At 32.6% G+C, this 144179-nt stretch overlaps 4 protein-coding genes, 1 long non-coding RNA gene and 1 pseudogene across 6 annotated transcripts; 5 read left to right on the top strand and 1 right to left on the bottom strand.

Moving 5' to 3' along the window:
• Positions 1–47039: 47039 nt before the first annotated feature.
• On the top strand, positions 47040–50017 carry LOC115879953 (annotated as a pseudogene).
• A 6480-nt stretch (positions 50018–56497) lies between these two features.
• LOC115879921 (protein arginine N-methyltransferase 5) lies at positions 56498–68379 on the bottom strand. The gene is made up of 11 exons (XM_030896977.1): positions 68269–68379; positions 67965–68210; positions 67549–67757; positions 67317–67487; positions 66477–66712; positions 66299–66365; positions 64979–65143; positions 64446–64602; positions 64127–64326; positions 58377–58601; positions 56498–56751 (listed from the first exon to the last, which is right to left on the bottom strand). Exons 2-11 carry the CDS (start codon positions 68203–68205, stop codon positions 56563–56565), a joined length of 1860 nt encoding a protein of 619 aa, XP_030752837.1. The 5' UTR covers positions 68206–68210; positions 68269–68379; the 3' UTR covers positions 56498–56562.
• A 404-nt stretch (positions 68380–68783) lies between these two features.
• LOC115879939 (mitochondrial carrier homolog 2-like) lies at positions 68784–74712 on the top strand. The gene is made up of 6 exons (XM_030897006.1): positions 68784–69103; positions 69399–69483; positions 69599–69770; positions 69833–69964; positions 70413–70599; positions 74370–74712. Exons 1-6 carry the CDS (start codon positions 68987–68989, stop codon positions 74622–74624), a joined length of 948 nt encoding a protein of 315 aa, XP_030752866.1. The 5' UTR covers positions 68784–68986; the 3' UTR covers positions 74625–74712.
• A 3703-nt stretch (positions 74713–78415) lies between these two features.
• Positions 78416–112684, top strand: LOC115879912 (USP6 N-terminal-like protein). 2 transcript variants are annotated; one of them, XM_030896962.1, is made up of 12 exons: positions 78416–78503; positions 78900–79052; positions 79115–79225; positions 79279–79411; positions 79469–79680; positions 79733–79929; positions 86059–86204; positions 86304–86453; positions 87098–87307; positions 91973–92078; positions 104252–104476; positions 112094–112684. In XM_030896962.1, the coding sequence occupies exons 2-12, from the start codon at positions 79027–79029 to the stop codon at positions 112369–112371; spliced, it is 1794 nt and encodes a 597-aa protein (XP_030752822.1). In that variant the 5' UTR covers positions 78416–78503; positions 78900–79026; the 3' UTR covers positions 112372–112684. The 2 variants fall into 2 exon arrangements, with proteins under 2 accessions (XP_030752822.1, XP_030752821.1); XM_030896961.1 differs by having other exon boundaries at positions 112085–112684.
• A 2127-nt stretch (positions 112685–114811) lies between these two features.
• LOC115879911 lies at positions 114812–119052 on the top strand. The gene is made up of 2 exons (XR_004049778.1): positions 114812–116227; positions 118743–119052. It is a non-coding gene; the product is annotated as an uncharacterized LOC115879911 (long non-coding RNA).
• Positions 119053–124687: 5635 nt separating this feature from the next.
• On the top strand, positions 124688–131623 carry LOC115879918. Its single transcript, XM_030896974.1, has 4 exons — positions 124688–125150; positions 126302–126458; positions 128735–129089; positions 131381–131623. The coding sequence occupies exons 1-4, from the start codon at positions 124974–124976 to the stop codon at positions 131472–131474; spliced, it is 783 nt and encodes a 260-aa protein (XP_030752834.1). The 5' UTR covers positions 124688–124973; the 3' UTR covers positions 131475–131623.
• Positions 131624–144179: the final 12556 nt, after the last annotated feature.

Genomic DNA, 144179 nt, shown 5'->3' with positions numbered 1-144179 from the left:
TTTCGTCAAATGTAAAGTAGCCCCATACTCACACTTTGCTACTTCACTTCGTTCCTTCGTCGCGTCCCTTCGTCCACAAAAATCCTATATTTACTATGGGAAATTGTCGATTTTATGCGACTGTGTGTTCCTTCTTTCCTTCGTCAAAACGCTCCTTCCCCGTACTGTCGGTTTTTGGACGAAGTAGCAAAGGAATTAAGCTCCATACTCACACTTCGCTACTTCACTTCCTTCCTTCGTCGCGTCCCTTCGTCCAAAAATCATATATTTATTATGGGAAATTGTCGATTTTATGCGACTGTGTGTTCCATCGTTCCTTCGTCAAAACGCTCCTTCTCCGTACTGTCGGTTTTTGAACGAAGTAGCAAAGGAATTATCACGAACACAAAAAAATCTCAAAATATACCTATAAAATATATTGAACAAATCGATCTTGGATTTTTGAAATATATACATCGAAATATATATATATCGATCTTTCGTTCGTAGTTGATTTCTTGATTTGGGAGTACGTCTGTACAGGGTGTACTATTTTCGTGTGTTTTGCAGGGTTTCTCGTTTATGAGTCGAGATATAAAAATGCGGTTTTCACATACACTGTGACTTTCAACCCCCTAGGAGGGGTAGATGTCACCTTTACAATCTTAAATGGGAATAGGGATCAAGTAGCACATCGTTTTAAAGGGAGTTTAATTTTCTTTCCAGTGGTTCCTACTATGTTCCTTTTTGTCCAGGGGTTTCCGAATTATGGCGTTTCAAAGTTGCAGAAACAATTAGACATGCCTGCATTGAGATTTTGGTGTTCAGGCTAGTGTTTACACAAAAATTATTGCAATGGGTCTCTTTGTAGTATAAATAATTAGAAGATTAGGTGGCAGCATGGATGTAGCCATTACATTATTCTAGGGGAGTCGAAATACTAATAAACAGTAAACATCATAAACATTATCTAATTATTGTTTACAGGAAAATGGACAACCTTTTGAACAACTTATAAGATAGGGCGTAAGTGGTGTAACCTAATATTCTAATCATTTGTACTAGAAGGAGATCCATTACAATGATTTTTATGTAAACACTAGCCTGAAAACCAAAATCTCAATGCAGGCATGTTTAATTGTTTCTTCAACTTTGAAACGCGATTATTCGGAAACCTCTGGAAAAAGCAACAAAGTAGGATACCACTGAAAAGAGAATTAAACGCCCTTTAAAACGATGTGCCACTTGACCCCCATTCCCATTTAAGATTGTAATGGTGACATCTACCCTTCCTAAGGTTGAAGAAAAAAGGCTAAAAATATTTATTTAAAGTGCCCCCTTTACAAATAAAATTGACGTGTCTTTCCGATTTTTCATATTTTTAACTGCGAGAAAGATATTAAGTGTGTGAAGTTTTAAAATTGACACAGTGTATAGATATGTCCCAGCTCTCTTACTTCCTAAAATACAGGGCGAATCTGAAATTATTGCATTTTTCGATCCCCTTTGTATCATAACTTATTGAAAAGGTGAAAACGGTGTCCCGTACTGTTTTTCACGTAGAATGCAGTGACGTAACTAGTTCTTCGTTGGAATCTGTGTTTTTTAAATATGATTAAAACTTATATGTCTTTTTAAATGCGATATTTTGTATATTATTTTATTTTCCTTGTTAACGGGCTTTCTAAAATACTTATTTTCATAAACGGGGTAAAAATGCATTATTTAATTTTATTACATAGTCGGCCGGTTTAAATTAGATAATCAAAACAATCAACTAATTTATTCGCGTAAAATGTTGGTTATTGGGGTGTTATTTAAAAGCAGCACAAGTTCAGTTTCCGTGTAGTTTATCAAAATATCACGATGCAAAGCAAAATTATCTGGTAAAATTAAGTTAAATAAAATAAGAGCCGTTTAGAAGTTTAGCAGTACATAAATAAATAAGTATAGAGTATATTATAAGTTTAGAAAGCTCATTAACAAGGCAAATAAAATAAAAAATAATATATAGAATGTGCTGTTTAAAAAAAGAACATAAGTTTGAGTCATTTTTCGAAATAGACAGCTCCCAACGAAGAATTAGTTTCGTCACTGCATTCTACCTGAAAAACGAGAAACGGGCGGTGGGTAAGTACTCAATGGGTAGAACAAAACAAAATCAGGGTATCCGGTATATACCTGTACATTTAGATGAACAGTCTAATTTTATAAAAGGTATTTCCAACGACCGCATAGTAAATACCCGGTATAATACCAGAAATATACCAGTAATATCAGGAATATATCTACAATATTCCTAATATATATTGGTATATTCCTATTCCCGGTATTATACCGGGTATTTACTATGCGGTCGTCGGAAACTCCTTTTATAAAATTAGGATGTTCATCTAAATGTACAGATATATACAGATATACAGGTTGTTCACCACATACGACACGGAGTATTGAAGCTAAACGATTAGATTTTTGCAAATTGTAAGTTTTGGGTTCGTTGAAGGACTAATAGAGCTACAATTTAAAAATATTTTTACAAGACACAGAGTGTCCCAAATAAATAAAAAATACCAAAGTTTTATTTTTTTAAATGGAACACCCTGTATATTATTACATTTTTAATTTCTACGATTAAAATAAAGGTAAATTTGATTAAGGTTTACCGCACTTTAATCTTACTGTTTTTGAAATATTTTCAATTTTGTAAAATTGCAGTATACATTTTAAGACTTCATTTCTCCGAGGGTATCAAAGTTTTTAATACTAAATATTTACTGAAGTTTATTTATTGATCAGTGATTGTGTTGCAATAATAAAAATTCTACTACCTTATACAGAGTGTCTAAAAATTTATTTTAAATAATTACTAGCTTTAAACGGCAATAACTTGTTTAATTTAAAGAGAACACCCTGTATATTTTATGAGAATCAGATGCACAATATAATTGTCTATCAAACTGTATTATACCATTTTTTACCTATCTCTTCAAGTTTCCGTAGAAAATGCATTTTCTAATTTAAAACTCATTTATCAATATACCCATGGAATACTGACATTTGAGATTATTTTTAAAGATGTACCAAATTTTTAAAGAGTACAGATACTAATATTATCGATATAGTTTGTCTATTTCATTAAGAAATAGAAAAACTGTTTAAATATTTGTTAAAGAGGACCAATTAATATGATTCCAGTATTCAAACTATATTAATTGATTGTTTGCTTTGGTTAATAATAATTGCTCCAAATACTAAAAAACTGAATTTTGTATGTGTTTTAGACAGTGTGGTAAAAAATAACACCTTAAAAATGATATTTCATTTTTTGACAAAAGCTTATTTAGAACAACAGAGACATTCATTTTCATAACTTATTATTATATTGATTTCTGATTCAAATCCACATTTATTTAGAATAATTTATTAACGAACATAATTAAGTATGTAATTAATTAGTATTTGGGCGGAAATAATGGTGGTATATTTAATTATAATAGTATACTCTTTTATAAAGACTTAAATAGTTCTCTTCTTGCATACAAATGGGCTAGTAATATTATCATTTTGCTAAAAACGATAATATTACTAGCCTGTACATTTTGTACATTTGTCGCTTTAAAAACAATCTAAAATGTCAATATTCCATGGGTTTATTGATAAATTAATGAGGTCTAAATTATAAGAAAATGCATTTTCTACGAAAACTTGAAGGGATAGGTAAAAAATGGTATAATACAATTTGATAGACAATTAAATTGTGCATCTGATTCCCCTAAAATATACAGGGTGTTCCATTTAAATTAAACAAGATATAGCCGTTTAAAGCTAGAAATTATTTAAAATAAATTTTTAGACACTCTGTATGAGGTAGTATTATTTTTATTATTGCAACACATTAACTGATTAATAAATAGATTTCAGTAAATATTTAGTATTAAAAACTTTGACACCCCTGGAGAAATGAAGCCTTAAAATTTTTACTGCAATTTCACAAAATTAAAAAAATTTCAAAAACGGTAAGGTTTAAGTATAATAAACCCTAATCAAATTTACCTTTATTTTAATCGTAGAAACTAAACATGTAATAATATACAGGGTGTTCCATTTAAAAAAATGCAACTTTGATATTTTTTATTTATTTGGGACACTCTGTATCTTGTAAAAATATTTTTAAATTGTAGCTCTAATAGTCCTTCAACGAACCCAAAACTTACAATTTGTAAAAATCTAATCATTTAGCTACAATACTCCGTGTCGTATGTGGTGAACAACCCTGTATATAATAATATATAAAATAGAAAACAAATTTCTGGCAGTATAGGTATATAATAAAATTATATAAGGATTCTTGCCACTTAACTGCTGATATAGAAATTTAATTCTACGCTGTGTTTGTCATAATGTGGATCAACCTGCTCTCACTACCGGTTTCGGAGCCCTACTCCATCATCAGGTGAGCTTGGGCAGATCCACATAATGAAACCACAGCGCAGAGATAGTTAATTCTGACTTGTCGGAAAGTATCGATTAGATATTAAGTCCCAAACGGGAGATAGCGGCCTGCGTGCAATGGTAGTACTTTTGTACCACCGAGGCGCAACTATCGATAGTAAAAGGATGGTAAAAGGCTTTTTTTCAGGCAAGCCAAATCTTAAAATAGAAAACAAATTTCTTGCAGTATAGGTATAGAATAAAATTATATAAGGATTCTTGCCACTTAACTGCTGATATAGAATCATATTATATGCAGTAACGTCAATATTTGGATGAAAATTGGTGTCTGTAAGTTTTTGATAGGAGAAATTTGATTTTGATGTTAATATGACTCCTGCTAGTAGAGGGCGCCACCTTCATATTTTTTAACTGGTTTGAAGAGTAATAACTTTTCGTCCTTACATGTATAAAAGTTTTTTTTACGTATTACGTTATTTACAACGTTTTTTTACGTAAAAGAGGTCTCTTGTAAAAATCGCTACGAGTAATGGTTTTCGAGATATTTGGAATCCGAATTATCAATACCTTTTATCATTAACATAAATTAAACTTGTTAACTAAATAGTTATTAGACTGAGATCATAAATTTGAAATGTTTTTGCCAAAATTTCAACAGAAACTGTTTTATATTTTTTTGGCAGAAAAATTTATGATCAATTTAAAAACATAAAAATTTCCCAAATTTATTATTTCAGTGAAGTAACTATATGTAGTTTATTTTTCGTCAATAAATGACAAGTTTTAACTATTTTCATTCTAAATATCTTGAGAACGGTTGCTCGTAGCAATTTTTAGAAAGAGATATTTTTTGAAATTATTTGGAAAAAGTCGAAATAAAATGAAATTTCTACACCCTGTATCTCCGGAACTAAGCATTTTAGGACATACATTTATATATTTTTTTTACTTATTTTTATCTGCAGAATATGCTGCCGAAGTTTCCGGAATACAGTTCGGACTACCCTGTATACCACACGATCGAAAAAAAAAGGCGTCGGCGATGGCTATGAAATGAAGATCGCTGTCATTTTGTATGGAAAATTATATGAGGAATGTCATGGATCATAATTTCCAAGCCAACAGGACACCGTTTTTTTTTCGATCATATGGTATTACATATATCTCTATTAGAAATATGATGTTTCAGCAAATCAAAAAGCAAAAGTTTCTATACTATCCAGCTATTGCATAAATTAATCAAATAAGAACTTTAACCGTAACACAGTAAGCTGTAAGAAGTAACACAGAAGTAAGCTACATATATGTAATATTAAAAAACATTTTTTTGCTCTCGGTACCCTCGTTATTAAAAACCGGTATGTCCCCTTTCTGGTCCCCTACCTACGGGACTTTCTCTAAACCAATTTAATCGACCATTTTACTGGAAGGGTTAGGACATTGCTCGTCAGCCGGCCGGCTGGACCGCGAACTAGTACGAATTGGGTCCAGTTTGTTTTAATTTAGTGAAATCTTCGAAAGCTGTCGTTGGCACTTCAAACGGACAACAGAGTGGTAGCGAAGAGTGTTTTAAAGTGGTTATCGATCGAATTGAATTTAGTGATTCAGTGCATAATAAAGTGAAAAGTTTTTAAACCCAAGTTGCAGTTTTTTTTAAGTATGAATATATTATTTAGATGATTTTATTTAAAAACAAGTACCGTATGATCGAATAAAAACGGCGTCAGCGATGGCTATGAAATGAAGATCGCTGTCATTTTATATGTAAAATTATATGGGAAATGTCATCGATCGTCATTTCATAGCCACCGCTGACGCCGTTTTTATTCGATCATACGGTATTATTAAACATTTGTTGAATGAATGAAGTTTGCCATTCTGATTTTTCTTCATTTGGTTGGGAATAAGTTTAAGAACTTTTAGTATTTATCAGCTGTTATGATAGATTGATGTAATTGATGAATAATTTTTTAACTTCCTCAAATTATTTTGCCATTTGCACTGAAGAAAATCTACAAAATAAAATAGTTGTTTTTTTTGTAAATACTACTGCTTTAATCCAACGGAGACCAACTTATCAGATTGTCAGCAGTGATTTACTAATAAACAAATTTGCCTAACGGACAAAAAAATGCTTAACGTTTCGGGAAGTATACTCTTTCCCTCATCGAAAACAAAAAACACAAAGATCAAAGTAAAAAATTATTTAAACTACCTAAATACAACTATTCGAGAACATTTTAGTTTTCTTCAACAGATACAATACAAATCGTTGGCGTTCTGTTAAAATGACATTATATCAAGTTAAACTTCAAAATTAACTATTAAATTACCTGATAACAATTTACATAATGAGGTAAAACCAAAGCCTCAAACTTTCTGTATATTATTTTTTATTTATTTTTAATTTTTACTATGTTATATTTATTTATGTTATATTCATTAAAATTAATGAAGCGACAGCCATAGATTATTAACCTCTATAGATGCAATAACATTTATTTATATTAGACTGTATTAATAAAGCCTCTCTTATTTTTCGTTTAGACTCTACACGTTAGATGCACTTTTTTGCACTCTATCGTTGCTTTCATAATCATTTTTGCGTTGTTAAATCTACTCTGTGCCCTTGTGTCCCATGAATGCTGACAAATCTTAGATTTTCGAAAATCACCCTTTCTTAAAAAATAATCTTTATGTTCTTTAATTTGAACATTTAAGTGTATAGATGTTTTACCAATATAAAATTTATCACATTTCCATGGTATTTTGCACATTACTAAAATATTAATTACTAATACTTATTAAAATATACCGTATCGTCGAAAAAACGGCGTCAAAGAAGGCTGGGGAACGACAATCGATGATAATTTTGGCGCGGTTAATCTATTGACGTCATTTAGTAAAAATTGACACAAATCATCAAAAATTAACACTAATTATAGACAGGTTAAAAAAGAATAGAACGTTTCCAGACACACAAATCTATTTCCAAAAAATATGTTTTCTCGAATTTTAAACTACACCATTAAAAATTATTTTTTATTTAAACAAAAATAAATTACAATCTTTTTAGTAGAAGTAAGCTCCATTAAAAATAAACAAGAATACGGATTAAGTAAATGACGCGTCTAAAGCTTGACTTCGCCAAAATTATCATCGATTGTCATTCTCCAGCCGTCATTCAATAGCCGTCTTTGACGCCGTTTTTTTTTGACCTTATGATATAACAAATTTGGCAATATAAATCTTACATAAATATTTTTATTTAACGGGACACTAATAAATCTATTACAACAGAAATCTAAATTAATTTATTTGGGTAATATACAGGGTCCGGCAATAGTGCGTCGGATATCCTCTAATAACTCATATAATAAAAAACTTAGGAATTTCTTTTAAGTGCAAACCTATAGTATGTAATAGGATGTATCTAAAAAAATATTTTAACTTGGCTCAAAAAAGCGTGGGTAGGGATGATTTTTTAAATGGAACACCCTGTACAGGTGGGTCAAATTCGACGCTTTTAAATGGAAACACCCTTTTCTATAGGAGATAGACGAAAACTAATATCGGTGTCTGGAACATGATGGTGAAAACCGCACATCAATAGCTGTTACCGTTTCGGTGTTACGGAGTGTTTTCCAAAAATGTGCATTTTTAACAAATCGCTGTAACTTTTTTCTTATGGAAATTTTTGTATTTCTATGAAAACATTTCCAGAGCATCTTTTTACGTAGAATTTAATGGGGTAAGTATATTTTTTTTAAAAATAGTAATTTAAGAGATCAACAGAAAAAATGATATTTTATTTGGTACACCCTTTATATTTTTAATTAACTGAAAGGAATTTAAAATTACCTTTCGAAAAATATAGCACACTTCATATTTTATTATAATCCCCTTCGAAATACAGAATTTTTAAAAGTTCGCCACTTTTAACTAGTAGGCTTTGGACCCCTTATTGATGATATGCCTTTAATGGAACTCGAAAACATATTTTTCCAGCAAGACGACGCACCGCCTCTGAACGCTGAAGTTATCAGCAAATTTTTGCAGCCAATTTCAAGAATAATTGAATAGCTAACCAGCTAACCAAGATCCCAGCCATAGGCCGTTTGGGCCGCCTGATTTAGTGCCCACGGATCTAATCCTATGGATATATTTGCGGAAGAATATAGGTTCCGTATTCTTCCGTATAATCTAGACAAGAATTAGAAATACTTAGCAGTTATGAGAGGGTATCTTTCACCCTCACTGAGTTAATGAATTCCGCGAGAAATGTTCAAAAATTGCTCCGTCTGTCCATAACAGAAGACGGTCGATATGTCGAACACCTGTAGCAAAATCTCATGTCTTGGTTTGCTATTTATTTTTTATTGTTATTAGATATAGTTTAAATGTGTTGATGTTGGTTAAATATATTTTAAATTGTTATAAAATTCTGCATCTCTCATAGCAAATATTATTTTCGTTTTAATTGATGCTCACAGCTAGAATTTTTTTGCATTACAGCCGGTGCCGTTCAAAGCCTACTTATTTAAAGCGGGCGAATTTTTATATACTCTATATCTCAAAGAGCAATCGAGCAAAATATCAAGTGTCTATATTTTTGGAAAGGTAATTTTAAATTCTTTTCAATAAATTAAAAATATACAGGGTGTCCCATATAAAAAATCAAATTTTCTGTTGATAATTCTTAAATTATTAATTTTAAAAAATTTATACTTAAACCATTAAATTCTACGTAAAAAGGTGCTTTGGAAATGTGTTTATAGAAATACATAATTTTCCATAGCAAAAAAGTTACAGCGATTTGTTAAAAATGCATATTTTTTAAAAACACCCCGTAACTCCAAAACGGTAACAGATATCGATATGCGGTTTTCACCATCATATTTTTGACAAAAATTGAGCTCCAGACACCGATATTAGTTTTTGTCTATCTTCTATAGAAAAGGGTGTTTCCATTTAAAAGCGTCGAATTTGACCCACCCTGTACATTATTGCATTTTTGGCTTTCTTTCTGTTCACTTTACATAATCCTAAGTTATTATCAAATATGTTTTATTAAACATGTTGGCACCATCAGCAGATAATTAAAACTAAAGTTTTGATAACACACTAACATGGTCAGCTGTAAAATTTTAAAACCAATATTATCAGAATTTACAACTATAATTAGTGGGTAAAGCTGGATAGATAATTAAATAAAATTATTTAATAAAAAATATTGATATACTTAAAATATTAAATTTAAGTAGAGTGTGAATAATTATGTGATAGAATTAGATTAAAAATAATTGAAAATCAGATATCTTCAGCAGCGCAAGAATACTTTTTTTATTAAAACAATCAAAAGAAAAATTTTTAAAACCATTTAGAAAATATTTTAAAACTTTCTTTTAGGACGTCAATAAATTGATAAATTCAAAAAATCAATCAATATCAATAACAAAATAAACCACTAATTTGCTACAATTAAAACACTTTACTTTTGCACTGGACGCGCGTTTTAATCATCAGGTGATGATTAAAACTTTAGTTTTAATTTTTAGCACGCTTTTTAATTGCTTCCATTTTTGAAAATGTTTGTATTCATTTTCATAAGTTATTCGGGATTTAAATGGAAGTAGTTTGGATATGGCGTCTGTCGCCTCAGCCTGAATGTCTGTTGGTAATTTACTTATTTCGTTTTGATTGTGGTTTTGAGCCATTTCTGGCTCCAATTCAATCAGCAATCGACACGAAAGAGAATTAAAAATATTGACTCAAAACTGACAACTAAAGAAACAGCTTTATTTATTTTCCAAATTACATAGAAACCAACGCCAACCCAGCACAATATTTTTTCTACTCGTAATAAATTCCTTCAAATAATAATTTCTGAATATTTTTTAAAACGTAACTCGCTATGGAAAAAAAATTGTTTTATACACGACGATAAAATTGCATTATCATCTCCCGTAAATTAATCTTTTTGATCGACGATAAAATACCATTTTATCGTCTTGTATAAAAAATAACTATTGATTATATTTATCCAGCTTTATTCGCTAATTATAGTTGTAAATTCTGATAATATTGGTTTTAAAATGTTAATAACCTTTTCTAAACTAGAAATAATTTTGATATAAATCTTTTTTTTTATAAAAAAAACGTGTTAAAATATAAATTGGTATTAAAAGTTTCAAGTAAGAGAGCTTCAAGTAAGAATTTACAGCGTTTTCAGTCCGCGCGTACCGTCCGCCAGTTCCATTAGTTTAAATGAACGATTTCGCATGGGTCGCGTATGCTCCGTCCGGATTAGCTGTCTTGAAAAAACATCCGCGCGGACGCTCCGCGCGTACGGTCCGCTCCATCTGAAAGCGTTGTTTTTTCTAAATCATAATTTGGCCTTTGGCTATTAAACTAAAATTATTTGCGCCGCATTATATTTTTATTCGTAATTATTTAATAATGTAATTTATTTTTAATTGGAGCCTAATGAATATATTGCATATTATATACTCTTTATTATATTCAATAATAAAGCGAAACTGATATATTAAAAAGAAATATTAATACAACATATTTTAACAATGCATTAAAAACATAATATTCAGAAAATTTATTGAAAATTCCATTTACATACAAATTTAAAATTTAATATGTAAAATAACAACAAAAAAGTTAATACAACATAATGGTAGATATATTAAATTAAATATTCAGACCGTAATGGATATTTTTTGCTAAAAACTGACTTGTTATTTTATTATTATTGTATCGTTGGCTTTCAATACTAATTATAAAACTACGAAATATAAAATTATTAAGAATTAATTAACAAAAGCGAAATAAGTTCATCATTCTAAAAATAAATTATCATTATTATTTTGATAAAGTCAAACTTCTATTAAATTACTTATACTTAATCAATCATAAGTATGAAAAATTTTATGATAACTAATTTTTATTTCATTGTGATGATACCCCCCCCCCTCTCATATCAAAATAAAACAAAAGTAATTAATACATCTCCGATAGCCATACAATTCCCTAATCACAAACATTTCACGTCGGATTTCCTCGTTATATAATAAATATTTATGCAAAATTGGGTTTGGTTTTAAGCTGTAAGGATTCTGTAAGTATTAAAGGACATTGACACTCCATGTAAAGTTGTGCTCTGATTTGTTACCGTAGGAGTACTACATTTTAAAGCAGAATCTGAAAGTGTATTGAGTTTTTGCAACTGCTCCACAGCAACTTTTTACCAATCGAACATTTCCGAATTCTGAAAAATTTGGCTTCTGGCTTCTAGCCTAGAAGCTTCTAGAAATTACCGGCATCTACAGTACAGTATGTCTGTCCGTTATGTAGCTACGGGGTATCCGCGAGAGGGGAAACGATATTCTCTCGATGTTTTTCGTAAAAAATTAGACGACGCGTCCCATCAATAAAAATTCGACAAATTTGCAAGTGGCCAATAAAATGAGTGGGCGGAGCGATTTGCGGTGACGTACTCGTCAAGTCGACGTATAAAATATATTGCTGTTTATTTAAATGTTTTTTGTCCGCATTCCTTTCATAGACACAGATCCAGCAGACGTACTGTACGTCTGTCCGTTCTGTAGCTACGGGGTAACCGTGAGAGGGGAAACGATATTCTCTCGATGTTTTTCGTAAAAAAATAGACGACGCGTCCCATCAATAAAAATTCAACAAATTTGCAAATAGCCAATAAAATGAGTGGGCGGAGCGATTTGCGGTGACGCACTCGTCAAATCGACGTATAAAATATATTGCTGTTTATTTAAATGTTTTTGTCCGCATTCCTTTCATAGACACAGATCCAGCAGATGTACTGTACTTGACGATTTACCGGTTATAGTTTACCGTGTTTTTAGGACATTTAACCGATAAATCGATTAAACCGGTAATTTAGCTGTTGTATTTAACTTACAATCCGTAAAAACTAACAAAATACATTCTTCTAATCCTAGAATTAATAGATTAAATAGAATTGTATTTACTCCAATATATTTTTTGCATGCAGGATTAAAATTATGAGAGAATCCTAAGTAATATTTTAGGGTTTCCTTTTACCAGATTACATGGATTATTTGGTAAAATAAGCCATTAATTAGATTATTTTGCCGGGGCTGTTAATTTTGCTCATTTCTTCCACAAAATTTCAGCAACAAAGCACGTACAGCTTTCCAGTTTTCTTGGATAATTAAAATCTTACTCTAGATGAAAGGAAAACTATAAAAATTTTATGATTTATTAAAAATATAATTATAACATTATTCAATAAATTTTAGCTGCAGCATTAAAGTAATTAAGGAAACAATTTTTTTTGTAGTAAAAAAAATATAACACATTGAAAAATTAAAGGTTCTTTTCTTCTATGGTACTTATACATAGCCTCGGAAGCTTGATTTTCCTAAACAGAATCTTGGAAAGATACCTAGAGTAAGTCGTCAATCAATCCTGATTTATGTCTAGCCAAAAGTCTAGTCTAACATACTAAATTTCGGTTTTTTATCTGAAAAAAATAAGTTATAGAGGTGAGCGACTTTTGAAAAACACTCTGTATATAACTAAACATGGAAAAAATATAGTGGTTGATCATCAAATAAAAAATAAAATATTTTAAATAATGGATATGTTACTGTAAATGTCCGAAATGCGGTAAAACCTAGGATTTACCGAAAGCAAGTGGTAGTAAAAACCAACCAACCCCACCAAATAACCACCTAACCAATGCATTAACACCCCCCAAATAACCAGGCTAACCAATGCATTAACACCCTCCAAATAACCAGGCTAACCAATGCATTAACACCCTTCAAATATCCAGGCTAACCTAATTAGTTAATGCTTTTGGTAAATTCTAGGTTTAGCGCGCTTATCCTAGATTTTACAGCATTTCGGACATTTACAGTAGCAGATATACAGTATGTCTGCTGGATCTGTGTCTATGAAAGGAATGCGGACAAAAAACATTTAAATAAACAGCAATATATTTTATACGTCGAATTGACGAGTACGTCAGCGCAAATCGCTCCGCCCACTCATTTTATTGGCTACTTGCAAATTTGTCGAATTTTTATTGATGAGAAACACCAACTCTCGCTACGTCCCCCCAATTCACGGCCTGAACGGAGTGGTCTATTCCGACGAGGCGAAGGCAGAGGCCTTTGCCGACTCGTTTGAACGCCAATTCCGTCCAAACCGAAATCCCGACGACGACATCGATTTCAATGAAGTTGTAGAAGAATTCTTCGAAAACTTCGTAGCTCCCATTCGCCCTCTCGAGGCCCCTATACCCCCCGGTGTCCCCTAAAGAAATTTCGTCCATCATCTCCTCACTGCGCAGCAGAAAAGCCCCAGGTCACGACCAAGTAAACAACATCGCACTAAAACACCTCCCCGAGGTTCTTATAACCCAATTTACCACCATCATTAATCTGATAATGTCCCTCAGATATTTTCCAAACGTTTGGGAACTAGCCATAATTATTCTAATCCCAAAGCCAAATAAGAACCTCACTTTCCCAGAAAAGGCCTTTGACAGGGTTTGGTACGAAGGCCTTGTGTTCAAAGTTCACCACGTTTTCCACTTTCCCAAACAGATCACTCTCATCATTAAATCCTTTCTTGTCGATAGGAGATTCCAGGTCCACATCGGAGACTCTCTTTCCACTCCTCGTGCTATAGAGGCGGGGGTGCCGCAGGGCTCTGTCCTGTCGCCCACACTCTATAATACCTTCACATCCGATATCCCCAAATCCCTGGAGACTCGTCTTGCGTTATTCGCAGACGACACCTGTCTCTACTCCGCTGCCTCGAGCAATGGAATTCAGAGCAGGCTCCAACCCCACATCGCCCAGCTGCTTGATTGGTTTTCCCACTGGAAAATCAAAATCAATGCAGCAAAAACCCAAACCTTGTTCGTCTCCGGACGAATGAGGCTCCCTCTACCTCCTCCGCTAGTCATAGATGACGAAGAGATCCCTTGGGGGAAAACCGCCAAGTATATCGGAGTCACACTAGACCGACGGCATATCGACAATAAAATTTCTGCACCCTCTCTCTCTCAAATAAAGTCCTACTGTTCAGAACAGTCATTCGCCCTCAGTTCCTCTATGCAGCCCCAGTATGGTGTAGAGCTTCCGATAGCCAAATCCACAGACTCCAAGTTTGTGAAAACAAAATCCTCCGCTATATCACCAGAGCTCCCTGGTATATACCCAACTCTGACATCCGTACCGACCTACGCATCGACCCCATCCCCAAATACCTTCCAGATCGTGCTTTGAAGTTCTACGAGAAAATCGGTACTATCCCCAATAGTACCCTAAAAATCTTCGATTACAATCCCGAGGACTATAGAAACTTCAAATACTCCCATCTTAAAACCATCCTTCTAGACAATTAATTTTGTCCCCCCCCCCTTCTCATAATATAGTCCTCCCATCACCCCACAACACCCCCCCTTTTTTCTTTCCCACATATTAGCAGGAATAATAGCTGATCATTCTTCGGCGGCTGATTCCTCGGAGGTGGACTTTTTTTAGTGGGTATCAACACCAAGTCCCACACTGTCTAGGGGTTATTTCTATGACCGTCTTTCTCGAGATGATTATGGAAATGATCACTATTCGTCTATAAAAGATTTTTCAACCACACCCTCACCAAAAAAAAAAATCTAATTTTTTACGAAAAACATCGAGAGAATATCGTTTCCCCTCTCACGGATAGCCCGTAGCTACAGAACGGACAGACGTACTGTACATGATCCGGCAATAGTGCGTCGGCCATCTGTACCTCCTTTAGGAATTTTATTTAAGTGCAAACATAAAGTTTTAACTTCTACAGGGTGACTCAAAAAAGTGTGAGTGGATCGAGATGATTTTAAACGGAATACCCTGTATATTATTGCATTTTTGGCTTCCTGTTTAATCACTTTATCTTAATATTATATAATATCTTATATTTATTATATTTATCTTAGTATTATATAATTTACTTAATCCTAAGATATTATTAAATATGTTTAGACAGTTTCAAAGATATTAATAAATAAATAAAAAAATATTTTTTTTCAGCCTTTTTTAAAAAAAATATTAAGAATATTAGAAATGTCCTGAAATCAAAACTATATTAGGTATTTACTGTAGTGGGTCTATACTTACTTTGACACAAATATCCTAATCTTAAACCATACAGGGTGTCCGAAATTCGATACCAAACTTTTAAAAATATAAAATAGTTTTTCTTCGTTTTTTAAATGGAACGCCCTGTATATTATTTCTTTGTTAGATAGAGAATTAAAAAATAAACATTTTTTGTATTTAAAGTGTTTCAAAATATTCGCGGTTTCATTACATATGGCTCTTTCAACGGTAAAATTCGCGAGAAAAATTATTGGGTGGCTTTCATAAAAATTTACTTTGGAAAATGCCATATGAAATATAAAACCGCGAATAGGAGCAAAAACGCTAAAAATTTTGAAATACTTTAAATACAAAAAGTGTTTATCTTTTAATTCTCCATCTAGTAAATAAATAATATATAGGGTGTTCCATTTAATAAAAAACAAAGAAAAACTATTTTATATTTTAGAAAGTTTGGCATAGAATTTTAAACACCCTGTATGGTTTAAGATTACGATATTTGTATCAAAATAAGTACAGACCCACTACAGTAAATATCTAATACAGTTTTGATTTCTTGTATTTTTAATATTTTTTTTTAAAAAGGCTGAATAAAATATTTTTTTTTAATTATTCATTAATATCTTTGAAACCATAAAAGCATATTTAATAATATCTTAGGATCATATAACGTGATCAAAAAGAAAGCCAAAAATGCAATAATATACAAGGGGTTCCATTTAAAAAAAATCATCCCGATCCACTCACACTTTTTTGAGCCACCCTGTAGAAGTTAAAATATTTTCCTGAAATACATCCTAATACATACTTTAGGTTTGCACTTAAACAAAATTCCTAACTTTTTTATTATAGGCGCTACAGATGCCCGACGCACTATTGCCGGACCCTGTACTTCTGTAAAGGTTAAAAGTTTAGTTCAGAAAGCTATAAAATTATGTTTTTTTTTAATTCCACTGGGTTTTAATTTCACAGAAACAAAGGCTTAATCTAATACTAGAAGAAAACTAATATGCATAAAACTAAATAAAAAAACAGTATATCAATATCAATCTAAATGAAAATAGTGACGTCTAAAACATGAAATCTAACAAGTAAATTATTTTCTACTACAGAAAAGTGGCACTAATGTTTTTTTTTATATTATGCTTAGCTCAAAATGTTAATCTGCATGAAATAGTTAAAGAGTTTTATAATATATGGATGTCATAAATCCTTGGATTTTCCCCTTATTTGCTGTATCCATATCGATTTGGATTAACCTGAGAATTTATATCGTATTTGGATTAAAAGACTCGGCTTAGTAATTTGTTCCTTATTTACGATATAGGTAGGTATATTTAAAAAAGCTTTATTTTGAAAATATGTTATTTATGACTACTTTCGTTTTAATTAATTTATAGTATATGCTTTGACTCCATTTTAGGTATACTAGAGAGATAAGATTTTGACAGTAATATTATTTATACAGTAAACAGATTTTTTAAAAGTTGTTGTGAACCACCTATGCCACCAATGTTGTGAGTCAGTACTGTCACCAATGTTTTGGTACACCGTTGTCGTGTGGTCACGTTACTCAATCTTATTATTATAAAAAACGAACGGCTAAACAACCCCCGGCGGTAGTGTTAGTGTATATAAAAAATACCGTCATCCGGCGGCATTATATTTTTATATCTCTACCGGTGGAAAATGCCGGTGGAAAATTGAATTATTTTGCCGTTGACGGCGGTATGCCTAATATCGTAGGTAAATGCCATGTAAATGCCGTCCAACGGCGGCATACTGTATTTTAATCATCAAGTACCGTCAAAAGCATAGCCGAAAGCCATCTATATTGTCTAACGACAAGCCGTGAAGTTAAAAAGGCAACGTCGCATATTTCAATTTAAGTGGTCCGGCATAACTTAACCTAACTTTTCTTTTTATGATGGCGATCGACAAAATATGAAAAAATAAGTTAACGAAACAAAGCGGAAAGTGATGGCTTTGAGATGAAGAAAAAAAATTTACACCCAACTGTACCAAGTCCTTACTATATCTAGGTTTCCACAGATAGCGTTGATAAAAATAGTTTTTAAATAGATTGTTATAGGAGAAATGAGTAAAAAAGAGACCACACAAGAATTACAAAAAAAACATCTTTTATTTTTATTAAATACCTATTCCAATAATAAATTATTATTACTGGATACAAAAAAATCCTGATACAAACAATTTATAGCTTTTTGAACATTTACGTATGCTTTGTCTACAGAGTACTCACATTCTTTCGGTACCTGCATTGAAAACCTGTATCTAGCAAGTAGATTGTTCAGTTGTGACCATCGGCTCAGTTGCTTGTCCTCAGGTAGAATCCATCTCAGCTCACATACTGTTAGTTCACAGTTTCCGATAAACACTTGTACAGTAAATGTACTGTCAATAATGATTACTGGACATAACATTAACACTATCTTCGCACTGTCTAAGTCATAAATTCAACAGAAAAAAAAAACTTTCCCATCCTTAACTTTAAAATTCAACAGTTCCAAACACACTTTTGACTCAAAAGTTTCAAGAAATTCAGCAAAACTATTTATTTTGTCACTTTTCAAGAAAGTTTCCTGTTGATATTTTCCTCTTCCTTCTTGTTTCAGGGTCAGCTCGAGAAGTTGTTAGAGGTTTTGACAAGTACCTATTTGGGTTGATTAGGAAAAATGTGCGGCACTGCACCTTCACATAATCATGGCCTTTTGAGTGGGAATTCGCCCAAAAGCCCTTCTTCCTTTTTATAGGTTTCAACTCTTATTATCTCGAATTTTTCGAAATACAAACTACAGAACTATTGGAGAATTCAAAATTGTCCATATGGATTGACCAGATCCATTCCTGTCGAATATGTTGCTCTTTTGGAAAAGAAAATGTGGTTATCATTCCTTCATGTTTCAAAGCACTGGCATAATTTGAGGTACAGTCAGGAACACAGCAATGTCTAGGCATCTAAAATTAATCATATTTTTATCAAATATGAATAACGAACGCTTTTTATGAAGCAAGATTCCAGAATACAAAATGTTTAAATTATTCAACCAACTCACCTCGAGTTTTTACTTGTTTACACCTCCTAATTTGGGAAAAATCGATAAGAACCTAACCACAGAATTCGTAACCAGCGGACTAAACAACATGTTACCAGATTGCGTACTTCACGGCTTGTCCTTAGTCGTGTGCCGACTCGTCCCGTCACGTCGTCTATCGACGAGCAGTCCGAGGTTGCCATATTTCAACCATAAAGCTCTTGCCGCGAGTAATAAACAAATTAACAACCTGTATAAAATCCTTAAGTGACTGACTCACTGATTAATCACGATCCTGCTCAAACCACTCAACCTAAGAAGCTCAATTTTGGCATACAGGTTGATTCTAGGGTATAGAGGTTTGAAAAGAAGGGATTTTTCAAAATTTCAGGTTCAAGGGGATGAAACCACCTCTCAAATATTACAATATTTTTTATTTAAAAAATGGTCACACATATATTTTATTTTGTTTTTTTTACGTATTTTAAGATTTTTAAAAATGTATACAGGGTTTTTCGAAAAATCTGGTCATTGATTAATCACAATCCTGCTTAAAGCGCTTGACGTAAAAAGCTGATTTTTGGAAAACGGATTGACTTTAGGGTGTAGAGGTTCGATAAGAAGAGATTTTTCGAAACTCGAATTCTAAGGGGGTGAAACCACCCTTCAAATATTAGAATATTTTTTATTTAAAAACCGCTGAGTTTTTCGGAATAACTCTTAAACACGTATATTTTATTTTGTTGTTTTACATATTTCAAGATTTTTAAAAAAATTATACAGTGTGTTTCATAAAATATGACCATTGAGTAATCACGATTCTGCTTAAACTGCTTGACGTTTAAAGCTGATTTTTGGCAAACGGATTGACTGTAGGCTGTAGAGGTTCGATAAGGAGGGGTTTCTCGAATCTCAAATTCCAATAGGGTGAAAACGCCCCTCAATTATTACAGTATTTTGTTATTTAAAAAACGGTTAGTCTTTCGGGAAAACACTTGGACACGCAAAATTTATTTTGTTCTTTTACATATTTTGAAATTTTTTAAAAAATCATACAGGGTGTTCCAAAAAGTTGGTTAATTGATTAACCACGATTCTGCTTAAACTGCTTGACGTAAAAAGCTTATTTTTGGCAAACGGATTTTTCGAAAATCAAATTCCAACGAGATGAAACTACCAAATATTACCAAGTTATATAATAATATCGCCATATTGTTTTTTCTCTTGCTGACATAAATGTGAGAACATTTTATCCAGTTTATATGTTAATGGAAATTCTTGCTTTGATTTATCATCACCATTACAAATGATTAATTCGACGCGAACGAAGTAACGGGTACACGCTAGTAAGTATATAAAACGATAAAACCCTCTAACGGCGGTCTTCTTTTCGTCAATGAGGAAGATGCATATATTTTATTTTTCGCCAGAAACTGTTCAATTTATTAGAATAAATATGTGTAAATGCAAAAAAAAATTTTTTCTTGAAAGCAGTACCACAATTTTATAAAACGGGCCATTAAAATACTATGGATAACGCAAACGACGCCTCGCGAATTGAAACGATATTCTATTGGTCTGACGTCACACGCCGTTCTCGTCGACGCGCGATGGCCAGCAGCAGCCAGACGTTCCATTTATGTACGTATTTATTTAGGTGGCGTACTAAGACATTTTTTTGCTTTTAGCGTTGATTGGAGGAGCTTTTTATGCTTTTTTGTGCAGTTATTATTTGTATGTGTTGTGTGTTCTGAGAATTTTTTAAGTATTGGCAGATTCCGGGTTTGTAAAAGCACAATCAGATAACTTGCCAAAAGTCGATGCTTTTATGTTGGCTGCTTTTATACATACAAATTCCCAATTTATTGGTGCTGAATTACGAGGAAAAAAACAGAGAGGTATGTAACATTTATTCTTTAATAAATTGTACTGAAGCTGTGGTTGGTTCCTTGTGAAACATCGTTGAAATATTAGTATTTTAATAAAGCACGCTTTTAGATGTTTCAAAAAACTTTTAATAAGAGTAACTTTAACTCTACATATATGTTTCGGCTTGTTAGGCCTTTTTCAAGAGTTTTTTAAGAACTAATCGTCTAACTACACTGTACCTATATATATATTTGCTATGGGGGTGGGTTCAGAGAGTTTACAATAGGGGTAATAAAAAATGTGTTTAGAAATCCTTGTTGGTCGTTAACATTATTTTCGTTTTTAACAGATTTTAGTATTTCTAACTGTTCAATGTAATTTAAGCGTCTACCTTTTGTTTCTCTGTGTAGTAACTTAATTGAGTTTTCATTAATTTTGTGATTATTTACTATACAATGTGTTGCAAGACCAGAACTATGCTGGAGATTATTAATAGACTTTACATGTTCTTTAATCCTTATATCTAAATTTCTACCTGTTTGACCTATGTACACGGCATCACAATCATTGCAATCCACAAATTGCAATCCAAAAATAAATCGGGTGTATATAGGGTGGATTGCAATGATTGTGATGCCGTGTACATAGGTCAAACAGGTAGAAATTTAGATATAAGGATTAAAGAACATGTAAAGTCTATTAATAATCTCCAGCATAGTTCTGGTCTTGCAACACATTGTATAGTAAATAATCACAAAATTAATGAAAACTCAATTAAGTTACTACACAGAGAAACAAAAGGTAGACGCTTAAATTACATTGAACAGTTAGAAATACTAAAATCTGTTAAAAACGAAAATAATGTTAACGACCAACAAGGATTTCTAAACACATTTTTTATTACCCCTATTGTAAACTCTCTGAACCCACCCCCATAGCAAATATATATATAGGTACAGTGTAGTTAGACGATTAGTTCTTAAAAAACTCTTGAAAAAGGCCTAACAAGCCGAAACATATATGTAGAGTTAAAGTTACTCTTATTAAAAGTTTTTTGAAACATCTAAAAGCGTGCTTTATTAAAATACTAATATTTATTCTTTGTAGTACTGAGGCATATTTAAGTATAAGTAGGTACCTACTGTTACGAACTTTTATATAGTTATAAATATTAATGTTATAAACTTATTTTTCAGATCAGGTAGGGAGACGTACAGAGATAATGCTGTAGGTTATGTAGAAGTGAAAAGAGACAAAAATATTTGTTTAGTACGTGAAAAAATAACTCCAGAGCATAGCGTGAAAAAGAAAGTTTTTTTTTTATATATTGACACCCCCTTACCCTTATTATTTTTAAAGATTGTTTTTTTACGAAATTATAGGAAATAAATTGTTTATCAGTAATGAAAATATTATACAAGGTGTCCCATAAGCAAACGCCAAAATTAAGAAAGAAAATTAAGTTACTTTTATCTCACTTATACACCCTATATATTTTTGGATTCTTCGGAAATTTCTAGATATTCTAGATATATTTCATGTATAATATCCTATACCTATCTTCAAATGTTTACGAAATATTGACAGTTGTAAAGCGAAAAATACCTACAATTTTCTGGACCACCTTTTTTGAGACACCCTGTATAACTAGAATTAATTTTAAAAAAGAAATGAAAAACCATGCAACTTTTTTATTTAATGTTTTCTTCTAAAACTTGCAGTTAAGGCTGTATGTGGGTGTCAAAATATAATGAATAACCCTGTGCATTCAAATTTCATATACCTATGTAAGACAACATATTTACATAAATATATGAACTTACATCAAAATGATCTTCAAAATAATAAATCGTAAATATAGAGGATAATTTAACGTTTTTCTTTTCATCTCTTCTCAAGGCCTTGGACCATTTTTTTCTGTTTTCGCTCATCCATTACTATTTATAAATATCACTAATTACTAATTATGTATTAATTAACACAAATAATTAAAATTTTGACTCGGATTCAACAGCGTTTAAAAGCAAACTGTGTAAAATAAACACGCATCTGGCTCCACTCAACCAGAAGAACGGCGGGTGACGTCACAGCGGCAAGGCGCGGTAGAAAGCGTTTGCCCGGCCATTTAAATTAACAATATTTAATTATTTTATATTAGAGGCATTTCTTAACCGATATCAACGATTTTTTTTGTTCAATTTGTAATTATATGAACTATTTTTTAAAACCATTATTTAAAAACATGCATTTTCCTCATTGTCTATGCGGCCGGCGCCGGCGGTGATTTAAGCTAGTTTGGATGAAAAATGCCAATTTTTATTACTTTTACCAGAAATATAAGCTTTATCCATATTCTGCGTTAAATCAAACTGCCGAAAACGGCGAAACAGCGTGCGGCCTCCTTATTACGCGGCCTTCGAAGGGTCGAAGCGTTCGTTCGGCCCCCTCCCCCATCGCGACGCATTTATGGCGTGCGGGGGACTTTTTTGGGGCCCATAAATAAGCCCGAACAAGGTACCGGGCGAAATGAAATATAAAATGGGCGCCTATTAATTTAATTTATAGGCGACGCCGAATTAGGTCCGCATAATCACGTTTTTATCGACGATTCATTTTTCAAGCGAAAAAAAAGCGCCCTGTGGAGATCGACCAGTTACGCTTTATTAATTCAATCTCTTTCAGTTGTTTCAAAAGATAATTTTGAATGCTTCAACGTAAATCTCTCTATTAACAATAGTAAAAAGTTAAATGCGGTTGAGTAAATAGTACATATACAGAGTGAGGGTGCATCCACAATCCACACTATCCTAGAACCTAGAAAAGGCGTATCGGCGTAACGGCGTAACGACCTTGAATAGACTTCCAGTAATTCTATTGGCTGAAAAATTCGTCGGTCAGAAATTTTATCTGTCAAATTCATCTGTCAAAAATTTCACCCAATAGAATTACTGGAAATATATTCAAGGTCGTTACGCCGTTACGCCGATACGCCGCCACCGTTTCTAAGATAGTATGGATGCACCATAGTGTGGAGTCTTAAATAAGTGCAGATATTTTCAGTGCTGGCAGATCTCAATAAAAGAAACATATATTTTCTCTTTTTCTCATTTTTTCCGTTTCCAAGTCCAAAATAACTCGGTTATTTTGGACTTATTTGAAAGGAATTTAAAAAAAAAATGTTTAAAAAAGATATATTTTTTAACTGAAAATTTAAAAATTTTACCTAAATGTTATTTATTACCCACCGCCACCCAAAGGGTATTTATTGCAAAGGAATAATGTTTTAAAATAAATAGAAAAGGGCTTACCTCTGATATTTAAATAGCATATTATGCTATTATTTATTATATTCTTAACATGCAAGTTCTGCCTTATCTGTCCACAATACAGAAAACCAATAAGGCTCAGATGGACCACAAAAACATTGTCCGTCCTTCTTGCCAGGTGTCATGTATACGTACCCGCTGCCACTAAAGGGATCTGTGGATGACATCTATTACCTGGTTTTTTTATATTACACCTTATCCACTCTATTCTTTTATGGCCTTTCGTGATCATTCTCAGGGGGGATACAGAAATTTATTTTAGGGAGGGGGCCCAAATAAAAAATAATGCAAAATATGCCTTTCAGGGCGCCAATTTTAACCCAAAAACCTAAAATTTAACCCAATTTACAGATTTTTGGGGGGCCCGGGCTCCATGGCCCCCCTCTGTATCCGCCACTGATCATTCTCAGCATATTTCGTACCATTGTGTGATAATAGAGTTTCTCCATGCTAACTTAATTCTTCTGTTGATTTGTGGTAGTAGAGATCCCGAGCTGTGTATTAGTTGTCCCAATTTTATATATTCTTCTCCTGTTTCCAGTGTTGTGTTCTTTATTAGAATGTTTTTTCTGTCTACTAGTTCGTTGTGCATTACTTTGGTTAAATTAATTTTGAGACCTAATTTTTTGCTATACCTGGTGCGTCTCAAAAGTGGTGCACCCATATAGTTTTTGTTATTTTTACAGATAAAAAAACGAGATTTGGTATGTTAGTACATATATATGACAAAAATTAGACGTATTCAATTGTTATTGGTCACTTCCTGTCTCACCGGAAATGACTACAACTTTTGATTTTTAAATGGCATCATCGGTATTTTTTTTTACTTTATTCGATAGAAAATGACATTCTGAATAGAATGACATATAATATGTCAACATTTGGCATTCTCACTAATACAAAATCGTATTTTTAATTTCAATCTAGAGTGCCTTAGCTATGTTAAAAACACTAATTTTTAATCGAAGACCTTGGAAAAGTAGATTTGATCGTTTAACGTAGTGAGTTATTTTAACAGAGTGTTATTTTCTATCGAATAAAGTAAAAAAAACCGAGGGTGTCATTTAAAAATCAAAAGTTGTAGTCATTTCCGGTGAAACAGGAAGAGACCGAAAATAATTGAATACGTCAATCAATCCTAATTTATGTCATATACTAACATACGAAATCTCGTTTGTTTAACTGAAAAAATAAAAAAGTTATAGGGGTGAGCCACTTTTGAGACGCACCCGGTATACAGCCAGCAATACATAACCTTCTTGTTATAACCTTCTTGTCTGTGACTTTATATAGCAGAAGAAAAGAACCGATCGAAATTTTATATAATAAAAGTTATTATACCTCCTCCCTTTTTCCATCACTAATTTACTTTTACTTTTAATGAAAGGGTCGGTTGCGTCTGAGCCGACCTTTAATATTGATTATTAAATTTTTCGTTTTAATGAGGTTTCGAAAAGTTAACGAAACAAAGTTTCTCCGCCATTGCGATAGTCCTTCGGGCTTTCGTTACTTTTTCGTCTATTCGTAGCACAGCGTAGTTGAACTTTAGATTTTAAAATGGAAGTTTCTTGAACGTTGTTATATTATTAATATAAGTAAGTGTATTAACGTACCGCTGTATTGGAAACTGCAGATCGCACAACGCTCAATGGAATGAAATGTGCTGGGAATAACCAAGAAAGGCCGTAAAAGAATAGAGTGGATACGACAAAAGACCGAGGTAATAGATGTCACCCACAGAATCAAATCTCTCAAGTGGCAGTGGGCAGGACACCTGGCAAGAAGGATGGACTATAAATGGTCCACAAAAATTACAGCATGGTACCCACGAGTTAAGAGACCTAGAAGAAGACCAAACCTGAGATATGATATTAGGAAATTAACAGGGATAACTTGGGCCTGCATAGCCAACAGTAGACAACAATGGGCCAAACTGCGAGGGGATAATTGGAAATTGTTGAAGAAGCTGAAAATGATGACGATGATCGCTAAATAGTATATTTTGTTAAATGTTTATTTTTTTGACTCCTATTTTTAAGGATATCGTATTTTATTGTCGATTGATATTAAATCGTCAAAAAAATCTAAACAATAGATATATCTTATTAAACGGCTTTGTTATACATTGGGATACAGCTTTGTTAAGAAAAGGAATTGAGGTAATGTACAGTGGCGGATACAGAGATACTAAAATCTATAAATTGGGTTAAATATTAGGCTTTCGAGTCAAAAATTGTGCCCTAAATAGCATATTCTACATTACTTTTTATTTGGGCCCCCCCCCTAAAATATATTCCTGTATCCGCCCCTGGTAATGTATATAACGAATAGGTATGCTTTAAGAATGATAATATTCCAAATTAATGAGCAGTTTAAGAGAATATCGCCATTTAAAAAAGCTAATGCATTATTTAATGTTAATCAATTTTTATATTTATTTGACAGAGAAATTGTTTCACGTTTACTGCATTTTGATACAAAAATTTTAAATACTTTTAAAACGGTATGCTTTAAGTAAAGTCTGCGCCTTACCAGAGATAATATAATCTTCTCTTGAATTAAAAAAACAGACCAAAATTGTCATTCTCGCACTGCTATATCGTTGAGGAGACTATAAAAGAACATGTAATAAAAGACGAAAAGTTGAAAAACCTGTGAAAAAAGTGAGTGGAAACATTTGCTGCTATATTTAGTTGAAAACTTCAATGAATTTATTTTTAAATTGGTAGCAAATTGTCTTCTCGTTCTTCTCTTAATTGTCTTCTGCTTTTCGCATTATTACAAAATAACTTTTTTATTTTATAGATTTCTCTGTCATGTCGCTACCATCTACCATCTTTTTTGAAACACTTTGAGAACGGATACATTAAAAAAAAAACATTGTAATAAATCCCACAATTGTAGAAAACCCTGCTGCATTTTGCATCTAAAATGGTACTAGGCATCATGTTGTAGCTTTTATTTCTATCAATTTTTAGATCTCCAGAATAGTTAAAATGCTTGATTTTATACGAAAATAGCGAAGTGTGGTGGAAATTCTCACAATTTGTGACAGAGAATATTCAGGTTGTGCTTATTGAAATTTAATTTAACATCATTATTACTATTTTATTATTGTAGCACTACTAACTATATTTTTTGACACAATTTACTGTTACTAAGCACTATTGTAAACTGAGTTGGGAAAGAATAATAACTTAGCTAATAAAACAATTGTAGGTTATATGTGTACAAAAATCTAAGTATTTACAATGTTGTAGTTTTTTATTTTTATATGTTTTTTCAATGCAATTTTCGTCGGTTTTGATTTATCCCGGAACACCCAAACAGCCGATTGATGTTTATTTTTGGGTATATATATATATATATATATATATATATATATATATATATATATATATATATATATATATATATATATATATATATATATATATATATATATATATATATATATATATATATATATATATATATATATTCATATCATTCATCTTATATATACAGGCTGCTACAAATTCGGGATAAGAGCATTGTTATCTCGGAAACCGTAATAGATACGAACATGGTTAAATTGGGGCAAAGTTGCCTCATTGGGATGTTCACCAAGATGCCACCAAAAAAGTTTTAAAAATTTCAAGGATTCCTGAGTATTTTGGAAAAAACAGACTTTTTTCAAAATTAATTTTATTTTTTCCTGTCGTTACTTTTTAGAAAATCAAAATACAAATAATTGCACATTCTCATAGCCACTTTATTAGAGCTATCTGACAGTATTTTTAGATTATCAAATTAGCTGATAATTTGTGAGATACAGAGGCCAACATAATTTTTTTTTAATATGGACCTGCATTTTTTATTTGGGGTTTTGAAAGAACTCGGTCTCCTGACTCCTGAGTACAATGATGTGCAACATTAATAAGGTCCTATATCGAAATTTTGGCGTTTTTCTTGTTACATATAATATGGCAATAAGTTCATTGGTCCATAAAAATCATATGGTTTAAAATTTTGCTTAAAATGCCAAATGTAACCAATGATTTTGAAACCAAACATTTTTAACCCAAAAGGAAGCATATAATTTTTATAGAATTCGAAATTTGGGCCAAAACACATTTTTCGTGTTAAGCCGGGTCTCCAACAAAGCACCATATGTCGACGACATTGTCATCAACTTTTGTTACTATTTTCATAAATATTGTCGAGAAATGTAGTTCGTACCTACCAAAGAAATATTGTTGCTCGACTTCATTTTTCGACTAAAGAGCGAAAGTTTATTTAGTGTTTATCAACATGTGGAACGCCGAGGATGTAATTATAATCTCAGCCGCATTCCTTATTATTTCGCGAAATGAGCGTCGTCAAGCCAGACGGCAACGTCGTTTTTGGATACGTCCTAGCCTCCGGAAGAGAAATTTATATAGTGATAGTGACTTGCTCACTGATCTTTGTACAGATTACTTAAATCCGCTCCACAATGAAGTAAGAAGTAGTTTCAAGAATTTTCTAAGAATGAGTTCAGCTGACTGTGAGTCATTGCTCCAAATGATTTGTAAAATGGACACAAATTATCGAGATGCAATTCCTGTTCAGGAGCGTCTTGCTATTACGCTTAAATTTTTGACTTCTGGGGATTCATATACTAGCCTTGGTTATCTTTTCAAATGTGGAAAGCAGACGATTTCAAAAATAATACCTGAAGTATGTGATGCACTAATAGCTGAACTTAAGGAAAATGTAAAGGTAAGTATTCATAACACAAAAATAAAACCCAAGTAAAAAAATAAACCTCCACTTCTAAACTAGTTTCAATATCATTCCAGGCATCATACTTTCTATTTCTGTTCTTATACCAAGTATGCTTAGTGTCCCAAAGTTCGGGGTGGGCTTAATATTTTTTCAATCAGATTTCTTGTTTTATCATTGCTCCACTCCATACCAAATTTATTTTTAGCAACAGAATCAGAAACAAACTTCTGACCTTGTGATCTACACGAGTACAAATGGCAAAATATACCCGATAAAGTTACTGATAGGAGTTGATTCGGTGGAGACGTCTTTCAACATGTTTATAAACATTGTCGTCGACACGATTTTTCTTTGATGTACCGCTCCTCAAGCGAAACATGAAACAAAGTCGGCGACTTAAATCTGCGACATAAAATGTTGACGACTTTACTGAATTTTCAGCAACATTGTCGAAAACACTAGTCGGCAACACAGTCGCCGACAAATGGTGCTTTGGTGGAGATCCGGCTTTACAATAACATCGCAATAAGATTTCGACATAGGACTTTTTGCCATAAAACCACCAAACTGACTTCGAAAATTGTAAAAAAAATATTGTCTTCATTTTCCGATTGACTCGTTTACTTCAAAAAATCAGTTTAGGTACAGCGATAAGTAGTAGTTTAGGTAATAGAACGGTTTAAAATTTTGGTGTTAACCAAAGATGACAGTTAATTTTGACATTTGATATATGTTGACAGGCGCCTACTGTGTTTCTATAGGCAAAATATTAAAGACAACCCTCGTAATATTATTTAGCTCCTATTGATTTTGATGGGACCAACATATATTTTATATCTATACAGGGTGGCCCATTGAAAACGTTCCGCAAGGCATAACGGCCAGGGTAATTTTTTTTTTTTCAGAAAATTCAAAAACACGTCAATTTTGTTTGTGAGGGGGACAACTTTTGCCCCAAAAATGATTGCAAAATCTTCAACCCTCTAAACGGGGGTGTCATCCCCCCATTTTTTTCAAATGGGAACGGGGGTCAAGTGGTACCGCAATGAAAAGGGCTTTCTATTATCTATACTTTCCCGCTTCGTTTTTGAAAATCGGTCGAGTCATTGAGAAAATATGAAGGATTGAAATTTGAAAAGTTTATTTAAACATTTATCAGAGTAAATGATAAGGATAAATTCCTTCGACCAATTTGCTGTTTTTTCTTATTATTTCTAGATCTTTACGCATTTTTTCACTTGCCACAAGGTTGAACGATCAGGTGCGGTAGTTGCTAGATAGCTGTTCTGTGACTTGTGCGTTGAAATTCTTCTCAATATTGTTAAACTTTTTAACAATTATGGTGTACTCACTTGCAGAAAAAGTCGAAATAATCGAATTTTAAAAATAATCAATGTATCGGGTTGCGCAGATATTCAATGAACGCCATCCTGACAAACACCTTTGTGGCAAAACTGTTCGCGAGTTAGTAGCAGAATTTCGCGAAACTGGTTCCGTTATAAATAAAAAGAGGCAGTGAAAACCCTGTAGTAAATGAAGCTATGGAGGTATTCGTATTGGGCCAAGTTGCCATGGATAGTACGCTGAGTACAAGAAATTTAGCCAAAGGATATTAAAAAAACACAACTTCCATCCGTACAAAATTCAGTTGGTACAAGAACCCAACGAAGACGATTTTGCAGTCGCTTGCAATTTTGTGAAACTATGAGTGAACCAGTAGCGAATAATAATAATTTCCTATTTAATGTGTGTTTTTCGGATGAGTGTACTTTCTTTTTGAACGGTGTAGTTAATCAGCACAACTGTCGGTACTGGGCTGAGGACAACCCCAGGGTTTTTCACGAGGTGCACACACAAAACCCTCAGAAATTGAACGTGTGGGCTGGTATTTTTGGAAATTCTATTGTAGGTCATTTTAACGATATTGAGAAGAACTTCAACGCACAAGTCACAGAACAGCTATCTAGCAACAACCGCACCTGATCATTCAACCTTGTGGCAAGTGAAAAAATGCGTAAACATCTAGAAATAATATGAAAAAACAGCAAATTGGTCGAAGGAATTTATCCTTATCATTTACTCTGATAAATGTTTAAATAAACTTTTCAAATTTCAATCCTTCATATTTTCTCAATGACTTGACTGATTTTCAAAAACGAAGCGGGGAAATATAGAGAATAGAAAGCTCTTTTCATTGCGGCGCCATTTGACCCCCCTTCCCATTTGAAAAAAGTTGGGGAATGACAACCCCGCTTAGAGGGTTGAAGATTTTACAATCATTTTTGAGGCAAAAGTTGCTCACAAACAAAATTGACGTGTTTTTAGATTTTTTGAAAAAAATAATACCCTGGTCGTTATGCCTCGCGGAACGTTTTCGATGGGTCACCCTGTATTTCTCGCAAACAAGCACAACGTCAAGGAACTGAACTTCGTTTGGGCCAAAAACGAGCTGGATCCCCATTAAAAGTCCCGGAGATTTTGCAAATTACCGGGAGGGGAATAAAATTATCGACGAGCAAACAAAATCGAAGGATCGTAATTAAAAATTAGAGCCGTGCCACATGGCGTGCGATATTATCGGAAAATACGAGAGTTTAGCCGGCCCGGTCTAATTTACTCCGCTTTATTTTACGTCATATGACGTCCGCAGTTTGTTTTATAACCTCACGTAACGGATATCGTTTAGAGCTAATGCCACGGTTGGTCGTCCTGCACTATATATTAACTAATGAGCTCGGTAATAGAGGCTTATAAATTTTATATTCTCCTTTACGACTTGCCAAGATTGCAAATTTAATGTGTTCTATTATTTCCTTTGAACGACATCAAAAACCTTTTTATTATTACATTACTAATGTAATCTGTTCTCTATGATCGCAGAATAACATCAAGTTACCTTTAAAATTCTGATTTTATACAGAGTCCGGCAATAGTGCGTCAGGCATCTATAGCTCCTAGAATAAAAACTTTGTAAATGTTGTTCAAGTGCAAATCTAAAGTATGTACTAAGATGTATTTCAGGAAAATATTTTAACCTCAAAGTTAAAGGCTCAAAAAAGTGTGAGTTGATCGAGATGATTTTTTTTAATGGAACACCCGGTATATTATTGCATTTTTGGCTTCCTTTCAGATCACTCTACATAATTCTAAAATATTTTTAAATATGTTTTGATAGTTTCAGAGATAATAATAAATATTTAAAAAAAATATTTTGCTCAGGCTTTTAAAAAAAATATTAAAAATACAAGAACTATCCTGAAATCAAAACTATATTAAATATTTATTTAGATGATTTCTACTTACTTTGCTATAAATATTCTAATCTTAAATCATACAGGGTGTTCAAAATTCTACGCCAAACTTTCTAAAATATAAAATAATTTTTCCTGGTTTTTTTTAAATGAAACACCCTGTATATTACTTTTTTAGCAGATGGAGACTTAAAAAATGAACATTTTTTGTATTTACAGTATATCAAAATTTTTAATGGTTTCGCAGATACAGGCAGTATTATTTCATATGGCGCTGTCGACGGTAAAATACGAGAGAAAAATCACTGGGTGACTTTGATTAAAGTTTACTGTGGAAATTGCCATTTGAAATATAAAACCACAAATATCTTCGAAACCGTTAAAAATTCTGATATAGCTCTAAATACAAAAAATGTACATTATACATATATTCAACATTATCAATACATAATAAATTACTACTTTACCAACAGGTTTGAGAACCTGTATGGACATATGGCATACAATTGTGGGGTTGTGCTAGTAAAAGCAATCAAGAAATTATTCAGCGATTCCAGAACAAGGTACTAAGGAGCATTGTCAATGCCCCCTGGTATTTCCGAAAGAGTGGCCTTCACAGGGACTTGGAAGTGGACACAGTTACCCAAACTATTACCTCATTCGCCAAGAAGAACGAAGAACGACTTCACCACCACTCACCAAGAGGCACGTTAACGTTGAGGCCATCGAGCTACTCGACAACACAACCCAAAAAAAACGGATCAAACCCTTGGAACTAGTTAATATGCGTTAGTGAAAAGACAAATAGTGCTTGTGTACGCGATAATATTAGTGTAATTTAAGTAAATAGTAAAAAATAAGGAACCCTAGTGAGTAAGTATTTAGTATAAGTTTTTAAGTAATTTAAGTTGGAAAAAACTGCTTATTGATCTATACCAGATCAGATTGTAATTATAGTAAATTCTAGTGATGGGATATCTCGAGCGAAAATTCGCTCGAGTACTCGATTATTGGAATAAACGACATCGCTCGATTATGAACGAGCAATGCAAGTGACGAGTTACGAGCGACGAACGCAAGCGATCCTAGAATGAAATAACTCGAAATCCGATTTTAATGGGACATACTCGATAAAATGCCGAGCGAATTTTTTACATACATTGCAGATAGCAAATTTATACGACGTTATCCGTTGCGTATCTGAGTGACAAAATTTTACGACCTACATCGACAATGCTTTGAAATAAACTAAATCAAACGATCAAGCGAATCGCTCGTCGCTTGCTACTGGCCATTCATCACCGGAAGAATATAGCTTTGTTCGGGTTCTTGTTATTACCGATTCTGAACCGTCCTAGAACTGTGATGCGTATGCGCAGAAGGAAATATGAAGACATTATTTTATTTGCGCATGCGCTGCAGAGCTCTAGGACGGTTCAGAATCGGTAATAACAAGATCCCGAAAAAGGCTTATGTGCTCTGCGCACGCAACTTACTGCTTGGCGTTACGAGTACAACAAGCGACGGGCGAAAAAACCATATTTCGCTCGAGCATGCAATAGCTCAATTATTGATATCGCTTGAAACTCGAGTACTCGATTATTGAATTTAATCGGATTTTCCCATCTCTAGTAAATTCCCTCCAGGGCAATTTCCTACTAAAAAAATATATATATATCTTTCAGACTATACTATGAATATCTATATCTTAACACATATTCTAGGGGTAAAAAATAGACCTGTCGCGATTATCCGGTCTCTAGGCATATTGCTCCGTGAAAGAAAGCGACGACAAAAAAATATGTTTCGACGTTATACTCGTTCGCTTTAGGTAACTGTACTAAATTCTCCACGCCACCCCTTTTTATGCGAGATGTCAAGACTGTTCTCGCTCTCATTCAAACCAAAATAATACAATTTCTCTCCCTTACGGGCCGTCGAATTTTTTCCTCCGCTCTCTCTCCTTTTCTCAGTTTTAATTACATGCAAATCAAGTTACCTTTCAAACTGGACACTTTTATACGTTTCCCTGCGATTGTTTCTCTGATATCGTAAGGGGAACCGTATGCAAATCAGATTTTTTCTGTCGTAACTGATTTTTGTTTTTTTTTATAAGTAGTTACGTACGCAGTGACAATTGTTTCTATTCGGATGAAACAGTTTGAGAACGGTGGGTCCGATTTGCGCCACCCTTCGTGGCTTGAAACAATGACGGCGAAGAAAAAAATACCGCCGGGTATCGAGATGGGCCCGCAAGGGATTAAATTTCAGTTTGGATTTGAATTAGGTATGGAGGAACGACTGAGAACGAGTTACACTGTTTCCGGTAGGTTAGATTTAATAACGATCGGACAGATGTAAAAATATAAAAAATGTATGTAGAGTCATATCGTGCAGAGTTAACGAACAAAAAATATATTTATACAGGGTGAGTTTCCTACGATGTTCTCTATGGGTATCTCGGAAACTACTGGAGATAGAGAGTCGGTTAAATGGGAAAAGAATTGCAGTTTTGTGGGGTCATAAACATGCGCCTTTCAGATTTTTGAAAAAGTTCATGGCTTACTAGATATTTCGAAAAAAACAAATTTTGGCTATTTTAAAAATCGTCTCTAATTCCGTTATAATCTATTTTAGAGAAAAAGTTTTCAGATCAAAGTTGTAGATAATCATATCCTTAATGAAATTGTGTCCTCCGTTTTTTTCTAAAGCCTGTCATTTTTGACATATGACACAAACATATGTTTTTTTAAATGGAAACCATAGTTGGCCATTTTTTAAGCTTTTCAGCGATATAAGCTATAATATTTTTATTTTTGAAAAATTACTGAGTTATAGCCAATTCTTAACTTTCTTGGCTAATTTCACTTAGTTGGTATGGTATTTTATTCTGTTATGATTTATAACTTATAAAAAGACAGAATATTTTATTAAACGGTTCTTTACAATTTACCTTACACAAAATAAAACTTAAAAAAACTAATATCACTACATACACTTTAAGTTAAGTTATTTTAGCAAATGTTCAAAAACCGCCATCGTTTTGAGTGTATAAAATGCATCTTTTTAAAACTGAATTACAAGCTTTTCCCACAGAACGGCCGGTCGACTTTAATAAACTTCTCCTCTCCTAATTCATGCTTGCATGATGCCTCTCTTAATTGGTAAGTTCTTTTGTAAACTTTGTTGTTAACCATACAGCATAAAAAAAATCTAAAATGGATTGGTCAGGTGATCGAGGAGGCCTATGCAATTAGTCCACCTCTTCCTATCCCTGAGTTTGCATAAGATATAAATAATTTTTAACATTTCTTTCATTATGAGGGGGAGTGTCATAATGAAAGCAATGTTGGAACCACTCTATTGATGCGCGAGTATCTAAATTTATCTTTTCTAAAAAACGTAAGTAACGTTCACCTCGAAAATGTATGACCAAGAAAAGTTGAACCAATAATCCTACACGCTTTTTTTCATTTGAAAAATTCATATTTACAATTTTTGTTTATTTTAATTTATAAAGTTTGGATGTGACAGCTTCACATTACTGAGAGCAACGACGATTGAACTTATTCCCATGGCTAAGTGAAATTGATTAAAAATGATAAGAATTGGCTATAACTCGCTATAAGTAATTTTTCGAAAGAAGCATATTATAGCTTATATCACTGAAAAGCTTAAAAAATGGCGCTTTTTATGAAGTCATGGCCAACTATGGTTTCCATTTAAAAAAACATATGTTTGTGTCATATGTCAAAAATGACAGGCTTTAGAAAAAAACGGAGGACACAATCTTATTAAGGATGTGATTATCTATAACTTTTATTTGAAAACTTTTTGTCTAAATTAGATTATAATGGAATTAGGGACAATTTTTGAAATAGCCAAAATTTGTTTTTTTCGAAATATCTAGTAAGCCATGAACTTTTTCAGAAATCTGAACTGAATTCGCACGTTTATGACGACACAAAACTGCAATTCTTTCCCCATTAAACCGACACTATATCTCTAGTAGTTTCCGAGATACCCATAGAGAACATCGTAGGAAACTCACCCTGTATAATTATAAGGTTCGTAGATTAAAAAGTTACAAGGGTAGTTTAGTTTTTTAAGTCAAGTTGTATCAATTATAGTCAACGTAAAAACTAACGATATTAAAACATTAAAAATCATTCAATTCCATTCAGAATTAAAATTCGAAATTGAAGAATGGTTAATTTACGCACTTTGCTGAAAAATAAATTAAAGTGAAAATTCCACACCTGTAACTTTAACCAATGAAACAGCGAATTATACTGGAAATTTTTTGACGTTTATAGTGACAGAATATCTTTTTCAGAGTCTGGTTTTTATTTGTTTACATGATAATTTTGATACATTTCAATTACAAAGCTGAGATGAAAGTTTGTAAACTGCTTCCATATGCTTGACTTCGATTTCCTAGTATTCGCGGGTGTCAACTGCTTAATATCCTGGTGAATATTTTCTTTGCTTTCATGACCGAAGCGAAACATTTTTTTAAGCCGTGCCGCTTGACAGCTTCAAAACTGAAATAGTTTTTAGGTTTGGGTGTCATTTAGTTGTCATAGTAACTAAATAATCAATTCGACCAAAAATCGAAAAATACTTTTTAATTATTTGATTTTCAAACACAATTTGGTGTGGAATTTTCTTACCGAATACCACACGAAGTCAAATTAAATCCGGACATTTTTTGAATAAATAATTTGACCTCTAGTGGTATTACTAGTGAAAATAAAAGGATTTCGGACTTCCATTGTCTTTATTTATTTTGATTAACACAACGTTTCGATCAGAACGATCACTGACCATTAAGTAATAATATGTAAGTGTAAACTAAACTAATTCCTAACACTACTGAGCTTTTTATACTGAGGTCAGGCATTCACCCGTGAAAAAGTTGGGTGCTGTCAACCGTGAGGTTGTCCACATAGAATGCCTGCATTGGAGCGTTTTATCAGTGGTTGCCATATCGTAGGTATTTCGGTACTAGGGTTGCTAAAAGTGTTGTTATTGTTTGCAATAAAAACAGCCTCTTTGAATTTACGCTTTTTCCAATGAGGTTTCCTATGGACAACCCGAGCTTCTGACTTGAGCACTTTATATTATGCTGTTTTGGCCAAACATCGTCCGCAATACCTGACTTCATTGTTTCACCTTTTGTACATGTTTCTTGTGCTCGCCGAGTTGCACATTTAGAGGACGTTTAGTCTCTCCAATATACGACTCACCGCATTCACAAGGAACCTGGCATCGGGAGCACGGATTTGCATGTGTTTCTAGACGGCATAATTAATCCTGAACGATACAGAGATGAGATTCTTGAACCAAATGTAATTCGGTTTGCTGTTCAGCATGGTCCAGAATTCATCTTACAACAAGATAATGCCAGGCCTCATACTGCAAGAGTACTGAGAATGAGTACTGCAAAAGTTACTCTATACCTGGAAGAGTCCAATATCACATTATGGATTGGCCCTCATCTCAGTCCTATTGAGCACCTTTGAGACCTACTAAAGAGAAGACTACAGTCGTCCACAAACACCAGATCTTCAAACTTTGGGAGAAAATCTTCGAGAGGAGTCAGTGGAACGCATTTCCTCAAGAGATTATTCAGAAGCTCATTCAGTCTATGACAAATCGGTATGTAGAAGTGCATAGAAACCGCGAAAGATACACACATTATTAGGAAAAAAATATATTTCCGTTGACAATTAAGATAAAAATTGTTTAGCATTGTTTTCGATACATATTATTGTAGTCATTCATAACGTAATAAAAATATAAATTTCAGCAGTTTGACAGTTGTTTTCATCATGAACACCATGGTGCAAAAACTACTTCAAACTTAATTCCTAAAGAATATATTGCTAAGTTTATATGTTTAAATAAATATATTTTCTTTGTTTAAACGAAATTTATCAAAGTGGTCCCTAAGTCCTTTTGTCTAGTTTAGTATAAAGGGGATTAACCATTTTAGAACAAGAAAACATTTTTATGAAAAATGCATTTTTCGCAAAATGTCAATAATAAAAAAGGTGTTCCTCTTGTAAAGACAATCCGGAGCCATACTGTATGTCGTTTTTTTTTAATATCAGTAAACCTGATTTAATAAAGTGATGCATTAATTTATTGGAGAAAGCATGTCTAACTGTTTAACTTCCCCTCGTACAATCAAACAGTTATTTAAAATTCTTTTGGCGCAATTTGTATGTGACGTCCCTCGTTCAATGCAGTCAAAATCGGGAATTATTACTTATTAGTCATTTTTACGTTCCCTAGAAAAAAAGGGACTGGTTGTCGTCCCCTTCGCCATCCTAAACGAGAGACTTTGTTGCCTCCTTGTCGCACAAATTTAATCTTCCGCAACGCCATGCTTCAATTACTGCCGTCGTCGAATTTAAATCTTTTGTCTTGGCGTCTTGTTCTCGATAATTCAATTTCAAATCGCGAACGGAAAAGAACTCTGCTCCTGCCTCCTTTCCTCCCTCTCCTTCACTGTTCTTTTTTTCCTTCATCGTCCCCCCGCCATGATAAAAATGGTAAACGAAATATTCGGATTTTCAGCGAGATTGAAACCAGTGACGTAGATTATTTAATATACGTTTTTTGATCGAATATTTTCAACCGAAAAATGAAATGGTAAAATTACAGTTTTACCTACTCATGAGGTAATAATAAGCTAATAATAGCTATCAAAATATGCTTACAGCCAGAGCTACCAGTTTTATAAAAAGACTTAAGTTTTGAGTCTTAAGTCATTTCTAAAATCAAAATGATTTAAATCTTAAGCCAAATTCAACATAAAGTTCAAATGATTTAAGTCCTTACTACTTTACTTAAGTCTTTGACTTAAATCATTTTATTTTAAGTCAAATCATTTTTGTCAAGATTTAAATCAATATAACGTTATGTAAGTAGTTTATGTGACTTATTAAGTCCATATTTTTGACTTAAATTATGATGATCTGCAAGTTAAGTCAGTAAAATGACTTAATCAATATAATTACACCCAAGTCAAGATAACATTCAATATAAGTACCTTTTTTTAAATGTTAATATTAATTATCTTATATCATCAATTAGCGATTTTACTAAGTACACTAAATATCATATTATTAATTCATTATTCATTATAGGTACAGATGCGATTTGTCCTAGCCCTCTTAGTTCCTGAAATACAGGGCGAAATTGAAATTGTTCCATTTTTGAACTCCCGTCATATCTCGGATATCTTATAACTTATCGAAAAGGTGAAAACAAAGATATGGAATATGGTGCAACTAGAATCAAGATACGAAGAGGGTGAAAAAATGCAACATTTTAAAATTCGCCTTGTATTTCATGAACTAAGTAGGTGTGTACACTGTGTACTACTATACTAGGTGTGTGCAAAGAAATGTAAAGTAAAGATTTCAGTTAACGTCTCCTTTTTGCTGCTAGGGCTAATCTGGACGGGGCCTACTTTGTTTACGCGGAATCCGAACCGCGGTCCTCGGCCATATCATGGTCAGTGGCCTACCGACTTAAGAAGTGTCTAAATTAACTCTTACTCACGAGATATCCGATCTCATCCGGCCTCGAACCGACGTGAATGAGCAGTGTGTATCAATAGATTTTACACTTTTCCCTTGGACAACAGCACGATACAGAGTTTCGAACCGGTTACCCGTCCATCCACCAGTATCGCCTTACGTCGTTTAATTTCGGTGTTCTAATGGGAACCGGTGTTTCAACGTAGCTAGGCCGTTGCCAAAAAAAATGATATATGATTGATGATGTGGCAATTGTTTAGTTTCTCTTTAAGCACCTATTCAACAATTTTGTTATAAATTGTTAGTATCAATATTAATCATCTTTATATCTGTAATAATTATAATGACTTGGCAATTGCACAGCACCATAATTTATAAAAGAATAATCTACCATTTCGATTACTAGTAAATCTAAACAGTTCCCTTAAAAAATAAAGGTTTTTAATTAGAATAGAATATCATATCGTGCAATTGCCGAGACTTGGCATTTTTTTACATTCGACGTTTTTGATGGTATCTCATTTCTTTTTGTAGGTTATCCCCTTTTTTCCTCTTTTTAGATATTGTAAAAAAAGTATAAAGCAAAAAAGAAAAGTATTAAAAAGAAAACTTAGTGATGCAAAACCACAAACTGAATAATAGTAAAATAAAACGCAATAAGGGACAGTTAAGTTGAACATTCCGGTCTATAAAAATATAATGCATATATTTCGATCATTTAAAGTAGTCCCTAAATAGAGATTTTCCAATTAATGCAATCAAGACTAACCCTTCATTTGAAACGCGCATTCTTTATACGCTGATTTTTGCTGACATTCGGACGATTACAATCGGAAACAAACAAAGAGAAAAAAACGCATATCTCCGCAGCTCTTTAAAGAGCTTTCCATATTATTTAGCGTTCGCACGGGGACGAAAAATCCCTTTTGCCTCGTTGCCCCGGTCGCTGGCTCGTTGGCTCGCTTCACCCATACCCTTCTGCCTCAACTAACTAACCAGAACCGGATTCAGCCTTGATTCAGCCCATACCGACACATAGACACATGTAAATTGAGTTATTTTATGTGTGTTGTCCTTTACTCCTACGTGGAGCATAGGGCTTCAATAAACACTCTCCAGCGGGTTCGGTTGTTGGCAATTGATTTAACATCTCATGATAGATTTAGTTCTTCGATCTCCTTTTTAATTGTCCTTAGCCATGTGTGTCTTGGGCGACCGGTTCTTCTACTGCCTTGTGGATTCCACTCAATAACTCTGCCAGCGATGTTGTTGCCGATTCGCCTTAAAGTGTGACCAATTCACCTCTATTTCCTAAGTTTGATCTCGTTATACACCTGCCTCTGGTTGGTCAAGCCCCACATATCCTCGTTTCTGATAGTATTTGGCCAGAATACTCCCACAATTTTTCGCATACAACGGTTTATGAAAACCTGGAGCTTGTTAATTAATAGCGATGAAATTTTCCAGGTCCCTGTACCATAGAGCAATACTGACTTGACATTCGAATTGAAAATCTTAAGTTTATCTTATTTCCAAATATTGTTGAGCATTCCAAATGTTATTCTGGCCTTGTTTATTCTATTTATGATATCTTGCTCTGTGCCTCCGTTGGTTGAGATTATACTGCCTAAGTAAGTAAAATTATTTACCTCCTCTATAGGTGTTGTTCCAATGATAAAGGGAGCGACGTTGTTGGTACAAGCTCTCATCGATTTAGTTTTTTTTTAATATTGATCTTAAGACCTGCAATTCGAGCTGCCTTTACCAAGTCAAGTAGTTTTAATGCTATATCCGCGTGACCATGAGAAAGGGGACAGATGTCATCTGCATAACTGAGAATATGCTAAAGGGAGTCCACCATATTCCACGATGATTCCTGGAAATTAGAAGATCATCTAAGCGGATATTAAAAAGAAACAGCGACGGGACGCAACCCTGCCTCACCCCATTCCGAATGTTCATAGATTCACTCCGTTAACCCTTATTCAAAACTGCACATTGAGCTTCACAATAGAACGCCTTTATGATTTTTACAATTTTGTTAAGAATACCAGCTCTGCTGAAGGCTAGCCAAAGAGATTGGAGCTTTAGGCTATCAAACGCACGCTCAAAATCAACAAATACCAGGTATAAAGGTGAACGCCATTCCAATGATTGTTCCATGACTATACGGAGTGTATTTATGTGATCCAAACACGATCGCTGAGGCCTAAATCCTGCTTGTTCTGGACGAAAATGAGGTTCTATATGTTTGGAGAACCTTTCAAGGATAATTCTATAGCAAGGATTTTATTTATGTTATTATTTTATGTACCTAAATATATTTAAAACGTTCTTTTTATGTTACAAAAAAAATTGATTCTATATCTTGGCCACACCATCATAACTAGCGATGAGCGCGACTGATCTTGTAGATTTAGAGGTGGATTGTATAAGAGGGGGGAAGTTAATCACCGCGACCTTGTAGATCTATTGTGTGTTCCCCCTTCTTGAGTTATAGGTTTGACAAAAAATATCTAATACGGATTTACAGAGATTAGTTCTCCATGGTTGAATGGTTGTTAGCTCGATACACTCAGTGGTGAGGTGTTCTGATATGGTTTTTTCATTTTCCCCACCTAAACTGCAATTGCCGTTGTTTCTTAGTCTAAATCTACTGAAATATTCATTAAGGAGTGTCAAAAACCCCGTGACAATCCGAAGATCGTTATTACTTAAGTCAAAAGAAATTTTTGATTTTTCTCGTTCGTAAATCCCGAGAAATTTCTTCGAGGATTTTAGACTGTTGGAGGATTCCCATTCCAGGTTGTAACATCGAACAAAAATATTTTAGTACGGTTCCGGAAACTTTAATTAATACTATCAATTAGGGTTCAGATCTTTTTGGTTTGGTTTAGCCATTACGGGAACTGGGCCTCGGTAACAATAATTATTTTTTTTTACGTTAGAAAGACCTTTGATACTTTCTAGCGGTCGAAATCAAACTCTTTTGAAAAAGTAATGATGCTATTTCTTATTGTTCTTGCTTCTTTTCTCTTATGAAGTTCCTGTAATATTTATTATGTTATGTTTTAATAGATATTTGCATTTTTAATTCAATATTTTAGGGCTTTTGTCTCAAATTCAGTTAAGTTGGTTTATGTTGTTTGAAGTGAAATTTAAGTTACATATACTTTTTCTTTACTTGTGGTCATGTTTGAGTTCATGTTAATTTTTTCATGACTGATTACTTAATAATTTGATATTATTTTCATTAAAAATCTCGATTTTTTACCCATTTTACTTTGAAAAACCATCCCTTGCTTTCTGATTAATGAACTGCACCATCATTGAATAAAAATTAGTCAGTACCGAAAAAAACGGAAAATCCCGGTTCCTAAGCGGCGTGGTCCCGAAATTCCCGGTTCCGAAAAACAGCTCCGGTTCCGGAAACCCTAGTAGTTTGCATATAAAATTTGCATGAGTGGAAATCCCGCCTCCGACCGAACCTGAAGCACTGGAAATTACAGGGCCCAGGCATTTTCCGCTCTATTAGTTGATCCGACCCTGTGCCTCACCCTCGATGCCCACACTCCGCGCGCGTCGTCATAGTTACCGGCGGCTTTTTTAAGACGCCGCCAGCCGCCGCCCTTTTTTCCCCCGCCGGCCGCCATCTTTCTTTTTCCGGATTTTTCCGGACCCAGCTCCGGATTGGACTGTCTCCAAGGAGACTAACACGCGCGCCCGTGAGAACGGTTATAATTGAGACGAGCAGATCGTTTGTTCGTATCACTATTTTCAATCACCGCTGATAATGATCTCGAAGCCGATAAGGATATTATGACGAGATTAAATCGGTTTGGATAATTTGACTTTAAATTCCTGGAATCTCCTGGAAAAATGAAACGTACAAATTACAACACCTCGTTCTAAAAAAATTGAAATGTCTTCTTCTCCAAGTGACATGTTCCTAGTGAACGTTGACGACTGCCATTTTAACAATATCCCTGTATCGCTCTCAATCTTGCACTACATGGAGTAATTCATCCGCGCTCAAGCCTGTCCATTGCCGCAAGTTCCTCAACCACGAAAGCCTCTTGCGCCCAACCAAGATTTTGTCGCTTGATAAGATACAGAAGTAATCTGTCGTACTCCATGTTTCGAAGAACTTCTTCATTTCTGGTTCTGGTGGTCCAAGATATTTTAAGCACTCTTCTGTATGTCCACATTTCAAATGCTTCGATTTTATTTATCGGTTCTTTATTAAGTGTCCACGTCTCACATCCATACAAAAGAATCGACCACACAGAACACTTTGTAAAATTCTCCCGTATTTTAATGTTTAGTGAATTATTTGAGAGCATCAGCGACTTAAACTTCTGAAATGCATTTCTTGCTTGTTCTACGCGACATCTGATCTCATATGAAAGATCAATATGTATGGTTAATCCAACAGCCTACAGGTATTTAAACTTCGCCACTCTCTCCAACGTTTCTTCATTGAACCACTCTCTCCAACAATAATAAGGTCTCACCGACATCTACTTTACTCACAACCATATATTTAGTTTTATTTATATTAATAGATAACCCCCAATTCTTACAAGCTTCGTTGACTCTGTGTACTAATTCTTGTAGAATTGAAATGTAATCTGCTACATAATACAAGCTCTACTCTACGAAACTTATTTAGTTATGCGTACACCATAAAGTTTTCCAAAAATTATGTGAAAAATAACGCAATAGTATCTAAAGATATGTTTACCCCAGTATCCTTCCGGCAGACATTTATGCTAGATAAGAACTACCGGAAACAAGAAATGACCCATCTTATCCGATTGTCAAGCAATATTAAAAGCGGTTCAACAAGTATTAAAACCGATCAACTCACTAACCATCAATTCGAAGTTGAAAGAAAATAAAGTACTCCTACTCTAGGTGTACCACTAAGGAAGCTCGGATAGAAAACAATGAAAAACCAAACGATCTAGCTAGAATAAAGCGAATTAGACCACTAACTAGACCAGTACGGTCCTGCTTCCCAAGTGGAAACCAACTTAAAAAGAAAGTCAAGAACCTGGAAGATTCCATCTGTAACCTGGAATGGGAATCCTCCATTGGCAAGACACTCGAAGAAATTTCTCAGAACTTACGACCGAGAAAAATCAAAGATTTTCCTTGATTTCAATAAGGACAATCTTCGGAATAGGTTTTGTCAGTGTCAATTGCAACGAGTTGTTCAAGAAGGCTGTTTACTATTAGCATATGTATTACGAAATAATCTGATGTATCATGGTTAGGTTAGGTTAGGCAGTGGATATTACGTAGAAATAAATGGGGCTCTATTGGAGGAATAGTTTTTGGAAGCCAGTTCTGTCACTATTTCCTCAAAACGTTTAAAAGCATACTGTTCACTTAATAAACGCATCAGTAGATTGAAGCTAAAAAACAACGGCGAATGCAGATTCTGTGGAGAAAATGGGGAAACACCCGAACACCTCATCACTGAGTGCGCCGAGACGACAACCATTCGTGCAATAAACTTTAGTACGACTGATATCGGGGATGAAGAACTAGCCTCTGTAAAACCGTCTTAGATACTGACTTTTGTCAAAGCCCTGAGACTGTATAATGAGTTTTAACTCAAGAAAGGGGGACACAAAATTTGTTTTAAAAAATTGTTATACTTGCCAAGTACGCAAATATTGGTGTATTTGACATGTAAAGTACACGACTACAGAAATTTTTAATATTAACGAATATGGTTCCTGAAAAATATGTGGTCATTATAGTCACAAATTGGCCATTAGTTTTCTGTTTTATTTGTCAGCTATATGTCATTCAATCTCTCTTTTATTGCAAAGATTATTAAACTATGTGACGTGTTTAACAGATCATTTACAAAGTATTTTTCAACATTAAACGCCATTGAAAAGGTTGTAGAAAATTAGAAGAAGAATATTCAAATTTATAAAAAGTCAGTATTTGACTTTTCTTTTTTATCGAACGGTTCCGTATTTTAGCGATATTTTTCAGGAACCGATCCTTACCGTAGTTACCCTGGTTTTACGACGGCGACGTCGGCACACACAATATCTCGATAAATATCACAATATCTCTATTTGTCAAATAGTCAACTCGGCTTTACCTGCACTAACAATTAACAATACCTCTCTCTGTTGGCTCGTGTTACCTGTTGATGTGAAGAAATCAACCAGAACTAAATGGGATTTTAGGTACCTACCGTGAAAAGGGACGATATCGAAAATAACCAATTGTTATTGAAATTCGGCAAAAAAACAGGTGCTATTGGAAATGCTCTTGGCACGTGATGATTGATCTTAAATTGAAGGGTTTACCTGAGTGAATATCCCAAGGCTCGAAGGGTATATTTTATGGTAGAAGATTTATAATAGGAATATGGATTTGTTAGGTAATATTTAATTATTTTTCGATTCTTTAGTTTTCAATTTCTGCATGTATAGTTCATTCAAAGTTTCCAATCATACCTAGATGACAAATAATCGAATTTTACAAGGAAATTCCCCGACGAAATATTCCTCAATGGGTATACCAGATATATAGGTACCCTAATTTCTTTATAGTCAATGAACAAAAGTCAATGGAAATAGTATGTAAATAAATAATAAAAAAATCACTAACAATTGACAATGATATAAATATATATATAATAAAATTATATAAGAGTTTCTTGCCTTGAACTGCTAATATAGAAATTAATTCCACGCTGTGTTCGTCATAATGTGGATCAACCTGCTCTCACTACCGGTTTCGGGGCCCTACCCCATCATCAGGTGAGCTTGGGTATTTCCACAAAACGACGAGCACAGCGCAGAGTATATAAATACGACTTGTCGTAAAGTAGCGGTAAGATATTAAGTCCCGCATCGCGAGATAGCGGCCTGCGTGCAATGATAGTACTTTCGTACCACCGAGGCACAATTATCGATAGTAAATAAAGGCTTTTTTCGGCTAGCCCAAAATATATAAAAATAAATTTCTTGCAGTTTTTAGGTATATAATAAAATTATATAAGAGTTTCTTGCCTTGAACTGCTAATATAGAAATTAATTCCACGCTGCTAATATAGAAATTAATACCCAAGCTCACCTGATGATGGCGTAGGGCCCCGAAACCGGTAGTGAGAGCAGGTTGATCCACATTATGACGAACACAGCGTGGAATTAATTTGTATATTAGCAGTTCAAGGCCAAGAAACTCTTATATAATTTTATTATATACCTAAAAACTGCAAGAAATTTATTTTCCATAATATATATATATATATATATATATATATATATATATATATATATATATATATATATATATATATATATATATATATATATATATATAATATGATATATCAATAGATTAAGTATTTTACGAGGGGTGTCTCACTACTGGAATTACATGTACATTTTCTTGGCAGTCGCTGGCAGTCATTGGCAGTCTTATGGCAGACGCCTATAATAATTACATGGCAGTCATAGGCAGTCTTCTTCGCAGGCATTGGCAGTCGCTTGGCGGTAAAGTGATATTTTGGCAGTACATGTACATTTTCTGCCCAAGTGAGACACCCCTCGGTATTTGATATGCTAGAACGTAGTGATGAGCGAGACTGATCTTGGTCTTGGTCTTGCATAGTGAAGTAAAGGCGGGAAATATTATCGCGGTAATATTATCGGTATTTTTTTAATATTACGTAATATTACCGTAAGATCGGTAACATTGGAAATATTGTTTTTTTTTCGCTCTACCCTTTTTCATTTTTTTTAGTGAAAACAAGATGAGGCTGCTTTATTTCTTGTCAAAATGATTTTTGGATACTAAACACTCATTAAAAAGCTTAGCAGTTGATAATAGCCCCGATATTTTTGATGTTCTTTAAACACCAAACCAACCCAACCTGCTTCGAAACGAATGTTGGCGTTCAAGCAACTTATGACTTGTTTAAGCCAATCTCTAAGTGGATAACAATTTTTGAAGCATTTCCGTTGCTAGGTCAGAAAACAAGAAAATGTACGAATTCAACGGAGTTCAGCTATGGAACTGCAAGGCGTCATCCAAAGTATTTTTCACAACTAGATCTCATTATAGAAGCACTGTCTAGCACAATACAAAATTAGAGGTAATATTTTTGCTAAAGAATTCATTCAGCAAAAAATCTCCCTATGTCTGTACCTATCTGGTGGATAGGACTTTGCTCCAGCTCTAAAATATGTATGTTGGCCATAGACAATTTAAATTTACCAACGTAAACAGCCGCAACCCATAGAACCTTTAGTTGTATTTAGAACCTAATTACTTTAAATCACTTATGAATTTGTCGATTTGGAAGAAACAAACTTACCTTGCAAAAGACCAGAAACTTACTTATATTACCCATAATTCTAATTTCCTAAACGGAGAAGAACATTCGAGAATGGTAGAGGCTACTGAGAAAGAAATGGAAGAAGAATATACCGATTTTGAAGTAATAGACTTGACTCAATTAACGCAAGAGAAAGAAGAACCGTATAACAAGATTGAGGATGATTTTAGTGATGGAAAAAAACGATTAATTTCAATAATCGAGTACTCGAGTTTCAAGCGATTTCAATAATCGAGCGATCGCTCGAGCGAAATTCGCTCGTATTTATAAATACGGTTTTTCGCCCGTCGCTTGTTGTACTCGTAACGCCAGGCAGTAAGTTGCGTGCGCAGGGCACTTATTCTTTCGGTGACGAATAGTAAGTAGCAAGCGACGAGCGACGAGTAATTCGCTTGCTTTAGTTTATCTCAAAGCATTGTTGATTTAGGTCGTAAAATTTTGTCTCTCAGATACGCAACGGAAAACGTCGTATAAATTTGCTACCTGCAATGTAGGCTTTCTATCAAGTATGTCACATTAAAACCGGATTTCAATTTATTTTATTCTAGGATCGCTTGCGTTCGTCGCTCGTCGCTCGTAACTCGTCACTTGCATCGCCCGTTCATAATCGAGCGATGTCGGTCATTTCAATCATCGAGTACTCGAGCGAATTTTCGCTCGAGTTATCCCATCACTAGATGATTTACCATTGTCCACTCTATTACGTATACTATAACATAGGCCACTCTGACTCTGACTCTACCTTAAAAAACGTTCGCGTCTTTCTGTAATGTTTTTACAGTTTTGAAATAAAAAAGAAATAATATTATTTAAGAAGCTGTTTTTTATAAATTACCAATGTAGGTACCGTAATATTACCGATTTATAAATTACAAGTAATTTTACATCACTAGTCTTGCATTTTTGCAAGACCAACCCAAGACAGAGGGATCACTGACTGTTATCAAGTTTACACTTAATAAATGTCAGTGATCCTTCCGACCGAAACTTTGTGCTAATAAAAATAAATAAAGACAATGGAAATCCGAAATTCTTTTAGTTTCATTACTCATTTATTTTATTGTGACCTACCCTTATCCTATAAACTTTGAAATTGTACAGAATTATCAAAAATATTTTTTTATGTCCTGGAAAAAGATTAATATCTATTGCATTTTTGTTTCTCTTTGAATTTGAAAAAAATCAATGGATGGATCAGTGTCAATATTAAAAAACAACATGGAAATAAAAAAATGGTACTTAAATTTAACCCTTGTTTAAGGATTTAACTTACTGAGCTACAATAGTGAATAGGTTATCTTATATTATTATAAAACCATTCAAAACACAAATCTTCTTAAATATTGAGAGTCCCTGATAATTTACACATCAAAATTAATATTTAACCCGTTTAATACGAAATTTCTATCTGTATAAACCCAGAGGGGTTTGCTACGCTGAAGCAGTGGCCTGAAGCAGTGGCGGATACAGAGGGGGGCCTATGGGGCCCGGGCCCCCCCTTGAAATCTGTAAATTGACTTAAATATTAGCCTTTTGGATTAAAAATTAAAAATTCTACATTACCTACTTTTTTATTTGGGCCCCCCCTAAAATAAATTTCTGTATCCGCCCCTGGCCTGAAGGACGTTAGACGACGAGGTAATACAGTGAAGCCATAATTAAAAAAGTTTCGGAGAAGGCAAATAGGAAACCTTCAAAGGATAGGGAAATTGAAAAATGGGGACCGCAAGCTTGTAATACTGAGGAGTGAGAAGTTCCATCTGGAGACGAATCTGTTAATGGTAATAACTGAAATTTTTATGCGGCGAATGCAGTGAAATCGAAAATTCCAATTATAGTTCTTGTAGCAAAAAGCTCTTTTTTAAGTTTGGTGCATAAATGGAAATATCTCGATGGAGTCGATGGATTAACGAATTTATTATTATTATTATTATTATTTACACAATAGAAAACAGTACAAAAAATACCGATCAGTCTATAATACTGTTTTATGTTGCGCGGAATCTCTCGAGTTTACTGGCCGTAATGCACATGTACAGAACTCAATGTTTACACTTCTTGATCAATTTTGTTTATAAATGAGTTAAGAGTTAGTACTGAAACACTTTCTTCTGACAGCGAGTTCTACGGGTACACTATGCGATTGGTTAAAGGTTTTTTTTCGGTGTAAAGCAGACACAGCCATAGCGAGGCCTTTATCCAAGGACCTAATTCTAGAACCACAAAGGCACTGCTAAAGGACGGTCCACACTTGCTATATTACACTGCTATATAGCAAAGTTATATAACATGTTACATATTTTTTAGTTATATTTAGCAAATTTCGGTGCTATATAACTTGCTAGATATTATCCATTTGTAGTCGGTAAAGATCAAAAGATGTTGTGCAACATTGCTATTGTAACATGAAACAACACGTCCACACTTGCTAAATTTCTAGTTTAGCCGTCATATTTTCAGGGACGTGCGCGACAGAATCTTAGTATGGTGAGCTGATATTGGGTTTGTTTATTTACTAGTCAATAATACCGTATGATCGAAAAAAAACTGCGTCCCGTCGGCCTCCCGTCCAGTTGGCTTGGACATGACGATCGATGACATTCCCCATATAATTTTCCATATAAAATGACAGCGATTTTCATTTCATAGTATGTATTTGGAAACAGAAAAAGTTGAGAAAAAAATACGTTATCTAATAGTACTGAAATCTTAAGACCGAACATCCCTAGGTTCCGATAGTTCATATTATCTAAGATAAGTTGTACGCCATCTTTCGGTAGCGTAGATTACCGTCAGCAAGAAAAACAAAGAATAACGTAACCCAGTAAAGAAAATAGATAAGGGAAGTAAAGGTCGAGCTAAAGGTATTTAATGCGACACACTTTCTAAATTTTAAAAAATCTTAAATCATCATTAGGTACCTACATGGTATATCATCATAGGTATGTATGTCGTAAATAAAAAAAGAATCGAGATAAAACTAGGTTTCGGAGCATTCTCCTTTCATGTGTGTGTAATGACAGCCACGTGAAAATATGGGGTGGATTTGAGCCAATTCATTATTTGGGGGCGTTTGTGGCTGGTTTGGTGCACCTAGCCCGTCCGTCGGTATTTTTAGGCAATAAATTTTCGACCGAGCGACCAACGCCGACGGCGCGGCGGTAAATGCAGCCCGAGTGTGTAATGGAGCACGCGATGCGGATAATTCGCGAATTTCGGCTGGATAAAAATGATGAAAGAAATTGAAGGGACGCTGTCGCGTATAGCACTCTACCGCCACACCAGTCGCGTATAGCACTCTATAAAAAATGTTATTTGATCTAGAATATGTTTGTAAATTTATTCTTACCCTAGTTTCAGTTAAAATAAAAATCAAACGAGGTACCGCAAAAAGTTAAATACAAAAGTTACAAGATTTTTAGTTATCTATTAGCGAGTAATAAATTTAAGTATATAGGGTCGGTCATAAATTCGTGGCACATAAAAGTTTCATTTTTTTAAATAGAACCCCCTATATATTATTACATATTTCAATTCTTCCTTCAATTCTAAGCAAAAATCGAAATACAAACAATGTACCTCAAACCAACAATTTCCGAGTTATTGACTTTTGAAATTATCACTTAAACAATTTGATTTAATTAATTTCGATATGTTTAGTTTCATTTATCGATGCCATTCTGCCGATACTGGGATACTGTTGTAATGGGTTTTTAAATCCCTATTACCTACTAGTAAATTTAAGTATACAGGGTCGGTCATAAAGTTGTGGCACATCAAACTTTATTTTTTTAAATGAAACCCTAAAAAACCTTAAAATAACCGACATCGCTCGATTATGAACGAGCGATGCAAGTGACGAGTACCAAGCAACGAACGCAAGCGATCCTAGAATGAAATAAATTGAAATCCGATTTTATTGTGACATACTCGATAAAAAGCCGAGCGAATTTTCTACATACATTGCAGGTAGCAAATTTATATGACGCCGTATATCTATATATTTATCCGTTGCGTATCTGAGGGACAAAATTTTACGACCTACATATTGTCGATGTCGCTTTGAAATAAACAAGCGATCAAGCGAATCGCTCGCCGCTTGCTACTTGCCATTCATCACGAACGAATACCGTAAGAATATGTGCCCTACTCACGCAACTTACTGCTTGGCGCTTGGCGTTAACGAGTACTTACTTACAACAATTAAGCGACGGGTAAAAAACCGTATTTTTAAATACGAGTGTTATTTCGCTCTAGTGATCACTCGGTTAATGCAATCGCTTGAAACTCGAGTACTCGATTATTGAAATTAATCGGTTTTTCCCATCACTAGTTATTACGCTGTTTAAACGCGAGTATATTTTTGCGCATAGGAAATTTTACTCGTTTGCTCATCGTCATAAAAAACAATTTTCGTACCACGAATTAGGGACAAGATTTTTATCTGTATACATATAGTATACCTAATCTGTGCTAATACCTTTTGTTTGGGTAGAAAATGTTTAAATACAATACAACATAATATTACTTTTAAGTAATTAAACACTACGAACAAGAAATGGCTGATTTTCTCAATCATACACTGTAAAGTAAATACTTTTACGTTAATCCAAACAGTACGGCGCATTAGGGACTTCCTTAACCATCTCCTCAACCCATCATACTTTCAAAACAACTTCAAAAGCAAATATATCGGTGTCTCGCTCTTAAAAATCCACCCTTAAACTAAACACACCCCCGAAAAAAGCCCCGAGCGGGGCCAAAAAATACCAACTATCCAGGGTGCACGCATTAAAAAATCAACCAATGCAGGTCCGCGGCTTGTCAATATGGCGCGGGGGTAAGTGGGCGGAGCGGCGGGAAGGCGGGGCGTGGTAGGGCGACCGAGCGAATCATATCGACCCTTTTGCCGACCCTTGTAGAAAGCCCTTTAGTGCTGAGTTTGGCGTTTCAGTAAAGCGTATACATACGAACGGATATGAAGCGAAGAAAGTGTCTAGACTTCGTCAAATTCAAGATATCGAGATTGTTTAACTACAAAGAATACCACGAAGTTTTTAAGGGATTTTAATGCGGGGGGAATAAAAAATAGTCCGTTATATTTTCTTTTAGTATACACTTAATAAGCAAGCCTTTATAAAGGACATTCAGTTTATAATATGCAATTGCCATACCATTTTTATAAATTAAAAAAAAACCTTGTAGATTGTATGGGAGGCAGAAATTTAATCACCGCGACCTTATAGATGTCCCTCTTTCTTGAGTTACATATCAGGGCTTTGACAAAAGCCAGTATTTGAGACGGTTTTACAGAGGTTACTACTCTCCTACTAAGTTATCTCCGATTCCGATATCAGTGGTACTAAGTTTATGCACGATATTTATGTAGATTGTTGTGTTAAAAACACTGATTTATAATCAAGGAGCCTTGGAAAAATAAATTTAATCGTCTAATGTTTTTCGTGTCTTGTCCTGGCCGGTTAAAAGATGCCCAAATCGCATTTTTAATCATATCTCAATTTTTTTCAAATTAAACAAGGGTGGGTCATTAGCATATTTGGAAAAATATTTTTTACCAATGATTTTTGGTACTGCACACTTGGTATTTCGAGTCAAATTGTCGTTATAACCTAACCACCGCTTGTTACAATTGCAAATAAACGAAATTTTAAAGAAAGAAATGGCTGATTGAATATAATATATATTGAAAAATAAAAGTTTTCGTCAGATATTCTAATAATTTTTCTTTAAAGTTTTATGTGCCTTAAATTACTAGAAATACTATTTATTTAAATATTTTCAATGTGGAAAATGCCATTAGTAAAAATCTATTAAAAAAGACTTCCGAGTCTTCCTGCAAGACCAAGACCAAGGGAGTCTTGGTCTTGCATTTGCTCATCACTACAGATGGGACAGTGTATTCAAAGAAGTTCACAACAAGTGGGAGAAAAAATTACTATTGAATTATGCAACCAAGTTCAATATTAAAAAAAATATATTTGAAATATCGGATGTGTGCGCAATATGCGAAACACGCTCGATAAGCAAAATAAAAGTTGAGTCTGTAGGTACAAAGAGCCAGGGGAGATTTCGACAAACGACATTAAAAAAATAAATTTTCCGGTAAACTAAAATGACAGATAAAAACTGTCACGTATTATCTCGCTCTTAGATCTCGCTGAACGAACTTTACTTAATAGAATAACGACAAATGTCAAAAAAAAAGAACTTTACTTACCTCTCAGCAATAGTGATAGCAAGATATTATTACTTAAAAATCCACCAAAAAAAATATTGGGTATACTTTCAATTGCTAAACTAAATCAAGAATTTTTTTAAATATTTTTACTATCAACTTGCACTCCTACTTTCTTAATTAAAAATAATATAATAAACTTATTTAAAACAGAGCTTTATCAGTTTCTTATTTTTAACATGTTTTTTATTATAAAAAATATGACTGTATTTTATGATTTTGCAACAAATTATATATTTTGTTTTTTTTTATTATATTTTACAACAATAAAAATAATGTTAAGCTGTTATACTAAGGCCTGGCAAAGGTTAGTCTTGGGTCGAGATTTCCGTATGTAAGAAGAGTACAATGCGTTTATAATGTACTGAACAAAGAGAGGACAGTAAACACGTTGTGAAACGTATGAAATAAACCGAGAACCTGCAGTGGGATTCTGTAAGCTTCGTAGCAAGAAATTTCTTGCCTAGCCTATGTTACTTGTATGCGATTGCTGAGTCACTAGACAGGAAATTTGTTTACAGAATCGCAGGGCTGTGCACATCGCTAAGAGATGTGGAAGGGGATATAGCAGATTTGTCGCAGTTGACCGGTCGACCCAATCAATACCTCTGTCAGTACTTAAAGTTCTAGGGAGAGGTGTACGTCATGCGTTCAGCTTCACGATTTAATTACGTCTCGTGATACTTAATTTGTTTATTTATTAACGAGTCGTTTTAATTTTCCCTATAGCTTGAATTTTTTTAAGTGCAAGCTAGCAACACTTGCATTTTTGGTAAAAATAAGTGGAATTGACTGGGTGTTCGATAGTGGTCGCGCTATTAGAACTCTGAATTCAAAAATCGATATCTCGAAATCTATTAGAAATAATAGATTGTAGTTTTTTCAAGAACTTTATTAATATTTCTGCTGTATTTTCTTTGTAGACAGTATCTGAAAATCTTTATCAATAAAAAAATTACACGATTGCTGGAAATTGCTATGCTTTAAAAGTAAATGGATGGATTGCTTACAATTTTTAAATGGAAAAAAACAACCTTATCGAATTTTCCTTATGTAAACATATTGTAAAATATCCTATCTTGAAAATAAAAAAAAGTTTCAATATCTAAAGTGGTTCTTGAGTTATGGCTTGTTATGTGTTAAAAAGTTGAGTTTTTAAATTATCGCGATTACTTTCTCGTTATAAAAAAATGACACCCTAACGATATCCTTATAATTCCATTTCAGATGCTCAGAAACATGTCTAATGATTTTATCTAGTTATCTCTTGAAAAAATAGTCTTTTAAAAATAAGCGATTTGCGATCGTGATTTTACTTTACTTGATAGGGAAAGGCGTATCGGCAACGCCGCAACAGCACATCGTCGCGCGTCGCGTCAGTCGATCGTATTTCTCTCATTCCGACCTAATAAGATCCCTATGCGATTTACTTCCACACATGTAAATGCCGACCCAAAAGTAACAGTTGCCAGCACGGTATATAAATAACAGTAATATAGTAAGTAAACAACTGTTATTTAAAAATATCAGTTTTTCCTAGCACTACATGGACATGGACAATGTAGTGGTAGAAGTAAGTCACAGATGGTGGTATATATTAGTTTCTTTCATAAAGTTACAAAACCACATATTTTTTCGTCTTTCGGCTAAATTTTCACGGATTTCGCCACGTATCTGGAAGTTACTTCTTTCTGCCTTATATTGAGGACATTCACAATTGACATGGTTACTGTCAACACAATACCACATTATATGCACATCGGAGGAATTTCATTTTTAACCAGAATTGCATGTGTCACTGAAGTATGCGCTCACTGAAGTATGCACGAAGATGATGCACTCTGGATTCATACGCTCGTCCTAGTGTAAAACGTAAGGATGCTGTTGACAGATTCTTACTTTAAATCAAACGATATTTTATTGCGCGAAGCTTTGAAGATTTACTTGTCCACTCATCCTGTCATTCCCTTTCTGTTCCTTAATGTAGTAGTTACTAGAACTAAGAAAGCCGATTTATTACCGATATCGACCGCACACTGTACAACATATCATTTTACAATCTTTTACTGGAATTCGCAGTACCTATCATTTAAGTATTAATTCAAGTTCTGATAACTGAAGATCATAAGCGTGATCATAAGTAAGAAACACGCTAAGTGCCAAAATAACAAAACAGGGTTATGACAGTATCTACAATTTAACCTCCGTGCATAGGTACATAGCAGATGCTCTTATTTCATTTCTCTACTGTAACGACAATTTTAGGTTTAGCGCTTAGCCCAATTGATATATTATCCGCAATGGCGGTTAGTATATATTTAAGATAAAAACACAATGTTCCTCTTTTTTGGAACTTAGCCTGTTTCTTACTCTGGTCTTAAATTATATTCCTTTTACAATCGGCTAGAGTATTGGCAAAATTATGAATTATTACTTTCATCAACAATAAATAATATAACAGTTTAGAAACATATTTTTATTAAAAATACAAATTATTTTATAGTTAAAGTACCTTAACAAAATAACTTAATGTTTCTTAAGAAAATACGACCTTCCATTCGGATTCATTATAGGCAATTTATATGGAGATTCCAGACACCATTCATACCAAACTTTTTCTACATTTTCATCTCTCCAGAAACTAACCGTAATAATTTCTCCGGCGTGAATTTGAACTGGAGCAGCTAATGGAAATACTATTGGAAACCATGAGACCTAACAATTCAATAAAATAATATAATCTAACTAAGATAAGATTCTTGGTGCATTTCAACCGATGTTTTAAAATTCCGACAGCAGCGCTCGGTACGGCAGAAATCACAACTGTCCGCCTAGTTTATTTCACACCATCCCAGTTACCGTTCATTTTGATCACATTGAAACGATATTGAAATCGTAACTATGTCATAATGTTTAAGTATTTTGGATTTTACTAGCGCAGTTATTGAAATTATACTTCTCAGATACGAAGTTTGTGTAATGTAGCGCTGTTTCGAGTAATAAAAATTATGTGAAAAAGAACCCGAACTGGGCGTCGTGTTGTGTTGTGACCATTTCAAATGATAATAAAATTGGAAAAAAAATGTTAACACGAACAGGAGTGCGTAATTGCATATTTTTTGTGCAATAACGTTCAATACAACTCTTCCGGAACAACATTTTATAGATTCCCAGCTTTCTCACACTGATCTCGCCAAAAGCAAAAATGGATTCAGGCAATTCATAAAACAAGTAAGTAAACAAAGTGCTCATTGCATAATAAAAAAAATAAATAGGCACAACATACTATAAGGATAAAATATAGTTTGGTTAATATTAATTGGATATACCTTTTTTTATTACAGTTGGGGGTTGGAACCTTTGGTGTTTAGAACACACCCATAAAAAAATTAAGTACTAGTTGATTAAAAAGAAGAATACTATTAATATTGATTAAATTATATTTTTTCCTCAAAGTATATGTCGATTTAATTTTTTGGCTATGTAAGGGCACTTTGTTTACTCACTATGATCGAACTACCTAAATACTTTTGACCAAATTAGTGTGATAAAGCTGAGAAGTTGTAAAATCTTGTTCCGGGAGAGTTGTATTGAGTCTTATTGCACCCAACAACCATGCAATTATGTTATTGTTTTCGTTTTGACATTTTGTGAGCAATTTTATTGTCATTTGAAATTGTCACAACATAGCGCCTCGCCCAGTTTGGGTTCTTTTTCACTTAATTTTAAAATATATTAAAATGCCACGATTTTAATATTATTTCAATGCGATCAATATGAACGGTAACCAGGACTGCGTGAAATACAGAGCCGGAAAGTTATGATTTCCGCCGTACCGAGCGCTGCTGTCAAAATTTTAAAAATCAACTGAAATGCACAAATAGCAAAATAAATTTCAAACTGTCATGGTTTGTAATAAATCTAAATTTAAAATAAAGTATATATTTCTTAGAGATGCGGTGATATCTGTCTTACATCTTAAATGGAATTGGGCAGGACATGTGGCTAGGATGACAGATGGACGGTGGACAAAGAGACTTGTGGAATGGAGACCGAGACACGAGGTCTATAGAAGCAGAGGACGACCTCCTAGTCGATGGACAGATGACATTAAGAGGGTGGCTGGAAACTGGATTCAAGTGGCACAAAATAGAAGGAAATGGCTAGAGTTAAGGGAGGCTTTTGTTCAGCAGTGGACGGTATAAGCTAAATGATGATGATGATGATGATGATGATGATGATATATTTCTTATTTTATTTTTGAATATACCACACATAAAATAGCAGAAAATAAATCATTCAAATAAACATTATTAATTTAATATACAAAAAAGTCTTACCATATCAGGAGTATGCGTTTTAGGATTTGTAGATAATGTAACATCATCAAATAAATTTGTTTCAAAAAATCCTACAAATGCGGTCAATACACAAGACTTCGCAACTGGTGGAAATTTCAGTGATTTATATCTTGTGTTGTCTGGACCATCTTCTGAATAATTCGGATGATCAAAAGTAAATAACGGTTGTGCTGGTGCTAATTGTTGATAATTTGCTAAGTGGACCTAAAATATAATAAATATGTTTTACAGATTAGGCCTAATAAAAATCGAGAAATGTTCAAAGGTAATAAAATGATTTGGCTATAAAAGTTGATTTTTTAGTCCCCCAAAATTGTGTTTAGGTTAAAATTGTACCCTCCAATATAAAATAATATTCTCATATTTAGTAACTGTTCCATAATTAATTATTTAGTCTGTAGGAATTTGCAGTCACTAGAACACTTTTTATATCCCCACATTTTTTGCCCAAAAATTTGCAAAATTCATAAAAACCCAACTTATAATGTATGTATATCAGAGTGTGGGATAACGAAGCGGCAGATGAAATGGCTCAACAAGACTCATCAATATTCATTCATAGTCCCTTCAGCAACCTTCTGTTTGCCTTGCAACAGCAGTAACGAGAATAGATACAAAACGGTGGATGGCCAACAAATCTCTAGAATGATGAAAAAATGGGCAGAGACAATCGGAAAAAGTCCATAGTAGAACATTTGCCAAAATGCCCGGCACATCTCATAAGAAAAGACAGAAAGACAGTCAAATCTGTAGTGGATCTACTAACACGGAATTGTAACCTACGAAAGCGTAGAACTGCCATCGCAACACTGAAAAATATTTTTAGCAAAATTTACACTTTTTCTGTAAATTTCTGCGTTAGTAGAAACAGTGGTGCGTTATTTTACGAGTAGTTCCCATCGAACTCCGTTCGACGCCAGTTTATTCCTTAGACTAAAAGTTTATTCACAAAAGTCATCATTAGTAAATACAGAATTAGGGAACCAATGCGACAATTAATTGAAGAATTGAAGACATGCGGTCTATATGACAAGACTAAGCAATATCCCAGTATATTCAAAGGTATATTTTGTTCTGAAATCACACTCTCTTCAAAAATACTTGAAGAATTATTCCTCATCGTCTATACTGAACCTGGGACTAAAAAAAAATTCCGGTGATGTCTTATTTTAAAGATTATGTATTGGATTTGGAATGTATGTGATATAACAGTATGCATTTTTTTTATATGTTTTCTAATATGCTTTTAGGCAACCCGGAAAGTATTGTCACCCCTTCCGATTTATTAGTGTTTGAAACAGGATCTGATTGTCCTCCACCTCTGGGATTTTCCTTAATGCCACAGATCATGTTTTTGCATGAAGATTAATCACAATTTTCTATGGCAAATGCTCCCTGCAATTAAAACTGCCAGTCATTCATAAGAGTTATGAAGATTTTAAAACAGATATGGATTTTGCTATAGGTAATGCTAAAACATTTGGATTCGCCTAATGTTTTAGCGCTACCCATTTTTTGGTTTATTTTTATTCATATATTATTCTTATGATAATAATTGATTTTATTGACGTTTTTATATTAAGAGTACTCTGTTTTGTTATACAGTTACACTTTGGCTATCTATATTAGATTCTAACATTTATGTAGATTTATAATGTTAAATAAAATATTTTTATGCATACTTATACAGCTATTATTTTAGAGTACTTAAAGAATTTCGATCAACTTCGAAATAAATTAAGTCGTCCCAAATGCCTTCGCAAATGACGTAAACTTAGGACATAACAAAGGACATAACCATCCTCTAATGTCAAAATTTCTTTGTGACTTAACCCGATTTGAAAGTAGGTTTTAATGTATTCCTCCATAATCTCTGATAAATATCTGTACTTCGTCGGCACAATGGCTTAACCAGCGGAGAACAAGGCTCACTTGTAACTTGTAACTACTGGGTAACGAACAGGTCGATGCCGAGACGTCGCGCGTCGTCCTGCTGGGTAGTAAATTTCGCATGCAATTTACAGAAGAAGTGTAAATTTACAAAAAAAATCAGTAAATTTACAGAAAATGTGTAAATTTACAGGAAAAGCGTAAATTTACAAAAAAATCAGTTAAGTTTACAGAAAATGTGTAAATTTACAGGAAAAGTATAAATTTAACATTTACAGAAAATCTGTAAATTTACAGAAAAAGTGTAAATTTTGCTAAAATTATTTTTCAATGTTGCGATAGCAGCTCTACGCTTTCGTTGTAAGCTGAATAGGCATCTAAAACTTATGGGACTGACAGAAGAGGCCATGTGGATATTTTATCAATCTGAAAAAGAAACGACAGAACACATTTTATGTCGGTGCAACAGCGAGACAAATGTGCGGTTCTTTGTAGTAGGCAAAGATAGACCATTGACAAATAGTTATATGGAGGGTCCAGTCTCCAGGTTGCTAGAAAAGGATAGGACTGGAAATGTAACCTAAGGATCAGAAGAGAACCACAACAGGTCTGAAAATCGCAATGGAGCAAACCAATAGCCACCTTGAAGAATCTAATCTAATTTAGTATACCGATTTGGTCATTGTAGAAGTGTGGTCTGGATTTTAACGTGTAAGACAGTGATGTAGGCAGCTTAATGGAAAAGCAAATGTATTAAAAAGAGATAAAAGTTGGGTTGATATTGTTGATGTTTACTAGCACGGAATTGTAAGCTGAATAGGCATCTAAAACGTATGGGACTGACAGAAGAAGCAATGTGGAAATTTTATCAATCTGAAGAAGAAACGACAGAACACATTTTATGTCGGTGCGACAGCGAGACAAATGTGCGGTTCTTTGTAGTAGGCAAAGATAGACCATTGACAAATAGTTATATTGAGGGTTCAGTCTCCAGGTTGCTAGAAAAGGATAGGACTGGAAATGTAACCTAAGGATCAGAAGAGGACCACAACAGGTCTGAAAAGGTCGCAATGGAACAAGCCAATAGCCACCTTGAAGAATCTAATCAAATTTAGTATACCGATTTGATCATTGTAGAAGGGTGGTCTGGATTTTAACGTGTAAGACAGTGATGTAGGCAGCTTAATGGAAAAGCAAATGTATTAAAAAGAGATAAAAGTTGGGTTGATATTGTTGATGTTTACTAGCACGGAATTGTAAGCTGAATAGGCATCTAAAACTTATGGGACTGACAGAAGAAGCAATGTGGAAATTTTATCAATCTGAAGAAGAAACGACAGAACACATTTTATGTCGGTGCGACAGCGAGACAAATGTGCGGTTCTTTGTAGTAGGCAAAGATAGACCATTGACAAATAGTTATATTGAGGGTTCAGTCTCCAGGTTGCTAGAAAAGGATAGGACTGGAAATGTAACCTAAGGATCAGAAGAGGACCACAACAGGTCTGAAAAGGTCGCAATGGAACAAGCCAATAGCCACCTTGAAGAATCTAATCAAATTTAGTATACCGATTTGATCATTGTAGAAGAGGGTGGTCTGGATTTTAACGTGTAAGACAGTGATGTAGGCAGCTTAATGGAAAAGCAAATGTATTAAAAAGAGATAAAAGTTGGGTTGATATTGTTGATGTTTACTAGCACGGAATTGTAAGCTGAATAGGCATCTAAAACGTTATGGGACTGACAGAAGAAGCAATGTGGAAATTTTATCAATCTGAAGAAGAAACGACAGAACACATTTTATGTCGGTGCGACAGCGAGACAAATGTGCGGTTCTTTGTAGTAGGCAAAGATAGACCATTGACAAATAGTTATATTGAGGGTTCAGTCTCCAGGTTGCTAGAAAAGGATAGGACTGGAAATGTAACCTAAGGATCAGAAGAGGACCACAACAGGTCTGAAAAGGTCGCAATGGAACAAGCCAATAGCCACCTTGAAGAATCTAATCAAATTTAGTATACCGATTTGATCATTGTAGAAGGGTGGTCTGGATTTTTAACGTGTAAGACAGTGATGTAGGCAGCTTAATGGAAAAGCAAATGTATTAAAAGAGATAAAAGTTTGGTTGATATTGTTGATGTTTACTAGCACGGAATTGTAAGCTGAATAGGCATCTAAAACGTATGGGACTGACAGAAGAAGCAATGTGGAAATTTTATCAATCTGAAGAAGAAACGACAGAACACATTTTATGTCGGTGCGACAGCGAGACAAATGTGCGGTTCTTTGTAGTAGGCAAAGATAGACCATTGACAAATAGTTATATTGAGGGTTCAGTCTCCAGGTTGCTAGAAAAGGATAGGACTGGAAATGTAACCTAAGGATCAGAAGAGAACCACAACAGGTCTGAAAATCGCAATGGAGCAAACCAATAGCCACCTTGAAGAATCTAATCAAATTTAGTATACCGATTTGATCATTGTAGAAGGGTGGTCTGGATTTTAACGTGTAAGACAGTGATGTAGGCAGCTTAATGGAAAAGCAAATGTATTAAAAAGAGATAAAAGTTGGGTTGATATTGTTGATGTTTACTAGCACGGAATTGTAAGTTGAATAGGCATCTAAAACTTATGGGACTGACAGAAGAAGCAATGTGGAAATTTTATCAATCTGAAGAAGAAACGACAGAACACATTTTATGTCGGTGCGACAGCGAGACAAATGTGCGGTTCTTTATAGTAGGCAAAGATAGACCATTGACAAATAGTTATATGGAGTGTTCAGTCTTCAGGTTGCTAGAAAAGGATAGGACTGGAAATGTAACCTAAGGATCAGAAGAGGACCACAACAGGTCTGAAAAGGTCACATGGAACAAGCCAATAGCCACCTTGAAGAATCTAATCTAATTTAGTATACCGATTTGGTCATTGTAGAAGGGTGGTCTGGATTTTAACGTGTAAGACAGTGATGTAGGCAGCTTAATGGAAAAGCAAATGTATTAAAAAATAAAAGTTGGGTTGATATTGTTTAGTATTGTTGATATTGTTTTCTTCTATGTGGTATTGCCGGATTTTGCATCAAAAGTTCAAACCGCACAAGTAGGCGTTTATGGAAAATGTTGCATCTAGGGTTGGAACCTTATTTTTCACAATTAGTTACTCATTTTACTATAGATGTAATAGATTATATTTAGCTTAGATATATTATCTTCATTTCAGTATATATATGAAAGTTTTTAAAATTGTTTATTTTTTTTCTACGCAAATTTTCCTACAAACGTAAAAACCGGCAACACTGTATGCCGCTCTTGATTTTGTCTCTCTGTCTGTCAACCGGTCATTTATATTATTCTCTCTCTTACACGTTAAAATCCAGACCACACTTCTAAAATGGCCAAATCGGTATATCTGAAATACGCTGCCATATCATACAGGGTCTTATCAGTAATTTACGTTATTGACAAAATTAAAGTAATATATTGTTAAAAAGTTTAAGCCCAGTTGATTATAAAACTTATAGATCATTCAATTTTAAATAAACTAGGTACATATTCTAAAAAAATTTGCAATGTCCTTCCCCGATAAATGCAGAAACTCCCTAGCACCAGCTAGTTTTGTGGTAGGAAAACTATAATTTCAGATTAGAAAAATTGGACGTTAGTCACAAATTAATCCCTTTAATGACAAAATATTCCTATCTTAAAATATAAATATGATCACTTGAATATGTTTCCCTAAGCAGATTTCATTTCATTTTTCAATATAAGTTTTACTTCAAGATATTCTGTAGAGTACTCTAATAATGAGTATCATTATTTATAATTTTTACATAGTACTTACTACATATGGTGTTTCTAAACACTGCTTTAATGTTTTATCCGGCAGACGACCATTTCTAATTTCATTATATATTTTTAAAGATTGCAATGGTGCTAAGAACGATGTATACTGACATGGTATAGAAATACCAGTTTTCGGTGTAAGAAAACGTTGCGCACCATCTAAACATTCTGGTGACAGTTCATTATCACCAAAAGAACCTAAAAATTAATCTATATTTTACATAAATATTGAGATTTCAACTTGATGAGTTTCAAGAGCGGGTTATAAAAAATTGTCTGTAACTATTATTATTCTAACTTTGTTTGTTAAAACTTACCTAATAATTCTGAAACTAAAATATCTGCTGATTCGGGAGCTTGCCAAGTTCGCATGTCCTCTTTTACCAATGTTACTTGTAAGCCCCATTCACTCATCACTCTATGAGCCAGTGTATTTACGGCGTATGGATTTTTTTCAACTGCATATACTTTTACCTGAAGGAAAGAAAATACATTTCTGTAATTACTTAATAGCAAATTATGATTAACATATAAGAGCGATTTGTTATAAACAAATATTTGTTAAATTTAAAAAAGTAGTTGAATCTAACTAAACTATATACTTAAAAAAAAATTACATATAGACTTGATATAGCCCAAATATATTTTAATAATGGTCACTATTTCGAAAGATGATTTATCCAAGAAGTCTATTGGAATTTAGATTTTCCTTTCTTAAAAATATGTTGAACTAGGAATGCAGGAATGTTGAACAATGCAATATCATCATTATTTTACTCACTGAAATCTAGACCAAAGATTTTGGCTGACCAGATCTGTACAGGTAGGTAAATAAAATTATGTTACTTACCTCAATATCGAGAATCCTAGAAACATTTAATACTGCTTGCACCAAAGGACCCCTTCCTGCTCCTACTACCATTACCACTGGCGGTCGTTTTTCTGTCCACAGTTCAAGTGCTTTGTGAACTGCTTTTTGGTAGGTATCATACTTAACACGATCTTTCTCAAATACCTGAATTAAGAAATTGTTTTCTTTAATCAACAATTACATTAAACAAGATTTCCCACGGGGAGTCTCCCCACGAGAGATGGCACATGTTTTTTGAAACACCCTGTATATGATCACTCAAATCATTCTACCTAAAACTCGAGTAAATTAGTCCATACACCAAATTTCAACTTTTAATGTGATCGGTATTTGAAAAATAGAAAATTTGAAAAAACAACTGTAGAGAAAAGCTAAATCGGAAAGAATTGAGAAAAACTCTTTTTTTTCAAATGCTATTACTCTCTAATATTTTTTTATATAAATTTATAGAATTATCAAAGTGTGTTTTGTATTTCGTTTTGGAGTGGTTTAAAAATGTTTTTCACAAAGGCAGTACCAAAATTAAGTCCCTCGCAAGTTCAACTGAAAGTTTAAAAAATACTGTAAACCATGTTAATTCGTTAATAATCCACATTTGGCAATTTTTAGTAAGGATTAAATGCATTTTTACATCTAGGAGATACATAAAATATGTTAAAAGTTATAAATATATATTAGCACTAAGTAAACAAAAAAAAATGGTAGAATATGAGCTTACTTTGGGTGTTTCTTACGATTCTGAACCGTTCTAGAATTGTGATACGCATGCGCAGGTGGAAATAGGCGGCAACTTTTTTTACCTGTGCATGCGTTGTAGAGGTTTAGGACGGTTCAGTATCGGTAGTAAGAATAACCCAAAGTAAATTATGATAAAAAGGTTTATGATCAAATGAACTTTGCGTCATAACAGAAGAATAATTGTCACCGAAAATTACGTTAAAATTGTTATAACTCTCAATGTGAAAGCTCATGTAAACATAGAACTTTCTGATCCTATGGTATCTGCAAAAATAAAGTTAATTTACTAATAAAATCATTATCCACATAACATGCCTTCATTTATTCTTAGATACTAATGGATATAGACTGTCCAGCAAGTGAATGTAGAATATTATGTGCTTTCAACAAAATACATACAAAAAGTGAAAAAAAAATAGTTTTGTATAGATAATAACTATCACTGTATAATATTTCTTTAGCTGAAGAGATGATACATAAAACCGAATTAGTCTTTTTTTCTTTCTGAATGAATATTAGAACATATAATTCAATTAATAATTGGAAATGAACTGTATTTACCTCATAAACATTCATTTCTAAATGCTCTGATAAAGGTTGAAGTGGATTTTGTAAATAATCTTCACATCTGAAAAATGCAATCTTATTAAAAACCATATATATTACTTTTATATTAGAAAAAAATACTACTAATAAATCAACATGAATAACTGATTAAAAATAAATAAATAAATCTTACCCTTGTACAAACTCAGCCATCGTATCACAACAATACAATTTCTTCCCCAAGTAAGTCATATATTTCACATAAAAAGAATAATCACCCTCAACATCCAAATGAATAATATATTGTACATCTAGTGCCATAAACCGTTTAATAATTTCTTGATGTACTTTTGGCAAAACTGGTTTTCCATATTGATTTGTAAGGAAATATGAAGCTTGTATTACTAAAGCTTTCACTGGCTCTCCAACCTGAAAGGAAGGAAATAATTTAGAAATTATTAGAAATTTTTAAAATATTCAGAAATAAGTTCCCAAAAATATGAATTTTATGATGCATCTCCATAGATACAGAAATGTACTACATACTTTGCCTCATTTTTGGTCTAATTTTTACAACTAATTTTTTTTAAAGCTATTAACAGATTCAATAAATTTAACAGAATATTTGATCGCTAGGTAAATATTTGACTAACAAATAAGCTTTTGGTTAAAAATTACAAAATGTTATTTTTTAAGTACACGGCTGAAAATTTGTACACTTGTATAAAATTAAAAAAGAAACAACTTTTTCAAATAAAGTTTTTCGAATTTCTGTCAGCAAACCCATTTTTTAGCCATTTGTCATTTTAAATGTCAAATTTGACAGATATCCAGGGACAACAGGCGAAATTTTCTTAAGTCATTTTTAACATTGATGGTGACTTTATCTGTGACTCTGCATAATTAAGTGTGTTGTGTATCATGACAGATAAATAATGTGCATCTGAAAGTATATTAAATTTTCTTAAACTGTCGAAGCCTACATAATGATATAGTAGTTATTATACAATACTACATATATCTACATACATACCCATCTATCAATTTCATCACAAGGTGGTACATGTTGAACATCTGGAAGTTCTAAAACTACTCCAACTCTTTTATCATAATCACAGTGAATCCGAAAATCATTCCAAAAGTTCCAAGAGTCATATTTGATATCTGTTGTTGACTTATATTGTGATTCGTGGACCATAGGAATCTATTGAAACATATAATTTATTGCTAGCATATATATTTTTTGTAAAAACATCTGTTGTTACCTGCACCCAAACAGCATATGAAAAATTTGAAACGAGTTTGTCATTAATAACTCTTGACAATTGAACATTCTTTGGTTTAGTAAGATGTATTAATATAGCCGGTACACCCAAATGTGAAGCAAAGCCTAGTTCTTGTTCTAATTTTTGTTTGCTAGTTTTACTAACTACAGCGTCTTCATTGTCAACATCAATTGAAGTACTCAACTCCCCTAAATATATTTCAATTAATTAGGGGTGAACTTCAAGGTTCTATTAAAAATTCTCTTCTAATATTATAAGAGTACATTTACCATTTACTTCAGTGTTGTGATAAACATTTTGAAAGATGATACTAATTATACCATCTCTCTACAATTTACCACAATATCAAAATAAATATATTTTAAAATAAAACTAAACGGGATAAAAAAACATACCCACAATCAGCCGATTCCACTCATTTCCAGTCAGAACTCTATCCGATCTGCCTATTATATATGGAACATAAGGCCCTTTTAAATCTTGGATGTAACTTGGATGGGATAATTGTGTAACAATAAAATGAAAACCATATTCAAAGGCAGACTGTATAGCTGTTTTTAGAGATACCGGGCAACTATCATACAAACCACATGAAATACGTTTTCGTTTTTCATTTGACTGTTCCCCTTCCAACATTTTATCTAAAATAAAATTCATTATTTAGATGAATATAAAAAACATTAAAAATACGAAATGCACCTTTGAAAGTATTATGTTAATTTATTCCACAATAATACTTCTAAAAACTAAAATTAAAAATATAGTCGACAGATCTATCAAAAACTTATAGGTTAAAAGAAAGTACGGTTAGGGAAAGGGTCTTCTTCTTTTGTTCTTCTTCTTCTTCAAAAAATGTAACCATTGTCGGCCTTTTGGTCGAAATGATTGCGCCGCTTTCTAGTAGACGCAAGGTCGCCGGTTCGAATCCGGCCCCGGACATGGATGTTAAATGTGTGTGTGAGTCTGTATTTGTCCGATTTTAAACGCTAATTTAAAAATTAAGAATTAAGCTGGCTGAATGTCGTAATAGACAAGTGGCGATAAAGGCCATAAATAGAAAAAAAAAATTTAACCATTGATTTATAATAATAATTTCCATTTACTATGATGAAAAATGGAAACTCATTTATCAGTATATGATATATGATTCTTCATCACTCAATATGCAGAAAGGTTTATTATAAATTTATTTTTGTTATCTATTCAGTGTTAGATATTCCTGTAGTTAATCGTATTTTTCGTGTAGAAACTGCATTTATCGTGTATATTATTTGTTTCATATGATCACAGTTTATACCTTTCTTTTTGGGACCACTGTATAACACATTTGACATTTGTTATGAGCGGTGCGGTGTGTAAAAGGGGCAGGTTGAATTTAAAAATTATTTAAGGGTAGTTGGGGGTTTTCAGGTAAATTATGTCAAAACCCGAAGTCATGTCAAAACAAAAAGAAAATAAATGGACTAATTATGCACTCAGAATTATAGTAAACACAGCATCGCACCCTTTTGAATACGCCAAAGTTCTAATACAGGTTAATATTTTTTTCTTTTCTCATATAAAGTTTTAAATGTAAAGATACCACTGTTATTATGCTCCATAGAATTTAAACATTATTTCCCATGTAATAATTAAGTTTTACTTGTTATTTTTAAAATAATTATGTATATCTTTATTATAAAGAATGACCTGCTAAATTTTAGCAGTGAAGCAGAAAGCTCTCTAAAGGTTTAGAAATAACTATTATTTTAATTTTATATATAACAGTTGTAAATGATATAATTTTAAGTGTTAAACTATGTATTTCATGGAACACAAATTTCTTCTAGATTGGTTATGAGCCCATTTCTCCAAAACCAGCCAAAACATTGTTTGGTAAACCTGCACTCAAGCTTCCAAATATTTTTGAATATGGTAAATTATGCTTTTTCTTTTAAATATATATTACATAAATACATAAATAATTATTATCTAAGTCATTTCGAATTTTTAATTTAGTTTAAATTTAACAATGTTTGCTTTTTACTAGTGAAACACATTAAAACAGTTGATGGATTCTATGGATTATATAATGGTTTAGCCCCTAAAGTATGTGGAAACTTGCTAAGTGCATTGGCTGCACAAAAATGTTCAGAGTATTTAAAGGTACCTGAGACAGATGATTTAGATTTTGAGGAAGAGGAAGAAACTGAAGAGCAAAGGTAGATAAAATTAGTGTGCTGTTAAATTGAAGATTAATTCTTTCCTGTATTATTGTTTTTAGAAAACAGAAATGGATTGCTTTATTAAAATATGATGTAATAACGCACACAGCAGCTATTGTTGTTAGTCAGCCTTTTCATGTTATAACCATAAGAATGATGGCGCAGTTCGTTGGGCGAGAAGCAAAATACACGTAAGAAAGAAATAATATATTTGTCAATTTATTACCTGATCAGTATGGTAATTGTTATTAGCATGGTTATTGGCATATTAGTATGGTTATTGGTGTGCTTCAATTTGTTTAGGGATTCAAATTGTATTGTTGGCATGATTTATATCTTTCACATAATAGGAAATTAAAATATAATCTATTCTCAGTATTAATAATTAAGTTATACTGAAAAATAAAGTTATATGTATATCATTATATTGAAATTCAACTAGTTTACTTCAAACGTTATCTAAATAATAATTTAATATTATTCATTACACAATATGACAAAAGAAATATAAAAAAACGATAAGGCCGAGGACCGCAGTTCTAGATTAGCAGCCAAAGGAGACGTTAACTGTGCATTAACTTAAAATACTTTTTTATTAAAAAGATTTACAATTTAATATTACCTTTTTCTTCTGTCTAGGGGTATATTTTCGTCAGTAAAGGAAATCTACAACCAGAATGGTATTTTGGGATTCTTTAGTGGATTAGTACCAAGACTGTTGGGCGATATACTCGCTTTACTTTTAGCAAGTAGTCTTACATATGCATTAAATCGGTATCTGGTTGAAGAAAAGGAGTTGAAAGTTTATACATCAGCGACTATGAATGTAAGTTTCCTATTTGTTCAAATTTATGTTTTTGTATTAATATTTTATAATTTAAAAATTTTATATTTTTTAATCTCATATATTATAAACGTTTATAATTTAAAATAACTTATAATTTTTATATATTCTTATACCGTATGGTCAAAAAAAAACGGCGTTCAGTTGGCTTTGAATTGACGATCGATGAAATTTCCCATATAGTTTTACATGTAAAATGACAGCGATCTTCATTTAATAGCCATCGCTGACGCCGTTTTTATTCGCTCATACGGTATCTTGTGGAATAAAAACCGTAAATAAATATAATTTAAAGTGGCTCATAATTTTTAAAATGGTAAGGAAGCAGTTAAAAAAAATTTCGAGTTTTTAGTATTACCGCTTATGAACCGACCTAAAACTCTCTACAACGCATCCGCGGATAAAAGAATTGCGAATTGCGCATGCGAATTACAATTCTAGTAAGTAATATCACAGATTAGATATATATATGTAGTTATGTATACAGATATGTATACAGATAAAAATCTTGTCCCTAATTCATGGTACAAAAATTGTTTTTTATGACGGTGAGCAAACAAGTAAAATTTCCTGTGCGCAAAAGTAAACTTGCGTATAATCTGTGGTAATATGAAAATCTTGAAGTATGCTGTATACTTTCTTTATAAACATTCATTAAAGAAGGAAACGACGTCATCATAACCAGGTTGAAACATCTATCCCCAATGTCAGTTATTTTACTTTTCTTAAAACACAATACGTAGAAATTATTGAATATAAAATTACTAAGATATTAAGTACTATAAATAGGATATTTACTACCCAGGAATATCAATAGAAGGTTACTTACTTACTCAAACGCAAAAATAATCAAAACTACAATTCACTATACTTAATAAAACAAAATGTTACTAATAGGTTTAAGTATTGAGAGTCAGAGTTGTTGATATTTTTAATGCACTTGAGTAATAATTCTGCACACCGAAACTAGCATGGAATAGCCAACAACCAAAATTTGACGTCTAATGAATTATTCGATTGTTTTGATTACCTATTTTAAACTGGCCGCCTATCTTAAAAAGTCAAGCCGGGCTCACATGCAATCAAATAGTCGGCCGATCGGCTCCATAAGAATGTATGGTTCTCACTTTTGCATATAAATATTTGGCCGACTAAAAATTGCATGTCAGCGAGTAGGCATATTGTTTCGATTGGCATTACAGGGAATTCAAGGTGTTTTGTTTTTACAATTAATATACAGAGTTGTTCACCACATACGACACGGAGTATTGTAGCTAAACGATTAGATTTTTGCAAATTGTAAGTTTTGGGTTCGTTTAAGGACTATTAGAGCTACAATTTAAAAATATTTTTACAAGATACAGAGTGTTCCAAACAAAAAATATATCAAAGTTGTATTTTTTTAAATGGAACACCCTGTATATTATTACATTTTTAAATTCTACGAGTAAAATTAAGGTAAATTTGATTAAGGTTTACCGCATTTTAATCTTACTGTTTTTGAAATATTTAGGTTTTTGTCAAAATACAGTAATAATTTTAATGCTTCATTTCTCTAGGCGTATTTAAGTTTTTAAAACCAAATATTGTAATGAAGTATTTCTATTTACTAAATTTTGTGTTCTAATAATAAAAATACTACCTTATGCAGAGTGTCTAAAAATTTATTTTAAATAATTACTAGTTATAAACGGCAATAACTTGTTTAATTTCAATGGAACACCCTGTATATTTTATGAGAATCAGATGCACAATTTAATTGTCTATCAAATTGTATTATACCATTTTTTACCTACTTATCTCTTCAAGTTTTCGTAGAAAATGCATTTTCCTATAATTTAAACCTCATTTATCAATATACCCATGGAATATTGACATTTTAGATTATTTTTAATGATATAATAAGATACTAATATTGTCGATATAGTTCGTCTATTTCATTAAAAAAATAAAAAAAAACAAAAAAAAGGTTTTTGTTTAAATATTTGTTAAAGAGCACCAATTAATATGATTCCAGTATTCAAACTACATTAATTGACTGTTTGCGTTGATTAATAATAATTGGTCCAAAAATTATATTCTTAAAAATTTTATTTCATTCTTTGATGAATGCTTATTTATAACAACAGAGACGTTCATTTTCATAACCTATTATTATATTGATTTCTGATTCAAATCCACATTTATTTAGAATAAGTTATTAATTAACACAATTAGTATTATATTAGTACAAGTTATGTAATTAATTAAGATTTGGGCGGAAATAGTGGTGGTATATTTAATTAATGGTATACTCTTTTCTAAAGATTTAAATAGTTTTTTTTAGCCGACCATACCAGTAGGTATGGTAGGCTATTAGGATCGGCAAAATTTTTTTTTTTAATTTCACTCAAAATGAGTTATTTGGGTCATAAATGACCTAAATACAAAATATTTTCATGGTGTCTGTCTGTCCGTCTGTATATCTGTCCGTCTGTCCGTCTGTAACACGATAACTCAAAAACCGCTGAACCGATTTTAACCAAATTTGGCACAAAAATACTGTGCACCCGAGAATCTGGCCATTAGTTTTTGGTGGGGGTGGGGGGTTGGTAAGGGGGTATGGGAGGGGGTTAAAAATTTTAAAAAATCGTAAATCCAAAATTACAGTTTAGCTAGCGAAACGCGGTTTTCAAATTAAGATTAGGAATAATATTTGCAACAGAATTTGTAATAACATCAAAATCAGTCAAAGTCGCAGTTTTCGATATATTAACATATTTTAGTATGGGCGGCTATACGTGCCTCCCGGCGCCAATTTTTTTGTATACAAATGGCCTAGTAATATTATCGTTTCTAACACCTGCACATTTTATATATTTGTTGCTTTAAAAACAATCTAAAATGTCAATATTCCATGGGTATATATTGATAAATGAAGTCTAAATTATAAGAAAATGCATTTTCTACGAAAACTTGAAGGGATAGGTAAATAATGGTATAATACAATTTGATAGACAATTAAATTGAGCATCTTATTCTTATAAAATATACAGGTTGTTCCATTTAAATTAAACAAGTTATTGCCGTTTAAAGGTAGTAATTATTTAAAATAAATTTTTAGACACTCTGTATAAGGTAGTATAATTTTTATTATTGCAACGTTACGGTTAAAGTCCGATGTCCGGTTAATGTCGACATTAACATGTTAAGGTTCGGGTTAGGTTATGTTTTTGGTGGTTTTGTTGTGTGTTATTCTCGAGATTAACCGGGTAATGTCGACATTAACCGGACATCGGACCTTAACCATAACAGCAACACAAAATTTAGTAAATAGAAATATTTCAGTACAATATTTAGTTTTAAAAGCATAAATACGCCTAGAGAAATGAAGCTAAAATTATTACCATATTTTGACAAAAACCTAAATATTTCAAAAACGGTAAGATTAAAATGCGGTAAACCTTAATCAAATTTACCTTTCTTTTACTTGTAGAATCTAAAAATGTAATAATATAAAGGGTGTTCCAATTTAAAAAAATTCAATTTTGATATATTTTTTTTTTATTTATGACCCTCTGTATCTTGTAAAAATATTTTTAAATTATAGCTCTAATAGTCCTTCAACGAACCCAAAACTTACAATTTGCAAAAATCTAATCGTTTAGCTACAATATTCCGTGTCGTATGTGGTGAACAACCCTGTATATATTTTTTAAGATATGCGATAATTGTTTTGGGTAGTTTATTTCTTTTATTTCTTTATTTTTTAGTTTATATCTGCCGCTATTATGTACCCATTCCAAGTCGTATCAAATTGTATGGCTGTAACAAACTCAGGCTTGATTGTTGGGTCTCCTGGATTTATGCCACATTATACTTCTTGGATAGACTGCTGGATGGACTTATCTAGGAGACACCAACTTAAGAGAGGATCTAGTCTGCTTGTACGTTATTATACAGGACCACATGTGATTGTTAGTGGTAAACTGGTGGCTGTTGATAAAGTACCTCAAGTTTTGTCGTAATTAAAGACACATTGTGATTTCTTAGTGCTTTTAGCTGTTTTATAAATAACATGAAATTGTTCCATGTAAATAAATAGATCCTCTTATATCTTTATGTTTTCTTTATATCTAATAAAGTATTTATATTTCATCATTGATATTGTTAGAATGGTCGCAATTAAAGAAAAGACCAGGAGCGTTATCAATAGTTGCCGGTGAAAGCCACCTCGGCGGTAAACAGTTCCTCGTGAAATAATTCGAAATATTTTATAGCATTTAAGAAGATAAAAATATCTAAGCTCGCGCTAATGGAGCACCGAATCATCCAATCACAAACAGGGGGCAGTAACTATGCAGCGGCGTCATTGATGAGCTTATTCTTTTTCTTTAGTTGCGACCATTCCACTACTTGGTTACTTATTATTTTTAAGCTTTAATAATATTATTGATTTGCTGTGTAACGTTACGTATTTTTTAATACATTAATTTAAATAATTTAGCTAGGTCTGCCAGTCTACACCAGATGTGGTCTGTTTCCATATTTTAACATGAAATTAGCGCTTTGATGTACGTAATCTCTTATTTTAATCAATTAATGTTTTTACTTGGTTTTCACCAGTGAAGTTTTAACTAATTCATACCAAAAATTAAAAAAAGAAATGAAATGCTGATTGATTACATGACGTCGTTTTTTTATCGGTACGCTTCGTCCTACGTGGGCGAGTCACGCGACGTTTTATCAAAAAACGTTTTCTTATGAACAATTAATAATTTCATATGAAAGATATGAATTAGCTCGGTTACTTATATCGATGCTTATGAAAGTGTACTGCATTGCCGACGCAGGACTATTTCATCAGAAAACGTTTGAAAAAACCACGTGTCGATCGCCCGTATCACACGCTTTGTCACCCACGTAGGACGAAGCGTTAGGATGTTTTATATATTCGCTCTATATTTCTTAAATATTTGGAAGACGATTTTTTTTTTAGTTATATCATGTTTATAATATAAACATATGGATAATTTATTTATTTTAATCACTGAATCTTGGATAACAGTCGTGGGGATGTTAGTTGATTTAGGAAGGTTTGGTATTGCTTTAATGGAAAGTTTCCATAGATTTAGTAAGAACAGATATCACATTGTGCATTTTAACCCGATCAAACAACCAGAGGTTGACTACGTACTGTAAAAACCAACTGAGATAAAGAAGGCGACATTGCCACATCTCAAATTTGCGCCTATCTACTTAGTTTGATTTGCAGAAAAGGTGACTTTAAAACCTTCACCGGATATCAATAAATCTCAATTAAATTAATAGTTTATCTTTAAAAAGCATGCTTAATAATATGTTATTAACCAGAGGATCTATGCGTTACTATTAAAGGACATGTTTACTGTTTAATGTGCTGAAACGTCTAGAACTATTGGCAACGTCGCTGCTAGTCTTCCAGAATGAAATGAGCCGTCCGTCCCACCACCCCTCGCGACGGCCTTTGGTCTGTTATAGCGTACTACGTTTAGCTTACGGTGTGTTTGAAGTCGGAATCAAGGCCGAAGTGAACTTTTCAGTGGTTTTCAGTAGTTTTTGTTTTTGTTTAACGTACTTTTGAATCTGCGAATTTTCAATATGGTAGGACAGTGTCAAATGTGTGGAAAAATAAGCTCAAATTACCCGAATTTGTCTTTTCACAGGTAGGTATTGTTTCCGCCGTAATCGTACATAGGCGTCCCACAAGGGAGCCTCTCAAAATTAAAATAATTTCTAATTATATTTGTTGAATTTTGATCTATTAAAACAAGAACGTAGTAGCCGGTAATTGAATTATAATTCGTCTGAATTACTACCTAACTGTTGTAGATCATAACAAATTTGAATATAAAGGTTGCATTTGAAACTTTAAATTGCGTCATATTTTGGTCATTATATACGATATTCTAAAGGAATTTTGCTCAACAAATAAACAAAGGTGTTTACCCGACCTTTTTTACATTTTATTGCTTAATTATATCTTGTATCTGCCCCTTCGGTTTTGTTTAGACAAGTTTTACAACACCGTACAATACAAATACCTCTTCCTAGAGTTATTTGTACGGTGTGTTTACCTTTTTTTAGAATGGGACGAACTATAAATAATTCTTAGGCTACTAGTTTTTTACATACCTATATACAGAGTGACCCAGGCCTCCAAAAAAGCTTTTTACCTATTACGTTTTTGGTTTGTGATTTTTATTTCAATCTTTACATAAGATCGGGGCCATTGTAACGCACATTTTCAAAATATTTTTGTCAACATACAGGGTGATTCAAACTCCAATACATATGCTTAATACAGTTCATGAAGATTGGGATGTTTAACTAAAATTTGATTGTCTGATTAAGTTACCTAAGTAATGGATTTGTAAATAAACGTAATATTCATTATTATGCGACAGAAATCCCATACTGTAGCACACAGATTTTATACTTTTAATGATAAATGCCCTCTATTGAGAGACTAAAAGGATTAAAATAAATATTGATTTTAGGTATAGGGAGTTATTAATAATACAGGATTAAACAATTATTACACAGTACTTCACAGGAAGCTATCGATTGCGAACTAACTAAATCGTTACTAATTACTAATTTTGAAAAGTTCTTTTTAAGATCAAAAAAGGTAAAACTAAAACCTAAACTATCGTTTGAGATTAAACGGGAAATTCTAAATAATGTTGCCTATTCTAAACAAGAAAAATTTATTTATAAGTTTTATAACATCTCTAATTAAATTTGGACGAAAAGAATATATCTGTTTGCTGTAGGTAATTTTCTCAGAGATTAAATGGGAAGTTCTAAGTTATCTTCTTCTCTCAGGGAAAATACGTAAATAAAAATGACTTTTTAAGTCAAAAAAAAGTCAAAAGGACAAGTTATTCCAAAAAAGGACTGTCCTTTTCAAAAAAAAGGTGGCAACCCTAGGTATTTCTGGAATGGGAATTTAATGGCAAATCTACAACTTTAGTTTGAAAATATGTTCCGGCCACCTATGATTACAATAATGTCTAAAACGTGCTTTACCATTGCCTCCATATTCTAAAAAAATTGAAAGAAAAGTCACTAACCACAAACCTAATATAGAACTGTTTCGGAAGTCTGAGTCACCCTGTAGGTATTCAAAAGTCACTGAGTGTTTATATAGAAGTAACTGAAAGTTTAAATTGAATATCGACGTTGGAGCGATTTTCGAAAACTACCTACTAACGTTTCAACATAAGTATATGTGGGATATTAATTATATTATTATATTAGACCTTATAACAAAACTCATCTAACGAAAAAGTGTTAATGTAGTATATTAGTGTGGAGTAAAAATTTTACTAATTACTTTACTTTTACTTTACTAATTAAATTCGTTCCAAAAAACGATACGCCACTGGCCATTATAACAATCCAAATGCGCCTAGTTGCCGGGGTCGGAAATTTTAGACTTCTCTCTCTCTTCTATCCTTGTTTGACACATTGGAATGTTTGATACACTACCAACGAGTATTTATGAATGAGATGTTCGGTCTATCTTTATAATGTCTTTGAAAGTTTCGAACAGTTGGCTACATTGCTGTGATCAGACGTTTCAAGGTCAACCACTTAAAACACAACAAATTGATTATTTAATTATTATTTATATTTTTTGGGTTTTTTTTCGGGATATTTTTTAGGTTTTTAGGGATATTTTGGAGATTTTTGATGCGAGCGTTTTAGATTTTTAGGGAGATAAATTTTTGAGAGTTGGGAACACTGTTTGATTTTGACATTCTGAGATTTTGACTTTGACGTGAGGTTAAAAAAGTGAGTGTATTTGGATTTGGTGTTGATGTTATTTTCAACAAGAATTTAAAATTATTTTAATCAATAAGGTAAGTAATAAATTTAACATTTATAAAATTATGGCATTGTTTTTTATAATACAGCGAATTAATAGGATATATATGGATATATTTTATGTTTTACGAACGTATCACACAGATGTGTTGATGTGTGGGTATAGGTATAAATTCTTTTTCATGTTTCTGCAAATAATTGCAACATTCTGTACCTATTAATATTTGTATTTAATTTTTACTTGATATTTCATATTTATATGTCTACAGATTCTGTTAGAGGTATACTTTATCACATTGCACTTGGCCTACAAATATGGCCTACATATTTTTATATTCTAAAAATTTTGATATTTGTGGCAAATTAAAACTTATGTTATATGTTAAAAATGCTGCTCATGATTTTAATTGATGATTATTGTATTCTTGAAGGAATGATTTGTCTTAAGATGTATATCTAGATGCACCTGTAGCTATGATATCAGAACTTCTGTTGGTTTCTAAAAGGGCATGATTTATAAATATATTAATTTGAAAAGCTTTCTAACCAATAAATGGGATGAATGAAGAAGATCTTCTCAAAAGGTAGTGTTAATATAAATGTATAATACCTAGAAAATATATTAGTATGATTTTGTTCGTTCTAGATCTGCTGAAGAGCGAGAGAAGATCTTTAAGCGTTATGAACAAGGTAGAGAATGCACTGAAATTGACCCATGGGAAGATCCTGGGTATGAAGTTTATCATGCTACAGACAGGTAAATAATACAATTTTTTATAAAACTGTAATATGATTGTTAAATAATCTTAGATATGGATTTATTCATGACAAACGTTTACCATCCAAAGTGGATCCACAAGAAGCCAAAAAGAAACAAATAGAAGTTGAACGTCAAAAAAAATGGTTGAAAATGTTAAGAAACTGGGATTCTGCAGTTGTTAAAGTATATATTTTATACATATATTTTTGTTATTCTTTATTAAACCTTTTATTCTCTTAGGAAAAACTACATTCTCGTGTATACAAGGGCATTCCAAATTCTTTACGTAGTGAAGCGTGGTGTAAGCTGTTGCAAGTAGATAAAGTAAAAAAGAAAAATCAAGGAAAGTATCAGGAAATGATGAAACTTGCTAGAAAATACTCTACAGATGCTCGACAAATAGATTCAGATGTAAACAGACAATTTAGGGAACATTGGCATTATAGAGAGAGGTAAATATTTTTTATCTGTAGTAAAGAGTAACTCAACATTCAAATATTTTAGATACAGCATTAAACAGCAAATGTTGTTTAATGTATTGACAGCTTATGCCATGTACAATTCAGAGGTTGGCTATTGTCAGGGTATGTCAGGTCTTGCTGGAGCTTTACTTATGTATATGGATGAGGAGGATGCATTTTGGGCTGTGCATATTTTACTCACGGATCCTAAATATGCTATGCATGGTTTATATAAAGAAGGTAAATATTTATCTATATTTTTTTTATGAAGTATAGAAATCATTAGTTTTTGAATATGAAAGAGGTAAGGAAGGAAAGGATATTTCAATAGAATAAATTCTGTTGTAATAGACTTATTATTTCATAAGTGTAATTACTTATGTTAATTAATATATATTAATAAGAGTTGAAAAAAGTTTGATAGTTAGTGTTAACTAGGTTACCACAAAATTATATTTTCAACGTGGTTTTCCTCAAAAATATTCCAATTGTTGGAACTTAGACTCGCCACAGAGTGGAAGCATCAAAAATTGTAGAACGCGCGCCTTTGCGCGACCGACACAAACTACTTAGTTTCATTTTTCACTGTAAGGTCTCACTGTTAGGGATGCGCAAAAATAACCGATTTTTCGGATAACCGGTAATTTTATTCCAAAAACCGGTTATTAACCATTAACCGGTTATTTTTTCCCTCCCAGTTAAATCTAATAACCATTCTTTTAGTTCATAACCCAAAATCGGTTATTTTATTTTTACTGGCCTCAAACACAGCTTGTTTTTATATGTAAATGTGTCTAAATGTAATCTATTAACGTAATAGAAGCATGTAAGTGCTATTACGTTAATAGATCAGCTAATATAACAGCTCTTCATTCCATCATTCAAACTAACTTGTGTATTTAATGTCCTTAGTTTAGAAGATAATCTGATCCACGTAAGAGAGTAACATTAAATATCCAAAAATGTTGAATTTGCACTCTTTTTCATTATTCTTTCTAAAAAATCATACTAAGTGATAATTTTTTCAGAAGATATTTTATTAACCGGTTATAAAGATAACCGGTTAATTGTATCAGGTTAACTGGTGTAGGTTAAATCTTAGACCAGAAATTATCCGGTTAACTGATAACCACTGTAGCTGCAGGAATAACAGGTAAAATAATGCCATTGCGAAAAAACAATAATATATTATATCGTCGGTGAAATGTGATAAACTGCTAACTCCATTATTCCCAATTTTAGAGGGGAGAAAAAAAACGATACCGTAAAATGGGGGGAATAGAAACATAGTGGTGAATAGAAACAAAATTTCTGAAAAAAATCAAATCACGATTAAAAATATTCAAAGTAAAAAGAGTCGACATATCTAGTTTTTCTATCATTGGTAATACACAATAAAATGTAAAAACTATATTTTTATCTGTGGCAGCACTGTTTCTGTCAATCACCTGATCAATAAATGTGAGATCGATTTATCACCTATTTTGTATGGCGCGAAAACTTTATAAATAAAATATTTATTTTTAAAGTAATACAAAAGCTGGCACATGTAAGTTGTTATATTATATGTATTGTTAATTATTGTTAAACCTACTTAAATATGTAATAATTTACTGTTTCTAATCACCTTGTTGGAAATAGAATAGATAAAAACCTTAACATCAATGTGTGTTTCTATTCTCCCGAATAGCAGGTGAATAGAAACACAAATGTTATTTTTATTTAATATTTATATGCATATTTTTCAAAAATCAAATTATATGTATACGCAAAGAACAATCAAAGACCCATATTTTAAAATATTCGGGAAAATAATACCACATTTTTATCAATTGGTATATCGCTAATAGCCTACGAAACTGTTTCTATTCACCCCATTTTACGGTACAAAAAGATATGAGCACATGTAGCAAGTATATTCATGCGTTAATATGATACAGAGATAACAATAATTTTTGCTGGGGAACAATAAAACTCAATATTTTGTTAAAAAGTTTACGTAAAAATTATGTATTAAACGTATTATTTCCTTAAAATCAAAAATGGAGTTAGCAGGTTATCACCTTTCACGGACGAAATACCGTATGATCGAATAAAAACGGCGTCAGCGATTGCTATGAAATGACAATCGATGACATTTCCCATACAAATTTACATATAAAATGACAGCGATCTTCATTTCATAGCCACCGCTGACGCCGTTTTTATTCGATCATACTTCGTACATATCATTCGTATTAGAGTTTAAAATAGTGCGCGGTCAGGTGACAGCGCATAAAAATCGTGTTGAACCAAAAGGATAAACTTATGCAAATTGATATTCCCATTTGATTTGTTTGGCTTCACTTTCCTCTCATTGTGTAAATGAGTATAAAAAGTGCTCTTGTTCTGATTTACCTCAAATTAAAATATCATCTATAAAAGTAACAACATGAAATTCTTTGAAAAATTCCGGGACTAGAAGATGCAAACGATTCATTTGAAATAAACCTTTATGAGTGTTTAATGTAGTTAACTTTTTACATGTTTGATGTAACTCAATTTGTGCACAAGCCCTATGCAAATCTATTTTAGTAAAATATTTACCACCATTTAAAACTGTAAACAATTGTTCAATTTTAGGTATAGGATATTTATCTGCATGATTATTTTGATTTAGTGTTATTTTATAATCACCACAAATTCGAACCTCACCTGTTTTTTCCAGTACTGGAACAATAGGTGTTGCCGAATCACTAAAATCGACAGGTATCACCGCTTTCAACTAGGCTTATTAATTCCCTTTCAACTTTTTCTTTTAAAGCTAAAGGTAAACTTCAAGCTTTACAAAAAACAGGAATAGAGTTTTCTTTTAAATACAATGTGGCTTTACTGAAACTAAATTTTCCTAACTTATTTTCAAAAACTTCAGGATATTTATTTTGTAAAATTTTAGAAACCTGTGTGGAATCAAAATTTTCAATATGATTAATATTTAATAATTTATCGACCGAGATACCGTAAAATGGGGTGAATAGAAACAGTTTCGTAGGCTATTAGCGATATACCGGTTGAAAAAAATGTATTAATTTCCCGAATATTTTAAAACATGGGTCTTTGTTTGTTCTTTGCGTATACATATAATTTGATTTTTGAAAAATATGCATATAAATATTAAATAAAAATAACATTTGTGTTTCTATTCACCTGCTATTCGGGAGAATAGAAACACACATTGATGTTAAATAAAGTTTTCGCGCCATACAAAATAGGTGATAAATCGATCTCACATTTATGGATCAGCTGATTGACAGAAACAGTGCTGCCACAGATAAAAATATAGTTTTACATTTTATTGTGTATTACCAATGATAGAAAAATTAGATATGTCGACTCTTTTTACTTTGAATATTTTTAATCGTGATTTGATTTTTTTCAGAAATTTTGTTTCTATTCACCACTATGTTTCTATTCACCCCATTTTACGGTATTTAAATCTTTAATCCAATTTCTACTTAATAAAGGTTAGTCATACTAGGGTACTTAGACATACGTTACGTTGTCTAAGTTACTAGGGCGGCAAACGTCGTTCTTGGGCTATTTACGTGTGTGGAAGTAAATCGGTACGCGATCGTATTAAGTCGGAGAGAGAAAAATGCGAAGGTGTGTGTACCATGTGCTATTGCGGCGTTGTCACATTTATCGAAGATACAGGTGCCCCTTTCCTTTCTCGGTGGTGTAAAATCACTGTAGAAATACGCAAATTTCTACGAATTTCTTTTTCGAGTGCCTGAGTAGACGTCAGACTTTATCTGCTGGTGTGTCGATCGGAACAAAGCTGCCATATCTCTTTCCTTCTTACGTTTGGCAACATTTTTACTCTTATATATGATAAAAAACGGTGTCCAGTTAACTTGGGAATTACGATCAATGATATTCCGGTGTGAATGAGCAGTGCGTGTCAATAGATTTTACACTCTTGCCATAGAACGTCGTCTATGCCCACGGCCATACAGAAAGCGAGTAAAGCGATTTTGCGTGTAAAGCGTTTAAACAGTCTTTTTATAAAACTAAACGTTCTCTAACGAATCTTTTTATATTAAAGCTTCATTCAGAACCTCAAAATTAGTGGTTTCAATTATACTTGATACTTAAAAGTTTACCATCATTCACAATGTCTAAAAAATACAATTAAAATTAATAGAATATCCTAGCAATTTGCAGTAATCAGTTGTAGGTAGTACCTGCAACTATGGTACTATGGTACTACCTCTAGAGTACTTTTGGTACCTCTATGGTAAACTTTTTATTTCTAATAACAATTTCTTTTGACGGATAATAATCAAATGCCAAAATGTCATTACTCGGAAATGTTGAAGTATAATTATTGGAAAAAGTTAAAAAGTTGTTAACTTTTTCAACTAATTAAAAATTACTACCACTAATTTTGACGTTCTGAATGCTTACATTGAAATTAGAGGGACAAACTTGTACGATATTTGAAACCACAAAACTGTGTTCCAATAATTTCGAGGTGTAGCAAAATGGCTTACAATTTTTTTTAAATTATTAAGTTTTTATTATTGTTAATTTCAAACAAAGAAAAATTAATTTTGTGTTTAAAAAAATATAAATAATTTAGTTAGAGGTGAATTTTCTGATTGTTTAACAAGCAAAATTTGTAGCAACTCCAAACAGTTTTACATCAGTGGCAGGCCTCTTATACACGCCGATCCTACCAATGACATACCTCCAACTTTGCCTTGATATATGGGCTCGAACACACTGACGACCAGGTGGCACCGGCCAGGCCGCTGCTACCTCTAAAACCATTAAATCAAACGATACAGCGCACACTAACGTCCTGGCCGTCCGTTGGTCGTTGCGACCAGTAGACTGCACTAAAATATTATTATTTTCTGCCGCTTGTTGCCGGTTTTGTCCCAAATTAATAATTTTTCAGATGAAATCCCTCAAATTCAACGCACAATATTTTATTTTGGTTATTAAGGGTCGATTCTAGTAAAAATTCAAAACATCTTGATATGACATACTCTATGGTTGGTATGATACCTGTTATTATACCTTCGAGTTTCGATGTTAAAAAATAAAAAAATCATATTTAAGGTTTTTCTACAACCACTTGTTTTTTTTTATGGAATTAGTTTTTTTAGTTGTATTGTAGTCATGTACAAGGAGGACAACTGTATTTTAAATATTATATTTAATTTAACGTTTTTCTAACAGGGTAACATTAGACTATATTTCTACAAGGTACCTACATTATTTTTAAAAAAAAATTAAGAAGTAAAAGTAACTTAAACATTCATAAAAATAGAAGTATTTACTGTTGTAGATTCTCAGTAACAATAAAAAAGAGGAATTTGTATTGTAAACATTGAAATAACTGGAAGCTAAATTTTCTACCTGCTTATATTTAGAGCCAGTGTCTGACGACCTTTTTTTACGATGGCCCTAATATGTTTACTTCTAAAGTCGATAAGAGCCATCAGTAGAAGTCCATATCAGTAGAAAAAAGAAATCAATATCTCCCTTTTTGTCGTTCGCGCGTACACAATGCTTTTTGTTCGGCCTATTTGTTCTGCTTGTTCGTGCGCGCTCGGTTCGTTCGGGCTTAGTAAGGGCTTAGAAGGCTCAAATCTGGACACACCTTTAGGAACAATACAGTATTTGTCCTTTATTGATATAATGCTGAAAATCTCATGAGTTACATATCTCACTCTACACATATTAAATTACATAGACGTAGGAAAGGGAAATTAAAACAACTTTGGTTGCACGTCATCAATGACACCATGCGTCGTCTTATGGAGTTTGCTGGTGGTCGTATTATGATGTGCAACCAAAGTTATTTTAATTTCCCTATAGATTATTCTGTTATGAAACGACTGATGGAATAGCAGGCATCGCGGATTTGAAAAATATGGAAATAACGACGTTATCGTGTAGTCGGGGTTGGAGATAGTGATGGGCAAAACTGTTATTTTTAGATAACAGTTGAAACTGTTATAGTTATTTATAAAAAACAGTTTAAAATAACAGCTTAAAAATAACAGGTTTCTTTATTTTACTGATTAGAACATTTAATAAGCTCATGAATAAAAACTTCGCTTTTTAGTTAACTCGGATATTTTAACATTTCTGAAACTTAATTCTTTCTGAAACAATATTTTCTAATTGATAAAAAGCAAAAAATCGTTAGATCTGACAACTCTGTTGAAACTGGTCGTTCATCTGGCCGCAGCTATAAACGCAATACATCCGGCCAGCCGACGTGACGCGACGGCCAGGTCGTTGCGACCTGGTCGTCACTGAGTTCGAGCCCTATATTCTTAAAAAAATTTGTGAACGCTATTTTTTTATTTTTAGGATTTCCGAAACTAACAAGATTTTTAGCCCATCACGATAAAATTTTAACAAAACTGTTATCGAAAATTAAGAAACACTTTGATAAGCATGGCTTAGATACTATTTTATATTCACTAAAATGGTTTTTTGTGTGCTTCATTGAAAGGGTAAGATTTAGAATTTGAATTTTTATTATATGCAAATGCATTTCATTATGATTAGTGTACTTTATTATGGATATTAATATATACATTTGAAAATTCTAGGTTCCCTTTAGTTTATGTTTAAGAATTTGGGATATATATCTCTTGGATGGAGAAAGAGTTATTACAGCAATGGCCTACACAATACTCAAAATGCATAAAAGGCAATTATTAAAACTAAATGATATGGATGCCATAGTACATTATATACAGGTAATTGAGACATACTATATTTTATATGTACAGTTCATACCAAATAAACTTTTAGTCACGTGATTAAGCTTGACCGGCAGAGTGATGCCCTCTTTTATATATTTTCTCTTAATCAAAATATTTTAGGAAACAAAAATAAATTAATTATATTATAAATATATAAACAGTTATTATTTAAATCAACAAAACTCGTCTTCTTAACAGCACATAAGGGACATAAAGGATAATTACTACCGCTTTCCCGTTCAAGATATTCTAATAAAGTTGTGATGACTTTTTTACGACTATTAAGCTATCTTGTACACTTCACAGTAAAAAGAACAATGTTCGACTGCAAAGTCTGCTAGTAAACATTTTTACTTAAGTATCAGAACGCTATTTATTTAAACCAAAAACTCGTAATACAAAACTAATGTGTCAAAACGAATGACGATCTCAGGAAATAAATAAGTAAATGCGGCAACTGGACATTTTTTACAGCAGAGCTACCACCTGAATCCCTAGCGCGAAATTCCAGTTAGTTAGCACGGCCCCCGAATATGTCAATAGGTGGCAACAATGATTTTGAAAATCGCGCCCTCGATTACGTAACTAAGAGTTTAATTGATATCAAATATATATACTTTATTACCATCGTTTGTTAGGTAAAACTTCATAAGGACTTTTTGTATGATGATGATACTGTGATAAGGCACTTGGAGCAGTCAATGGAAGAATTGAAAAAGCATAAATTGGATCATCCAGGGCCCCCAAATAGTGATGAATTACCTTCACGCCCTTTCGGTATTTTTAAAGAGCCAACATTCGAAGAGATAGTTGGAATTAGAAAAGAAAAATTTAGTGAAAAAGAAAAGGTAAGCTAGTAATGGGAACTTTCGCATAAAACTATGGAAACATACAATAGTTGCAATTTATTCCAATTATTCAATAGCTTGTGATAAAACATTCGCGGAAAACTATGGAATAAAAATTATTGAATTCGTAATTCTGCAGTCAAAACTATTCGTTTATTAAATTTATTTATTCATCAGAATAAAATAGACTGGGTTGAAATATGCGCTGTTGTTTAGGGCCATTTCGCACCAACACAGCCCAGTCTAGTCCAGTCAAATCACTACAGTCCACTGCTTTCACACCAAACGCGTCCGACGTTTGTTGATGACATTTTTTTAACTGCAGCAAAAATAAGCAGTAACAACAGAACGCTTTGAAAATGGACGAGATTTTTAGAGTAATAATTTTACGTCGATTAGAAAAAAGAAGAAGGCGAAGGAGAAATTTATTTATTTTTTTTTATTCTCGGTTTCTATGTTTTGAATGCTTGGGGTTATATTTCGCCTCTTCACACACACACATTTCTTACCAAAACAATTAACTTTCCACATCCATTTGTGTACAAATATCGCAAATGACTGGCATAAAAATTCGACCGAACGAATCACTATCAGTCTTGACTTGTCTGGACGCGACTGGACTGTACACGACGTGTTTTGTTTGAAACCAACTTTCGTTCCGGCATTTGTTTTTCTCATGACTGTCCTAGATTGGATTCAGCAACGTCCGACGTGACTGATCGTGGCTGGGTTGGACTATGTTGGTGCGAAATGGCCCTTAGTTGTCGCCCAGCCTTCGATGTAACTTGGCAAAATAATTCGGCCTTCTTAGAAAACTGAGGGCGGCAATAGTTTGAAGAAAGCCGCTCCTCGTTTTTTGCGGTGTCTTTTTTTATTGAGGTGTCAGTACTTATGAGGTGAAAATTACATTTTAGAAGGGCGCTGTTGTATATTATCGATAGGTTTGTTTATATATTTTTGAATTTAGTATTTAATATTGAGACGAAGTCGAGAGCTGCAATCGTACTGAGTGCAACAAATATGCTTTTTGCACGTGTTGCATACAACATTTTTCTAGGATCGAATTGACATTCTTATTTAAATGTTTATTAAAATCATTTTTACAGTAATTCACAGTATAATAGTACCACTAATAATAACACTATAAACAAAAATATTATTTTTATTTTTTTTAATAACTTTTTTTAGTTGATTTTAATTTTAATATCGCAGTTTGTTGTATGGACAAACTTTTCCAGTAGTTTTTTGAATTTTATTCTCATTTCTGCTCGTGGAGAGACCTCGGGTTCTTTTCTTAACTTAAAACTCTTTTCTGAAATTTTGCTGCGAGGTGTCCAGTACTGGTACTTGGGTTACCTTCCAGGATTTGACAAGCTTTTTACAAAAATTTACAATTCTTTTCTCGTTAGTTAAACTGGTCATTAATAATGGCAAGGTGTATTTTTTGTCCCAGTGTAAAAAATTTCATTTTTAATAGCTACTTTTTGCACGATCGTAGAAAAAATATATTTCTGTCGTCGGACAGACTATATTTCGAAAATATCTTTGAGTAAAAAGATTAAGGAAGGACTATAATGCTATCCATGTATTCATGCATGGTCGACGGAAAGAGGACTCTAGGGTGGGGATCCTTGACAGTTCTGTTTGACGATTCATTTGCCACATTTGAATTTGATTTGAAATTTTGTGGATTTGTCGTCAGTCTTTACTGAGCTTATTTTATGTTATTTATTATTTATTCTACAATTGATAGTTGTTTAAAGGTAGTATATCTAGAAGGAAATTGTGGCAGAATTTAAATTAACAATGACACTATTGCGATTTATCGAAAAATACTGTAAAATAGTTGGTTGTGTAGCGTGCGGTAGATCTCAGTCAAAAATCGAGGGAAATAATGGAATAACTTTTCGCTAGTAAGTGACTATATAATATACATACGTGTAGTAAACTGATCATTTATGAAATTCACTTAAAATTAACTAATTATATATGTTTTTCATGTATTTTTGCTTTTATTTACTACTTGTCAAAGATTAGATGTCAAAGAATTTACATACGTCAATTTGACTTACCTGCTTCAGTAGCGTATCGAATGTTTGTGTTAATTTATTATTAGTTATTGTTAACTTATCTATTTTTATTAGAATTATATATTTTTCTAAAAATTTTAATAACTACCAACATTTATTCACAACGTAAAATAAAACAACAGATTATTGAGTCGTAGGGTAGACTCAATAGGAAAGCAGGAAGAGGGACTATTTCTTACTTTCAAGCTTCAAGAAACTTCAAGCATTTATTATTAAATTTATCAAAATAACTTATGTACAAATAAAAAAAAGTATAATATTGCACGGGAATCAATAAACCAAAATATTTTATTAATAATAATTTACACTTACTGGATTTTATACCTTAAAAGTTACTTAATTAACTCTAATATTATTTTTTAAGTACCTTTGACTTATGTCTCTACAGTACTAAAATCTATTATTATTTATCTGTTGTATGATGTCTTTATTTTATAGTTGCTCTTGGTTTTAGTACCATATACGAGATGATATGTCGCTAACACAACTCTCTGGGCACCGTATATTAGGTATAAACTGTGCTCTGGGTCTACACTTAATTTTCCTTTAATTTTTTCTCCATTTAACTTTAAAAAACATAACACACGTAATAACACACACCAAAATGCAAAAGCAATACGCAAATATTATAATTTGGCAAGAATTTGACAAGTCTCAAAAATCTTAAGTCGAGTTCATACGCATTACGCATAAAAAAACAAGACATGACGCATGATGGATTTATATATAACCTCAATCATAGTTAAAAAATATTAGAAACTTTTTTTAGTGAAATAAATGCATTGGTACGGACATCACTTCCCTTTTTTTGTGTGATCGTCTATCGAAATTTTTCCTGAGTCGTAAAATAGAGTATACACGCTTTTATACGTCCCAAGTATTATTCATTATTAAGCATTTATCTGACTTCGAACTAAATCTGACCTGAAGCGACGTCAGACTTTGTGCAAATTTAGGTCGGGTGCTGGTGATACGACCGGTGACGTCGCTTTCCTATTATTAGGCGCTTTCCTATTATATTAAGCGACGTCGTTGGATCCAAGTCGGTAAATCCAACGATCTGTCGACGTACAAAATAACAACGTACCATTTTTATTAATTTCCCAACGTCGTTCCCACGTTGGCTTGCACGACGTACATATACTTGAACTAGCCCGACGTCTACCCGTTGTCCGAATAGGATACGTCTCTCTGATAATCCCTAAAGTAACGTCCAATTATATTTTGTTGTATTTTATGTTCATATTTATAACCTAATTTACGTATCTCTATTTACGTCCGTAAATACAACCCATTAAGTAGCATTTGCGACCTAATGAACATCATGAGCATAACCTAATAAAAAGTTTTTGTAAACAAACTTATGCCTAAAAAAACACTAAAAAGGCATTTAGACATTCATCTATATTTTACAGAAAGAGGTCGAGGCTTTTGCAAAATAATAATAGTAGTAGTGATGTCTTGCCTCCACCCATAAATGATTTTTATCCGGAAGAGATGCTGCATTACACTGGTGCATCTTAATTTCATTTTTTAGCTTAGGAAACCAGTAGACCCCATCCTCCTCCCACATGTGAGGTTAGGCTTAAAAAAGTGGCTGCCCATTTTTTTAAGGAGAAAACAAAAACTAAAAGATAGTTGCACAAATCCACAAATCACTGATACGCAAAGTGAGGTTACGTGGCGTACGTTGGAATTATATACGTCATAATACGATTGCCGGTCGTCCGGTTTGATGACTTCGGTCGTGTGAGACGACTAATGTTGGAGACCCGGTCGGAATTGGTATATTGGTAGTTCATATTATGTCGGACACAGAAATCCGCCATTCTTAACACGTATCCGATTGTCAGCCATTTTAAAATCGTTTTTTGTTTTTAAAATTTATATTCACATTTCGATTTCTAGTAGAATAATATTGATAAGGTTGAGTTTGGGGGGAACCACAGTACAGTTTTATGATTAAACCAGCTAGAATATTAAAAAAATATTTTGCGAGTAACTTTTTTATAGATATTTTTATTTCATAAATCTACCTAATTTTGAAGGCGCTCGTTGGTTTCCGGAGTATTTTAATCAGATATATCAAAAAAGTGACTTCCGTTGACAAAACTGATGTCTGGATTAATGATTCAGAATTATTATAATATGAAATTAGATAGGCACTTATAGTTATATTCGAGAAGTGATTATGAATCCATTTGTAATTAGGTAGTTTGGTTAGATTTTTATGTATTCTTGGTAGCGAATATGAAACCAAACGTAACGTAAGTGCTTAGCGACGAATTATAAGTGACTAAAATCCAACGTAATATAACGTTGGTAATTGGTAGAATTACATTCCCTATTAGGTCAAATACCGCCGTCGAGGCGACCCGAATCTGTATTCCCCATTTAGGTGCAAATAAGGGTCGTCAGGCGGTCGAACCGACGTTGGTATCCGACGTCGGGTTTATTGAACGCGACGTATACCCGACGTTAGATAACGTCCAAATGCTACTTGGGGTAGTCTTTTAGGACGTTGCTTACGATTGCGTTTTGGTTACATGATTAATTGTAAATATTTTCTTTTAAGCGAACGCAGGAGATAGTTACAATAACCAGTGACACAGCTAGAGAACAAGCCGAAAAGGAGGATAAAGAGAGCCATCTCTCAGTTGCCGATTCCGTGGGATTCACAGGTACGGACACTGAAAATAATTCAACTATCGGTAGTTGCACCACTTTGGCTAGTAAAAGCAGTTTGACGGATAGCATTGCTAGTAGTATTGAGGAATGTACTAGGTTATAAAATGTCCATTATGCTTTTTAAATCAGCATAAAAATGTTTTGCAGAGAACTACTTTTTCCGCGCTTTTAGATTTCGATACAACTCATTTTCATATTTTTCTCTTTTTACACTTCTAATAAACAACATAATAATTAGTAAGTAATTTGCTAGTTATTAAAGAAATGTCGATATCTCTAGTCATGCTTGATGAATATTTTAAAGAGGAATACTTATTTAATAATTTTTTGATATTAGTTTTTATTTATATTTAAAATTAAATCAGAAGAAGTTTATGGCTAGGTAATAAATATTTAAAAGTGCATGCATTGCCATGTTAATGTCACTCTAAAAATTATAGTTTTATACATATGCAAAAAAATATTCCATTTAAGCGTTACAGCTTCTTAATTGATAGACTGTTCATAATGCTACACTAATTTTCAGCTTTATTCAAAAGCTATATTACAAAAAACGATTGGGCTAGAAGCCACTAGCTACCAGACATACTTGAAATTTAGATCGAGATTGGGAATTATAGAAGTACTGTACTGTTTTATGGGCGCACTTGTTTTATGAGAATAAAAAAAATATTTCTTGAGAATCTTCAGAATAAATCTAAAAAAATGCTGCTATTCCCTTGTATATGTATGAAACTCGAAATATAAACGAAAAATAATATTCTGAACCACTTTTTCTTTTGACTTTTGTGTTTTGTCTCCTAACCCTCTTTTTTTACTCATGGAAAGAGGATTTTTCGTAATTTGCCACAACGTCAGTTGTCGCAGGGCAAAAAATTGTGCTCTCACTCAATTCTACTTTTTATATATAGTATTATCAAAATTCTATTTTTCTATATCTTATCATTTAGCTTATTAAGCCGCGTACAGACTTGCGAGCGAATGTGTTGAGCACGCATGTTTATGTGTGCGCTCTCAAGTCATGTGTGCTCACGTCATGGGAAGGAAAGCACTGTCAAACGCATGCGTGCGATATTAGGTCATTCCTATATTTTATCCTTCTAAGTTCTTATCCTAAGTTCTATCTTTATCTGTCTAAGAACTACTTGTACATGGGTGATAATCAAGTCGAGGGGTATTAATATAATAATAGAAATAATGTCCAAAGATATGACTGTAGCAGCTTGGACCTTATAATAATTTATAAAACAATGAAACAAAAACAATGAAAAAAAAAGAAGCGAAGATGGTAGCTGAGACATATATGCAGAACCATAGAGGCATACTGCGCAGAGACTCGGATTTTCTAAACCATATGCATCTAACATTTTAGCATATTTTTTGCTATTTGATCCCAAACATCTTTTTTAGTTTCTGAAAAATGAAATGATTTATGTTTCGGATCATACAATATTGAAAAATATTGGTCAGCTTAGTAATGCCCAAACAATCTTCATTTGACCACTCCACATTAAATTCTTATATCCGATTTTTTAAATAATATATACGTGTGTTTCTTTGATTTCGTGTGTTTCTTTGATTTCTAGAAAAAAAACGACTCTATATACCGCGGTTCACATCGTGCGGGCCTGGCGTATCGTAATCACGTATGCGTTGAGAAAGAGTGAATGAAATATCCACACTATAAAAAGCATGCTTATTTATCGACTCAGCACATGCGTCCTCAGGTGTATACGCGGCTTTACACTTTATATCGCGAAAAGACTGATTATTTGAATGTTCTCAAATATCTTTGAACTACCAACAAGTTCTTGTCTAAGCATTGATTTAAGATAGATATCTTAAGCAACCTAAATATTACAAATAAGCATTATATCATCATTGCCAAAATACTATAGCTGTGTTATCCATTTTTCCTTATATTGAATATCAATTTTTTACCTTATTAAAATATTTATTTGTTTATTGTAGATCATTTGATCATATTTATAAATGTATTTTAGATTAGTGCCGCCGAAAGTAATTATGCCTGCGCATTGCTATTTTTGCATTTAAGTTTTTCTTATGCTTAAAAAAGTATCATCGATATATAAGTTGATGCATTATTTACCATAAAAAAAGAAAGTTTTTTTAATTCCTTTGTCTTTTCGAATATTATTATTAAGTTGCTCAAAATCTTCTATACGTTCCTAATCAGTATTTTTTGTTAGTTCTATTAGGTATCATTTTTATTTTTGTATAATTTAATTTTTAATACTGTAAGATAGTACTTATTTGAAATAACAACAAAACTGTCCAGTTTACTGCTGTAGGCTGTATAGTTTATAATTTGTAAATAAATGTCCTAAAAATAATGGTATGTTTCTAATACAATTAGGTTTAATGAAAATGTAATATATTTTTTTATTTTTTATTTGGTATGTATTTTTCTTGCAATATATTTATATGAAACAAATACGTCATAATTGGTTTTGGTGTTTTCTAACATGTCTTTCCAACTACCATTAATAATCTGGGAATCATAAATTGTAAATATACATATACATATGAATTTCAACTAATATTTTATGCATGTTCTCGTATCTTCTATATTGGCAGAATTTTAATCATTTCCAGTTAATGATAACAATCAATTTAATAATTTCTAATTAATGATAATATAACAATCTAAATTCAATTAGGGTTCCATACCTCTAAAGGAAAAAACGGAACCCTTATAGGATCATTTTGTCGTGTGCCCGTCCGTCTGTCTGTCAAGACCCTTTATCTCGGGAACGCGTGGAGTATATTTTTTCACCCAGTAGTTTTATATATATATATAAGTACGGACAAAAAAAGTTATTACTTTTCAAAACAGTTAAAACACATGTAGGTGACGCCCCTTACAAATAGGAGTCATATTGGCATCAAAATCAAATTTCTCATGCCAAAAAACTCCCAGACACCAATTTTCATCCAAATATTGACGTTACTTCAGAAATTATTTGGAAAAAATCGAAATGAAAATGAAAATTCTACACCCTGTATCTCCAAAACTAAGCATTTTAGGACATACATTTATACGAACTTTTTTACTTATTTTTATTCGTAGAATATGATGCCGAAGTTTCTGGAATACAGTTCGGACCACCCTGTATATCGAGAAATTATGGTTACGCTCGTTGAATTTGACACTTTTTGTCAGTTTAATAATATATTTTCGTACTTTTATGCTTAGGCCAGGCGTAAAAGTGCTGCAGTGGGATTCTGTAAGCTCCATAGCAAAAAAAAATCTTGTCTAGCCTAAGCTATTTGTATACGATTGGTAAGTCACTACAAAGAAAATATGTTTACAGAATCGCACTGCTGTACTCGTCGTTGGGAAATCCTGCTTTCCCATTTGAAAACCAGTGCTAAAGTTAAAACGGGATGATGTTATAAGGTGGTCTGCACGCCATGACGCTTTGTTGAGTTAAACTAAAAGCTGGAACGAATATTTATTATATATACAGGGTGTTTCAAAACAAATGCGAAAAACTTTAGGGGGTGATTCCTTGTTCAAAATAAAGGATAGTTTGCTTTATAAACGTTGGGTCAAAAGTCAACCATTAGGGAGATATCGCGGTACAAAGATGGCGGAAAAATAATGTTTTTATTTTTATTTTGAAAACGAAAAGAGATAGACTAATGAAATTTTATGGAAGCATTACTGTTATGAAAACACACTTTCAGGTAATTTTTTACTTTTTTAAAATGAGTGGAAGGGGTTGAAATAAACTACCCCTATCATTCTTGTTAACGAAATTTAAAGAAAAATCTTATCAAACACATGCAAAAAAAATAATTTGGATAGTTTAGTTTGTTTAGAAACTTTTTTACCTCTTGTGTTTTTTTGATAAAACTCACCGATTGGAAATTAAAAAATAAAATGTAAAGCATTACATGTCAGGACATCTAGATAATAACGTATTGCAGTAGAGTAATGTCAAATAAAATAATATTAGGAACATCCTAAAAAGTAACAGCGGCCGACTAGATTTTTTCCTAAAAAAATTACAGCAGCCCACTAGATTCTTTATCAGAAAATTTTTTTTGTCCTGACATGTAATGCTTTACATTTTATTTTTTAATTTCAAATCGGTGAGTTTTATCAAAAAAATACCAGAGATAAAAAAGTTTCTAAACAAACTAAACTATCCAAATTAATTTTTTTGCATGTGATTGATAAGATGTTTCTTTAAATTTTGTTAACAAGAATGATAGGGGTAGTTTATTTCAACCCCTTCCGCTCATTTTAAAAGTAAAAAATTACCAGAAAGTGTGTTTTCATAACAGTAATGCTTCCATAAAATTTTATTAGTCTATCTCTTTTCGTTTTCAAGATAAAAAATAAAAACATTATTTTTCCGCCATCTTTGTACCGCAATATCTCCCTAATGGTTGACTTTTAACCCAACGTTTATGAAGCAAACTACCCTTTATTTTGAACAAGGAATCACCCCCTGAAGTTTTTCGCATTTGTTTTGAAACACCCTGTATAAATTGTTTTTAAACGGTGAATTTAAATGCCCTCTTTTAGAGTCTATTTGTTTACATCATAAATTTGTATTTTCTTCCTAGATTTAATTATGTCGGGTCATATGTTTTTTTTTGGGTTGGTACAAAGTTATAAAAAATTCTGTCAGTAGCGCTTTTTTACTTTAATCTATGATTCTCAGATTTCTTAAACATTCATTCAATGAAAATCTGACTTAGTATCATCTCTTTTAAAAGGTTATTTATATTTAAGCATTACTGGTGCAGGTTCAGGGTCAGTGCATACTTTTGCAAACCAAAACTTTAAAGGCTACGATAAATTGAATATTCTTTCTTTTTAATAATATTTTTTTATTGTATATCCGTTTTAGAAATGTTTTGAACCTATCCGTTTTTTTCTCTCTTAAAATATACAGTTATGCCAGAAGTAAGCATTTGAGAAAATTTACCGGAATTTTATTTTAGGTAGGTTTTAGCATGACATTTTCTGCATGATCTTTGATAATTTAATTTAGAATCAGTGTTATAGAAAAATTAGAATAAATTTTTAGTTCAAAATTAGTTTTTTTATACAGAATTATGTTTGTAGAATATTTTATTTATGGCAGTTTTGGTTAACAAAATATTATTTTAACCTTTATTTTGTATCGGTCTAAATGCTGTGTGTACTAACTAATTGACAGTGCTTATGTGTATAGTGATGTTTCTAACCTTAGCCTGAAAGCTGGTAAGACATTTGTTATTTTCTTAAGCTTTACTAATATTTGACTATTTTTAATATGTATTGCTCAAAGCTAAGGTTTATCTAATATTTACTTCGAAAATCTATTTTATACTCTAATTGTTTTATCTGTCTTTTGAAGAAGACTATGAAGAATTTTCTCTTAATATCTTGGATTGCCTTCATAAGAGTTATAGGCTTTTGAAAGATGACTTATTTGAAGAAAATTTAACAGGTATTGTAACTAGCTTTGAATCAACAATTATTTAACAGGCTAGCAAATACATACATCAATTATTGTAGTGTTAGGTTAGGTCGTCAATTAATTCTGTTGTTTCGTCAATTAATTAATTCAATTGTTACTTATACAACTTATTTGGGCAATGGGATTGAAATGTTATGGTGCGTCCAGACCTGAGGAGTCGAGTGCGAGACAAGAGCAAGACGAGTGCGAGACGAGAGCAAGACATTTTCTATCCATTTTTTGACGCAAGCCTGCCACGAGATAAGCGAGTTGGATCGTAGTGAACGGTGACAGGTTTATGTAAACATGTCCGATGAAAAACCTGCAGCAAATAATAACGCATAAGTAATACATTTTTGTATCTTTAACATGATATTTGGTTTGTCGTATTTTATTCATCGTCGATTTTTTCCACTTTTACCCTTCATTTGTTTCGAGACACGACGTCTTTTACAAAATTCGTTTTTTAAAACAAAATGTTAAATAGAAAAATTATAGGAAAGGTTGAGAAGCACATTTGAAAATTACTGTAGAATATACAGAGTACTTCAAAAAGTGTTACGGATATAGGCATGTTTTAATGGGAATACCCTATTTTTTATTTTATTATTAGGTTCTACGTACAATTCAGTAAATTTTTTTGCATATCATATTATATATCTAAAATAATAGATTTTGTAATAATTCAATTTGTTTAAAGAAATGTTAGATTTCGGTACGGTAAAAAAGTGTCAGTGATGCAAAATTTGTAAATTCTATTAAAAAAATGATAATACGTACGGTGTTCCATTTAAAAAATTTGAGATTATTTAATTTTAAATAGTCGAAATTCCTAAATATATGCTGAACACACTGTAGCATGTAACTCAATTATCTTTACAGTACGTTTGTCCATTCTGAGGCTACGGGGTATCCGTGAGAGGGGAAACGATATTCTCTCGATGTTTTTCGTAAAAAATTAGACGACGCGTCCCATCAATAAAAATTCGACAAATTTGCAAGTAGCCACAAAATGAGTGGACGGAGCGATTTGCGGTGACGTACTCGTCAAGCCGACGTATAAAATATATTGCTATTTATTTAAATGTTTTTTGTCCGCATTCCTTTCATAGACACAGATCCAGACGAACTGTACCTATATCTTTTTCTTCGTCCCTATAAAACTATCCTAACAAATTTTATAACTCCAACTTCAGAAACAATAGCATGACTGACAATTTTTTATGACACTGAAATCTAACATTTTTTGTTTAATCAAATCAAATATTACAAAACTATTACAAAAACTATTATTTTTAGGGGTATACCAAATTATATATAACATATAACAAAATAGAAAACAAATTTCTTGCAGTATAGGTATATAATAAAATTATATAAGGATTCTTGCCACTTAACTGCTGATATAGAAATTTAATTCTACGCTGTGTTTGTCATAATGTGGATCAATCTGCTCTCACTACCGGTTTCGGAGCCCTACTCCATCATCAGGTGAGCTTGGGCAGATCCACAAAATGACAACTACAGCGCAGAGATAGTTAATTCCGACTAGTCGGAAAGTGTCGGTTAGATATTAGGGAGTTTTCGTTGCTTACAAATTGCAATTCCGGTTAACGCTAATTGACAACTTTGACATTTCAATTTCGATTATCGTATATCGTAACCGCTAGCTGCCGATATTTTACGGACGTTAGCCAAAGCCGTTAACATAGCGGTACGCATGCGCACTAGCGCAGTAGAAACACAACATTGAAAGATACAGATCTAACCTAACATCATTCTATTTTGTTTATGTTTTGATTATTTATTTTATCTGTGTTAAACTCGTTGGGAATTCTTAGTGCTTCAACTAATCGAGGAATGTCTTTTTTTTCAAAGCAGAAGTTAGCTTTGCACTCTTGGTCAGATAATATTTTTAGGTTGAACTCCCCATAAAGTTCTGCTCGATATTCGATGTTGTTTTCAAACCCTTCCAACAGCACAGCATCCTCCAAATCCGATTCATCACTAGAGTCCAATAAAATTAAATTGTCCATCCTATATAGCGATACCCAATAAAGTCATATAAAGAACTTTCAAATCAAACAACAATACAAAAACCAAAAATCAAAATACTACGCTACGGGCTGTGCTTAGCTGTCAGTTTTCGGTTATCGTATCGTATGTCGGCTCCGAACCGATGAACCGAAAGTCCGAAAACTGTTTTTTTATCTGTCAAAATAGCGGTTATGGTTACGTATCCGTTAACCGTACCGTTGATTTTTTTTAAAGCAACGAAAACTCCCTATTAAGTCCCGAACGGGAGATAGCTGCCTGCGTGTAATGGTAGTACTTTCGTACCACCGAGGCGAAACTATCGATAGTAAAAAGATGGTAAAAGGCTTTTTTTTCAGGCAAGCCAAATTATAAAATAGAAAACAAATTTCTTGCAGTATAGGTATTTAATAAAATTATATAAGGATTCTTGCCACTTAACTGCTGATATAGAAATTTAATCCTTATATAATTTTATTATATACCAATACTGCAAGAAATTTGTTTTCTATTTTATAATTTGGCTTGCCTGAAAAAAAAGCCTTTTACCATCTTTTTACTATCGATAGTTTCGCCTCGGTGGTACGAAAGTACTACCATTACACGCAGGCAGCTATCTCCCGTTCGGGACTTAATATCTAACCGACACTTTCCGACAAGTCGGAATTAACTATGTCTGCGCTGTGGTTGTCATTTTGTGGATCTGCCCAAGCTCACCTGATGATGGAGTAGGGCTCCGAAACCGGTAGTGAGAGCAGATTGATCCACATTATGACAAACACAGCGTAGAATTAAATTTCTATATCAGCAGTTAAGTGGCAAGAATCCTTATATAATTTTATTATACAGGGTGTCTCAGATTTTAATCGGGAAAATTTAATAGACGATAGAACTTGCAAAAATAAAACAAAAAGTTCATATCAACTTGTAAGATTTGAAGCTTCCTTTTCGAGATACAGGGTACCATTAGAATACCAATTATAATATTAATTACCAATTAGAATTTATTTTTTTTCGCAAGAAGTAAGCAAGATAGACAAAAAAGTCAGAAGACAAAAAAATAATATTTTTAATTACTAAATCCAAAAATAATATTAAACTTCTAAAAAAGCAGTGGCGTGCCTATTTTTTCCTTTAAAATAATTTAACAGTGATGCCCCACCGCTGCCCCTGGCCATTAAACTTAAATCTAATTACATCAAATTAAGTCCCATCGTAAGTATTATAAACGGGTCAAGTTATATCAAAATCGATTAAATAGTTTTTCAAATATATTATTTTTTTTTCTTTTTTAAGTAACTTTAACACCCTGTATCTCGAAAAGGAAGCTTTAAATGTTAGAAGTTGATATGAACTTTTTGTTTTATTTTTGCAAGTTCTATCGTCTATTAAATTTTCCCGATTAAAATCTGAGACACCCTGTATATAACAAATTATACAAAAAATTTTTTTATGCATTATACATAATAAACATCGTATTATACATAAAAAAATTTACGCAGAATCTCAAAATAAAATAAAAAATAGGGTATTACATTTAAAAAACCATGTTATATCCGTAACACTATTTTGAACCACCCTGTATACTCTAAAATAATTTTAAAATGTGTATCTTAACCTTCTCTACAGTTTTTCTATTTTTTTAATAATTCTAAAACACTTTTTAATAATTCTCAAAACAAATGAAATAATGAACTTTATCGTTGGCTCACCCTGTGTAGTTAATTGACTAGGTAACAAAATTCAATAATAATTAAAATTTCTTCCTATAATAATCTCCTTCCTGTATATTGCCAGTGGAGAAATATTTTTTTTACATTCTTCCCAGGTTTTATTCATCGATTGTGAAATATTTACCCACGCATCGTGTTTTTTTTTAAATATTCTTTATCTTTTGGATTCCATAATATTGGTTTAGCTTTATATACATCGATTAATTTCAGCTGATCTTCGTCTCCATTTCAATATGCACTATAATATCAGAGCTAATTATCTCGCAGTCGAGCGAGCCTACCAACAACACATCCAGACTTGGCCGCTAGCTTTCTTTGATCTCGGCCGTCGAAAAACCGACAGGGGACGGATAGCAACGAGGCTCCGTGGGTTGTCTCGCGAGACTCTTGCGAGACCCGTCCATACTTAGCGAATTTCGAATGTCTCGCGCTCGTCTCGCACTCGACTCCTCAGGTCGACGCACCATTATGAGCAGAAGGTCAATGTATGTATAATAATAAGTTTTCTCAGCTATAAGCTTGGTACATTTTAGTTGATTTCAAAAAATTCCGACCGCAGCGCTCTATACGGCAGAAATCAGAAGTTTTCACTATGTATTTCACGCCTTCCCGGTTACAGTTCATGTTTATCGCATTAAGATAATATTGAAATCGTGACTTTGTCATAATATTTAAGAATTTTAGTTTTTTGCTAGTACAGTTATTGAAACTATAAACACTCAGGTGCGAGGTTTGTGTGATGTAAGCTGTTTCGGGTAGTAAAAATTAAGTGGAAAAGAACTCGAACTGTGCGTCGCGTTGTGGTTCTGACAATTTCAAATGTTAATAAAATTGCCGAAAAATGTTAACGCGTGAAGGAGGGGATAATTAAGTGGTTATTGGGTGCAATAACATTCAATAACTCAACTTTCCCGGATATTCAACTCTCCCGAATCATTATTTTATAGCTTCACAGCTTCTCACACCGATATGATAAAAGCAAAAACGGATTCAAGCACTTCGACGAAAGAAGTGAGTAAACAAAGTGCCCATTGCATAATCAAAAAATTAAATAGACATATACTATGAGAGGTTAAATTATTATTTGCAATATTAATGGTATACTCTTTCTTTAATCAACTAGTGCTTAATTTTTTTGTGAATATTTTCAAAAACTGGTGCGTAAAACTATGCTCGCTACCGTAGTTGAACTCATCTAAAAAGTTTTATTAGCTTCAATATAATACATTATAATACCTAAGTTAGACCTTCTGAAAATATCAAAATATTTAATTTTTTAGAATTTTCACAAATTATATTTCCTAACACTTTTAGAATAATTATATTTTTTTTTTCTTATACTCGCTATTTAAACTCGTGTATTTGTATATACCGATTGTTTGCGATATTCTCCGATAGTGGCAGCTTCTATTGGCTTGGTGCATTCTCCGCCGTGCATTCTCCCTCTGATTTCTGCCGTGCCAAGCGCTGCTGTTGGTTTTAAAAAAATCGGTTGAAGTGCACCAAGCTTATACACATGATAAGAAAACTTTTAACTCGTTTTTTTTTTGAGAAATGAATAAACATGATACCTACACTTTAACTTAACCTGTTAAATTTAAAGCCTTAATATACTTGATTACATCATTCATTTAACTTTAGCCATTATTAAGTTGTATTAATTTCTTCAATACACTTAAAATGAAGTTTACAGGAAACTTTGACAAAAATGACAATTACATGAAAAAACAACATTGGCATGATTAGGGGGGTAGGAAAAAGATCTTAGAAAATAACAAAAAAACCCAAATTATTCGCATTAATAAAAGATATAATTTGGGATTCACAATCACAATGGAAAATGTGGTTGAAGCGTAGTACTAGGGCACACTACACTGTAGTACCTAGTTACTCCAAGGCGTGTAAAAGCTGTAGTAGTACATGCACAGTATGTACCCGGATTGTCTTACAATAGGACTTTTTTTATTATTGATATTTTATGAAAAATGCATTCTTCATAAAAATTTTGCGTGTTCTAAAATGGTTAATCTCGTTTATACTTTTCCAAATTTCCATACCGTTTTGGAGAAAATGAAAGTCCTAAAAATCAAGGCGTTTCTATAATCATATCAATTCGATTTCATTCTTTGATAGATGGTTGTTATTAATTTTGATTAATGTCATATTCTTGGCTGTTGTTAAAGTATCACATGTTCCGATAACTATTATCACCCTTTCCGCAGCATTGAAATTAATGTTGTGCTTCTTTAACATTTTAAAACAACAAAAAATATTACGTTAATTAAAATTCTATAAATAACAATCTATCAAAGAATGAAAACGAAGTTATATTATTACCACAGAAATGCGTTTTGATTTTGAGGACTTGAAAATTCAACCCTATTTTCAAGTTTTTCTTAATTTTCTCTAAAACGGTATGGAAATTTGGAGAAGTATAAACGAGATTAACCATTTTAGAACAAGCAAAATTTTTTATGGGGAATGCATTTTTCTCAAAATGTCAATAATAAAAACATTGTTCCTCTTGTAAAGACGATCCGGGGACATACTGTATATTTAATTTATGAGACATTATAAGAAAAAATATAGCTGTAATCATATGTTATAACCAGGTACGACTAAATATATAAATAAATACATAAATTTTTCCAAAAAAAATTGAACATTTTTCTGGAAATATGAAATACCAGTTTTTCATCATTAACTTACTAAATATTGTTAGGTTATTTTATTCTGTATTTGGTTAACTTAGGACAAACATTGTGATCATTGATATTAATATTTTGAAGTACCTACTTAATGATTAAACTATAGTTTGTTATGTAGTTTACTAATTCCAAAGAATATAGTTTTTTATTTATTTTAGTGCTTGTCTGACTGTGTTGTAAAAGTTTGATTTTAAATCAAATTCTCTTCTAGGTTCGAAATTCTCTTTCGATCCCTCGATAGACGATGCAAGTTCGCTGTTGGAATATCGCGAACATAATGGTTCTCGACGATCATTGGCCGATACGAGCGTCACTTCAACGGCGGATCTTTCGGTATTTTCAACAATTACCAGGTCTCAAGCTCATGACAACAGTTTAGATACACATAGTAATATGAGCGATAACTCAGTAGGCGGGGCAAGCTCAGTTGGATCAGGTATGGTTTTATGTGCTGCACATACGAGATTTTAATAAAATTAGCATGAAATAGATTTATTTTGTTACTTCAGTGCTTTTCTCTTTTAGGCTGATTCTACACGGGCAGTTAAAACGCGACAGTTTTGCAGCTAGCAATGCCTTATGTCTAGAAAACTATGGTTTTAAATGACGCTATCTACATTGCAAAATAATCGCGCTTCAACAACCTGTGCAGAATCGGCTTTAATATATTGTTTGGTCTTCACAATGAAAGTAGTAGCTGAATGTTAGTTATTTTAAATCCTTTGTTAAAAGTTGAAAAGTATAAAAAATATTTTCTAAAATACTTAAAATGAGTTATTCCACATAAACGGATATGATATTGTTATTTAATTTTATGACTTAGACCCTCTGCATGGAAAATTTGAGTTTAAATTGAGCGGCACTGTCAGATTCTCTACGTAATGTATCGTGTAGCTGGGTTGACACAACTCCACCTGTATGACATGTTATTTTAAAGAGTTTATTGTAGAATTTTAATCAAAAATTCAAACAACACTGCTTATAATATCCTGTCATTTATAATCTGCCAGTTACCTAGCACTACCATTGCTATTTAACCCTTAACCACTAACGTAACGTCATGGATGGACCAAATGGAGCAACAGTAAATATCTAGGTCCGTCTTCACTTTTTATGGTTAACATTCTACCTTTCTACATGCCTCGAGGTAGATTGTGTTCCAAATTTGATGAAAACAGTTTGTTCAGCTCTCTATTTTTAACGAGGGGTGTCTCACTATTGGAATTACATGTACATTTTCTTGGCAGTCGCTGGCAGTCATTGGCAGTTTTATGGCAGTCGCCTATAATAATTACATGGCAGTCATAGGCAGTCTTCTTCATAGTCACTGGCAGTCGCTTAGCAGTGGAAGAATATTTTGGCAGTACGTGTACATTTTATGCCCGAGTGAGACACCCCTCGATTTTTAATCATATATCGCCGTCTGGTAGACGTCACGTTAGTAGTTGCATTAGGATTTTTATGTAATGGATCAGCAGCCAAACTGTTACTGTATTTTCACAAAGTCATAAATATTTCAAAAACGCTAAAATTAAAGTGCAGTAAACCTTAAATTTATCTTTATTTTAAGTGTAGAAACTAAAAATGTAACAATATACAGGATATTCTATTTAAAAAACTACAACTTTGATATTTTTTCTTAATCTGGGACACTCTGTACCTTTTGAAAATAATTTTAAATTGTAGCTTTACTAGTTCTCCAACGATCCCATCACTCACAATTTCTAAAAATCCAATCATTTGGCTACAATACTCCTTGTCGAATGAGGTGAATAACCCTGTATATGTCTATGAAATGTCAGGTTAGGCATTGTGGTACGTAGTATGGTATATACATTGGTGCGCTGCGCCGCGAACGCGCAAGAGCACGCCGGCCATTGGCCACGCGTTGCTGGTATTGTTTTAACGAGCATCCCGCGAACATTCCTTTAGTCGTTAATCATGTCTCTATCGTCTGAGAAGAACTACGCAATTTTAGTGATAAGTATTGTGACGTGTTTTGGTCGTACGTGCTCGGACGTGCACGCAGCAAAAATCAAACAAATGGTATCTACGCAGGCGGTTAGGGTACGAACATAGTGGAGGCAGGTTTCTGCTTTCCGGCAACCAGCGCCGTCTCTGGGGACCTATTCTTGACCACTCGCATCTTCAAATATCGCTCGCATCTCGCATCTCCTAAAAAGCCATATAACAATACACAGATGCGTAACTTTGCGTATATGCATCACGTGTATTGTATATGGCTATTTCGGAGATGCGAGAAGGGTGCGGAAGTAGATAATTAAGAGGAAATTTACCTGATTAACTAACCTAACCTAACCAAACCATGCCGCACATAGATGTATTTGGTCTATAAACCTGGCCAAAAGTGATATTTTTATTTTCATTTTTTATCTTAACTGAATACAAATCTATAAATACTAAATGTAAGCAAGTTTATAGTTATTAGCTTTTTTAAGTCGTAAGTTGACTATCAAATAAATAATATATTTCAGTTAAAAGTATGAATTATCTTGAGTGTATTCTGAATATTTCTAAGATTATAAAAATAGTGGAATTGTTTGTAGTGCTTTTTTTGCAAATTGTTCATAATAACTGTCATGATGGATACAGAGCCAGCTTTGTTTGTTGGCTCTGTTCTGTTTTATGCCATATTTTTATTTTGAAACGTTTCCTTCTATTCTATTTTTTTATAATGTTTTATATTTAAAAAATCAGTGGCATTTTTATAAGGTGTAAGACTATTCGGCAATATTCCGCATGGAAATTAGTATCCGTTCAATGCTTAAAGTCTCCAGCATTGGAATATGCACAAAAATCTTGCCAATATTTGCCACTGCCAAAAAAAACATTGATTTAAATAGATTCTTAAAGGAAATAGTCTTTACCCTATTAACACCCATCCTCGCTCAAATATCGTCTATAATATACAAATTACTTTCTTGTTCTAGCATCCTCATCCAATTGCTTGGTTTTGCACAGAATGGCCCTATTTGATCGGTGGAAAGGGTTTCAGAGTAGAGGAAAAAATATTGTGTAGGAAAAACAAAATGGGGTTCCATATTAGCAACCTCTCCTCTAATTAATAATTAATATTACTAGCAAAAAAGCAAAAAAATCATAAAACATAATTTTGGCCAACTTTTAGTTCTTAATACCCCCTGTGTGCCGTCGGCGCGTGCAAAAGCAGAAATAAATAAATTTTCGTTCCGGTAAAAGCGAGAATGCCGATGAACGCTGGTTGACGGTGCCTGACTGCTGTCACTGTGAACTAGCCGATATGATACTTGTGTCTAGCCCCAGCAGGCAACTGTTAAGCCCGACCAATCACGTTAGAGTTTTTGACAAACACAAATGAATTAACACACTCCAAATAACCACGCTAACCAACCTGATTGGTCAAGCTTAATAGTTGACGGCTAGGACTAGACACTTCTGATTTGATAACACACTTTAATTTTTCAAGGTTATAAGCGCGAGGCAGCACGGCGCGGCGCTACTATGTAACCATATACAGGGTGTCCCAGAAATAAGTGCAAGTATTTTAACTTAACTGGTAGTATAGTTCAACCCCAGAAACACGCCTATGAGGTTTTTTCTAAATAATTTTTTTTTGAAAATTCGGAATTTTTTGAAAATTTTTATAGTTTTTATTTAAAAAAAATGATGGTCTTGATAATATGTCAACATAGGTAGTAGATTAAAGTTACAAGAAAGAAAATCCAGAAAAGATCCAGTGGTTCTCAAAATTTGAGCAAAAAATCATTTTTTTTTTTGGAAATTTTCAAAGTAAAATAACTCCGTTATTTTGGACTTATTTGAAAAACGATAAAGAGAAAATATGTTTCTTTTATCGAGATTAGAGGTGTGTAGTTCGTGAACGAACTAGTTCCAATGAACTCTTCCGACCCCGGAATGAAAGGAACTAGTTCCTGGTTTCTCAAAGAACCAGTACCTCAGAACTTGTTCCGGGATCGAGACTGTGACCGATATAGAATAATATGCGACGGCGACAGATCGGCTAGCGCGCGTAGCCCGATGGTAGGCAGGAGTGGGGAGAGCCAGCCGTACGTTATCGGATCCGGACCTAGAGGAACACTTGTGTCTAGCCCTAGCAGGCAACCGCAACTATTAAGCCCGACCAATCACGTTAGAGTTTTTGACAAACACAAATGTATTAACACCCTTCAAATAACCACGCTAACCAACCTGATTGGTCAAGCTTAATAGTTGACTGCTAGGGCTAGACACTTCTTAGAGGAACTAAACTAAATAAAAGACTAGTTTACGTACGAACGGATCGGGCCAGCGCGATCGATGCTAGGCAGGACTGGGGAGTGCCAGCCGTATGCCGTATTATCGAATCCGGACAAAGAGGAACTATTAAAAGACTAGTTCACGGGAATCTATTCAGTCGGCAGATTCGCGATATAATACAAGGCGACGACGATGGATTCGGCCTTGTCTATTGCCAGTATTGCCACAGCCGGCGCGGCGTAATTACCACAGAAAATTGCCGTGGATACTGTTTTTGATTTTTACTTTGTTTTTTAAATATTTTATGGGAATGTTTCACTTCAATGTCCCTAAAATTAAGAAATATCTTATAAAACGAAGTAGATATTCTGAATTTTTAGATAAAAACAAAAAGCTTGAAGTGAGGAAAAATTCATTTTTTCGTATTATTTCCTCCAATTGATTTGTGATATAGTTTTTAAAGTCTGATTTGAGTTTCTTTCATTTTTTTATCTGCTATAAAACTTACCTATATGTTTTTAACATATGCAATTACACGTCTTCTTATATTTCGTACATTATAAAAATTATGATCTGTATAATTTTGAATAGTAAACTGGGGGTGAATAGTTCTGACTGAAAACGAAATCCATTAGCAAGCAACGGGGATGTCAATGTTAGTCGGGAACTATTGTGAACTAAGGACCTAGTTCAAGGAACTATTCCTCTGGAGGAACTAGAACTAAGGAACTAGTTCCGCCCAAGGAACTAGAATTCCCACCTCTAATCGAGATCTACCACCCCTTAAAATACTTGCACTTATTTCTGGGATACCCAGTTTATAAAAATACACGTGATGCGTATACGCAAAGTTGCGAACGATGTCAAGAATAGGTGCCCAGATTGGCGCTGACACCAGTAAGCGGCAAACCTGCTTGCACTGTGTTCGCACACTTACATTGCATCGGAGTTTGCGCGTCCGTACACGTCAATTTTCGTTGGTCGGAAGAAAACAAACTGGTTTATTTTTTTAATACGTGCATGTCCGAACATTCAAATTTTGTTTCTCTGATCACAATTTAATTTTATTTGGGATATACAGGGTGGGCCACTGAAAACTTACTTAATGGCTATAATTTTTAAACCAAAAAAGATATCAAAAAAATAAAAAATACCGTTTCTATAATATCGAGGGGGAATACATATGACGTATTTCTTGAACCACCCCGACCTACCCCTTAGGAGGCACCCCTACTCACTTGAAAATCTTAAATGGCAACACTCCACTTGTGGCGTCTTTTTGGAAAGCTCATGAAAAATGCTAAAGATGGTCATAAAGTTTTTAGGGTGAAATTGAAAAACTACCCTTACACGAACAATTAGGTGGACATTAATGAAAAAGGTGATTTTTTCAGCATAAGTTACAAATTGGGACCCAGCTAAATGACGCAAATGAAGTATTTTTCAAACCACCCCAACCCACTTCTAGGTGGCACCCCATCACTTCTAATCTCAAGATAGCGATACCCCACTTGTGATACTTCTTTGGAAAGCTAATTGAAATTGCTAAACGATGGTCATACAGACTTCAAATTAATAACTAAAGTTAGAGGGCTTGTGGAATAGGGCATTTCGTAGACAAATTTATTTTGTCACCGCGCATCCCAGACGCGTATAGCGTTTAGGCGGCCAAAAAAGGAAGTTTTCAACTTTGCAAGTTAAACATTTGACAGGATTAATTAGATTGTCAGTAGCTTTTTCTATTTCTTAGCTCTAGAAGGAGATAACTAAAATCTGTTGGTAATCGGAGTAATAAATTGTTTTTGACTGAATGTGCCTGTTCTTTTAGCTTGTCAGAAGAGAAGATTATTGTCATTATTGACTATTTCAGATTCCACGATTATTCGGCATTTTTGTAATTTTTATTTTGTAGTTGAGATCCAGACAAAACGTTTCCTTTAAAGGTAAGTTTTATCTCGGTAATTATTTTAACATACCTAATAGTAATAGTGAGTGCACATAATAATCGTACATTGCTAATTTAATTTTTTTAATTTAAAACATCACATTCTTTTCTGATACCTATGGAACGACTAGGTATTATACCTAGTATTATTTCCAGTAATACAAATTATTTTCTTCAACTGCTAGGTTCTTGTTATAGAATAAAGACTATCAAAAACATTGAATATCTACAGGATACCTACTGATACTCTGTGCGAGCTCCCAACCGTGCTTCCCTGTTCACTCCCAACCAAGTTAGATAAAAAAGATATTGAAGATTGCAGCCTTGAGTTGGAGTATGGCAAGGAGTATGGAGTTAAATAAATTTATATGTTCCTACACTGTATTTTATTTATAGGTTTTAATGCTTTAAAGTCTAATAATAAATTTTCGTTGTCAACAAAATAATCTAAAAAAACTACGAAGATTTCTTATTATAAACTTGAAAGATTAAGATTCGGTTCAAATATACAAATTTTAAATTTTTGGCGCCAGTATATAGGTATGAATGCAACCTACTATATCGATAATGCGCTCATAGTTCGGGTTAGACGCTAAAGGCCGCGCCACTAACACAGTCTTCAAAAATTAACGTTGATCGGTCTCTCTCACTTTAGTTATTAGTATTCTCTCTGTTACTGGTTAGTGACAAGAAATGTAGGTGTGACAATTTGAAAGAAATTTAAAATGATAATTTATTTTAATAATTGCTCAAAATGACAGCCATTTTGTTCCATACAAAAATACAAACGATTTTCAAATTCTTCTCTCACTTTTTGGAAAGTCTCTCTCGGAATATTTCGACATGCTTCAGTTCTCCTCTGCCGCAATTCTTGCATCGAACCTGGTTTTATCTTGTAGACTATGGATTTAGTGTAACCCCACAAGGAAAAGTCTAAAGGAGTGAGATCAGGTGACCTTGGCGGCCACTCGATTAGACCCCTTTTGCCAATCCGTTGCCTTGGATAATATTTATCCAACCACCGCCTTGTGACAATAGAATACTGCGAAGGGGCTCCATCCTGCTGAAAGTTGAAAAAAAACTCATTTAGCTGGGTACCAATTTGTAACTCATGCTGAAAAAATCACTTTTCTCATTAATGTCCACCTAATTTTTCGTGTAAAGGGTAGTTTTTCAATTTCGTCCTAAAAACTTCATGATCATCGTTTAGCATTTTTCATGGGCTTTCCAAAAAGGCGCCACAAGTGGGGTGTTGCCATTTAAGATTTTCAAGTGAGTAGTGGTGCCGCCTTAGGGGTAGGTCGGGATGGTTCAAAAAATACGTCGTATGTATTCCCCCTCGATATTATAGAAACGGTATTTTTTATTTTTTTGATATCTTTTTTGGTTTAGAAATTATAGCCATTGTAAGTTTTCAGTGGCCCACCATGTATTAATGTTGATGGAGACATAATAAAATATTCAAAAAAATTGACCGGTTGCTGTCTTAATTCACTAAATGTTTTACATATTTATTTTCTTCTTCTCTTGCATATAAATCATTTATCCAACATTTTCTTCTTTTCATGAGTAGTTAATTTTAATATTATGTCCTCACACAGACCATCAAGTGGCGCTTGATTTGACAAACTTGACACACATGACACCATGAACGCGCATCTAATGTAACCACTATAATAAAATAGTTGTACGCGTAAATTCCGTGAGAGCTCGCACGTATAAAAAACGCACTGACCCGCGTCCAATGTAACCTCGGGCTTACGCCATCGCCATGAAATTAGCACGTTACTAGTTATGGGTTAAATATAAATTTATTTGAAAATTACCCTATGTAATTTACAGATGTTACAGGTATGCAAAAGCCGATCACCAGTGCCCAGTCGACACCGAGGGCCACTCCCCACAACCCCAGCCCTGACGTGTTGCGCATCTACGTTCCGTACTCGCCACTGGACACCCCGATTGCCAGCCCTCATAACGGCGACGTTCAGAAAATACATCCGTGCTCGTTTCCCGAACTGAACAAAATACGGATCCGTATCGATAACGATGAGCTGGCCACGCCGCTAGTCGAACACGGCCAAATCAAACATTTTAAATTGGAAAGTCCAGAAATCGATTTGAAATGAGTCTTGCCCGCGAATTAATGTATTTATATTTACGAATTGACAGAAGTCAGAACCGCAACAAGTCAGTTTTAAAAAGACATTAAATCCTTTATTTTTTATTTTAAATCATTTCTAAAATTAAAATTATTTCAATCTTAAAGCTTCATTCAGAACCTCGCAATTAGTGCAATAAATTAGTGGTTTCAATTAGCCTAGAAGTTCGTTCCTTTAGTTGCAATGTAAGCATTTAGAACGTCAAAGTAGTGGTAGATATTTTCATTTAGTAGAAAAAGTTATCAAATTTTTGACTTGTCCACTAATTATACTTCAAAATGTGCGAGAAATGTCATTTTGGCCTGTGATTATCTTCCGTCACGAAATATGGTGGTTAGATATCAAAAGTTGATTGTTTTATAAGCTAAATATTAAGCTTTCTCTATGGATACAACTGACTAACGCAAGCTGTTGCTAGAATATTCTATTAATTTTAACTGTGTTTTTTAAACATTGTGAATGATCGTAAACTAAGGCTGTATTCCGTTACAAAACCAGGCGAACCGTTGCAAAACCAGATGTCAAATGTTGACGTTTTCTAAATTTCAATACCTTTATTATAAAATTTATCTTTCATGCATTTTTAATGTAAACAAATCTAATCAATATTTATATTTTTATAGCGTACAAAACATTCACGATTACTTGTTGTCTTGTTTTCTTTAAATATTCCTGACTTTAAGAAACAATGTCTGCATGATAAGTTTAAATGGTTCTAAAAAGTCATTCTATTTAGTTAATGGTTAAATTTATTTACCTTTACTACCTACCTCCATTGCTTTTGGATATAAATACAAAATATTATTACAAATTTTAGAAATTAAACGATAATTTCACTCGGAACTTCCAATATTTGCTTGATTTCTGTCACATAAATGATATTGATTGACAAACAAAACCAGAAAAACCAGCCTTCTCGCGCTGGTGAGTTTGGTGACAGTTGTGATAGATATTGTTCTGGAACCGTGTTCCATCCCAAGTAGCATTTTCACGACTTGCGACCACATGTTTACTAAACACAACGTTGGATTAGTTACAAAAAATAGTTAGCTCCCTACCTTGGGTATTAAAATAAATTTAAACGTTTTTATAACGTTGTGCCGACGTTCGACTAATACTACAACAAAGTAGAAGCTTCTGCGACGTCGAATAAACGTTGTCTTGTAACCTTTTTTGCTTAAGTGATCTTTAAGTGATTCGGACAACGTAGTTACAACGTTGGACAATATAGAGTTTTCCGACGTCAGTTTCAGGACCTATTCCAACGTTATGCAAACGTCGTCTGTTTTACTAATTCCAACGTTGTTTAGATTTCCTTATTCTTACGTTGGTAGGACGTCGAGTCACTACTTTTTGCAACTGTATTGAACCATAACCTTAAATCTTAAATTTTCACTTCATTGTTCTGTTCAGTCAGACAGTTCAGTGCTGTTTTTGTTTTTATAAAAAAAACTTAATTAAAATGGGACATAAGAAAGATACATATAAAACTAAATTTAAATATACATCGACATATATTACCGATAGTTTATCTACTCCCTCGTTTATTTAGATTATAGAGGGCGGCACAAGCTAGACTCTAGGATAACTAAATTAGGCAATCTTGCGACTAGTGTACTACCTGTTAAGGCCGAACTGCGACTTTATTAGTCCAGTATGCGACTACTCGAACTACTCCATCTTAATCTCCAAAACAACAAAGTGAAAGCCGCCATGTTGTTAAATAAGAAAATGTTTCGTTCCTAAAATAGCAATTCCTGCTTTTGAATACATTAACTTGAAATATTTGACCCTAAAAAACACGCGGAAACAATTTTTTCGACTGCGAATAAATTATTCTCATTTTACTAAAAAAAAATTCAAGAAAATTTTTAAAACTTCTTTAATTTTAAGGCCCATTAGTATTTTTCAAAGTAGAAACAATACATTTATCAATAAAGTTGTTTGCGTTTAACTTTTTTACCTTGGGTAACGAGTTACAGAGTCGGTTAAAAGGTTTCAATAATTATGATCTTCAAACATCCTCCAACTTAAATACTTTTGTTTTGTTTTCCTTCACTGCCATCTGACATATGTCTCTAACTAAATCATAAAAATAATATTTTTACTATAATTATCCCAATTTAGGATAAAACGCGACTTAGACGCCATATTAGTTTTGTATTTCTGTGAATTAGGATTTTAAACAACGTTGCAGTTTGTACTAAATTAGGCTGCTAGCCAACGTCGGTATCCAACGTCGTTTCAACCCAAAAATTATTCTCCAAACTAGTGCAGACTAGGGTTGGCACGAGGTTGTGCCGACGTTGCGCCCCGACGTTTGGTCGCGTGACACAACGTTGTCCCGACGTCCAAATGCTGCTTGGGATAATAAGACAACTTTCAGGAAACCGATAGAAACTGAACATAAAACCATAACCAAGGTAAGCAACGGAATACACCCTAAATAGTATAAAGTGTAATTGAAACCACTAATTGCGAAGTTCTGAACGAAGCTTCAGTCAATTTCAACATAAAGTTTAAACGATTTAAATCTTAAAGGTAGGTTAACATACAAGCGAATTGTGAATATTGTTGTTATTGGTCAATTTCAAAAAATACAGAGGCGACAAAATTGACAGAAAGTTGTTTTCATATTATGCGAATTCGCATAATTTAAAATCTGGGGGGCGGGAATATTGAAACTGATTTAATTTTTGCGAATATTCGCTTCAAATTTTGATGAGCGCGTGCGTAGATATGATTTTTTATGTAATGTCATCTCTTGTCATTTATTTCTTGTTATATTTATAGTAATATAAACATTGGTTAAGATTTCTTTAATTTGTAGTACGAAGTTTTACAAATATTTTGACTACAGACTGGTAATTTTGGAACATTTTCAAAACCATCGAAAATCGAAAGCCTTTATAGACGTTCTATCTTAGTTTCTAAATATTTTCCATCGTTAATTCTCATTTATTGCACTGTGATATGCAATGTGATATGCTCCTTGCTGTTTTCATTTTTTAAATATTTCACATGTTCCAATAATAATTGTTCTGTATTTTAGTGTATTTTATTTTTGCTATTTTTTATTTATAAATATACAGCAATAGATCGTCTTCTACTCCAAAAATATCAGCTTCATCCATTACACAAATATATAAAAGTAAACCTATGTATGCTATCACGGCACCGCGTTGACTGACAACGAAAATGGCAACTGGAGACAAAAATAAAATTCTTCATTCCAGTGACATTTTCAACATGTGTTTAAAAACACAAATATCACTAGAATTTGTTGCGAATTCTCTCTATATGAACTGCGAAAATATTTTATATACGAGTATAACATTTTATTTTATGAAATTCGCTTTCGCATTTCGCAATTTGCTTCTATATGAACCAACCTTAAGTCTTTGACATAAATAATTATTTTCTTTCAAGCCAAGTCATTTTCGTAAAGATTTAAATCGATTTAATGTAATTTAAGTCGTTTTTATGGCATAAGTTTATTTTAATCATGATAATCTGCAAGTCAGCAAAATGACCTAAATCAAAATAATTATCGTCAAGTCGAAGCAGCCAAAATTCAGTTGAAGTACTAATTGAAGTACTAATTTTTGTACCCTATTATTGCCGATTTCCTTATTATCTATATTATTAATTACAAACACAAAAATATGTTTTTATAGAATTTAATCGATTTTGTAGTACTTATTTGTATCCATTACAATTTAGATGTCATCGAATGCATGTCCATTAAAAAGTGGTAATATGTTTTGCTCACTGTGTAGCGTAATATGTCGATGGAATAGGCTAAGGGCTAGAGGATTTTAAGGTACTCTTCAAAATATTCGACATCAATTTCTTTTGTTTGTCTTTCGGCCTAATAACGGGGTTAGGGATTCACTTGATTCACTCGAAAGACAACAGACTCACTACACACGCGTAATACAACATATTCCGTCAAATTAATTATTATTAATTTTATTATAAAAGCGGTTTCTAAAAACGTAACTTTTTATTTGCTAGTAGTATTGAGCGTTGTTTTTTTATTTGTTGCGTGGTTGCCGCCTAAAATTTTAAAAATAAACATTATTGTTAAAAATTTATCATAAAAATATATAAAAATTTGACCTAAGACTTTTACAAAAAGACTTAAATATTTTAAAGATTTAGGTGTTTTCTTAATGACTTAATTCTTTTTCGATTTCGGAATAAAGATTTAAATCACAAATCATTTTGAAAATTATTTAAATTAAGTCGGCTTTTGAAAACTGACTTAAAAACAAATGACGTAAGTCATGAAAATTATTTAAATCAAAAAAAGACTTCTGTGAGCTTGTAGCTCTGGCAGAAGTGTCATCACTTTCGTATTTCTTATAACATGGGATTTTGCTGAAGATTTTTACACCCAATCCGAATTTTTGAAAAACATATGATTTTAAAAATACCTATACCTACATATCATTGAAATAAAAGGCTTAACTAACTCAAGAATCACAAATCACTTGTATTCTGTATTTTTCCTTAATGAATTATTTACTTAATAGATAACAACTACATTATTATTACCATTACTACTTAAAATATCTTTAAAATATTTGCATCAAACTTATAATATTATGGGAATATGTATGTGTTCAACTTTTGGGTATAAACTTGTATTCTTACATAAAGGGTATTGACTTTTTAAAAGAACATATCTGATATTGATTCTAACAGATTGAAGTAATAATGATAATAATAATACAAATACATTATATTTTGTCTTAAAAATATTTTTAAATTGGTATCTAGCAGCTAACTATATGTGATTGTTTTTCATTAAACATTCTCGACATTGTACAGTTGCATATTAGGCGCTAATCATTAGCGACAAAAAAGTGTTTACATATTTGCGATAAAATTACGACAGATAGCATAATATGTTATCTCTGAATGTTACCTGTATAAGATGTGATTTTTTTAGAAGTACGTTTTTAAGAAGTTTAAAAAAAATAAAATACTTATTAACCACAAACTTGTAATGATATTTTGTTTTGAGTATGATTTTTTTGAGTATTGCATTCCATGATCATACAAATATGGTTATTTTATTAAAATTCTCTAAAAACATTAAATATTCTTATATAATGCATGGAATTGGCAAAATCCTGTGTTGTGGTAATACATTATTTATACAGGGTGAGTGTTAAATAAGTGCAAATATTTTTAGGGGTAGTATATTTCGACCCCAGAAACACGTCTATGAGGTTTGGTTTTTTCGCGAATTTTTTTTTTAATATTTGGAATTTAAAAAAAAATGGATTTTTTCTTAATTTTTAGTTAAAAAACATAAAATCTTCATAATATGGCAACATATGTAGTAGATTAAATTTACAAAACAAACTCAAAAAAGATCCAGCGGTTCTCAAAATCTAAGGGAAAAACAATTTTTTGAAATTTTCAAAGTAAAATATCTCGGTTATTTTGGACTTATTTGAAAAACGGTAAAGAGAAAATATGCCTCTTTTATGGAGATCTGCCAGTACTGAAAAGATTTGCAGTTATTGAAGACTTACCCTGTATAAAAAGATCTTTTGAAATTTAACTTAGGATGTATAAAATAATTCGATCTAGTCTAGTTTACATTCCTGTAATATATTTCTTTATTCGTATCATACGAGTTGCATTATTAGGACATAAAAATCAGTAGATTTTTATTCTCATCTATGTAGTTTCATTCTTCAGTGTCATCGAATATTAGTTAAAAAACGTAAGTATTTTAGTATGCGCATACATGAATATCGTGTATAATAGTGTATATTGACAACATTAATGCATTAAAATTATATAGAAATTTTGTTTTTTTTATTGGAAGCAATAAGATACCTATTTGTGATTTGGTATATATGATTTAATATAATTTTTTGAAGCGAGATAAAAAAATCTGAGTAAGAAACATCATAAGGAAAATGTTCTGGCCTTTTTTTTCATATGTGACCTTACTTATAATACTTATTTGTATTATAATAATAATAATTCATCATTTTTTAGCGAAAGAAATTCAATTTCATAAAACCAATTTAGAGAATATCGCATTACTCTGAAACATTGTAATTAATGTTGCGGTTTATGGTATATCAAAATTGCTTATAAGATTCATGTAATTCAACACATTTTTCTGAATACAGTTGTTTTCATTAGATTTCCAATTTGCCAATCCGCCTGGTTTAATTTTGTCGGCGTCGCGCGTCGACCTTAGAGGCGTCGACTGCCGTCCTATGCAATGATGCCAAATCTGGAAAATTTTCCCCAATTTATATAAAAAATAATTATTTTGATTACTTATGCTAATCTTATTTTATTAGTTTGTCAATTTTTGCCTACCTGCTTTGATTTGCACCGCACGCCACTGCGTATGGAGGTAATAAAGCTGCACTGTCCATGGCTAATGATCCTGGTGATCGATGCCTTGAAAAAAATAATTTGGCAATATTAATATACTTTTTTTTCTTAAAAATGAAAGCTAAAGGAACTAATAAAATGCTCAAGTATAGGTGATGTTTCCTGTTATCATATTTTTTTATTTTATTCATGTCTTATTCAGATATAAAAAATAAAAAATTTATCTGTTTGCATTTTTACATCAGTAATTAGCATGATATTGTATTCCATAAACTGTAATAACGCAGTATAAGATCTAAGACTTACTGTGGTACTATACTGTATTTCAGTAGATTGAAAAGTGTTGTGTATCTAGGTATCAATATTTTATTAGTCAATTAAAATGTTCATCTTTGAATTTAGCATTTGAAACAATAATGTAAAAAATAAGTAATTATAAAATTAGAAGACTTTCAAAGGTTGTCATAATTATTAAATACCTACCTTATAAAATAGTCACCTACATTGATTAATTAGAATCTATTTCAAATATATTATGTATTTGAAATGTCCATTTTTCACCAGAATTTGTTAACTTTCAAATATTTTAAATAATTATTACATTATTTCTATTTCAATTATTTAGTACTGGAAATAAAATTAGTAATTTTCTGTAAACTATTCTGTACTACTATTATTATACTATTTACAAATACATGACTGCATTTTTTTCTATAAAATATACAAGGTGGTCCGAACTGTTTTCTAGAAACTTCGGCAACATATTCTGCAGATAAAAATAAGTAAAAAAGTTCGTATAAATGTATGTCCTAAAATGCTTAGTTTGGGAGATACAGGGTGTTGAAGTTTCATTTTTATATCAATTTTTTCCAAATAATTTCGTAAGTAACGTCAATATTTGGATAAAAATTGGTGTCTGAAAATATGACTCCTACTTGTAGAGGGCTCCACCTGCATTTTTTTATCTGGTTTGAAGATTAATAAATAAATAATAAACGAACTTTTTTACATATTTTTATCTGCAGAATATGTTGCCGTAGTTTCCGGAATACAGTTCGGACCACCCTGTATACAGGGTGGCGCACCTCATTCGCCTCGGTTGATTATACGGAAACTGAAAGATGTAAAACTCAATTTAAAATTATTTTGAAATATACAGGGTGTTTCAGAACTAAGATCCATACCAAAGTTATATTTTTTCTTATGGAACACCCGGTATTTTATTTCATTTTTGGATTCTTGGGCCCAAAAAAAGGCATTTATTATAAGGGTTAAATATGTTTAAAATCTTTAGTTTTTGAGATATTTAAAGATATTTAAATGTGCATGCTACAATAGAATAGACTATTAACACCCTGTACATTACTTTTCAGAATTAATTCTTATGCTGAGTTTAAAGGTAGAGAAATAAACTTTACTGAAAAATGGTATTGGTTCCTTAAATTTATACAGGGCTATCAAAAGTTGCTGATCTATTTTAAGGATATATTTTATATAAAACCTTCGTTATTTCAAATGCAACACCCTGTATTTTTTAAATAAGTCGAAGCAGATTCAAATGCTCTTTCAAACTATATTAGGGTTTCCTATACCTATCTAGCTCAGATTTTGAATAAAAAGCGATTTTTAAATAAAATTGCAATCAAGATGGCTGGTGTCGCCATGGCAATTTTCTAGTGACAGTTAGTAACTATTTTCAAAGTCGATATTACTTTATGGACATTATTATTTATAATTTATAACAGTTTACTTAAATTTGCCTACAATAGTTTAATAAGTAAGTATTCATTATTTTATCAAGAAAAATAAAGCAGTATCTGCTGGGGCGGAACGAATAGATATGATATTAATTTATAGACTTTATTTAAACTTATAACAGGTTATTTTTATTTAATTTACCTACAAATAATACAGTATCTGCTGGCGGAAGGCATGAATATGTTACTAGTGATATTATTTTGTGAGGAAAATTGCTTCTTGGCCTCAAGGGCTTATGCTCAAAGATATTCAAATAGGAATCTTCCTGATAAGCGTTTCTTTGATAAACTTGTCCTATTTCGCAGAGCTGGTAGTGTGGTTGATAAAAAAACTATTAGGTAGAAACCTGTCGTTGGAAGTGAATAAAATGAATTTGCCGTAATTGGCTATTTTATAGAAAATCCATATATCTACAAGTCATCGTAAAATAATTCAAAGAACTACTTCTTCGTTTTTCTTGATAGAATAATAAATACTTACATATTTAATAAATATTATTTATTAAACTATTGTAGGTAAATTAAATAAAAGTAAACTGGTATAAATTTAAATAAGTCCATAAACTAATTTCGATTTTGAAAATACCTACTAACTGTCACTAGAAACTTGCCATGACAACACTAGCCATCTTGATTACAATTTTATTGAAAAATCGCTTTTTATTCAAAATCTGAGCCATATAGGTACAGGAAACTCTAATATAGTTTGAAAGAGCGTTTTTGCTTCGACTTTTTTAAAAAAATACATAGTGTTGTATTTGAAATAACGAAGTTTTTATGTAAAATAAATATTTAAAATAGACCAGCAATTTTTGATACCCCTGTATACATTTAAGGAAGGAATAACATTTTTCTGTGAAGTTTATTACATACAGGTTTTATAAAGGGTGTTAATAATCTATTCTATTGTAGCATGCAAATTTAAATATCTTTAAATATCTCAAAAACCAAAGATTTTAAACATATTTAACCCTTATAATATATACCTTTTTTGGGCCCAAGAATCCAAAAATGAAATAAAATACGGGGTGTTACATAAGAAAAAATATAACTTTGGTATGGATCTTAGTTCTGAAACACCCTGTACATTTCAAAATAATTTTAAATTGTGCACATTACCTCCCCACATATACCCATAAAATATTTTGTTTCTACATCTTTCCGTTTTCGTATAATCAACCGAGGCGAATGAGGTGCGCCACCCTGTATTATATTTTCAAGTAAAAAAAATATTTTTGGCATCTTATACATATTCAAGTCATATTTACCTTTTAATTTAATTTTGTAGATATTCATAGACTAAAATGTTTATTTAAACTCAAGAAAATAAACCTATTTTTATTTATAATTTTATTTCAAATTCGGTAGAATTAATTGGTTTGCATTGGTTTATAGAGTTACTTTAAAGAATTTATTTTTTTGTTTTGTTAATATTTAAAATAACTGAGAGATTGGAACAACTATTGCAACTTATTGATATTTCTATAATTTTAAAGTTATTGGCATTTTATATAAACTATATTTTAAAATATTAAGGTTTAATTTTTTTAAATCTGTGTTAATACAATATGATCGAAAAAAAGCCGGCGTTAGTGATGGCTATGAAATGAAGATCGCTGAAATGAAGAAATGAATCGATCGTCTGGAAATGAATCGATCGAAACTGGACGCTGTTTTTTTTTCGGTCATACGGTATTTATAGTTACCTTTTTATTTATTTTTAAATTTAAGAAAACAATAAAAAAATAAGATTTTTTAATTTGCATTTATGAATTATTGTTCTTTATTTTCTTACAAGAATTTCATTTTTATATATTCTTATAATGTGTCCAAGGACATGAAATGTCTAACTAGGCAATACTATTTAAATACTTTTAGTGTAATGATATTAATTATACATTTATTAATTTTATTGGTTATCATTTTTCAACTACTTATTTTTCAACTCTTCATTTTTGTGCCATAAATTATTGAGTATTCAGTGCTTGTTAGATAGAAAAATTAAGTAAATAATAGGTACTATAAAATTAATGTTATTTTATTTTTGTTACATATATGTATATTCTTTTAGTAAACTGTTTGTAAATTAAGTTTTGTATTATTAATTTAATAAAAAAACGACCTATATCAGGACCAACACAGTTTAAACAGGCACTGTGTACACATTGCTTATTTTCTTATTTTCCTATATACGATAAATGGCATTACATTATTTGTATATAAATTCGTATTTATATATATGAAATTATAAATGTTTATATTATCATATTTGTATTTTTGTAGTATAATTTTTATACTTTTCTTATTTAATATTTATTTTTTTGGTATTAGCATCAAAATATATTATTTTTAGTTGTTAAAAGAACAATGTAAAAATACAATTTTTAATTTAGGCATAACGAATAATACTTGTATGTATCAAAAAAATAGTGTATAGAAGAATAAATTTCCTGTGTACAGTGTGATACCTGCAATAATAAATGTATTGTAAAATTTACACTTTAAAAATTTATTGAGTCAAAAAATTGTTAAAAAATCATTCATAAAATGATGATGTCTAAATTTTTTAATAAAATTTTATTTGCAGAACCTGGCTTTTATTGTTTTAGAAATTTATAGGCGTAGACAATAAAGAGAGTAAAGGGGAACTCGCTCTGTTATAAATATACTATTTTATATACATTTGTTAACAGTCTGTAATACATCTGATTTATGATCTGATTGAACCATCTGTCAAATTTCGAAATTAAATACAATGCTAGTCACAGATGATATTTTATTTTTATACCATAACTGTGCCATAACATTGCCTAAGTTGCTACTTGCGCAACTTACAATTGCGCATGTATTTATAACGTTAACTTTTAGCACCAAATTATTCGTAAAAAATGCTCTTTTTAAATATATATTAATGAGCCACCCTCGTTCCATTTGAAAAAATTGAGTTATGATTAAAAATACGAGTTGAGCATATTTTAACCGACCAGGAAAAGACACGAAAAATATTAGATGATCAAATATATTTTTCCACGGCTCACATAGGTCATTTTCGCCTATTTAGGCGGTAATAAATAATGCCTTTAAAATTTAAATTATTTTTTAAAACAAAAGTAATTTGTTTGGTAAGAAAATAAATAAATGCGTGGAATAATGATATTTTGTTTCATTTTATGCTTGTACAGGGTGTCTTACGAAATATATTATTATTTTTTTTCATTTTATTATATCGAACTCAAACAAAACCTGTAGTTCATTACTTTTTTGTAAGTGAATTTATTAGTATCTAGAAGGTTTACAGAAGATGTACTGTATTAGTAATTGAAAGTAAAAATTAGCTTGAACAATGAAAAAAACAACCTAAAACATTTAACAAATATAAATAAAGTGATAATAAAACTATTTTACTAGAGATATTTATGTAACAATAATATTCAATCATCAATATTATAATGATCATCATCATCCTGACTAATATTTTTATCATTTTGTCCTAACTCTGATGCCTGTAAAGTAGGCTCTCGAAGTAAATTAAGAACCTCTTTGATAAGTAGTTCCTTATTTGACCGTGCTCCCACACATTTAGACAAAGAGTAATAATAATAATAATTTAATTTTTTAATAATTTTCACTATTTCATTATAATGTTCGTCGCCATCATGTTGCCCTAAATTTAGCGTATTCAGAACAAATCGCAAAACAGATGCATTTTTTCCTTCAAAGAATTGCCTTCACACCAAGCAGAAAACAAGAGAGATTTTTCTATTGACATGGTACCTAAAACAATATATATTTATTCTCTTGGCACATCTTGGCAGCTAAATTTAGGATAGATTAATCGATAAAAAGATTGTGAATACGAAAAAAAATGTTCTTTATTTAAATCGTGATTTAAATCAAGTGATTTTTTTTATTTTAAACATGTGTGATTTAAATAAAAAAATAAACTTTTTTTAAACTTCAGAATAAAAAAAATAACTGTAAAATTATAAAAATATGTTCTAGAAAACTATAATAAATATTTCTATAACGGATTTATCCCATGGATTTATCCTGCATCTATTAATGTAAATAAGGCTGTTGTATGTTTGACAGACCAGCGTAAAGTTAGTCCGACAGGGAGGCACAAAAAGTATGATAGATTGATATAGTATGATAGATTTGTTCCCGCCAAAAGTTAAAAATATTCCGCATCGCAGATCTCAACTCTTCGATGAGATCTTCCACCACACGTTGAGATTTGGACTGAATTGAAAGACCTGTATAGTTCAAATCTCTCAGATATCGTTGAGAAGAATATACGGAATATACCAAGAAAGTGTAGTGCCGTTATCACAATATAATAAACTTGTCCTAAATGTCAAAATAAATTGTCAGCATGACATTAAATATTTTCTGGTAATATCTAAAGTACATCAAGTGAGATAGTATTTATTGAAAATGTTTACTGCTCCTCCGTATCCTCCGAAAGATTATTTTTTAAGAGAAATCCCTAAAATTCAAAGGGATTCTTCACAGTTTACCCCGGAGTCTTTTCCTAGAGTCACTCAGACAAATTTAGGAGTGTTCTGTTCTCCTATTGCGTACAAAGAAAATGAAGTACCAGAAAAAATTGAGGTAAGAAAATTTAGGGGAAAGTCAATAAACATAAAAAAATAAACATGGCAATGAATACTTTCAGTAGTGCGGAAACGACAAGCCAAGCGATTAAATATTCTACTTTTGTAACAGCGCCTTTGAGGATAAAAACCCTTGCAGTAATTATTGTCGATCACCTGCTCCTTCAAGTAATAGAGGCATTTTGAAAAAAGAAATAAATCAAATTAGGTATTAATACATGTGGCATTATGGTACTCTGACATATTATCGATGTTAGAAGAAATTAATAATAGTTTTTATTTTATATTTTATTAGAATGGTCATAATCAAGAGGGGGCTACTTATACCGTGTTATAAAAGTAAGATAGATAGGGCTTATTTTTTCGTGTTTTTATTTTTGCTAATTTCTTTGGCTGGGTAAAATATATCTAGATGCGGTTTTCGACAACTTTTTAGTGCTGTTTCACATGGAGCGGACCGTCCGCGCGGTCCATCGCGTTTATTTTTAGGGCCTGACAGAGTACTTTCACCTGTAGACGGTCAGTTGGTTGAATAAGTACCATGAGTTTATAGGAATACTTTCACATGGGCGCGGTTGATCCGTCGAAGCAAGGGCTCGACGGTTGGCCGTCGGTTTGAAAATCATCCGAACGGACCATCCGCGCCCATGTGAAAATACTCATACAAACTCAAGGTACTTGTTAAATCAACGGAAGATCCGCTCCATGTGAAACGGTGCAACAGGGACGATCAGCGATAAAAAATATAAAATAAAATAAAATATAAAATGGTTTGAACAAAAAATAATCCAAAATTTGCTGAGGATTACGATGCCATTATTTATAGTACCACTTCTCCAGGCAAAATTTTGTAAAAATTCCATTTTTTTATTTGCCACAGGAGTTGCGCCTTCGAGCGGTCGTTGTAGAAACTTGAAAATAATTTCCAGAAATTTCTTAGGGCGTTTGGAACATCTCCCCCACCTACTTATTATTGAGTTTGTTCTGTATATTGTCAGTAATAGGTGGTATTTATAGGGTTAGTAATAGTTGGTATTATTTTCATGTAATACAGGACTATTACATGAAATCTTAGTCTTAAATAGAATAGGAATCCTGTTTAAGACTCCTCCGATTTTGTGTAATGATACTGTTAACATTATTCTTTAGGTGCAACATGTCCATCCAACCATAATGAACAGATGGATCAAAGAATCAAAAGCTTCGTGGGTTCTAGAACCGGGAAAAGATGATTTCTTTCTACATGACATGCAGAAGAAGTATTCTGTCAAAGTTGATGATTACGATCCTAGATACAAACATATGGGTGAGAATACAGAGTTATTTTTTTACACTTGGATCCAGACCAAGCAATCAAAACAACTACAAGACAGAAACATTCATAAATATTCTCTATACATATTGATAGTAATCACCAAATGCAAGACCAAAATCAAGACTCACCTTGGTCTTGGTCTTGGTCTAGCAGACTTAAACTGACAAATGGATCTGAAGCAGCAAAAGGAATGCGAGCAAAAAAATCGATGTTGTCAACTTTAATTATACAAAAGCAAAATTTCTCGATATACGTATAAATTTAATATATTTTTAGTTTGTTTATTCCAGCATACATTATAATTAGTACACGCTTTCTAACAATATGGTCGAGAAAAAACGATCAGCGATGGCTATGAAATGAAGATCGCTGTCATTTTATATATAGGGAACGTCATCAGTGTTCATTTCCAAGCCAACTGGACGCCGTTTTATTTGATCATTTGGTCCAGCTTTTTTCTTGTAAACGCCAATTGCGAATTGCGGAAAGCGATTCGCCAAAAAATATACGTAAAATTTGGACCTATTTCATACAGTCGCGAATTTTTAGGGACATTCCATTTTTGCTCCACTGAAAGTTACCAAAAAAATCATAACCTGAGATAACTTAATTTCTTTTTTATTCGTGTTTACGATCTTTATTTTATATTTTATAGCATACAATATGAGTTTAAATTTGTTTAATGATTATGAATATCGATTTCGATTATGAATATCGATTGTGGGATTGGAACAGAAGGCGCAAAATTCAATTTACTTATTATTAAAACGTAGAAGAAAACGAGTTTATAGATCATTTGGAACATGTGAAATATTTAAATTTCGTAAGCAACAAGGTGCTTATCGCAATCACAGAAATCGCAATTTAATTTAAGAAAATCAAAATAATCGATAACCGCATCACAATACCATTCTGCGCAAACGCGAACCTTAAAATCGCGCGAATATTCGCAAAAAGTTGAAAACACTTTAACTCTCCCGCCCCCCACATTTTAAATCTTGCAAATCGCCAAAATCTTAAAATTTCTGACAGCGCCGCCATGATCATTAAAATTGGACCAATGAGAGCAGTTTCGCAAAATCACTATTCGCGATTCGCGTCTACATGAACAAGGCTTTCTCTTTACGCCAACTTTTTGAAGGGAAACTTTACGCGCGTTGGGAGTAAAAATACAAGGCTGTGACACACACACAGCGCGAGCCATAGACGCGCGAGCTGACGAGAGGAAAAGTGATAACGGCAGTGTTGCCACAACTATCCCATTTGGGGTAGATCTACCCCTTTGTAAAACAATTTAACCCCGTTATCTCGTGATAATCTACCCCGATGAAAAATAAGCTTGTGACAACACTGGGTAACGATCTGTGACATATGCGGCTAAGAAAATGACTATAATAAACTTGAAACTGTAACAACTTTGATTTCATGCATATTTTCAACGATAGGTTTGTAGCTTCTAAATAGGAATAATGGCCTTGGTAAAGCATCTAGCTCATTTGCCAGCTCAGAATTAGAATTTAGAGTTAGTAACTCACATTTTCATTGGAGGACACTGTCATATTTATTTCAAACCAATAATCAACGAGAATATTACTCTAAATCACTATAAATACTGAATTGTTTGTAACTGAGCTGTAATTTCTGTATTATTGTTCAGGTAAATGATGGAGATAAACAATTGTGATTGATTAAAATTTTATTTTAAGATGAAACTTTTGTTAACATTCTGAGAATTCGAATCGAATAATGAATTAATAATGACAAGACAAGTGACATCTGTCTAAAGAAGACAGCGATTTAGAGTGACAATTTAGTTATGTAAAATAAAAACATAAAGAAATACATATTTTATGAGTTTACTGGTTGCGTAACGATTAACATTAATTTAAAAATAAATCCCCAACATGAATAATGAACAAAATATTTAAACAAAAACAGACCAAAGATTATACAAAACAAATTGTTGGTTAGTAGTAGTCAGAGATATAGATGTAGTAGTATTTTGGTTTATTCCACAGCTATCCGGCCGGGTAATAGAATTATCGTTTTTTAATAAAAATTAAAAAACCTTATAAAATTATAAAGCTAGAATAGTATACGGTTTTATATTAACTCTAATTTTTTTGAAGTTTATAAAAAGCATTCATAAAAAATATATATCCTTCAAATCCTTCAATTTAATGGCTATTAGTATCAAGATTCGCTTCAAATAAAAAACATAGTGCGCACACATTTTTTTTTTTTCATTTAACCGTCTTTCGTTCTAGAAAAAGTATTTAATCGTTCATATAAGTATGAGTTAGTATGTTTGGAAGAAGCACGTCTTCAAAAACTGAGAGATAAATATGAGAGAGAACAAGCCGAGTGGGAGAATAAATGTCAGTTGATTGAAAATAAGCTGCACGAAAAAAAACATCCTCCTATGAAAGTGAAAAAATGCGAACACGATAAGCCGTTTTGGTGGAGCGGCAATAACGTTGCTAAGAAGTATAAAGAAGACCTTAACGAGGAGCCGAAAAACGAGGATGATTCGAAACCATTTAGTGGCAGATGGGCAGAAGAACCTTGCCTAACAGCAGTAGTGGTCGATGATCCTTGTAGGAGGAAGTTTGATATGCATGTGTAAGATTAAATTATATTTAATAAAGTGAACACATTACGACGATATATATTGTAGATTGTATGGGAGGGGAAAGTTAATCACCGCGACCTTATAGATCTAGTGTGTCCCCCTTTCTTTAGTTAGAAACTCATCGTACAATCTTAGTTCTATGACAAAAGCCAGAATCTAAGACGGTTTTACAGAGGTTAGTTCTCCATCTCAGATATTAGTCGTACCAAATTTTATGGCACGAATGGATATGGTCTCGACGCATTCAGTGATGAGGTGTTTCCCCATTTTCCCCACAGATTTGCATTCGCCGTTGTTTCTTAGCTTCAATCTACTGAGGTGTTAACCCCGTGACAATCCGAAGATTGTTCTTACTTAAAAACTACTCTCTGAAGTTGCTCTAAATCAAGAAAAATCTACAATTTTTCTCGGTCGTAACTTCAGAGAGATGAATAAAGCTTGATTTTTTTTCATTCGTCCGTTGTCCGAAGATACGATGATACGATATTAATTTTATTGGTTGAATTTAAAGACTTCGATTGGTTAGAACATTACGCAGTTTTTAGATTTATTGCATGTTCATGCCTCTGTTCAATGGATGTACGATTTGCTTGTGATCGGTGTCATTTTATATCTTTATTTCCATAACGATTTTGACTGTTTTATTTATAGTCTAAGAGCTAGAAACGTTTTCGAGAGAGAATTTTAAGAAAGTTGGTTCTTTAATATATCTTTTGCTATGCTCTCCTGAACAAGGTGCGGACCGTCTTGCTACCGGTAGATGTTGCGTTCACTACTGCGCATCATATCTGTATTCAACATCTGTTCACTACTGCGCATATCACAAATTTGCCCTGTATTTTAGGAACTAAGGATGCTAGGACAAACCTGTGTGTAGCATATTTTGTTTCATAAAAAAGTAGCAAAGTAATGTGAAAATCGCATCATTGTATCTCTACTCATAAACGAGAAATCCTATAAAACACACGAAAAACAAATACCCTGTACAGATGTGATGCGCTGTAGTGAACCGCAGTAGTCTACCGTCTACCGGCAGCCAAACGGCCCGCACTTTGGTCAGGAGAGAGTAAAAGATATATTAAAGAACCAGATTTCTTAAAATTCTCTTGCTAGCTCTGGTAATATTATATTTTTATTAAGGTTAGATTAAATTTGTCAAAAAAGTGTCAAAACGTCCGTTATCGTACGATCTTTCTCCGTTGACGGGTGGAGTAAAAAATTTACGGATGAAAAGTGGCGCGAAAACGCTATCATCTGACGATGAGGGCAGATATATCCCCTGAAACGCTGTGTTTGTGCTTTTTGTAGGTTAGAGAAAGCTGGTTTTCGTTCAGATTATATCCATTTTAGAAAAAATTAATAATTACAGCTAATTTTTTCTTAGTGCACGTTCATATTCGCACAGCTAGTGATGCTTTGCGCGATTCTTTGCATGAAGACTTTTAATCATTGGTTAGTGAAAATGATTAAAAATGAGGCTTGCCGCACAGTGGAAGCGTCAACGTGCGAATTGTGTAGAATCTTTTGTGCGACCGATCCAAACTACTTATTCTTACTGCAAATGCAAGGTCTTACAGCATTCTTACAGTAGCTGCGGGTTGGTAAGCGAGTGCATACATTTACGACTTGCAAATGTAAACAGATCCCGTCTGGTTGGGATATTTATTTGCCTTGTTCGCACTTTTCGTGAAGGGTTTCTCTTGAAATTCAAAATGGTTAGGAAAAAGCTAATATTGATTTAGTACACAAGCGGAAATATAGTTAATATCAAATAAACTGTTATAGTCTGGTCACATACTCAAAAATGCCTTTTGGAGGAAAGTTTTGGGGTAGTTCTGATTTCTTCTGTTTGTAATGTTTTTCGGAGTGCTGAATTCGAATCTGTTTGCTAACAAAAATTGGTGAATAATGTTTGCTAAAAAAAATTCGTGACGAAAAAAATTAGGTTTCTTGCACTTTTTTGTCTATAACTTTTTGTTTACTCTTATTTTGTATGGAGTTATTATTTCTGAAAAAAAATCACATTTTTCGGGTTATAAGCAAAACAAACGCAAAAATTGCATTTTTTATGTTTTTTTTATGTATTCAGCACCTCAAAAAAAACCAAAACATTCAGCACCCCAAAAAACATAATGAACAAAATAAAAATCAGAACTACCCCAAAATTTTCCTCAAAAACAGGCAATCATGATCAAATGGGATCAGCAAGAAGCGCAGCCTAGAAGTTATACGTAGGTACTATTGTGTATAATTTGTAATTTATATTTTTTATATATTTTAGGGTAGGCCAACCATTTCGAAATGAAGCATGCAATTTTTATTACACCCACTATCCTCCACCAGATATAAAGTTTCGACCGAAAAGATTCTCATAATAAATCTAACTTTACCTGTATATCTATAACGTATTTGACATGCGTCAAAAGTCCGAAATAAATGGCAAAATTTCTCGTTTTTAACGTAAACGTTTCATTCTAAATTTTGTTATGTGTTTGTAATAATCAGTTTCGCATAAAAATTCACCGTTATGGAGAAAATTGCCACCGAGAATCTGTTTCTGTTGGAGTTTCTAGTGGACAGCGTTACTTTGGATCCCAAATGCGACTGCGAAGCTCCCCCTGGAGAGACATGCGTCTCTTTCCAGTTTCTGGATAACGCGCCTTTGGACGTGTGCGAGGCGGACTTCAACCCGAAAAGAAGCATTAAAAACGATAGAGGATCGGTGAAGAGCGGGAAAAGTTGCTTGTTTTCGCTCAGTCCAGAACAAGCGACGGCAGCTACAGAGCAATTCGACATAGCTGTGTCGGTAATGAGAAAAATGCAACCGGGATGGTTGCCAGAGACTGTCGAAATAGGTATTTATCGTATCTATTTTACATATGTATTTGATTCTCTTATTTTTTGTGTGTTGGTTATTATTTGGTGTTCCGCATCCTGAAAGATTCTGGCAAAGCTCGGATTAGTGATGAGCCAATGGACAAGGGGAGTCTTGGTCTTGTTCCCTTGTTTTTGCACTAAATTCTTGCAACTCTTGAACTTTTTTAATAGAATTTTACTAAAGGCACTTTCTACATAGATAATATTTAAATAAATAGTATGTTAAGTAATTTTAAATGTAGCTTTAGTGAAAGATATTCTGATAAAAATGTTTATTCTTTTATTATACAGGGTGTCCCAATATTCCGTGGACATAGAACTACTACGTATTTTTGGAATCAAAATTAGTTCATTGGACACAATTTAATTCTATACAAAAATGCTTTGTTTGTCCGTTAAAGGACACCAAACTTTAAAAAAATAAGCACATTTTTTCAAAAATATTTTAAGAACCGTTATTCCGATTTGAATGAGATTTTGGATGTCTATGTTTTGTTAAGTACTTTAACATTTATTTGAGTTTCACAAAAATCGAGGAAAAGTACGGGAAGGGTGAACACTACCCCCACCCCTGCATAAATTTTAGTATCAATATTTTCCAAATCAACCAACGACCGATTTTTTTTTTCGGAAAATTGTCCTTAAAAATAATACATTTTAAATTAATTAACGTTCGGGTTTATTTTTGAGTGATGCCCTCTAACGGACAAACGAAGCAATTTTGTATAAAAATAAATTATGTACAATTAACTTATTTTGCTTCAAAGTATGTGTAGTTATTCTATGTCCACAGAATATTGGAACTCCCTGTATATTTTGTAGCTCTGCTTTGGAAAAATAAATTCCCCAAAAATTTATTTTTCAAAAACTATGCGATATTGCGTTCTTTTACAAGAAACAAAAAATGTAGTAAATACTAGAGGGACCATTTTACAAAAAGAAAATCTATCGTCGGTGGAGTTGGAAAATATTTATACTAAAATTTGTGTAGGCTTGGGGGTAGTTTTCACTCTTCCTGTACGTTTTCTTGATTTTTGTGAAAGTCAAATGTAATTATTGCAATATTATAAATAATAATATATAGTCTTCAGTATTGTAATAACTATAAATGTAATTCTAAATAGTTTTTTACAAGTAAGAAAATTAAGTTAAACAAGAAACAAGCATGATTAAAATCTACAATATTGCCGAAGACAACGCTGCCAAATGAAAATAATTTGAAAATAAACTAAGAGTAAACATTTCAACAATCAAACATAACTCATCTACTACTATTTACTGTTTCAACAAACCCTCCTTTGGTAAAAGAGAGTTTATAGTAATTGTAGTAATAACATCACACTAAACTAACCTTAATTTTGTATTCTACAAGCTTTATTTAAATGATAAATATACGCTTAATATTGTCACTTACGAGGGTTATTTTTTTATTTTGCATATAGGTGTAGAAAAAAATTGGTCAAGTGCGAGTCGCACGAAAGGTTCCATTATCTATACAACATTAAGCAGTATATTATTATAAACTTTTTTTCCGATTTAGCTGAAATTTTGAATGCGCGTATAAGTAATTTAAAAAAAAATGAAGAAACACATTACTAAAAATTGTATTAATAATAAATATGTAAAAATATGTGAAAATTAAAAAAAAAACGATTAAAAAAATTCGTCTTGGCTAGGATTCGAACATGCATTACTCCGGCTCCAACGTCATAGCAGCGTAAAGTCCAAACGTTGTAGCCATGCGGCCACCGAGCACCGAGGACTTGGAAGATTCTATGTAAAATTCATACTTGTAAAATAATGTTCAGTGAAAGTACTTTTTTATTTATAAACATTTATTTAATTCTGTTTTTAGTATTTGTTCTTATAGCGGCAACATAGATACATTATCTGTAAATAAAATTTCAACTGTCTAGCTATAACGGTTCATAAGATAGACCTTTGTGACAGACGGATGGACATACAGCGAAGTCTTAGTAATAGATAGGGTTCCCGTTTTTACCCTCTGGGTACGGAACCCTAAAAACAGTAGATAGCTTTTAAACACTACAGTATTCTTTTGGAAATATTATCCACGAAGAAAAAGGCATTTTTGTATCCGTTGCAACCAATTCTGAAAGCAGTTATTCCACGCTTGTTAGTACCGTCAAAATTGCGTTTTTGAGGGCGCTGACTGCATTCTGGGACTGGAACCTCTGATTTAGTTTATTCTAATTTTTCGAAAAGTAAAGATTATCAATATGTTTATAGGACTTAGATCGGTACTATATGGAGGATGGTCCAACGATTGGATGCTTTGTTGCTTTAAAAACTAAATTTTTTTTAAGCTGTGTGGGAACTTGGATTGTCTTAATAGAGGATCATTCGTCGTTGAGGGTTGAATTTTCGAAACTCAGCAATTACTTACGGCAAACAAATTGATATGTACCAATCACTAATCAGCAATAACAGTTTTTTGATTTTGCACAGGAATTGTTGCTTCATGACCCGCTTTTGAGACAAATTTAATGTCGCCACCATCTTTTTGGAAACACTTCGAGCACGGATAACTTTCGTCGGCTTTGGTTCATCTCGGAAGACCCAAACAGCCGATTTACGTCTATTTTCGGGTTCATAAGAGTAAATCCATGATTTGTCACCACTGACAGTACTGTAATATTTTTTTTCTGCGTTAAACCGGTGTAGAGTTTTTTGACCCCAATTGACTCTAATTACTTTCTGTTCTTCCATCAACAGATTTTTTGAATTGAAGAAATGCCCAATGATGCTTCAATTTTACGATATGTGACATGTCGATCTTGTCGATCAGCTTACGTACAGCATCGACATTTTCCTGGGTAACTGCCGTCGTTGGTGGATCTGTTCTGGGCTCGTCGCTAAGAGTAATCTGTCCGCGTTAAATTCTCCATACCAACGAAAAATTGTCGATTGATGTGGTGGTTCATTACCGAAAACGGAAACCAATTCGGCAATGCATTCTTGTTGAGACAAGTGTCCTCGAAAATTGTAAAACACTATCGCGCGAAATTTTTCTCGGCTTAATTTCATTTTTCGACTGACTCAACTTGAAAAATTCAGTTATACAGCTTTAAACGAAGCGGTCTAAAATTTGGTGTTTAAGTTAACTAAAGATGACAGTTAATTTTGACATTTGATATATGTTGACAATGTTACTATGTTTACCGCCTACTATGTTTCTATATGCAAAATATAAAAGACAACTCTCGTATTATTTAAATTAAAATTGCGTTTCATTTTGCGATATGTCAAATATCTTACGTTTTCGAAAAAACTTTTTCTAATCTATTTTTCGGTAGGTGTTACGAGAGACGCTACCCTGTATATTATCACTGGAATAAAAATAATTATACCGGGTGCGTCTCGAAAGTGGCTCACCCCTATAACTTTTTTATTTTTTCAGATAAAAAACGAGATTTGGTGTGTTAGTATATGACATAAATTAGGATTGATTGACATATTCAATTGTTTTCGGTCACTTCCGGTTTCACCGGAAATAATTACAACTTTTGATTTTTAAATGGCACCATCCATATTTTTTTACTTTATTCGATAGAAAATGACACTCTGAGAATAGACATATCATATATCAACTTTTGACATTTTCTCATATGGTTTATTTGAAATTATAACATTCTGTTCATAACGACAATTTGCCTTGAAATACCAAAAATGGGACCAGGAAATGACTACAACTTTTGATTTTTAAAATGCCATCCTCGGTATATTTCTACTTTATTCGATAGAAAATGACCCTCTGAATTGAATGACATATCATATGTCAATTTTTGACATTTTTACATATGATTTATTTGAAATTGTAACATGCGGTTCATAACGACAATTTGACTCGAATTACCAAGTGTGTGGTACCAAATTACTCATAAAAACATTCTTTTTCCGCAAATATGTTAATGAGCCACCCTCGTTCCATTTGAAAAAATTGAGATATGATTAAAAATACGATATGGGCATCTTTTAACCGGCCAGGACAAGACACTAAAAACATTAGACTATCAAATCTATTTTTCCAAGGCTCCTTGATTAAAAATTAGTGTTTTTAACACAACCGTGGCACTCTAGATTGAAATTTAAAATGCAATTTGTTTTTGAGTGAATATGTCAAAAGCTGACGGCAGCTTGATATGTCATTCGACTCAGAAAGTCATTTTTTATCGAATAAAGTAAAAAAATACGGAGGGTGCAATTTAAAAATCAAAAGTTGTAGTCATTTCCGGTGAAACAGGAAGTGACGGAAAACAATTGAAAACATCAATCAATCCTAATTTATGTCATATACTAACATACCAAATCTCGTTTTTTTATCGGAAAAAATAAAAAAGTTATAGGGGGTACGCCACTTTTGAGACGCACCCGGTATAACTGAACAAACGTTTTCAGGTGCATCTGTTATATCCGTATCCAATTTATTCAATGAGTTGATCAGCAGCGTCGAATTATCTGATGGCAGCTCTCCCACAGCCGAAACACTGAAAGACGTTTTCAATATCAGCGATCCATCAAACGCCAGCACTGTAATAGGGAAAATCAGTGTTTACATTCGCATGTCGTGTTTTGGAAAGCTCATCGTGACCCAATTTCAAATGAATTTGGACGACAAAAGTGTGTTATTTAAAGACAAAGAAGGAAAAAGTTTATATAGGTATAAGAAGGCTGGTAAAAAGGGTGGACAGCAAGGTGGGGATTTGCAAAGAGGGTAAGAAGGCTTTTGAAATTAAAACATTATTATTGTACATGGTGACCCATGTACTGAAATCATACGCAGAGCTGCACATAAGTCAGTTTTAAAAAGACTTAGGTCTTAAGTCGTAAGTCATTTCTAAAATCAAAACTATTTAAGTCTTAAGTAAAGTTCAAATGATTTAAGTCTTTGTCTTAAGTCTTTGACTTAATAAGTCATTTTATTTCAAGTCAAGTCAGTTTTGTAAAGACTTAAATCAATATAACGTTATTTAAATCGTTTTATGACTTAAGTCTATATTTTTGACTTAAATCATGCAAGTTAAGTCAGTAAAATGACGTAAATCAATATAATTACCCTCAAGTCAAAACAACCAGAATCCAATTTAAAAACCTTTTTTAAATATTAATATTAATTTTCTTGTATTACCAATTAGCGATTTTCTTACTAAATATTATATTATTAATTTATACAGATGAGACTAAAACCACATAAAATAAAACAATTAATTTTCTGAACTACAAACACAAAAATATGTTTTTTTTTATCAAATTTAACAAACTTTTTTACAGAGATCATCGAATACATCGAATCATCGGGTCATCGAATACATGTCTATTAAAAAGTGGTGATGTGTTTTGATCACAATGTAATATATCGATGGCATAAGCTAAGGGTTGGAGGATTTTAAGGTACTCTTCAATATATTCATGATAAATTTCTTTCGTTCGTCTTTCGGGCTACATAACGGAGTCGGGGATTCACTTGAAAGACAACAGACTCACTACGCACGCGTAATACGACAAATAATCAAAACCGGCTCCGAAAAACTATCATCATAAAAATATACAAAAATATGGCTTAAGCCTTTTATAAAAAGACTTTAATCATTTTAATGACGTAAGTCTTTTTAATGATTAAGTCTTTTCTAAAGAGACTTAAATCTTGTTCTATTTCGGAATAAAGATTTAAATCACAAATAATTTTCAAAAAGACTTTTCAGTCTTAAGTCAGCTTTCAAAAATGACTTGAAATCAAATGACTTAAGTCATTAAAATGATTAATTCAAAAAAGACTTAAGTATCTTCGTTATTAGTAAAGAGTAAAGATAGGAGGAGGCGATTTGCATAAACCTGTCCTGCTTTTTTGTCAAACTGAAGATGCAGTAAACAAAATAAAAAGTAACTTTCACTAATAACGGAGATTGTATGATTTCAACTATAATGGGACACCCTGTACATTTTACTAAATTAAGATGATTAGACCACACTATTTTATATTTTTTTATTTAATTTTTTAATAATTTAAAATGTTGTAGTGCGACCCTTCTCAGTCACCCATTCTCAAGTCCTATCCTTTTCAAAAAGTCTAGCGACTTGGAGACTGAACCCTGCATATAGCTCTCTGTCAATGGCATATCATTGCCTAGTACTGAGAACCGCATATTTGTCAGAGAACATATTTTATATCGTTAGGTCTTGATAATGTTACTAATTTGGAATACTATACAATTTGTTGCATCGTCGACCTGAACAGGAAATGCCATTTAATTTTGAAAATGATGAGCCATTTTTCAAAAAAAGATTATTTGAAACTTTTTAAGAAACTCCTTAAAATCAAGCAAATTGTTCATTTTAAATAATTTATACGAATTCTTGTTCTTGAGTTATGACAGAAAAATACTAAATTAGGCGAAAATTAAAGTTATGTCACAATATGGCAAATCTACTATGATTTTCTTCTACAGAGATCTGTCAAAACTATCCTAAGTTGTATTCTCTATAAACATGTACCGTATGATCGAAAAAAAACGGCGTCCAGTTGGCTGGGAAATGAACATCAATGACATTTCCCATATAAATTTACATTTAAAATGACAGCGATCTTCATTCCATAGCCATCGCTGACGCCGTTTTTTCTCGATCATACGGTATTTATATAGTATATGTATTTCATAGATAAGTAAACAATTAACTCTGCTTCTTTGTTGTAAATGTTATTTTAAAGTTTTCCCTATAAAATAGAGAAACTTTAAATTAAAATTTACATGGGATTTCCTGTTTTCAGATCGGCGATGCAATAGTCTGTATATTTATAATCTATTTGTGAAACAACCATTATATCCAGACATGTTCTGCAATATGGTATTTCGTGGTGTCGCCCTCAGAGTAAGGTGTTGCCTAATGATATATTTTTCTGATGCGTTTTTAATTAGTGTGAATAAATATAAAGCTCTTTAGTCTTGCTAGTAGAAATCTCGATATATAAATCTCCCTCTTATAATAAGTCTTGCTCTGACCATTAAAAACATCAATATTAAAGGCAATGTTAGTCCAAGAAAATATATTATCACCATTGTTTACCACTTTCAAACAAGCAGTAGAATTATATTATAATTAATGTAATTATTCTAGATACAATTCAACTTGTCCCACCTCACCTTGTCCTCGACCAAGTGGTGCAGGTCCTCAGGAAGCGTTCAATCCACGTTACGGCTCCCTGCCCAATGATTTGTCCGGGTTTCCCAATACGAACACGAACGGACTTGGACAATATGCTGCCGGTTGCCCGGCCGGTTGTCCGATGCAGCAGCCAGGCGGATTCCAAAACGGCTTACCGGCGAATAACATGATGACGCCTTGCAATGAGTGCGGATACATACCCAACGCGGCATGTTTACCTCCTGGAGCTGGCATGATGCCTAACGCTTTTGATATGGGGCCAGTAATGCCGCAAGTTCCCGATGGAAATTATCAAGAGATCGGAGCTAGTTTGGGCGGGAACTCGTTAACCATTCGGGTTCATAAGGACAAGGGCAAATTGGAGCAGGTCGATCCAAACGCGCCGGACTGTACTTGCGGAGATGGAGGAGCGTTGGCTATTCCTGGAAAAAGCCAAAATCAACAGGTGAATAATTGTAAACACAAATTTATTTTTTAAAAATTTCAACAGTACAGGGTAGAGATGGGCAAAGATTAAACGGGTCGTTCATTTGAACGAGTATTAAAAATGAATCGTAAGATTCGATTCATTGCTTGCTCATTCAATTGAATTGTGGTCAGCACGGATCCATAAGACTTGAATAACGTAAAAAAAGAATTAAACGAAGAACGTAACGAATACGTAAAAAAGAATCGTGATAATTGAATCGGATCACAATGCGATCGTTGGTTCAAAGAGTCGTGAGAACTGAATCATTGCTTACAATACGGTTCATTCAATTGTATCGTGGCCACCACGGATCCATTAGATTTAAACGTTGAGTCGTAAAAAAGAATCGTGAGAATTGAATCGGATCACAATGATATAAGCATAGAGTCAGGCCCCGATATTTAGACTTGAACAAAAGCCCTAAACAAATATCATGGGCATAAAAATCAAACGATAAGAAAGTTATTTACAAGAAAAAAACGTATTGTAATGCTGTCATTTTATATGTAAAACTAGCGTGTACCCGCGACTTCGTTCGCGTCGAATTAATCATTTGTAATGGTGATGATAAAGCAAAGCAAGAATTTCCATTAACATACAAACTGGATAAAAGTTTCTCACATTTATGTCAGCATGAGAAAAAACAATAAGACCGGATTATTATATAACTTGATAATATTTGAGGGGTAGTTTCATCTCGTTGGAATTTGACTTTCGAAAAATCCGTTTGCCAAAAATAAGCTTTTTACGTCAAGCAGTTTAAGCAGAATCGTGGTTAATCAATTATCCAACTTTTTGGAACACACTGTATGATTTTTTAAAAAATTTCAAAATATGTAAAAAAACACAATAAATTTTACGTGTCCAAGCGTTTCCCCGAAAGACTAGCCGTTTTTAAAATAACAAATATTCTAATATTTGAGGGGCGTTTTCATCCTCTTGGAATTTGAGATTCGAGAAATCCCTCCTTATTGAACCTCTACACTCCACTGTCAATCCGTTTGCCAAAAATCAGCTTTAAACGTCAAGCAGTTTAAGCAGAATCGTGATTACTCAAAGGTCATATTTTATGAAACATCCTGTATAAATTTTTAAAAAATCTTAAAATATGTAAAACAACAAAATAAAATATACGTGTTTAAGAGTTTTTCCGAAAAACTCACCAGTTTTTAAATAAAAAATATTCTATAGTATATTTAACAAAACTTTGGTTGCACGTCATCAATGACACCATGCGTCGTCTTATGGAGTTTGCTGGTGGTCGTATTATGATGTGCAACCAAAGTTTTGTTAAATATACTATAATATTTGAAAGGTGGTTTCACCCCCTTAGAATTCGAGTTTCGAAAAATCCCTTCTTATCGAACCTTTACACCCTAAAGTCAATCCGTTTTCCAAAAATCAGCTTTTTACGTCAAGCGCTTTAAGCAGGATCGTGATAAGGAGATGAGGAGGTAATAAAATATACGTGTTTACGCGTTTTTTCGGAAACTTGACCGTTTTTTAAATAAAAAATATTGTAATATTTGAGGGGTGGTTTCACCCCCTTGGAACTGGAATTTCGAAAAATCCCTTCTTATCGAACCTCCACACCCTAGAGTAAACCTGTATGCCAAAATTGGGCTTCTTACGTTGAGTGGTTTGAGCAGGATCGTGATTAATCAGTGAGTCACTTAAGGATTTTATATATTAGTATAGATTATATGGGGAATGTCATCGATGTTCATTTCCAAGCCAGCTGGAAGCCATTTTTTTTCGATCAAGAAGAACTGTATAGTTCTTTTTCTGGTCCCTTAAGTAATTTTCCGACCAAATTATCGCCGGTAGTGCCAGTTACGATTCTTGTTTTTATGAAACGTAAATTGTGCATGTGATTCGTTGGAAAAGACAAATGAACGAATCGTAGAGATATATGAGAAATCATCTGTCAATATGAGAAATTGAATCGTGTGTGAACTTGATTCGCTAAAAAGAATCGTAATGCCCCATCAATAGAACAGGGTGTCCCATTATCGTGTATTTAATTTTATTTTAATGTAGTCAATGCCGCCAAATGGAAGCTGATGCAGCTGATGCTGGCTTATATAAAATCCTTCCTTCCATTTTCGTGTGTTTTACAGGGTTTCTCATTTATGAGTAGAGATACAAAGATGCGGTTTTCACATCACTAAGCTACTTTTTTTATGAAACTAAAGATAGTACGCACAGATTTGTCCTAGCCCTTTTACTTACTGAAATACACGGCGAATTTGAAGTTATTTAATTTTTCGACTCCTCTCATATTTCGGTTTCTTATATCTTATCGAAAATGTGATAACTGGGCATAATAGAGCTATTCACGTAGAATTCAGTGGCGTAACTAGATTTTCATTGGGAGCTGTCATTCTTCAAGTATGACTCAAATTTATGTTTTTTTACATGGGATATCCTCTATATAGTTCTTATTTTTACATTGAAATTTGAGAAAGAAATTCCTAAACACTAATTGAAACCACTAATTTATTCCAGTACTTTCATGGTTCTGAATGAAGCTTAAGAAATAAAAGTTAATTTTTTCAAATATAAAATAAGTTTTTCTAAAGCTAAATGTTCTGATATTTATTAATAATACCTCCCATTAACACAATATTGGGAAATTCAATATTTGAGTAGATATTTTAGTTAGGATGCTTATAATAGTCTCGGAAGTCAATTTCCGTTTCTTAGAAAACTATTTCTAGAAATAGCTGATAAACACAACAGATATCCTGAATTTTTGTTAAATACTAAACCTTTTCTTAAGTAGCTTAGGTATAATTATGGATTTTGCAGATAGCACGATTTTACTGTTTGTTTTTTACCGTCAATTACGCGGCCCTGGTCTCATACCATAGTCACATTAGATTACTGCAGGGCGAATATGAATAACAAAAAATGTTAATGTCTTCTTCAAAAGCGAATATCTCCAACAAAAATAAAGCTAATGAGATGAACCAAAAAACAAACTATCGAGAAAGGGTGTATCTAGATGATAAAATGATTTTTAAATTTCTGCTGTTTTAACATATTCTACAGGGTGTTTCAAACTTTCGCCAAAATATCAACATTTTGTTTTCCCTCGTATAATTAATAGATGGAGAGTTTTAATTTTAATTTAGAAAGAGATCAAATAATTTGGCTACGTATTGCTTAAAAAAATCATCAAAATCAGCCCACTATAACCAACCCAAGTGGCACAAATGTGCTTAAAATGGTTATATAGAGTGTTATAAAACAATTCATGATAAATATGTACTATTTTTTTAAGTGCTTTATAAACCCTAATACAATAGTTACAAACACGAAAAAGGCGCAGGTTTATAAAACAATATACTTATTTAGAAGTACGTTAAAAACTCTCCGATAACGCTTACAAAATAATATTGAGTACATTACAAAATATTTATAAAACTGTTTTATAAAAGATTTATAAATATTTTAAAAATAACATATTTGTCTCAGTTAAAATATTTTTGTAGCATGCATCTGCATTTTGTTTTTTAGTTATCAAGAATAAAATTATAATATCGTGTATTTATAGTGACCAAGATAAAACTGATTTTAAAATGGCAAAGTACACATAATATATTCTATTTAAATGACAGATATGCCTAATTTAAAGAAAAATGTAAATTGTATAAAAAGTATATCGCCTAAAACGCTCCTAAACGGAGTAAAATTTTCCTGCGGAGCAAATTTTACTGTTTATTTATTATATATCCATATTTGTGGAAATATTTTAAGGCGCTTTCATTTTAAGAAGATTTTGCAGTTATAATAAATATTTAATTTTTAGGAAATTACTGCAAAATTACCTGTAAACTGGAAAATCGACATTGTCCAATATCCGATATTATTGGAAACTAATTCGTTTCTTATAAATACTTTGTTTATTTTGAATTAAATTTCGATTATTTTGTTTTGTAAATCCCGACTCGATAAAATGGCCGACATACAGTCGTCCAAATTCAACATAAAATCATGGCGTCGACTAACAAAACATTTTTGTTGCTCAGGGAGTAGTTATACAATTAACTTGTTTTACAATGATACTATACAGAACATATTTGTTTTATTACTTAAAATAATGTCGGCAAAATACAATTAAATTCGTCTATATATTCCGGTGCTGTCACATTTACAACAATAAAATTATAGACGTGTGTTTTTAAATTCGCTAGTAGGTTCATCAATACTTAAAACATAGGAAGACATTTTAAAAAATTAAAATTTTCCGAACGAATGCCACAGAATAATAACGTAGGGCCTCACTACTATGTAGTCGAACCGGGTTTTAATATAGCAATATTGTTGCACTTCACGTGTTATCCCGCTATTTCAAAACCTGATTATTTTTTATTCATTTTGCTTATGTTATTTATTTTTTGTTAGCTTTACTTAGACACAAATATGTTTAATATCAAAAATAAAATCTTCCAGTTAGAAATACTTGACATTTTAAGTTTTAGAGATAAAATCACAATTTTAAAATATATTTTAAACTCTGACCAAAACCAAAGTTTGAGGTTAGTGC

The sequence above is a fragment of the Sitophilus oryzae genome, unplaced genomic scaffold (genome assembly GCF_002938485.1).
Source record: "Sitophilus oryzae breed Bouriz unplaced genomic scaffold, Soryzae_2.0 scaffold_1590_pilon_pilon, whole genome shotgun sequence".
NCBI classification, from domain to species: domain Eukaryota; kingdom Metazoa; phylum Arthropoda; class Insecta; order Coleoptera; family Curculionidae; genus Sitophilus; species Sitophilus oryzae.
Note: the sequence above shows the minus strand (reverse complement) of the source record. Positions and strands in the feature narration are given on the sequence as shown.

Bases quoted from the DNA above. Each gene is read 5' to 3' on its own strand.
- LOC115879921 (XM_030896977.1), bottom strand. From the start codon at position 68,205: ATGTTGGAAGGGGAACAGTCAAATGAAAAACGAAAACGTATTTCATGT. The intron at 67,758-67,964 runs GTATGTTTTTTT...AAATATATTTAG, and splicing joins GTGGAATCGGCTGATTGTGG to GGGAGTTGAGTACTTCAATT. The intron at 66,366-66,476 runs GTAAGATTTATT...TGCATTTTTCAG, and splicing joins ATGGCTGAGTTTGTACAAGG to ATGTGAAGATTATTTACAAA.
- LOC115879939 (XM_030897006.1), top strand. From the start codon at position 68,987: ATGTCAAAACCCGAAGTCATGTCAAAACAAAAAGAAAATAAATGGACT. The intron at 69,104-69,398 runs GTTAATATTTTT...AATTTCTTCTAG, and splicing joins ACGCCAAAGTTCTAATACAG to ATTGGTTATGAGCCCATTTC. The intron at 69,484-69,598 runs GTAAATTATGCT...GCTTTTTACTAG, and splicing joins TCCAAATATTTTTGAATATG to TGAAACACATTAAAACAGTT.
- LOC115879912 (XM_030896961.1), top strand. From the start codon at position 79,027: ATGAATGAAGAAGATCTTCTCAAAAG. The intron at 79,226-79,278 runs GTAAATAATACA...AAATAATCTTAG, and splicing joins GTTTATCATGCTACAGACAG to ATATGGATTTATTCATGACA. The intron at 86,205-86,303 runs GTAAGATTTAGA...TGAAAATTCTAG, and splicing joins TTGTGTGCTTCATTGAAAGG to GTTCCCTTTAGTTTATGTTT.
- LOC115879918 (XM_030896974.1), top strand. From the start codon at position 124,974: ATGTTTACTGCTCCTCCGTATCCTCCGAAAGATTATTTTTTAAGAGAA. The intron at 125,151-126,301 runs GTAAGAAAATTT...ATTATTCTTTAG, and splicing joins AAGTACCAGAAAAAATTGAG to GTGCAACATGTCCATCCAAC. The intron at 126,459-128,734 runs GTGAGAATACAG...CTTTCGTTCTAG, and splicing joins TCCTAGATACAAACATATGG to AAAAAGTATTTAATCGTTCA.